At 34.1% G+C, this 141,013-nt stretch overlaps 19 protein-coding genes across 26 annotated transcripts; 7 read left to right on the forward strand and 12 right to left on the reverse strand.

The window, feature by feature from the left end:
• Positions 1–356: 356 nt before the first annotated feature.
• On the reverse strand, positions 357–1,861 carry LOC125588519. Its single transcript, XM_048759906.1, has 2 exons — positions 529–1,861; positions 357–448 (listed from the first exon to the last, which is right to left on the reverse strand). The coding sequence occupies exons 1-2, from the start codon at positions 1,859–1,861 to the stop codon at positions 357–359; spliced, it is 1,425 nt and encodes a 474-aa protein (XP_048615863.1).
• A 13,241-nt stretch (positions 1,862–15,102) lies between these two features.
• On the forward strand, positions 15,103–15,851 carry LOC111207210 (receptor-like serine/threonine-protein kinase SD1-6). The gene is made up of 3 exons (XM_048759907.1): positions 15,103–15,191; positions 15,289–15,439; positions 15,522–15,851. The coding sequence occupies exons 1-3, from the start codon at positions 15,103–15,105 to the stop codon at positions 15,849–15,851; spliced, it is 570 nt and encodes a 189-aa protein (XP_048615864.1).
• A 1,574-nt stretch (positions 15,852–17,425) lies between these two features.
• On the reverse strand, positions 17,426–19,902 carry LOC106426260 (benzoate--CoA ligase, peroxisomal-like). Its single transcript, XM_013866972.3, has 3 exons — positions 19,655–19,902; positions 18,447–19,300; positions 17,426–18,248 (listed from the first exon to the last, which is right to left on the reverse strand). The coding sequence occupies exons 1-3, from the start codon at positions 19,850–19,852 to the stop codon at positions 17,597–17,599; spliced, it is 1,704 nt and encodes a 567-aa protein (XP_013722426.1). The 5' UTR covers positions 19,853–19,902; the 3' UTR covers positions 17,426–17,596.
• A 1,549-nt stretch (positions 19,903–21,451) lies between these two features.
• On the reverse strand, positions 21,452–25,245 carry LOC111206777. Of its 2 annotated transcripts, none has more exons than XM_022704121.2 (11): positions 24,908–25,245; positions 24,718–24,820; positions 24,605–24,630; positions 24,252–24,467; positions 24,074–24,145; positions 23,896–23,988; positions 23,298–23,339; positions 23,102–23,206; positions 22,864–23,023; positions 22,678–22,787; positions 21,452–21,774 (listed from the first exon to the last, which is right to left on the reverse strand). In XM_022704121.2, the coding sequence occupies exons 1-11, from the start codon at positions 25,115–25,117 to the stop codon at positions 21,688–21,690; spliced, it is 1,224 nt and encodes a 407-aa protein (XP_022559842.1). In that variant the 5' UTR covers positions 25,118–25,245; the 3' UTR covers positions 21,452–21,687. The 2 variants fall into 2 exon arrangements, with proteins under 2 accessions (XP_022559842.1, XP_048616160.1); XM_048760203.1 differs by having other exon boundaries at positions 24,718–24,809; positions 24,908–24,993.
• A 16,828-nt stretch (positions 25,246–42,073) lies between these two features.
• On the forward strand, positions 42,074–45,383 carry LOC106426273 (cytosolic isocitrate dehydrogenase [NADP]). The gene is made up of 15 exons (XM_013866991.3): positions 42,074–42,371; positions 42,821–42,864; positions 42,959–43,068; positions 43,179–43,216; positions 43,309–43,386; positions 43,473–43,526; positions 43,605–43,706; positions 43,797–43,882; positions 43,976–44,079; positions 44,164–44,232; positions 44,322–44,437; positions 44,544–44,578; positions 44,665–44,807; positions 44,900–45,022; positions 45,112–45,383. The coding sequence occupies exons 1-15, from the start codon at positions 42,323–42,325 to the stop codon at positions 45,197–45,199; spliced, it is 1,239 nt and encodes a 412-aa protein (XP_013722445.2). The 5' UTR covers positions 42,074–42,322; the 3' UTR covers positions 45,200–45,383.
• A 657-nt stretch (positions 45,384–46,040) lies between these two features.
• BNAC06G27310D (aarF domain-containing protein kinase 1) lies at positions 46,041–50,609 on the reverse strand. 2 transcript variants are annotated; one of them, XM_013866989.3, is made up of 16 exons: positions 50,267–50,607; positions 50,103–50,186; positions 49,673–49,813; positions 49,459–49,529; positions 49,285–49,378; positions 48,963–49,040; positions 48,530–48,596; positions 48,203–48,288; positions 48,049–48,099; positions 47,621–47,668; positions 47,362–47,482; positions 47,091–47,271; positions 46,867–47,004; positions 46,665–46,777; positions 46,490–46,561; positions 46,041–46,406 (listed from the first exon to the last, which is right to left on the reverse strand). In XM_013866989.3, exons 1-16 carry the CDS (start codon positions 50,465–50,467, stop codon positions 46,285–46,287), a joined length of 1,668 nt encoding a protein of 555 aa, XP_013722443.1. In that variant the 5' UTR covers positions 50,468–50,607; the 3' UTR covers positions 46,041–46,284. The 2 variants fall into 2 exon arrangements, with proteins under 2 accessions (XP_013722443.1, XP_013722444.1); XM_013866990.3 differs by lacking the exon at positions 48,530–48,596 and having other exon boundaries at positions 49,285–49,346; positions 50,267–50,609.
• Positions 50,610–51,326: 717 nt separating this feature from the next.
• On the reverse strand, positions 51,327–52,695 carry LOC106426226 (protein ANTAGONIST OF LIKE HETEROCHROMATIN PROTEIN 1-like). Its single transcript, XM_048760204.1, has one exon. It carries the CDS (start codon positions 52,640–52,642, stop codon positions 51,590–51,592), a length of 1,053 nt encoding a protein of 350 aa, XP_048616161.1. The 5' UTR covers positions 52,643–52,695; the 3' UTR covers positions 51,327–51,589.
• A 3,473-nt stretch (positions 52,696–56,168) lies between these two features.
• Positions 56,169–60,478, forward strand: LOC106426238 (glutamate decarboxylase 2). 2 transcript variants are annotated; one of them, XM_048760206.1, is made up of 6 exons: positions 56,169–56,355; positions 56,438–56,642; positions 58,567–58,767; positions 59,035–59,503; positions 59,605–59,657; positions 59,854–60,478. In XM_048760206.1, exons 1-6 carry the CDS (start codon positions 56,270–56,272, stop codon positions 60,322–60,324), a joined length of 1,485 nt encoding a protein of 494 aa, XP_048616163.1. In that variant the 5' UTR covers positions 56,169–56,269; the 3' UTR covers positions 60,325–60,478. The 2 variants fall into 2 exon arrangements, with proteins under 2 accessions (XP_048616163.1, XP_048616164.1); XM_048760207.1 differs by lacking the exon at positions 56,169–56,355 and adding an exon at positions 57,117–57,178.
• A 1,824-nt stretch (positions 60,479–62,302) lies between these two features.
• LOC106426240 (peroxiredoxin-2B) lies at positions 62,303–63,536 on the reverse strand. Its single transcript, XM_013866957.3, has 3 exons — positions 63,276–63,536; positions 63,090–63,169; positions 62,303–62,711 (listed from the first exon to the last, which is right to left on the reverse strand). Exons 1-3 carry the CDS (start codon positions 63,428–63,430, stop codon positions 62,458–62,460), a joined length of 489 nt encoding a protein of 162 aa, XP_013722411.1. The 5' UTR covers positions 63,431–63,536; the 3' UTR covers positions 62,303–62,457.
• A 977-nt stretch (positions 63,537–64,513) lies between these two features.
• LOC106426214 (exosome complex component CSL4) lies at positions 64,514–66,129 on the forward strand. Its single transcript, XM_013866928.3, has 6 exons — positions 64,514–64,666; positions 64,815–64,993; positions 65,067–65,230; positions 65,309–65,393; positions 65,565–65,646; positions 65,811–66,129. The coding sequence occupies exons 2-6, from the start codon at positions 64,844–64,846 to the stop codon at positions 65,897–65,899; spliced, it is 570 nt and encodes a 189-aa protein (XP_013722382.1). The 5' UTR covers positions 64,514–64,666; positions 64,815–64,843; the 3' UTR covers positions 65,900–66,129.
• A 336-nt stretch (positions 66,130–66,465) lies between these two features.
• On the reverse strand, positions 66,466–68,624 carry LOC106426274 (60S ribosomal export protein NMD3-like). 2 transcript variants are annotated; one of them, XM_048760208.1, is made up of 2 exons: positions 68,468–68,624; positions 66,466–68,209 (listed from the first exon to the last, which is right to left on the reverse strand). In XM_048760208.1, the coding sequence occupies exon 2, from the start codon at positions 68,207–68,209 to the stop codon at positions 66,656–66,658; it is 1,554 nt and encodes a 517-aa protein (XP_048616165.1). In that variant the 5' UTR covers positions 68,468–68,624; the 3' UTR covers positions 66,466–66,655. The 2 variants fall into 2 exon arrangements, with proteins under 2 accessions (XP_048616165.1, XP_048616166.1); XM_048760209.1 differs by having other exon boundaries at positions 68,285–68,513.
• Positions 68,625–74,246: 5,622 nt separating this feature from the next.
• LOC106426229 lies at positions 74,247–77,110 on the forward strand. The gene has a single exon (XM_022703973.2). It carries the CDS (start codon positions 75,215–75,217, stop codon positions 77,078–77,080), a length of 1,866 nt encoding a protein of 621 aa, XP_022559694.2. The 5' UTR covers positions 74,247–75,214; the 3' UTR covers positions 77,081–77,110.
• Positions 77,111–77,752: 642 nt separating this feature from the next.
• Positions 77,753–79,574, reverse strand: LOC106426284 (eukaryotic translation initiation factor 3 subunit J). The gene is made up of 6 exons (XM_013867007.2): positions 79,391–79,574; positions 79,024–79,096; positions 78,657–78,927; positions 78,418–78,565; positions 78,164–78,323; positions 77,753–78,073 (listed from the first exon to the last, which is right to left on the reverse strand). Exons 2-6 carry the CDS (start codon positions 79,034–79,036, stop codon positions 77,982–77,984), a joined length of 684 nt encoding a protein of 227 aa, XP_013722461.1. The 5' UTR covers positions 79,037–79,096; positions 79,391–79,574; the 3' UTR covers positions 77,753–77,981.
• A 1,932-nt stretch (positions 79,575–81,506) lies between these two features.
• Positions 81,507–82,424, reverse strand: LOC106426285 (protein OPI10 homolog). Its single transcript, XM_013867008.3, has 2 exons — positions 82,170–82,424; positions 81,507–82,110 (listed from the first exon to the last, which is right to left on the reverse strand). Exons 1-2 carry the CDS (start codon positions 82,270–82,272, stop codon positions 81,641–81,643), a joined length of 573 nt encoding a protein of 190 aa, XP_013722462.2. The 5' UTR covers positions 82,273–82,424; the 3' UTR covers positions 81,507–81,640.
• Positions 81,540–86,894, reverse strand: LOC111207295. The gene has a single exon (XM_048760210.1). The coding sequence runs from the start codon at positions 86,686–86,688 to the stop codon at positions 85,633–85,635; it is 1,056 nt and encodes a 351-aa protein (XP_048616167.1). The 5' UTR covers positions 86,689–86,894; the 3' UTR covers positions 81,540–85,632.
• LOC125588520 lies at positions 83,005–83,985 on the reverse strand. The gene has a single exon (XM_048759908.1). It carries the CDS (start codon positions 83,983–83,985, stop codon positions 83,005–83,007), a length of 981 nt encoding a protein of 326 aa, XP_048615865.1.
• A 357-nt stretch (positions 86,895–87,251) lies between the features above and the next one.
• Positions 87,252–89,393, forward strand: LOC106426287 (uncharacterized oxidoreductase At4g09670). Of its 2 annotated transcripts, none has more exons than XM_013867011.3 (3): positions 87,252–87,848; positions 88,525–88,828; positions 88,912–89,393. In XM_013867011.3, the coding sequence occupies exons 1-3, from the start codon at positions 87,381–87,383 to the stop codon at positions 89,235–89,237; spliced, it is 1,098 nt and encodes a 365-aa protein (XP_013722465.1). In that variant the 5' UTR covers positions 87,252–87,380; the 3' UTR covers positions 89,238–89,393. The 2 variants fall into 2 exon arrangements, with proteins under 2 accessions (XP_013722465.1, XP_013722466.1); XM_013867012.3 differs by having other exon boundaries at positions 87,253–87,848; positions 88,528–88,828.
• Positions 89,394–91,199: 1,806 nt separating this feature from the next.
• LOC106426233 (zinc finger protein 4) lies at positions 91,200–93,998 on the reverse strand. 3 transcript variants are annotated; one of them, XM_048760212.1, is made up of 3 exons: positions 93,349–93,998; positions 93,207–93,268; positions 91,200–92,116 (listed from the first exon to the last, which is right to left on the reverse strand). In XM_048760212.1, the coding sequence occupies exons 2-3, from the start codon at positions 93,237–93,239 to the stop codon at positions 91,313–91,315; spliced, it is 837 nt and encodes a 278-aa protein (XP_048616169.1). In that variant the 5' UTR covers positions 93,240–93,268; positions 93,349–93,998; the 3' UTR covers positions 91,200–91,312. The 3 variants fall into 3 exon arrangements, with proteins under 3 accessions (XP_048616169.1, XP_022560423.1, XP_013722403.1); XM_022704702.2 differs by lacking the exon at positions 93,207–93,268 and having other exon boundaries at positions 91,200–92,346; positions 93,349–93,994; XM_013866949.3 differs by lacking the exon at positions 93,207–93,268 and having other exon boundaries at positions 93,349–93,990.
• A 10,163-nt stretch (positions 93,999–104,161) lies between these two features.
• LOC111206721 (receptor protein kinase TMK1) lies at positions 104,162–107,424 on the forward strand. The gene is made up of 2 exons (XM_022703984.2): positions 104,162–106,648; positions 106,723–107,424. The coding sequence occupies exons 1-2, from the start codon at positions 104,353–104,355 to the stop codon at positions 107,253–107,255; spliced, it is 2,829 nt and encodes a 942-aa protein (XP_022559705.1). The 5' UTR covers positions 104,162–104,352; the 3' UTR covers positions 107,256–107,424.
• The last annotated feature ends 33,589 nt before the right edge of the window (positions 107,425–141,013 follow it).

A 141,013-nucleotide genomic window follows, 5' to 3' on the forward strand; every position in this document is an offset into this window, starting at 1 on the left:
TATGGCGAGCGACTTCACGGGGTCGCTCCAGCTAAGTCGCTCTGAGAGGTGCTTTGGAGCGACCTCATGACGTCGCTGCGGAACCTCGCTCCCCTGCTCTGCTCGTCCAATGATCACATATTTCACCTCCTTTGAGCTCCAAATGCATCCAAATATCCCCAAGAACTCCATGTGGCACTCCAACACCTGATAGAGACTCATGTATGCAAAATGTAACCTAAACATGACTAAATCCTAGTCTATATGATCAAAATTCACATGGATGAATGGATAAGATAATGGAAATATGCAAGATATCAAGCTGGAAAAGATCAGAGGCGGATAGCGTCTGACTCCTGTAGACCCTGTTGTTTCTTTCAGTCCAAGTGTGGTATATGGTGGCTTGGACAGCGATGCTTCTTAGAGTTCGCGGTGAGGTTGTGGAGTCCGAGGATGACCAACCAAGTAACTGCGTCCAAGAAGTGAAAGAGATCAATGATCCAGAGAGTTTTTTAAGCATCAAGCCCCATAGAATCTTGATATAAGGACAGTCTACAAAGAGATGATCTCTTGTTTCATCTGAGACCGAGCATAAGCAGCAGGAGGTTGGAATTAGCATTCCCCAAGACGCTAGTCTGGTACGAGTTGGTAATCTGTCCTGAACTGCGACCCATATGTTGAAGGCATGCTTAGGAGTGTGCCCTTTAAACCAAACCGCCTGAAACCATGGACGGGCAGGTTGCCTTTCTCTTATTACACTCCAAGTTTTGGAGGAGGAGAAATGTTGAAGTTTCAGTCCTTCTATTGTCCAAGAATAGAGATCCGATCCTTGGTCATGAGAAGGAACATTCATTGTGGTCAGGTAAGCGTGTAGTAAAACCACCACGTCCGATCTAGGAGCTGGCAGAAGCCATAGTCCATCTCGGGTTGCTTCTGAGACAGTAGCATGTAGAGGAACTCTCAAAGCGCGAGGTCCATTTACTCCAATGGTGTCTATTAACGGTCCTAACGGAGTCCACTGATCGAACAAGAAACTGGCGGTGGCTCCATTTCGTATGGTGCAGATGATAAAAGGACGAGCAAGGGGTCTTAGTTTCAACAGAGACTTCCAGTGCCAGGAGTCTTGAGCATGTTCATCCAAAGACCAAAAGTTTGAGCGACTAAGATGATGGTGCTTGTGCCAAGCCACCCACAAAGAACCCCCCTCCGCAAACAGAAGCCAGATAAGTCGGAGGCATAGAGTTTTGTTCCAGGTCTCGAAACGACGCAGACCCAGTCCACCCTCTCTTTTGGGAAGACAACAAGTTGCCCATGATACTTTGGCGAAAGCCTGGCCCTCAATCTGACCAGACCAGAGATATTTGGAGCAGAGAGACTCTACCTTTTTAATACAACCTTTAGGAAGGATGAATGTTGTTATCCAAAAGACAACAATGCCAGAGATAACCGACTTGATAAGAACCAGTCTTCCTGCAAAAGAGAGGTTTCTTGCTGACCAAGCATTGAAGGATCCCGAGATTTTATCAAGAAGCAACGAATATTCCGACACTTTCAGCTTTCTGTGCTTTAATGGAAGTCCTAAATAGCGGATTGGGAGGGAGCCCATAGGAAAACCATATCTCATAGTAGTATTTGCTTCCTGCTGATCTAACCCCGCAGTGAAGAGCTCCGACTTGCTCTGGTTTATTTCAAGACCAGACCAACTAGCAAAGTCATCAAGAGTTTCTGAGATACCATGAAGTGAGGAGCTACTGCCATCGTAAAAGACCATCACATCGTCCGCAAATATCAGGTGAGAGATGTCTATCAGTTCGGCATTGGGGTGGTACCTGATGTAGCCAGAATCATATCTAGATTTGAGTAGTCTAGAGAACACTTCCATGGCCAAGACAAAGAGATAAGGAGAGAGTGGGTCTCCTTGTCTCAATCCTCTCCTGCTTTTGAAATAACCACCGGACACTCCATTTATGCAAATTGTGAAAGATGCTGTTGTGATTCACTCTGAGATCCAGTTTACAAATTTTGCCGGCATGCCCAGAGCTTGGAGTGTGGCAATGACAAAGTCCCATCTTACAGTGTCGAAAGCTTTGCGAAGATCGACTTTGAGCATAGCACGAGGAGAGATATTGGATTTTTTGTACCCTTGAACAAGTTCTGTTGCTAGCAGGACATTTTCTGCTAGGAGCCTACCCGGCATAAATGCTGATTGCGCGTGAGAGATAACCTGCTGTAATGCCTCCTTCAGACGACTAGTAAGAAGCCAAGAAATAACCTTGTAAAGTGTATTGAGGCAGGATATCGGCCTAAAGTCTCCTATCTTTGAGGCGTTCCTGATCTTTGGGATAAGCACCAGCGTTGTAGAGTTCCACTGCTTCAATAACTTCCCTTCCCTGAAGAACTCTTTTACCGCTGAGACAACCTCCGGTCCAATTATTGCCCAACGTCCTATGAAAAATTCAGAAGAGTAGCCATCTGGTCCGCAAGATTTATTTCTAGGTAGGCTGAAGAAAGCCTCTTTGATGTCCTCAGTCGTAAACTCTTCCTGAAGGCTGAGTTTCTGAGATCCAGAGCATTGGAAGTCGAGCAGAACAAATAAATCTTGGGGATCAAACAATGGCGGAGAGCCAGGGATACCGAGAAACTCTGAGAAGTGAGAGAGACAGTGATCATGGATCGCTTGTCGAGTCTCAAACCGTTCACCAGAGGAGCCAAATAAGATATGAATATGGTTTTGCGAGCGACGTGTAGCCATAACCTTGTGAAAGTAATGAGAGCCACAGTCACCATCCCGCAACCAAGAAATATTTGTTCTTTGGAAGAGAAACACTTGCTCTGGTTTAAAAAGAATCCCTAGTTTTCGTTGAGCTTCAGCTTCCAGGGAAGCTAAGGTAACTGTTGGAGAGTTTAGAAGATCAAGTTGGATTTTGCCAAGATCAGACCTTGCTTCCTCTGTACGCTTCTCAAGGTTTGAGTAGTTACCTTTGTTGAAAGATCTGATAGGGTTCTTTAGCGTCTTAAGCTTCTTTGAGACTCTCAGCATGTCTGACCCAACAACGTTGGTAGAAAACCAGAACCATGCGACCGTAGGCAGAAATTCTTCGTCCAGGAGCAAGAAGTTATAGAATCTGAAAGGCATACGGTGCTTCAGCTGAGGGGTCTTGAGGATCACAGACATGGAGGCGTGATCAGAGAATTCCACAGGACCAAAGATGCCCAGGGATGAAGGAAACTGAACAAGCCACTGATCATTTACCAAAATACGGTCCAGCTTTTTCCCGATGGGGTTTGATTTTTGATTGTTCCACCAGGAAAAAGTTGGTCCAGTGAAGCTGAGATCAGAGAGAGATGCATCGGCTAGGCACTCCTGGAACTCCCTAGTCTTCCTATCCACATTCAAAGTAGGAGGGCGAGAGTGTTCTTCAGGTTTTAAAACTTGGTTGAAATCACCAATTAGCATCCAAGCTTTTCCATCAGTGGCTGAGGAGTTTGAGATATCAACGATATCCGACCAAAGAGTTGTCCTGATAGCTTCATCTGTAGAGGCGTAGACACATGTAACAATAATTGGAGTTATAAAATCCGGAAGGTTGAGGAGGCATGTCACCATCTGAAGAGATTTGTGAATAATTGTGACTTGAATAGAGGGATGCCAGAGGATCCAAATCTTTCCAAGGTAAGAGAATTCATAATTGGCTTCATAACCCCAACCGGGAAAAAGAGAGTTAACAAACTTATTTTGCTTATTTCGCTGTACATGAGTCTCCAAGAGACATCCAAAAGATGGTATATGCTGCTTGAACCATTTTTTAAAACCAGTACGGTGGCTGACCATATTAAAGCCACGTACATTCCAGCCAAAAAAGTCTGTATACATAAAAATTACTTGTTTTTGGGGCCCCTGCCCCTATCCTTCTTCTTCTGGCGCCGAGAAATAAATTCCTGAAAGCCCGAATCTGCACTAAGCGGCGATTGGGGAGAGTCTATGTCCGAAGAATCTGACTCTGCTGGTGAGGTATCTGGACTCCCTAGATCAGGAGGATGAGCGCCTTTTGAAGCACTGGCGCGAATTCCTGCAGGGAGGCTAGTTCCGCCCAGTTCCATCTTTGAAAAGGTGGTTTTAGACTTCTTTAAAGATAAGTGGGGAGGATTTCTTTGAGTTGCCGCATAAGGAGGTTTCCGAGCATGAATGGGAGACTTTGGAGGCGCATTGTCATCAGTGTGCTTTGCCTCTGTTTTGCCTTTTGCGCGTGTACAGTCAGCTTGTAAGTGACCCGTCGACTTGCAGATCTTACAAGTGATGGGAGCTTTCTTGCAGCGCTTTTGGGGATGACCAACTTCTTTGCAGAAAGAGCACACAGGTGGCATCCATGGGCTTGACACCCGTATACGCCTAATCTCGCCTGATTCAAATCTCGCATTGACAGCTTCTGGCAGTGGCACTCTAGGATCAATGATAGTAAAAACCTTCGCCACTTCCAGGTTTGATTTGTTTGCAGTTTGGGGGTGAAGGAACTTTGGATCACCCACTTGACTTGCGATGTGTTCAAGGGCCTCCTCATTAAAGAATTGTAGAGGAACATCTCTTAACTCTAACCAAATGGGGGCGGAAGTCAATTCTGGCTTTGTAGGAACGACACCAGGCTTCCACTTTGCTACAAACATTGTCTGACCTTCTATCTGCCAGAGACACTTCTTTAGAACATTAGCGCGTGTAGATGCATTCGGGATCCTGAGAACGAATGTGAACCCTTCCATTTTAGAGACTGTGATGTCCATAAATTGTTTGCTCCAGATGCCATTTACTATCTTCTGAATGGTACCCTGTGAAGGTGGATCAGAGTAAAACTGGCCAATGATGAAACTATCCCAAGATTTTCTGTTTTTTTCAATAACAGAGTTTGGTATAGTAACACAATACTCTCCAGATGGAAGCATGAAACTTTCTCCCCGCTTCTGAAGTTTCTTCGTGGTCCCTTTGAATAAACCAGTCCACTGATCTTGCTTACCCGAGGTTTGGTTGTTTGTATTGTTCGCCGGTTGAGGCACAACATCACCTGTTTTATCAGGCGTAGCGACTTGAGATTCTGGAACGCTTTTGGATCTATCGGGAGAGATCTCACCTTCCTTCTTTCCATCACAAGTTTGAAACTCTTCTGGGTTAGTCATCAGAATGACCTTCTCAGAGTTCACTGCATCCACAGTGTTGTTTTTTCCAGATTCTGTCGTGGGTTCTGAAGGCGGGTCCTGGAGCTTGCTCGCAGAAGCCGTGATGAGTGGTGGTGCGTCTTCCTTTGGGGTCTGAGAATCGCTAGAGGATTCTGTGGACATTGGAGATGCGGCCACAATATTTGTGTTTTCAGATCCAGCCGCTGGTTCTGAAATCGGGTCCTGGAGTGAACTCACAGAAGCCGTAGTGAAAGAGGCAGAAGCCTCCTTTGAGTTTTGAGAATCTTTAGAAGAACTTGAGTCTGGGACTTTAGATTCTGTGACTTGCACACCTAATGGGTTTTTTGGAGGAGAAGCCTTTTTGGGACCTTTTCTCTTCCCCATCGGGTTGGATCTTGTTAGAGCGCCGGTGGATGATAGCCGGCGCCGCGAATGACGCCGGAAAATTACAGAGAACGCGGTCACTTTGAGAGCTAGGGATTTGGAACGTTATTGTAACGTTATTGTACAAAAACATGGTTGATGAAATATTTTTCTGAGTAAAGGTATCATAAGGAATAATATTAGGATCTGTTCAAAATATTTAAAATATTGTATGGTTAGAATGATTAATGGTATTACCAAAAAAAAATAGTTATACATGACCCCAACAACTTTTTTATATTACATTTTTAAGACTATTTCTCTTTTAATAGTATTGATTTGTTTTTAAGTGAAAAGTATATAAAAGTATAATATCTAAACCAATAATTTTCAAAATCGTGAATAATCAATATTGATATCGTGAAATCGGATTAACTTTAACAGAACCAATGAATTTCTATATTTTTGTGAAGGTAACATGAATATTCAGAAAATTTATTTTTAAATATGAAAATATCTATCAAACTATAGACGGTTGAAAGTTTAGTATATGATATGATTACTTTATTATAAAGGAAAGAGGAAGTTAGAATGTACACATATATGTCGTGTAACTTCTATTGCTTTAGATTATATATTGTATGATAAAAGTGATAATATAAAACATTAGTTTCAATGCTTTTACGATTAAAAATCAAAATGGTAAATATAATAATCGTAGTGATTAAGATTTAGGAGTGAGATTTGAATAAATAAAGGAATTGAATAAATTATTGTTAGAGAAATATATGGTAACATATTGTTAGTCTAAATTTAAGGTAAGACCAAAAAATAATGAGATAAATGAAATTGTCCAAACAACTTTCATAGGTAGATTTTTTAAGACTCATTCTCTTTTAATAGTATTGATGCGCATAAATAGTAATCAATTTTTTTTAAAAAAAGAAAATAATCAAAAATATTAGAGAAATAATTTTAAATAGTTTCAAGTTTTTTTCCCAAACTAGCTTTTAAAGATCAAAATGGCCAAATTAGGTTTAAAATAAATAAATATTAAAAAACATCAATAAATTTTTTGATTTTTTTTTAAATTTTTGATTTATTATCAAAATATTTTTTTGATAAATTTGAAAAAAGATTTTAAGAAAATCTTAGGAAGACTTTCCGAATATGTATGATATCTTCTTAAATTTTAGTCTACAAAAATCTTCGTAAATGAGTATAATATCTTCTTAAAATTAGGAAAACCTTCGTAACTGTGTATTTAAAAATATATTATTAATGTGTATTTAGGATTTTCATGAATATATATATTTATGAATATTTTATTGAATTAAAATTTTATATATTAAGATATTCTTAAGTATGTATAACATTTTCATAAAATTTTGGAAGACTTTCTTGACTTTGATACATAAATTTTTAAAAAATTTGATATCTAAACTATATAACAATATTAGACATATTTAAAAATATCTTGGTAAGTTTTAGAAAAATGTTAGATAATTGAATAATATTTTTCTAAATATTTATGTAAGTCAAACTCAAGAAAGATGTCATACATACTTACAAAGAACTTTCTAAATATACATATAAGTTACATTCAAGAATCGTACTTACAAGTTTATGAAATCATTCCTGAATTTGAGAATTTATTTTTTACAAATTTCGAAGGATACAATACATGTTCTTCTTAAATTTTTTTCCAATAAAAATCGTTTCCCAAAAATAAATCAGAAAAAGATTAGAAACTTTTTGGAAAAAAGAACAAATTAAACACTTGCTCAACCTGAGAAGTCATGGGTTCGAATTCCGCTAGGAAGTGATTATCTTGAGGGACCTTCGGGTCCAATACAGAGAAACCTGCTAACATGTGGCTTCTGGTGGGATTTACATGGGGTGATCACCAGCCTTCCTGAATGCCTCGGCGGGCTCCCCGGCTAAGCTCCGGTGGACGGTCATTGGCGCTAGTCGGATCCTCTCGAGATTCCGGATACCAGGTCATAAAAAAATAAATAAATTGGAGCCTATTTAGAGGATAAAAAGAGCTATTTAGATGATTTGACCAAATTTTTATTTTACTATTAGATTTTAATTTCTTTGGTCTAAGAAAAAAGTAAATCCATAAAATTAATTTGTATTTTTTTTAATTTGTATTTGTATTTTTTTTTTTCAAAAAAACAAAATTTGTATTTTTTTTGTTTGGTTAAACTATTTTCAGATCGACTTTATTCAGATTACTTAAATACAAAAAATATTTTATATTTTCTAAAAATAAAATATGTCTTTTTGTATTTTGATCCAATTTTTTTTGTATTACATATATTGACTATATTATTCTAAATATATGTATAGTTAAACGTAAAATTTCAAATATTTTTGTTGTTGTTGTTGTTTTAGTTAAGATACATCAAACTGAATAAAACTTATTATTATTATTTAACTAGTACACTTATCTTCAACTGCTCAACCAAAGTATTTTACCACAAATGAACTCTATCTTTTAAAAAATTGATTAGTCATTTCTTCACAACGATTGAATTAATAGCTCTAGTTACAATTTCAAATATTTAATTATCTATAAATTTTTATTTGATAAATATTGTCTTGGATTTGTATTTGTTAAGATACACTTACAACAAATTTTTGATAATATATATTCACAAAATTGTTATATATTTTTTGAAAGGTGATGCTTGTGTGTGTTATTAGAATATTTTAATAATTTTGTCAAAATTATAAGTCTACATAAATGCATTTGTCCATGTAACAATTGACTTAATGCCATGATACATTTTTCAAAAGTTATGTTTTCTTTTTATTTGCTAGAACAAATGGAGAGATAATACATTAGCAAATTCGAAAAAAAACTTTATTAAATAATGTGTAAGAAATGTCTTATAAAAAGTTTTGGGGGAGGGATTTTCCTTTTCTGACAAGTAATAGAAGAAAAATACATGTTTCGTTTCTATTGCAGATGACAAGATAACCAACAATGGAAAAATCATAGGTTCGAGTGTTGGAATGAGCATTTTGTTTCTGTTAAGTATCATTATTTTCCGGTTTTGGAAAACAAAACAGAAGAGAGCCACAGCAGTTCAAACACCTATTGGTAAATATATAGCTTTCATTTTCTTTATTTCGTCTGTAAGTTTTGACAGTCAAAATGTTCTTTTGTTTCTGAATGAAACAGTCGATCAAGTGAGAAGCAAGGATTCGCTAACGGACGAAGTGATAGTAACAAGAAAGAGTTACATATCCAGAGAAAGCAAAACAGAGGATCTAGAACTTCCATTGATGGAGTTTGAAGCAGTTGCCATTGCAACAAACAACTTTTCTGACGGCAACAAGCTTGGAAAAGGTGGTTTCGGTATTGTTTACAAGGTAATGGTCATGCAGAACGTATTCAAGATCTATCATTAGTTCACTGTACAAGGTTTCATTTTACCATAAATGTGTCGTAATAGGGAATTTTACCTGACGGGAAAGAAATCGCAGTAAAGAGACTATCGAAAAAGTCATTACAAGGGACCGGTGAGTTCAAGAACGAGGTTAGACTAATTGCCAGGCTTCAGCACCTAAACCTGGTTCGGCTTCTCGGTTGTTGTGTCGATAAGGGAGAGAAGATGTTGATATATGAGTACTAGGAGAATCTAAGCCTTGATTCTCATCTCTTTGGTTAGTATCAAAACAGCTCATTTTTTCTAATAATTGAACATATTTGGGGATAAGTTAACATGTTTTGGCTTGTGATCGATTTGCAGACAAAATTCGGCGCTCTAACTTAAGTTGGCAAAAGAGATTTGACATCGCCAATGGTATTGCTGTTGGGGAAAGTCACACGGCGCAGCGGAAATACTAATGGTCGTGTTCCCCTGACCTTGTGCGAACCTGTGAGGAAAATACTTCGACGATGGCAAGATATCAAAGTTGCGATAACTAAATGAGACACACAATTTTTACGTGGAAAACCTCCTCGATGTGAGAAGGAAAAACCACGGGACCGTAGTCCACTCAAAAATCCACTATATAAATGGTATGAGTACAACCACGTCCTCCCTGTTCAACAGCCTGAACAGAACAGAGAATCTAGCTACAAAGAGCTATCTCCAACACAAACAACAACAACAAGAGAGCAACACAAAGCTTCAAAACCGGCAGCAACCAAACGACCTCAGCTCACAAAGATTCCGGCTTCCAGAAACTAATCCAACCGTACAAATCCAAGATAAACAAGTCGACAATACCTCTGCCAAATTTCAGCTCAATAAGAGAAGATCTCACCGTTGGATTTACCAAACACCCAATACTGCTCTGCTGAAGAACTATGGCGACCAGCTTCAAGAAAACCCAGACAACAGAAGATCCAACCGTTGAAATCCAAATCCCTTCGGTGAACCTCTAACCCACTGACTGAAGAAGCTTCCCACAAAATATCAGCCCGATCAGGATCCGTTTGACCCTCCAAATCCAGTCTTGAAATCACCTTACGAGTTTTCTCCTTCTCTCTCTTTTTCTCCTTTCTCTCTTTTGTCTCTCTCTCTAAACTCTATTATTGTGAGTCTACAGTGCAAAGGATCATGAGAATTATTATTATGTCTCATGCCCACTTGGTTCTTTCCATCTAGGAGGGACCCAACAAACTCCCCCTCCGACTAGATGGAAGAAACAGCCATTCCGGCTATCTCTCGGCATACCTCAAGCTTCCCCCTCGGTAATGACTTCGTCATCATATCAGCTCCATTATCATCCGTATGAACTTTCTCAAGTTCCACTTCCTTAGAAGCAACCACATCACGTATCCAATGATACCTCCTCTGAATGTGTTTTGACTTCGAATGAAATGTAGAATTCTTTCCGAGACAAATAGCGCTTTAACTATCACAAAGCAACACATACTTTTCTTGCTTGAAACCGATCTCTTCACAGAAGTTCTTCATCCACAACAGCTCTTTACAAGCTTCAACTGCAGCAATGAACTCTGCCTCAGTGGTAGATAGTGCAACACACTTTTGCAACCTTGACTGCCATGCCACAGCTCCACCCGCAAATGTTACCAAGTAACCCGAAGTAGATTTGCTAGAATCAGCATCTCCCGACATGTCAGAATCAGTGTAACTGACAAGCAATGACTTCTTACCTCCAAATGTAATCTTCAAATTAGAAGTCCCTCTGAGATATCTCAAAATCCACTTCACAGCATTCCAATGTTCTCTTCCCGGATTGGAGAGAAACCTGCTGACAACTCCAACGGCGTAGGCTAAATCCGGTCTTGTACAGACCATGGCATACATCAAACTACCCACTGCAGAAGCATACGGAACCTTCGCCATATCTTCCTTCTCCGCATATGTCTTCGGACTTTGTTGACTGCTCAGTCTTAAGTGTGGAGCAAGAGGAGTACTCAACACTTTAGACTTGTCCATGTGAAACCGCTTAAGTACTTTTTCAATGTACTTCTCCTGAGATAAGTGAATCAGCTTCTCACCTCTATCCCGAACAATTCTCATACCAAGAATCTGTTTCGCTGGACCCATATCTTTCATGGCAAAGGACTCACTGAGCTGCTCTTTCAACTCCTTAATTTTGTCCATGTTCCTGCCCACAATCAACATATCATCGACATACAGCAACAAGATGATAAAATCATCCTCACCGAACACCTTCACAAATACACAATGGTCTGAATCAGTCTCTGCATAACCATGCTCCCCCATAACAGACTTGAACTTCATGTACCACTGCCTTGGTGCTTGCTTCAATCCATAAAGGCTTTTCTTCAAGCGGCAAACCAAATTTTCTTTGCCCTTTTGCACATAGCCTTCCGGTTGTTCCATGTAGATCTCTTCCTCCAAATTACCATGAAGGAAAGCAGTCTTCACGTCCATTTGCTCAACCTCTAGATCAAGGCTCGCTGCCAATCCAAGTACAACCCGAATGGATGACATCTTCACAACAGGAGAAAAGATTTCATCATAATCAATTCCCTTCTTTTGGCTGTAGCCTTTCACAACCAATCTAGCCTTGTGTCGAGGTGGCAAATTGTCATCCTCATGCTTAATTCTGTACACCCACTTATTAAGCAGAGCCTTCTTGCCCTTAGGCAATTCCACCAACTCAAAAGTATGGTTCTCCTCAAAAGAATCCATCTCCTCATCCATGGCTCCAAACCACTTATCCTTGTGTTCATCCTCCAAAGCTTCATCATAGCTTTCAGGCTCTCCCCCATCAGTAAGTAATACATACTCACTAGGATCATACCTTGTCGACGGTTTAAGACCTCTCTCGGATCTTCTAACAATAGTAGGTTGGTTCTCAGCAGCTGGTGTCTCACCATGATCGTCACCATGATCACCACTACCATCTTCATGTGCGGGAGCATCTGCACTGGGTGTATTATCCTGAACCTCAACCTCAACCTCACCGTGAACCGATGTAGAAGGAGTAGCCTCTGTATCGATCAAACCCTCAAAAATCTGAGTTGGGTTTTTGGACTTGTCAATGTCCTTAATCGTTTGATCTTCCATAAACACAACATCTCTGCTCCTTACGAGCTTCCTCTCAACGGGATCATAAAATCTGTACCCGAACTCATCATGACCATAACCGATGAACACACACTGCCGCGACTTCATCTCAAGCTTCGATCTATCAACCTTGGGAATATGAACAAATGCCTTACACCCAAAGACCCTCAAGTGACTGTAAGAAACATCCTTACCAGTCCAAACCCTCTCTGGAACATCACCATCCAATGGAGCACTTGGTGACAAATTCAGCACATGAACCACCGTGTTCAAAGCTTCTGCCCAGAAAGTCATCGATAAGCCTGACTGTGAGATCAAACATCTCATCCTCTCGACAATCGTCCGATTCATCCTTTCAGCCAACCCATTCAACTGTGGAGTATGAGGTGGCGTGAACTGATGCCTTATTCCATGCTCTTTGCAATAAGCATCAAATGGTCCAAGATACTCTCCACCATTATCACTGCGGATACACTTCAGCTTCTTCCCCGTTTGTCTCTCAACCAATGCCACAAAGTGCTTGAAATATCCCAGCACCTGATCCTTCGTCCTCATAGGAAATACCCACGACTTCCTTGAATGATCATCAATAAAAGTCACATAATATGATGCGCCACCAAGAGATCTTGTCTTCATTGGACCACACACATCTGAGTGTACCAAATCCAGTACCTCGGGTTTCCTAGAAGGTGCGGAAGACTTGAAAGATACCCTGTGTTGTTTTCCCGCAAAGCAATGCGAACACTTCTGTAGGTGCAAACCAGAGATTCCTGGAATCACCTCATTCTTAGACAACACAACCATTCCTTTCTCACTCATGTGACCGAGTCTCTTATGCCATAGCTCCATGGCATTATCATTCTCCACCGCATTAACAACATCTTTGGAGACCTTAGCCTGCATCCAATAGAAAGATGAAGACTTCTCACCTCGAGCCACAATCAAAGAACCGCGAGAGAGCTTCCATTTACCACCACCGTGCAAACTGAAATAGCCCTCATCATCAAGTCTTCCCGTCGATATCAGATTCATCCTAATATCAGGAACATGCTTAACATCCTTAAGCACCAGCCTAGTACCAAGACTAGTCTCCAAGCAAACATCACCAATGCCAGCAACCTGAGCCATCGCATCATTCCCCATCTTCACAGAACCATAATTACCCGTAGTATAGGTAGAAAACAAATCCCGTTGTGATGTAGCATGAGTAGTAGCTCCACTGTCAATCACCCAACTGGTGTCCTGGCATGCGACATTAATGGCATCACCCTCAAGAAGAATGAGAAACTGATCTTCGGTGAGAGTCACCCGATCCACCTTTTCTTCTTGATTTCCTTGCTGCTTGTTTTTCAACTTCCAGCAATCCTTCTTCATGTGCCCTTTCTTATGACAGAAGTAGCACTCCATATTAGCAAATCTATTAGACTTGCTCCTGCTCCTGTTCTTGTCTCTCTTGGGATCTCTACTTGTACTTCTCCCCCTTGACTCAGTCACAAAAACATCTGAACGCGAACTGCTAGCATTCGACTGCCTTCTTGCTTCCTCATTAAGAACACTGTTCTTCACTGAATCCATCGAAATAACACCTTCCGACGCGGAGTTACAAAGAGACATCCTGAAAACCTCCCAAGAGTCCGGTAAAGTACCGAGAAGCCACAGACCGTGAATCTCATCATCAAACTTGATGCCCATATCAGACAACTTGTTGAGCAATCCCTGAAACGCATTCAAGTGATCTGTCATCGGAGTCCCCTCCTGATACCTCAGCTCAATCAACTTCTTGATCATGTACATCTTGTTGTTTCCGGTCTTCCTAGCATATAACTGCTCCAGCTTCTTCCACAAAGAACGAGCATCCGTCTCAGTCTCAATATGATGCAACACATTATCATCTACCCACTGCCTTATCAACCCACACACTTGGCGATGCTGCAGCTTCCACTCTTCATCCGTCTTCTTCTCAGGTTTCTGCTCCTCGAAGACTGGAACATGGAATTCTTTAACAAAGAGCAAATCCTCCATCTTGCCCTTCCATAGATGATAGTTAGCACCATTCAAGCTTATCATCCTGCTCATATTTTCCATCTTTCACACAAGCAAATAACAACCCAAAGTTATCAAAACCAAAGCTCTAAAACCAGAAGCTCTGATACCACTCTGTTGGGGAAAGTCACACGGCGCAGCGGAAATACTAATGGTCGTGTTCCCCTGACCTTGTGCGAACCTGTGAGGAAAATACTTCGACGATGGCAAGATATCAAAGTTGCGATAACTAAATGAGACACACAATTTTTACGTGGAAAACCTCCTCGATGTGAGAAGGAAAAACCACGGGACCGTAGTCCACTCAAAAATCCACTATATAAATGGTATGAGTACAACCACGTCCTCCCTGTTCAACAGCCTGAACAGAACAGAGAATCTAGCTACAAAGAGCTATCTCCAACACAAACAACAACAACAAGAGAGCAACACAAAGCTTCAAAACCGGCAGCAACCAAACGACCTCAGCTCACAAAGATTCCGGCTTCCAGAAACTAATCCAACCGTACAAATCCAAGATAAACAAGTCGACAATACCTCTGCCAAATTTCAGCTCAATAAGAAAAGATCTCACCGTTGGATTTACCAAACACCCAAGACTGCTCTGCTGAAGAACTATGGCGACCAGCTTCAAGAAAACCCAGACAACAGAAGATCCAACCGTTGAAATCCAAATCCCTTTGGTGAACCTCTAACCCATTGACTGAAGAAGCTTCCCACAAAATATCAGCCCGATCAGGATCCGTTTGACCCTCCAAATCCAGTCTTGAAATCACCTTAGGAGTTTTCTCCTTCTCTCTCTTTTTCTCCTTTCTCTCTTTTGTCTCTCTCTCTAAACTCTATTATTGTGAGTCTACAGTGCAAAGGGTCATGAGAATTATTATTATGTCTCATGCCCACTTGGTTCTCTCCATCTAGGAGGGACCCAACAATTGCTAGAGGACTTCTTTATCTTCACCAAGATTCACGGTTTAGGGTTATCCACAGAGACTTGAAAGCAAGTAACGTCTTGCTTGATAAAAATATGACTCCTAAGATCTCCGACTTTGGGATGGCGAGGATCTTTGGACGGGAAGAGACGGAAGCCAACACAAGGAAGGTGGTCGGCACTTAGTAAGCAATTATTCTCCAAAACAACAAAAGAGTTTTTGTCTTAAATTCAAATTTAAAAGAAAACCTAACGTATGGGTGTTTATTCTTCGTTATGCAGCGGTTACATGTCTCCAGAATATGCAGTGGATGGGATATTCTCGATGAAGTCGGATGTTTTCAGCTTCGGGGTCTTGCTTCTTGAGATTATAAGTGGCAAGAAGAATAACGGATTCTACAACTCAAACCGTGACCTTAATCTCCTCGGTTTTGTATGCTAAGAACCTCTTGATTTCGATATTTTTTCGTTATAATCTGATGATAACACTAAAAAATTCCATCTCTTATGCGAAGGTGTGGAGATATTGGAAGGAAGGAAAAGGGATAGAGAGCGTAGACCCAATCATCATAGATGATTCATCATCAGCACTACTCCGGACACATGAAATTTTAAGATGTATACAAATTGGTCTCTTGTGTGTTCAAGAACGTGCTGAAGACAGACCAGTGATGTCGACTGTTATGGTGATGCTTGGGAGCGAAACTACGGCTATTCCTCAGCCTAAACGGCCCGGTTTCTGCGTTGGGAGAAGTCTTCTTGAGACTGAATCGTCCTCAAGTACACAGCGCGGTGATGAATTGTCAGTGAACCAAATCACCCTCTCAGTCATTGATGCCCGGTAATTTGAACGTTACCGAGACAATCTATTTATTCATTCTCAAAAGAAGGATTTTTTAGGCTATTCACACATATTGAAAATACAATAAATGTTTATAATCAAATTTATCATTTATTTTATTATACAATTTTTATAACTATCAACCAATGGTATTTAGTCAAATCAAATATTCTCATTAATATTTCTTAAAAGTATACAAAAATACTTTATAAGTATAAGAAATTTATTTTATGGAACAAAAAAAAATATTAAAAATTTGTATATTTTGGAACTGAGAAAGTACTGAATAGCTCAATTTTTACTATTCGTTCTTTGATGACTTGCTCTATCTAATTTAGTTTTGGAACAAAGTTACTACTGAGTACTAGACTCGAATATAGAACTATAACATAAGATTGATCTTATAGCTATCCATCAAACCCAAAACCGAAGAAATTATCTGAAGTACACCTCTATATGAATAAATAAAGCGAAGTTAGTGTCTTTGTAAGGGAAAATGTTTTAAATAGTCACATTATTTTAAAATACTATCACTATCCTTATATGAGAGGCAAATGATAAAGGCATCAGACCTCTAGCTGAACTACATGGGAACACGCATCGACATATTTCATTCAAAGGGGGGCAAATCACACCAACAAGAAAGAAATAAGCAACCAAACTAGTTGGCCTAAGATTCCTAACTAAACAGAGCTCCAAGGTCAAGTGGAAAATCTCAAAAGCTGCACAAACCAAAAAATTATGAAATTTACAAACCAGAAGTGTTCATTGCGAGTAGTTCATTGAAATGGATGCCAGCCAAACTATGAAGCGTCCTGTACCAAAACCAATTGTGGACTTCAAGATTGATCTTATAGCTATCCATCAAACCAAAAACCGAGAGAAATATCCGCGTGAATGAATTTCTGATCTATTTCCCAAAACCCGTTAAACTAGTTCTCAGCTTACTTTATTTGCAAGCTCTTGAGCTCAAACATTTTTAAACAAGATTACAACGACCAAGAGAGACATCTGAAACGCAGAAGACATATCTAGCCATCCAAGAATGCCAGAGACATCATATTACCGTGCACCAAGAAGCATGAGGATCTTCATTTTTGTCAACTTAACTCCCAACCGCCCACGGTTAATGGGTCACCCACGCCCGTTCACTCGGCTCATGAGCCCCAACCCATCTGACGGGCAGTGCATTGATTTTCCAGGGTCTAAAAAACTTGTTTACTGATCCTGCAATCATCACATGACTGTTCTCCGTGCTTTGCCCTCACTCACACGGTATCGCGAATCACTTCCCGATAGGTCGCCAATCATTCCAGTACTCCAGCTCAAGCACGTTTAACTCTGGAGTTCTAAACGGATGTGTGACGGAAAAAATAAGTCAACTTTGGTGACATATGTAGTAAAATCAATTAATCTTAAGTATTTACATATATCACAACTCGAGATGTTACATTAACATTTCTGGATGCATTCAAACTTAGAGACAATTTTTTATAACAGCCTGATAACTAAACCAGAAATGTTTTGGATCATAGATTAATATGGTTCGTCCAGGTTCAATGAGATTTAACGGATCTATTAAGTTCAATTAAAGAATAAAAGTACAATAAAATCTAAATGTTTCGGTAAATTACAATTATTTGTACTAAACATTACATATGTTTATTCAAAAATAATTTTATAATCGAAACAATAAATACCAGATTTCTAATCATCTCACTCGTAAGGATTTTCCATGAGAGATGATATTTAGTGCTTAATGCCAATAGTATTGTCATCATTAATAACCAAACTTTTAGCGATGTTTCTTAGCTTATGTTTAAGAATCTTTCCGTTGCCGTTCTTAGGTAGTTCTCCCATGAACACAACCCTCTTCGGACACATAAAATGAGGCAGATTCTCACGGCAATACTTAATCAAATCACCTTCTCTTGTCATGAATTGATCATCACAGTCTCCTTGACCAGTCTTACGCTTTTCTAGAACAACGAACGCACAAGGGGTTTCACCCCACATAGGGTGAGGCATGGCCACAACAGCGGCCTCGAGCACCTTCTTATATTTGTAAAGAACATTCTCAACTTCAATACTGTTGATGTTTTCACCTCCCGATATGATAATATCTTTGGACCGATCTTTGATCTGTATGTGACCATCCGGGTGGATCACACCTATGTCTCCTGTGTTGAGCCATCCGTGTTTAAACGCTTCAGATGTAGCTTTCGGATTCTTTAGATACCCTTTCATTATGCTGCTTCCTTTCATGACAATTTCTCCCATTGTCTTCCCATCGCGTGGGACACTCTCCTGGGTTTTCTTGTTCTTTACGTCAACGTCAGCTAGGGCTAAGATGCCTACCCCTTGTCTTGCTTTCATCTCCATCTGTTGCTTCTCTGGAAGTCTGTTTTAATTGAGTTATATAAATGTTAAATCAACCTTAATAACATTTAACATGGTTGTATGTTCAAAATAACTTCATCATTTCACTTTTCTTTTTTAATTTCAATCCTTTTGAAAAGTGAAATTTTTCCTTTTTTAGTAGATGTGAACAAAAGGAAAATCTGATGCTGTAAATAGAGTTATAAATTTGTATTATTACCTGCTCCACTCGTCATGCCACTCACAAAAGAGAACAGCACCAGTGGCCTCCGTGAGCCCATAGACATGCAGCACTTGAAACCCGAGCCGCTGAACTTTCTCCACAAGGGCAGCAGGTGGCGATGAACCTCCGGTCAAAACCTGAACCGGCGTGGACCGTTGTGACATGTCAAGTGGATTTCCTTGAAGCAGAATGTTTAAGACTGTAGGAACACAACACATATGCGTCACGCCGTGCAATTCTATGTTCTTATAAATCTCCGGGGCAGACACATGCCTGATACACACGTTGGTGCCCCCACGTGCTGCCACTGACCACGTGAGATTCCATCCATTGCAATGAAACATAGGCAGAGTCCAAAGGTAGACCGGGAAGGTCCCTATTTCCCAGCCCATAATCACGCTCAGAGCGTTCAAATACACTCCACGGTGGCTAACCACAACACCTTTTGGTTCGCTCGTGGTACCCGATGTATAGTTTAACGAGATCGGATCATGCTCGTTTTGAATACGGAACATACGTGCAACCGAGGAGGACGAAGGTTCTCCCCTACGGATGAGCTCTTCGTAGTCTAACTGATCATGGGACGAAATCCTTTTAGGGCGATCGGGCTCGTCAATGAATATGACCAGCAGGTTTCGCTGCTCTTCATCTGGTAGTAGATGGAGCGTGGCTCTAGCTAAGGTCTCAAGGTTGCGGTCTACGAATAATATCTTGGGCTGTGCGTGGCGGAAGATTGCGGCGATGGATTTTGCGTCGAGGCGGGTGTTGATAGGGTTTAGGACAGCTCCAGCCATGGGAACAGCGAAGTGCATCTCATATATGGCCGGTATGTTTGGGGCCAGAACGGATACCTAAACACATATTTTAATGTCATGTCTCATATAAGTTAAAATGAATATAATTATTTCTTATATTCAGATTTGGTTTCTAACGCATACTCTCTGTTCTTAAGATGTTTAGCTAGAAACACACATATTAAGAATTATTTTTTTTCTAGAAAATATCAATAAAATTATAAATTAATAATATCCAACCAATTACAAAATAAACTATTAAAATATGATTGGGTACACAGTTTTTAAATATTTTATATATTGGAACATCAAAATTCTATAGAACATCCTACATTTAGGAACAAAGGGATTACTATATACACTTTAAACAAAGCAAAAAGATTTGTTGGAGAGAGAGAGGAAGTGACATACGATATCATTCTTGGCGATGTTAAGAGATAGGAGAGAAGCAGCGAGACGACAGCAACGGCCATAGGTCTGTGGCCAAGTGAAACGAGTTTCTCCATAGATTATGGAAGTTCTATTTGGATAACATTCCGAAGCTCTCTTCAAGAACGTTATGGGCGTTAGAGGAGCGTTGTTTGCTTCACATAACGCCAGATTGTCCATCTTGTTCTTAGTTTGTATTTATATTTGTGTGTTTGTGTGAGGGAAGAGGGATTATACATGTAGATCTTATATAAGCGCGCGATCCCCCCCCCCCCCCCCCCCCCCAACCTCTCCCCTGAACATTTATGATGGAACATTAATTATGAAGGCAGAGTTAACCTGCATTAGGAAATAATTAATGCTCGATGATAAATGTTTTAACTAGAAATTTAAATATATAAAATTATTTAATCTTGAATTGGTACCTTTTATTAACATTAACTCAGAACATAAAATAAAAGCTAGAAAATCGATAAGATTAAGCTAATAGGAACACAGTGAGTTTCAAATAGAAGTTTATGAGGGTATTTCCAACTTTATTCCATTTTTTATTCTAAAATGAAATAAAATAGAGTATGAAGTAAAAAATGCTTCAATTAAACTTCATAATAATTAAAACTTACTCTGTAAATGAAGTAATCTATTTTTTGTTTGTTTATTATTTCATTATGGAGCGAAAAATAGAGTTGTGTTGGAGCATTTTTACTTCATATTCTCTTTTACTCCGTTTTAGAGGAAAAATAGAGTTTTACTTTAGAGATTTTTTATTCCGTTTTAGAAGAAAAATGGAGTTTTATATTGGAGATGCTCTAAGTACATGCCAGACGTGAACATTTTCTAATTTTGTAAGACCGATGAAAACTGAAGATGAGAAGGAAAGAGGTTCGAAGAGATTGAGAGAAAAAAAAACGACCATGAGGACTTCCTGATGAAATGCTAAATTTTTTGGTTCTCTTCCCCATTTTTTCGTTATTTCAAGAAAAAAAAACAGGAATTATGAACCATATACTGGACCAGAAATATGATCTGGTCCGCAAACCTAGGACACCAAAATTTCAAATTGGACAGTTTCCCTAACAATTTGTCCACTCCTACATACAACCTTGATAAAGATAAATTCATTTAAAAAAAAAAAACTCAAGATGTTTTCCCATACAACCGTGGAGTGTCCATACAATTCATTTATTGTTTGAATCGTTCACATGCCTTCCCGGTATGAACATTAAAACCATATACCGATATGGAACCCCGAAGTTCAACGTGAATAAAACAGTAGTATATGTTTTTCTAAACTAGTACGCACTACAATGAAACATAAATTCATTACATTAACTACGGCATATCCACCATTCACTTCAAGAAAATAGACGATTCCTGATGGACATATCCGTCGGAAACAAGCTATCGACAAAGTCGTTTCTTCATATATATCTCGTCGGGAACAAAAAATCCGTCATTTTAGAGCGATGGACACATCATATAAATAACTTATGTTGGCTTTTGAAAAATATCATGGTGTTAGCACTAAATTAACAATGATTAGCTTAAAATCATCGTTATCTGTTGATAAACTTATACAATGTTTACAACTCGTTTTAAATCCGCAGCGTGAAAATCAGATAATCCACAGTACCAAAATAGTCTTTACAACATAAAACAAGGACTATATTGTCGTTAAAAGTTGTTTGAAATAGGCGAACCAATTATGTCTCCAACATAAAACAATTTATTCGAAATATGCAAACCATGTTTGTACTTATAAGTAACATAAACCAAAACTTAAATGAAGACCATTATAGTTGTATGTTGTTTCCGTAAAATACAACATATTTCACGTGTGATTACACAAGGAATTAAAACTGGCTATGAATAAACGTAGTTTATCAAATATTGTCATATCAGAAATCTTAAAAAGTTTGAAATCGCTAACAATGCAATCCAATAAGATGTTCTATGTTTCTTGAGCGGAGTGGAGAGGGAGGGGGAAGACCAGAGAACCGTGAAGGTATAAAACATCATCCGCAAGCTGGAATGGTAGGAGCTAACGGCAATGATGCGTCTCTATCACACATATCCGAACTAATGTCTATGACTCCTTCGCCCTGCCATGTTTATTTTATGAGGGTAAGAGATTATGCAACTTTAAGCCAAAAACAATTAAAATAACCTAAAATAATATGTACTTGAATTCAATTTCAGGTCATTCGGTTACATATGGATTTTGTGATCGGCCACTGGCCCTCTGTTTGTAATGCACCAGGCCCTAATTTAAGCTGATTCTCATAAATGCTAATAAAATATGACAGGTTTGGGGGGCAGTTCCTGATAGAGTCAGGGGTGGACGTATTAAGGGACGTACCGAGTTACGTGCCCCCGTCTCATTCTTCTTTTTCAAGTAATTAAGGTTAATCAAATGACAGTGCCTCCTACCTAATTATAAAACATAGTGAAAAAAAAAGATATGCCCCCGGTTAAATACAGATCTAGATCTGCCCCTGGATAGAGTCAACTATATACAGGATAGGTGGACACGCCATGTCTTTCCTCTAAGACTAGACCAGCTATAGTTTTGGTCCACCATAATTTTTCTCGCTTGTATGGCCGTATAGTTTTAAATTCATTTTTGTTTTTATTTTTCAAAAAAAAAATCAGTATATCCATGGAAAACTGCTGTTCCAAAGAAAAAAAGTTAGTAGAAAATTTTGTAACTAATTCTTTACCTAAAAGAAGAGAGTTACTAGGCCGTAATTCAGACTGATCTTTAGGACATGATAGGCTATATTTTCTTACTATTTTTTTAACTACTCAAGACGTTGATAATAGTCTAACTATAATTGAAATCGTAGTAGAACGACTCAAATACCTTCCCTCAACTAAACTGGTGTAATCCTTCAAAAACTCACCATAAGTTGGTATTTTATAACCAATTTTTAAAATACCAGTTTTAGATTATTTATATTAAAAACTGAAGTTTTTGTTTCCAACCATTCAAAGACCTTCGTTACCTTGGCAATATTTCTAAAATAGGAGGTTGTGTAGTTTCCAGTTGGAAACAAGGCTTCAATCATGTCAGCCAGTACAAGGTTTGGTTGCGATATTGCTCCGTCATGCCAGTCTTCTCATTATCAAAACACAAGACAGGGTTTCAGCTAAAATCAATAGAAACTAAACAATGTCTAACACTTTCTTACCAAGAGTTGTTCCCTTTCTAACTCTTTTGTCATATCTCCAGATGCTCTGATTAAACGCAAAACATGAGTTATCCTCCAGGTTTATGTTATCCAAGAATGTTTTCTTTGTGTAGTTCTGAGGTTCGGACGATAGCGTCTCATCGATCACCGCATCCACAGTCTGTTAAATATATTTTATTTTTAGTCTAAGAAAAAGAGTTTCTCTGGTCATCAGGAAAATAAAAGCAGACACGCTTACGCATAAAATAGCATGGAGTGCTTCCAAATCATCAGGATCAGAGACATTGTAAGTGATCTTGTTTATAGATTTGTCGATATTCTCACCACCCGCATCTTCTACAAACTGTTTTAATTGTGTGCATAATGTTCAGTTTGATAGGTGTTTCCAAATTTTCACATGAAGAATTGAAAGTGCGGAAAGCTTAACTGCATACCTTTAGCTTATGTGGTTCCTTTGTAAAACACCAAACACCTCCCTTCAAGATGAAATGTAATTGCTGTTAGTATAAAACCATAAATACACAATTCTCTTTGAATTATACAAAACAGGACCCTAATTCTTCAAACATGACTCCTGATTACATTTTCCTTAGAAATGGTTTTTAATATGTACATAAACCACGAACCAAGGCCGGTCAGCCAAGTGAAACATTTGACTATACTTCGAAAAATTTTGAAGAAAATTAAGTAGAGAAAAAGTCTCCAAATTTTTGAAAAAAAGATTATTAAAACTTTTACTAAATCGTCTATAACCTCGAAAACTTCAAGACCGGTCTTGCATAAACCCCAAATCATTCTTCTTCTTTTTTAACACTAAAAGATTAGATTATTATTAAAATGAGGATTACACAAGATTTAAACTAAAGCCAGCTAGTTATCAAAACTCCCGGAGTCATAAGCCAGCGGAAGAAGAACCCCAAATTCTTGTAAACAAAGTTTATAGCATAAATATACGTAGGCGATAAAAATTGCTTAAACCTCAAGATAGTTTGGAACTGTCCCCATAAGAAAGTATAAAAAAAGATTTCATACATTTTTATCGTACTCCATCCAGGCTACAATAGGTTTGAAGGATGTGGTCCTTTTAGCTGCCATTTGAGACAAGCAAGTATAGCTTGCTTTGACCTGCAAGGCTCCATAACAAACTTTATAGACAACAAGTGTTGGTGGTAGGCATATTTTGTAAAGAGAAGTGCGGATTATCACTAACCGCATCATAGACTTGGTTGGCTTTAGTTTCAAGATTGGCAAAAGCACCAAGGAATTTAATCCACTCGGCTCGCTAATTCAAGAATACAAGACCAGCATAATTTCAGATCAAAATGTGAAAAGTTTCACGTTTGGTTAAATCTAGATATATTCAAAGGTAATAATAATTAATTAGGCACCTGAAGAGGTGTGCCTTCGCTGAGTGGAAAAAAGTTTGCAAAATTGCATGTCTGAAGTTGATCAGTATCACTGATGAAATGCGCTGCAAATTGAGACACTTCTTCTGCACCTTTTTCAAACTTAACTACTTCCCCTGCCTCAAGCAGTTTCAGAACACACGGTGAAGCCACGGCGTCTGATGTTATTCCCTTCAAGCTCCCTAGTAATCCAAGTAGCTGCGGATATAACCATAACATTTGTTTTTATAAACATCCTTACAAAATTACATTTTTGGCCCATCCTAAAGCGTGATCCTAAAGTCGTTGATTTAACAAAACCCAAAACTTTAAATTAGGTAGAAAAAAGTGCTTGCCTCAAAGAAAGAAACCGGAATGCCTCCTGAATAAGAAAAAAAAAAGAGAGATCTTAAAAGGCAGGCCCGTTTTAAACAGAGGAAAGAAAGCAGGGGAAAATAACAGAGCATACCTTGAGAAGATTGAGTGTCTACTGAGTAGTTAAGAAGTGGAATCACATACGACTTTATCCTGGAAGTACAATACTTTGTCCGAACCGCCATTCTAGAAGTGTTCTACAGATATTACTTTTTTCTTTTCAGTCACAAATGATACATTTAGCAACAAAAAAGAAAGACAATATGATGAGAAAATGCAAGAACCTGAATAAGGAGATAACTCTTGCCATCAATAGCATTTTTGATGACTTTGAAGGTTTGTCCATAATATATATGGAAATTATCAGCATCTTCTACCTTTGAAATGCTTCCCACTTTTACATTGTTGGAAGCTCCGTTTGATTCTCTGGCCACCATGCACAACAATACTAACAATAGTACCACAGGCCAAGAACAAAAAGGTGATGAAGACATCACTGTTAATTAGGCCAGGTGATGAAAAAAGAAGATAAAATCAACTAAACTCTTTTGGAATTTAGATTGGTTCTCCTTGATGTTTGTAGTCGGAGAGAAAAGGAGAAATATTGTTTTATTTTTACCTTTTTTTCTTGGTAATAATTACTTTGTATATGCTGCAAATTCTGTTGGAATGTACGTTTTGTTTTTTAGTATGATTTTAAAACAATTCTAGAATTCAGATGGAATATTTGCGTTACTCCACTTCCCTGAGAGTAAATTTATATGCAACCACTATTATTTTATAAACACAAGTACCATGCTACATTCTTCATTTCATACCTTTTTCTTTATCTTAATTTAATGACTATTTATGTGGCCAATTTTATTATCTCTCCTATATATAGAAGTTCCAATGAGACTAAACGGGGGTGTCAAGGTTTCCAAGTAGGGTTCATCTAGAATGTTAGAGTTTCATTATCCACGGTTTTTTAGGGCGGGGTTCTTAGGTAAATATAAGAATCTGTTTCTTAATTTTCAACTAAAAAGTTAAGAAACTGTTTCTTAAAATAGTATTTTAAGAAACAGTTTCTTAACTTTTTAGTTGAAAATTAAAAAACAATTTCTTATATTTTCCTAAGAATTCCTCTCTAAGAAACCGTGGATAATGATGGTCTTACAGATCTCAGGGTGAGATTTGGTTTGAAATGAGACTTAAGTCATTTTCAAGACAATGTGTCATATAATCTCATATCGCAGATGAGGTGACGGCGGACTATGTGGCCGGCGGCATCGTCTGGAGAGATCGCGATCTCGTCGTCGGCTTCGGTGAGCGCGGTTTTGGCGAGGGACTGTGATTGAGATTTTTTAGTGGTGGCTCGGGCTCGAGCGAGGAGGTGAGAGGCTTGGATGAGCTGACGCTGGGTTTGGAGTGTGGCTCGGTGTTTGGATCGGAACTTGGTTAGGCCTTGTTGAGAGAGGTGAGTGCCTTGTCGGAGCTCTGGATTGGAGCCATCATCCAAGGTGGTTTCCTCGTTTGGAGGGACGACGCGCTCGCGTGGAGGCCGTGGCGTGAGAAGATCGGATTGCATGTTCGAATTGTGGTTCCGGGAGATGGAGGCTACCACAGATCCGTCGCCGCCGGCTTTTCTCCGGGGGGTGGAGGCTCCTTCAGCTCCGCCGACGCCGGTTCAAGTTCCCGGGAAGGGAGTCTTCCATAGATTTACCTTCGCCGGTTTGGTGACGGAGTGCGGATGCTTTCATAGATCCGCGCTGCCGATGAGAAACCCAAAGCTTTTGGGTCAAGGTTACTATGGTTCGTTTAGTGCGAAGCTAGAAGTGGTTACTGTCTAGGTGGTTCTGGGTCAGGGCGAAGGAGTTCTCGTTTTGATGATGAAGCTTTCCGCCGAGGTGAAGTCGGTCAAGTCAACAATTACGTGGTTCTCGATGCGCGCGTCTAGGGTTTTAAGCGGTTCAAAGGCGGAGGTGATCTCGTGTTTCGATTAATCTCTTCCGCGTGTTGACAGTGCGGGTAGAACGATGATTTCTCTAGTGGTTGGAAGTTTGGTTGTGTCGGGGGAGATCTCGATGGTTTGAGAAAGACCTCCGACATGATGTAAAAGCAAGGAAAATAGGTGGTTTCGGCGGAGGCTCTGCGGGTATCTGAGCTCCGGCGAAACGAGCGGTCCGGCGATCTCTTCCGGTTTCTTCCGGAGTCGATGAAGGGCAAGTTGAGGCGGAGAAACGCATGCCGGTCTGAATGGTGTAGATCATCCCACGTGTCTCTTCCTCTGCTTCCTTGTTTCTCTCGTGGGCCTTGATCGTCCGGTTTTGTAAGGTTGAGCTGAGGGGCCGTCTAAGTTGTTTGGGGCTTCGGCTGTATGTTGTAGCCCGTTTATGTATGGGCTTTTGGTGTTTCTGTTGTATCTGGGCGTGGTCCATTTGTTTTTAATAATATAAACATGATGGAAAAAAAAAAAATCTCATATCGCAGATGTAATAGAAGCTTTAGTGATGTCTACTATATACGGGATGTGAACTAATCCGTTTATATCTAATTTGAATGTAATATATTGAATTTGATATCATGAAGCAGTTATAAGACAAACAAATAATTTATTTTTACAAAATAATAAAGAAAATATAAAGTTAGGTTTTGATTGACAGTGAGCATGCTAGAGGTGACCCGTGAAGACAGCACGTTACTATTATGGGCTTGTCATTTTGTGTTTCAATAGTTAGCGCTTTTGCTTTCTTGTGATTTTCTGTCTAACCCATCATCCCTCACCACGTGCTCTCCATCTCCAGTAACATAAGCTCGATTCCAAGGTTTTTGACTCAAACGTCCTAAGTGATAATGCAGATTTATGGTCATTTTAAGAGTAATATAAGGTTTGTAATATTAGGGTGAAGGTATCATTTATTATATAAGATTGAATGCAGTTGAATTGTGACATGTATCACTGTAGTCTGTATCAGTCTCTTTTTTTTTTCTGAACAACTATAGGTATCAGTCTAATAATCAAAATTAATACTCCCACCGTTTCATAATATAAGTAGTTTTGGCTAAAAGCACGAAGATTAAGAAAATTATTATGTTTTTAAAAAATATTTTATAATAAATAGGTTAGATATAATTTAACCAATAAAAAATAAGTATATTTAATTTTATTGGTCACACTGTATTCAATAAATATAAAAGTTACCTAGAAATACGAAAACTACTTACATTTTGAAACAAAAACATTTTTCTAAAACTACTTACAATATGAAACGGAGGGAGTATAAACTTTCTAACCGTTAATTTTTAATTTTATTAAAAATTCAAAATATCCAAAAGACTGGTTTTATAGAATAGAAAAAGCAAAGTTATTGGATGCTCCACGGATTATTGTTTTTTTGTTATGTGGTATATATTTTTACTTATGTACACTACACACAACGATCCTGTGTGATGACAGCGACGGTTGGTGATGCAAGCATACATTGATTGAGGTTGATGCGGAGATAAGATCTCAAAAATTGTTTGTGGAGATATTTGAAGAGGGAAAGAAATTTTCTTGTTGGCAAGAAATAAGGTTTCTGTGTTTGGAAAATGTTTTAGCGAATTATCCCCATCGCTAGTTTCTTATACTTGTGAGTGTGAGTGTTGCATCTTTTAGGTTGCCTCTAGCATTATCCAAAATGCAGCCGTTAATTGTCTTCTTAGGTGTTTTGTAATGTAAAATTAGTGGCCTTTAATATACAAATGCCTTCTTTGCCAAGTCAGTTTGATGTCCAATGTTATTTATGGGTTGGCCCAGTTATTTTGATAGAAGGGCGGAGTTCGATAATTTGGTTGGTTTACATTTGCGATTGGGTCGGGTTTGGGGCTTGAGCTGTAGATTTGGTGATGATATGATTACTTTGTAGGCCTTTGTAGTTGGGTAATAGGTTGCAGGTTACTAAGGGTATGAATGTTTTCCCACTACCACCCACAAACGCAGCTTTTGCGGTTAGTAGCGGTTATTGGCTTTTGACAACAATCGCTCAAACCGCTCCAAACCGTTTCAAACCGCTCTAAACCTCATAAATTCAAAATTTGGTTTCAGCTAGCGTTTGCGGTTGTGGACGGCTGCGAGAGGATAATTTTTTTTCTTTTTTTAAAACAATATAAATACAAAAATAAAAATATTCAACAAAAATTTTAAATTGAAATTATAAAAATACTAAAATATATCTATTATACTTTAATTAATATTATAAAATTTTAAAAATAAAAATATTTTTATAATTTTAAAAAATTTAAAACTATAACTTTCTAAATATAATTTTTATATTTATTATAATATTATGATTTTTAATACTTTTATAATTATATAAAATGTAAATATTGTTAATTTATTATTTAATCGCTGCTGCATTTGGTAGTTAACCAGTTATAAGTATCCCGCAAACGCACCGATTTCTAACCGTAGAACCAGTCGTACAAATCTCTTAAAACCGCTAGAAACTGCAACCACCCGCATCCGCAAACTCCCGCAACTGCAATCGCAACCGCTACGTTTGAACCAGTAAGGTCCTAAATTAATCTGAAGCGTCTAAAAGTGAAGTACTTTATGTCATATTTTATGTCACACATGACATGGAAGCTCATTGCCAATCTCCTATATACCTCTACTCTTCGAGACGCAAATATTATCAACTATAAGAACATTCCACATATCTTTGGGCGAAGCACATATACTAGACATGAAAAAAAGTCGATTAATTTGCATTCATAGCAAATAGCAGTGGTCAAATATTTTATCTAAGTTGAGCACATATTCTCGTTCGCCATATAGGAAAGGGAAACTAAAGTAAAGCAAGATGCCAAGCTTCGATCTCCTATACACAGTTACGCACAAAACTTTTTACGGAGAAACAACCAAACCATACTTATAATCTGATACTGAACACACTAAGAGGATCCTGAAGTTATTGATGCTGATTTTTTTTTTTTTTTGTGTTCTGTTATCGACAATACGTCTTGTTTTGTGTTTCACCTATAGATTCCACAGCTACTATGAGAAAGTTCTGCAACATCTCATAGTAGCTGTGGAATCTATAGGTGAAACACAAAACAAGACGTATTGTCGATAACAGAACACAAGGATGCTTTTGCCTCAACTAGTGAAGCCAACGATGTTATTCGTACCATGTAATATGATGCAATAGTGCAGCAGAACAGAACCGCGAGGAAAAATAATCTGATTAACCTATACAAAATGTTAAAGGAGGAAAAAGTAATGGCAATCATGGCCTCATGGGCTGCAACATGAAGAGCAACCAATCTCCCTGAACACAGAAATTAAGCTGTAAATTAAAAATGAGAGAAACAGACAGACAGAAGGAAATTACAGCAAGGAGAAAGAAGAAAAGTGTTGTAAGTTAAAGGTCCAGTCTTTTAGCTTAAACCTTTTCCCACAATCCGACAACAAGGATGAAAAGTTCCCCCATTCGCCAAGCGTCCTAAATTTGATAAATTGATGACTAACGTTAATATTTTTGTTAACGTCTAACTTTATGAGAACAGAAAGACATTTATATCTTCAACCTAGGGATAGGTCATGCCATTGTTTCCGCCGTTAATGAGCATTAAATATGAAAGAGTAACACTCCCTTCAAATAATCTCCCAACTGACTAACTATAACCACAAACGCCATTAATAAGGTTACATAGAATTTCACATTACACCAAACATAAAGATAACAACTTCCTCCCTTTTATATTAAGTGTCGTTGTAGAGAAATTTTTTCGTTACAAAATAAGTGTCGTTTTCGACTTTCAATGCAAAATATAGTAATTTTATTCAACAATTTATTTTTCTATTTGTTGAAATATGGTTAGGTGTATAGGTAATTGTGTTTTTATATTGTAAATATGCAAAATTAATTATTTCTCTTAATATGTGTGTACAAATTCAAAATGATACTTAAAATGAAACAGATAGAGTATTGCATAACTAGTCCAAATCTCGATCCAACTCTCCCTTATAGTATGATTTTTTTTCAGTTACAGTATGTTACTATGTTATACCCCGATACAGCTATATATATATACTAGTTTAAGACCCGCGCAATTGCGCGGGATGAATGTTATATATAAAACTAATTTTAATCTATTATTATATATTTGTATTTATTTACGTATTATGTATATAATTAAATTAGAGTAAAGACATAAATCAAAACAATACATCTTTTTATTTACGATTATTTTTTGGTAAATAAATCAAAACAATCATTTTATTTATTTTATATGGTATATAACTAAATTTCAATGACATGGACATAGATACATAGTATATTTTAATATAAATATTTATTATTGAGAATTCATACTCATACGATAAACACACAATTTCTAATGTGCGATTTTTTATTGCAAATTTCAAAATTAAAATATTAAGGTTTCAATATTTTTTCAATACAAATTTAGAATTTATCATATTCAAGTATTTTTCTATGTTATATAGTTTAATTTTAAACTCTACTAATATATAATATGAATGTCTAGTAAATGAGACTTCATATCATATGATTTATGATCATTTGTATCTTGTTATTACCAAAAAAATTAAACCATTAACAACAAAATTTTAGTGTGAGACATTTAACGTTTTTAATAATTTATAATCGTTTTAAAAAATTCAAAATATAACATATAAGAAAAAAATGTATTTTTAATTATATGATTAAAGTGGTTGTTTAATATCTTGTAATAATATAAAATTAAACAAAAAATATCTAAGATACAAAAATTATTATCAAATATTTATCATTCATAATCATTAATTGTCATATATACTTTAATCATATTAGGCAATTTCGTAGCTTTTATTTAAGGAAAGTGCGAGAATATTCTTTTGTACACTATTTATCAATTTAATAGTTAGTTTAATAAAAAGTATAATATAAGTTAAGATGGACCAACCGATTTCTCTAAGAAATCTGAATTTCATTCTCATGGTGACACGTGGCTACAAAACAATGTTGTAATGTTTCTCAATTAATATATAAGGGATACATCTAAAACCCCCTAGTACCCATTACTTAATGCATATACACGGCTTATATCCACCATATCAAAATATTTTGGTACCTTCACCGTTGATCGTTACGCCAAGCAAACGAAAATGAGTGGAGTGGAAAACTCTCTATACAGACCTACGTGCGGACCCGGTCTAGAGATTCTATGGGCTGAAAGCACAAAGAGCATAATGGGCCTGTTAATTTTAGTGGTAGATAGAACCTCTCTGCCACTAAAAACTGCTGATGTCCCCCCCCCCCCAAATGGGGGAAAACGCTAATTTCAACCCTAACAATTTAGTTGGTGCCAAATACGACCCGAACAATTGATCACCCGAACAATTGATCAGTGTCAAATACGACATCAACTCAATTATAATTCGAAAAACTACCCAAACTTCTTAAAACGTGCTTAAATCTACATTGACTCTAACAGAAGTTAGTCAATCGTTAACAAGATAAAACGACGTCGTTTTGATATACGAGGAAAAATGTCAATTTCGACCCAACACTCTCAGTTGTGCAAAATAGGACCTGAACAAATGGCCAATGCCAAAACCGACCTCAACTTAAGTATAATTTTTTAAAAAAACTGCATGAACTTCTTAAAACGTGCATAAATCTACATTGACTCTAACAAAAGTTAGTCAACCGTTAATAAGATAAGACGACATTGTTTTGATATATATATATATATATATTATTTTTTTAATTTTTATTTTAAAATATGTTCATTCCGGGACTCAAACCGTGTTGTGATACCATTTTAAGGGGGCGCACTAACAACTAGATAAAAATAACTTTTTGAAATATTATTACAAATTTGAAATTATATAAACTACTATTTTTCTTCATTTTATCCGATTTAAATTTTTGGTGATAATTGTTTCTGATTTATATAAATACATTAACATTTTTTTATTTATCATATCTTTAATAAACTTATATCTTACTAAAATATAAATAATAAAATATTTATTATTATGCGATGTTAAATATACTTAAAATTTGAATTTATTTATAAACTTTTCTTCTATAAATTATTTTTAATTTTTAAACTTAAGTGGACATTTTTTTTTCAAGGTTAATATTATGTATTTTTGATATTTTATTCAAAAATGTTAAGAGGTCTTTTACCTTTCTTTCACTAAGATATCTTGTACAAATATTAGACATATTAAACAATAACTAAAATATATAAAAGCAATCACTAAAGTTTTAAATTGGATAAGATGAAAAAGAATAGTGGTTTATATAATGGAAAATTTCAATTTGTAATAATATTTCAAAAAGTTACTTTAGTCTAGTTGTTAGTGTGCTCCTTTAAAAGGGTATCCCAACATGGGTTTGAGTCCCGGAATGAACATATATATATCAAAACGATGTCATCTTATCTTGTTAACGGTTGACTAATTTATGTTAGAGTCAATATAGATTTAGGCACGTTTTAAGAAGTTTGGATAGTTTTTCTTAAATTATAATTGAGTTGAGGTCTTTTTTGGCACTGATCATTTGTTGGGGTCGAAATTGGCACTTTTCCTCGTATATCAAAACGATGTCGTTTTATCTTGTTAACGGTTGACTAACTTCTGTTAAAGTCAACGTAGATTTAAACACGTTTTTAAGAAGTTCGAGTAGTTTTTTTGAATTATAATTGAGTTGAAGTCGTATTTGACACGACCGAAATTGTTGGGGTCGAAATCGGCACTGATCATTTGTTGGGGTCGAAATTGGCACTTTTCCTCGTATATCAAAACGATGTCGTTTTATCTTGTTAACGGTTGACTAACTTCTGTTAAAGTCAACGTAGATTTAAACACGTTTTTAAGAAGTTCGAGTAGTTTTTTTGAATTCTAATTGAGTTGAAGTCGTATTTGGCACGACCGAAATTGTTGGGGTCGAAATCGGCACTTCGCCCCCCCCCCCCCCCCCCCCCCCCCCACCACAAATGTACATGAGATCTTACAAGTCGAGAACAGTTTACCAGTTATAGGAACCAGATATATATATATTATTGGAATATCTACATTTGTTTTTGAATGACAAAAGAAAAAGGAAATGATAATGAGTTTGATGAAACCTGAAACGTCCACATCTATCGCAATGGTTTGGATAAAGTTTTGAGACGTTAAGTTTGGAACGTCTGTTCTTCTCTTGAAGAGTCTTTCTTTGATAGCCATCAGAAAATAATCCATCTGATCTGTAAGGCGACAAGGACATTCCAAGACTCGTACATCCATTTTTTCTTTAACGAGAACGTCCAGTTACGTTGTTCTATATATTACCAAAAATGTAAAGCTAGAGAAAATTTGTCCTGATTATGGATTTTATGGTGATTCAGAGTTCAAATAAAATTATAAAGTATAAATGAAACTTTAGTTTTTACCATAATTTTTAAGCTTCATCAACATTTCGAAAATTCTCTCTTTTTTTTCTTTCAAATCTGCTTACTGTAAAATACTGGTTATTGATCAATTGTGTTGCCCTTAGGCGTGTCTGAAATTTCCAGAAAAGACAAACTATTTTATCCTCTCATATGCCAACATCGTGGCTATATTTTTAATTTTTATCATTAAAAACATCGGACTATATTTTAGGAAAATACATCTTGGGATGGTAGCTAAATAGAAAATACATCTTGTAACGTTGTACGCCTGCCTTGTGCTTGTTGTCAATCGCATCCAAGATCCACGTTCGCCATACGAACAAATTCAACCATACTGTAGAAGTGTAGATCCAAAAACTTTTCATAATTTTTTTTTTCATAATACAGTTCAAAAAAAAAAAATTTCAAAATAAACATTTCATAAAATTGTTTTTCAAAAAAAAAAAAACATTTCATAAAATTGCTATAAATATTGCTTTAACAAATCCACTTTAAGGATTTAAACAGTTTTGGTACTATTTTATATATTTTAGTTTTCCTAATACATAATTTATTTATTAGAAGATACAGATAGTTGATCAAAAAAAAAGATACAGATAATTTGCAAATCAAGATATATATATATATAACAATGGTTACAAAAAGGAAAAAAAAAACAATGGTTACAAAAAAAAAAAGATATATATTCTTAAATCACCTTAGTATTTTTATAAACTACTATTGATGAAGGCATATATTATAATTTCACATTTCTTAACTTTATAAAAATATTTATTGATAAATTTCTGTACCAAATTAAAATTACATATATTTTGATTTGATTTTCTTTAAAAAACTATTCATGAAATTCTCAAATCTGCTTATAATTGTATACATTAGATCATAAATTGTAAAATAATAAATAAAATAAATGTCTAAATTTTATGTATAATATAAATGACTAAATTAATAAAAGAATAAAGAACTAAAAAGAATATGGTTGTTAAACAAAACAAAATGGATTTGGTTAGGTGGTCAGCATCTTAAGGGGATGTTATAAGATAAACTTTGAAATGATCCTCCACTCCTTTACCAACTCAAGCACTATGATCATCTACTCACCAAACACTATGATCACCCACTCATTTACCAAATCAAGCACCATCTTTGTTATTTTATGTATTGTTGCTCACTATAAATACCTTCACTCATCTCACTCTTTTGTACACCAAAAACAAGAAGAAGGGTTTATAAACAAAGAATCATTACATCTCATCTCTATTCTCCCTCTTCATAGTAAATATTCTCTCTTGCATATTTATCGTATATATTCTTTCTGCGGGGAAAATATTTCGCCCTTATTTAAATTTTTTCGATACTATAAATTATAAGTTATTTCATAACACGTTATCAGCACGATCGTTCTGCAATTCGGTAAAATTTATTGTATCATATATACTCTGCTATAATGGTCGGTATACCGCCTGTATTATTATTTATATTATGTTATAATGGCCGGAATACCGCCTATATTATTTATTAATATTTTAATTAATTTATTAGTCGGCCGAGCCGCCTTATATTCTATTTATTGTTAACTGCACGGCCAAGCCGCCTTTATTTTCTGTTTGTTGTTAACTGGACGGCCGAGCCGCCTTTATTTTCTGTTTGTTGTTAACTGGTCGGCTGAGCCGCCTTATATTTTGTTTATTGCTAATTGGTCGGCCGAGCCGCCGTATAATTTATTATTATGCATTGACCGGCTGAGCCGTCGCATAATTTATTATCATAACAAAAAATGTTTATTCACCATATTTTTTTATTTTTATCAGAATTTTATGAAATTTAATAGATTTGATTGATCGTTTAATACGATATTTTCAGACTGATTTTTGGTGCACTCGATTTAACACCAACGGTCACAAAGAAATTTTTTCAAAAATTTCCCCTTTCTCCAACGGTCATGAACAGTGATTTTCATCTGTAAATACAACTCATTTTCACTTCATTTCATCATCCAAAACATTTCATCTTCTCTCAAAAAATTTCAAATCGCTCTCCTCCGATTTTTCATTTCAAGAAAGATGATTCGCGCACTTTTGTTTTTATGTGCCATTTTTATTTGTGTTTCTATTTATGGTTTATTCGTTGGAGAATTTACTCCGAGTAAATTTAAGATGAATATCGGTTTAATTTTATTTACATCGCTTCTCCTTGTAATTGCTTTTATGATTAATGTAAACGGTTTTTAAATTATGAAGTTCTAATAAAATTATTATTTTGTGTTTTAGAAATACAAATGGCAAACGTCGAGAAACTCCAGTTCCCGGCTCTGAAAATAACCGGCGAAAATTATGTCAGATGGGTCACAAATGTGAAATCTTATCTTGAAATAAAAAAAAATAACCGAAGCGATAAAAGTCGGTAACAAATCGCCACCCGAGCATATAGCCGAAGCGATAATCTTCCTGAAGAAGCATTTAGATGAGAATCTAACTCACGACTATGGGGACGTTGAGGACCCAGCCGTACTATGGCAAGCCTTGAAAGACAGATTCGATAATCAGAAGGAAATCAATCTCCCTCACGCTCTTGAAGATTGGAAAACCCTGAGGTTTCAGGATTTCCAAAGGGTTAGAGATTACAATTCCACTATCTTGAGGATAGTTGCACAATTAAAATATTGTGGTAACCCTGTCACCGAAGCAGAAATGCTTGACAAGACATACAATACTTTCCACAAAGAACACAACGTCTTATCCCGAATTTACAGAAAATGTGGGTACACCAAATTTTCTGAATTGATGGTAACACTCATGTTGGCTGAAACGAACGATGAGTTACTAATCAAAAACCATAATTCCCGACCTACGGGAGCCAAGGCATTTCCCGAAGTGAATGCTACGGCGGTAGAATATTCGGGAAGGAGAAACCATACCAACCGAGGTCGTGGTCGGCGTTTCAACAACAAACGTGGAAAGCCTTACTATCCTAAAAGTATTAGATCTAACAAATGGGTTAGATCTGAACAACCTCATAAAGGCAAAGAAACCGAAGAGGATACCACAAAGAAAAGTGAGACTGTATGTTACAGATGTGGATGTAAAGGACATTGGTCCCGTACCTGTCGTACTCCCCCACATTTGTGCAAGTTATATCAAGAATCCATAAAAGGAAAGGCTAAAGAGGTGAACCTCACGGAAAACGTTGAAGGGACCTCATACCTTGAATCCTCTGATTTCGCAAATGAGCTGGACTAGAATACTCTTGAAGAGTACGGAAATGTTTCTAATAAGACTGCTGAATAGTCCTCATTTGTAATGTATAATAATTATGTTTTCAAAGAATAATGTTGTTTTAAAAACAATATATGTATAATTATTGTGTGTTTTCTTTATATAATAAATGAATAAATTTCACGTTTCACTTTTATTTTATGTTTATGATAATTTCAGAAATGGATCAAAATACTAATGGAGCAAAATCCAAGAAACGGATTCGTGAAATATGCATACCAGATAGTGGAACAACGCACACTATTCTGAGACAAAAGAGATATTTCTCTGATATAAAACCGACAAGAATTGTCGTCAATACAATATCAGGTCCTGCAGACGTGATTGAAGGAACTGGTAAAACAAACTTTACTTTGCCGAATGGAACAAAATTTTCCATAAATAATGCTTTATACTCTCCGAGTTCTAAAAGGAATTTGTTGAGTTTTAAAGACATATATCTTCACGGATATGATACTCAGTCTGCAACTAAGGATGGAAAGAAATACATGTATGTAATTTCTGAAAAATGTGGCAGAAAACACATATTGGAAAAGTTTCCAGAACTTCCTTCGGGATTACATCATACTTATATCGATGAGATCGAATCAAATCTTGTAGTAAAACGGAACCCAGAAGAGTTCACGTTATGGCATGATCGCCTTGGCCACCCAGGCACTACAATGATGCGTAAAATCATAGAAAGTTCACATGGTCATCCATTGAAAATCCAGGAGATTTCTCAAGGGAATAAAATGACATGTGTTGCATGTTCTCTAGGAAAATTGATCGTAAGGCCATCGCCAACCAAAATCGATAAAGAATCACCAAAGTTCCTTGAAAGAATTCAAGGTGATATATGTGGACCGATACATCCACCATGTGGACCATTCCACTATTTTATGGTATTAATTGACGCATCCAGTAGATGGTCACACGTTTGTCTATTATCATCTCGAAATGTGGCATTTGCGAGATTTCTAACTCAGATAATCAAACTGCGAGCACAGTTTCCTGATTATACTATTAAAAGAGTTAGACTAGACAACGCTGGTGAATTCACATCCCAAGCATTCAATGACTATTGTATGGTAATGGGAATTGAAGTTGAACATTCGGTTGCTCATGTTCATACGCAAAATGGTTTGGCTGAATCTTTAATTAAGCGTCTGCAATTGATTGCAAGACCATTGATCATGAGATCAAAACTTCCAACCTCTGTATGGGGACATGCCATTTTGCATGCAGAAGCACTCATTCGGATCAGACCGAGTGCATACCATAAGTATTCCCCACTACAGTTAGCGTTTGGTCGAGAACCAAACATTTCCCACTTTAGAATCTTTGGTTGTGCGGTATATGTGCCTGTAGCACCACCACAACGAACAAAGATGGGACCACAAAGAAGGTTGGGAATATATGTTGGTTGTGATTCTCCATCAATTATAAGATACCTAGAACCACAGACTGGTGACGTCTTTACAGCACGTTTTGCTGATTGTCATTTTGACGAAAATGTATTCCCAGTTCTAGGGGGAGAAAACAAAAATGTTGGAAGTGATATAAAATGGAGTGTACCATCATTGTTATATCTTGATCCTCCTACTAAAGAGTCAGAACTAGAAGTTCGACGAATTATGCATTTACAGAGTATAGCTAACCAGCTACCTGATGCATTTGCAGATACCAAGACGGTAACTAAATCTCATATACCAGCTGCAAATGCTCCTGCTCGTATCAAAATGCCAAATGAACAAGAAAAGGAGGATGACACACGAGAGCCAAAAACACGCCTGAAGCGTGGTAGACCTGCTGGTTCTAAGGATAAGAATCCTAGGAAACAGAAGAAAGCTGAAATATATGATGCACCCAAAATAGCAGAAAATATTTTGGAAGAAATAAATGATAAGGACTCTGATGAATCAGAGCATCATGAATCGAAAGATAATCATGAGATTTCTATTAATTACATCCATAATAAAAGGATATGGAATAGAAATGAACAAAATGACCTTGATGATGCTTTCTCATATATCGTGTCAAGTGAGGTAAATGAAGATACCGATGATCCAGAACCGAAATCCATATATGAATGTCAAAAGAGACATGATTGGAATAAATGGAAAGAAGCAATACAAATCGAACTTGATTCGCTTAACAAACGAAAAGTGTTTGGATCTATTGTACTCACACCTGAAGATGTGAGACCAGTTGGGTACAGATGGATTTTCGTTCGAAAACGAAATGAGAAAAATGAGATTACAAGGTATAAAGCTCGCCTTGTAGCCCAAGGATTTTCTCAAAGACCTGGTATTGATTATGAGGAAACATATTCTCCTGTAATGGATGCGATCACATTTAGATTCCTGATGAGTCTAGCCGCTGATAAAAATCTTGAGATGCGTCTCATGGATGTTGTTACAGCTTATCTATACGGATCATTAGATACTGATATCTACATGAAAATCCCTGATGGATTTAAAATGCCAGAAGCATTAAGTTCCAAACCTAAAGAGTTATGTGCAATAAAATTGCAAAGATCATTATATGGGTTAAAACAATCTGGACGTATGTGGTACAATCGTCTCAGTGAACATTTAACAAAAGAAGGATATGTGAATGATCCTATATGCCCATGTGTTTTCATCAAGAAAACAACATCCGGATTTGTGATAATCGCGGTATATGTTGATGATCTAAATATTATTGGAACTCAAAAAGAAATACAAAAGGCATCAGACTATCTCAAAGGAGAATTTGAGATGAAAGATCTTGGACAAACACAGTATTGTCTTGGCCTACAAATAGAACATTCAGAAAATGATATATTTGTGCATCAATCCACATACACTAAAAGAGTGTTGAAACGATTTAACATGGATAAATCAACTCCTCTTAGCACCCCGATGGTCGTTAGGTCACTTAATATTGAAAGTGATCCATTTCGACCACCTGAGGAAAAAGAAGAGATGCTTGGTCCGGAAGTACCATATCTAAGTGCAATTGGAGCGTTGATGTACCTTGCAAATTGTACACGGCCTGATATATCATTCGCTGTTAATCTTCTAGCAAGATTTAGCTCATCTCCAACACGAAGACATTGGAATGGAATTAAACATGTCTTTCGTTACCTACAAGGGACTATTGATTTAGGCTTATTTTACCCTAAAGATTCAAATGGTCAAATGGTTGGTTTTGCAGATGCAGGATATCTTTCAGATCCACACAAAGCCCGATCGCAAACAGGATATGTTTTTACGATCGGAGGCACTGCTATATCTTAGCGTTCTCAGAAACAAACGCTTGTGGCTACCTCTTCAAATCATGCTGAGATCATCGCACTCCATGAAGCAAGTAAAGAATGTGTATGGCTAAGATCTATAAGCCAACACATTTGTTCAAGTAGTGGGATTGACAAAAGTACGGGGCCAACTATTCTATATGAAGATAACGGGGCATGTGTTGCTCAAACGAAAGAAGGATATATCAAAAGCGATAGAACCAAACATATACCTCTGAAGTTCTTCTCATATACTCAAGAGCTCGAGAAGAATAAAGAGATTGAAGTAAGATATGTTCGATCATGCGACAATGCAGCCAACCTCTTCACAAAATCACTCCCTACTTCGGTATTGAGAAAACATGTCCATAACATTGGAATGCGTCATCAGAAGGATCTATGACTGCTCAATCGAGGGGGAGCTTACGTAGTTGTACTCTTTTTACCTAACTATGGTTTTTCCCATTGGGTTTTCCTAGAAAGGTTTTTAACGAGGCAACAAAGACGTTAAGCGAGAGCGGAGAGTGACACCGGTCCCCAAAGGGGAGTGTTACGAAACTTAATTTAATACAAGATGGATGATCAAGGGGGAGTGTTATAAGATAAACTTTGAAATGATCCTCCACTCCTTTACCAACTCAAGCACTATGATCATCTACTCACCAAGCACTATGATCACCCACTCATTTACCAAATCAAGCACCATCTTTGTTATTTTATGTATTGTTGCTCACTATAAATACCACCACTCATCTCACTCTTTTGTACACCAAAAACAAGAAGAAGAGTTTATAAACAAAGAATCATTACATCTCATCTCTATTCTCCCTCTTCGTAGTAAATATTCTCTCTTGCATATTTATCGTATATATTTTTTCTGTGAGGAAAACATTTCGCCCTTATTTAAATTTTTCCGATACTATAAATTATAAGTTATTTCATAACAGGGGATATATTTTTTGATTACCATATATATATTCATTGGTGGAGAATATCCACCCAAAGTGCATGCGAAGTGACCACTTTTCTGTATTTTGATCCAGCTAATAAATAATGAAAATAAATACTAAAATACAAGATGATTTGTATTATACACTAATATAGTTGGTAGAGGTTTGTTAATATATAACTAACTAAAGTGATACCAAATTTTAACAGGCAATTAATATTTGAAAATTGCTTGAAATATTATAAGTTCGCTATTAATTTTCACAAATATTTTCAATCCTAAATATTTTAAAATTTGGATTTAAGTTTTAGTGATTTTTTTAAAAAAATTTAATATTAAAAGGGTGAGATTAAAATTTTAAAACTTTTATGAAATATTATTAATATTTATAAATGATTTAAGAAAATTATTTTAATTTTTTCAACATAAATTTAGAGTATTTATAAAAATGTTTATACTTTACAATTAAATTTTTAAAAATGATATTTGAAATGAGTTTAGAAAGCAATGATATGGATATATTGGAGGTGATCGGAATGAACTATAACTTAGGGAGAAAGTAGTTTTCGGCGGCTACAACAAGAAAATGAAAGTAAGGACAAAAACGGAATAAGCAAAACTAATGGGGTCCCAAAATAATATCCAGAAACCATAAATACAACCTCCTGCCCTGCACAGCCTTCCTTTCTTCACCAACTCACCAGCCTTGGACGCTCTGCATCTCTCCGCCTGAAAACTTCTCTCGTTTGTTAGATCGCCGACGAGGTTAACATCCCTTTCTGATCTATCGAATCATTAAAAAACAATGGCGTTCGAGAAGATCAAGGTTGCAAATCCCATCGTCGAGATGGATGGTGAGATTTCTCTGCCTCAGTCTCTCTCTCTCTATATAAAGCTTTTTGTTTTACTCTCAGATCTTTTGTCGTGTGTTTGGATGCGAGAATGAAAAACGTATTATAACTGAAACACAAGGAAGCATGTTTAAAACTAGTTTTACTTTGTCAACGTTTGTTACGTTATAGATCGGCAAAAAAAAAAAAAAAAACGTATCTCTGTTCCTCAGATCGATTAGTTAAGTTTTGTGATCTGATGGAAAAAATATATTCACAAACTATTTGATTTACAGCTTATATCTGAAAATGGGACCAGCATAGTAAATTGTGTTCTATATTAAAGCTTTCATTTTCAGCTTCTAATGTGGTTATTGATGTTCCATTCTCACCTCATTCCTTAGTTTTTTTTCTTTTTATTTTGGTGTCCTTTTTTTACTCACACTTTATGGTCTTTTTCTGTGTACTAATAGGTGATGAAATGACTCGAGTTATCTGGAAGTCCATCAAGGACAAGGTTACAAGAGCGCTACATATATTCTGATCTCATATTTTTAATATTTGTTTTTGGGTATTTTTCAAATTCGTGTTTTGCTCAAATGTTTTTGTAGCTTATTACCCCTTTTGTGGAGTTGGATATCAAGTACTTCGACCTTGGTCTTCCTCACCGTGATGCTACCGATGACAAAGTTACTGTTGAAAGTGCTGAAGCCACTAAGAAGTATATATGTCTTCTTTTTTTTTTTCTAACTTGAAACTTACTTGACCCCGCCCCCCACTTTTTCTTTCTGCTTACTAATGTATGTTGCGATTGTAATTTTGTTTTTTTAGGTATAATGTGGCGATCAAGTGTGCCACCATCACTCCAGGTATGTTTTGATAGATATTTTTCAATTTAACATTTTTTACAGTGTTCTCATTTTACCAAGTCTTGATCTTTTTTTTTTTTTTTTGCGTGCAGATGAAGGCCGTGTAACGGAATTTGGCTTGAAGCAGATGTGGAGAAGTCCCAATGGTACCATCAGGAATATTCTGAATGGTGAGAAATACACAAATTGTATTTGTTTTAAAGCCTATCAAATATAAATGCTCTGCTTTCTTACACTGTGCTTGTCATTCTCACAGGAACTGTATTTAGAGAACCAATTCTCTGCAAAAATGTTCCCAAGCTTGTCCCGGGTATTTTTACTAACTATGTTTCTATTAACATTTTATATTGCCAAAAAGGGTTCTGAGAATATGTCTTGTTTTCTCCAGGCTGGACAAAGCCCATCTGCATTGGAAGGCATGCTTTTGGTGATCAGTACCGTGCCACTGATGCTGTTATCAAGGGACCAGGAAAACTGACTATGACTTTCGGTAAACTTACTACCTTTCGCATTGTATAATTTTGAAGTCTCTTTCGGTTTCTTCTTGTCCAATAAAAACCGTAATTTCTTTGATTTTCAGAGGGAAAGGATGGGAAAACTGAAACTGAAGTGTTCACATTTACTGGTGAAGGCGGTGTTGCTATGGCCATGTACAACACTGATGAGGTATAGTGTTAACACTTGCACTCTCTTCCAACTACATTCACAACTACTTGTTCTTTTGGTGATCAAGTTACATATTTCTCCTTTTAAATACAGTCCATCCGTGCTTTTGCTGAGGCATCGATGAACACTGCTTATGAGAAGAAGTGGCCACTTTATCTTAGCACAAAGAACACCATTCTTAAGAAATACGATGGCAGGCATGTGGACAGTTAGTTTTTGATTATTTTACAATAGTATCCTTTTGCCCAGTCTATATTTGATGTTTTCGTTTTACTATGAAGATTCAAAGACATCTTCCAGGAAGTGTATGAAGCCAGCTGGAAATCAAAGTATGAAGCTGCTGGAATATGGTGAGTGGCCTCGATAATTTTTTATCATCCTTGTATCTTGTGTATGTTACCTTTAATCGAGAAGGATCTTAAATGATTGAATTGGTTAGGTATGAGCATCGTCTCATTGATGATATGGTGGCTTACGCTCTGAAGAGCGAGGGAGGCTATGTGTGGGCTTGCAAAAACTATGATGGTGATGTCCAAAGCGATTTCCTCGCACAAGGTATGCTCATGTCTATCTCACATATTCTGCTGTTATTATTTTCATATTCACGTAGAAGGTTTGATTGTGTTTATTATTAGCTAATAGTTTGTTATAATATGTGTAGGGTTCGGGTCACTTGGACTGATGACATCTGTTCTGGTATATATATCGCGACACAATCTCCTGTTAGATGTTTCCTTTGAGTTGTTGAATCTAAGTTACAACGGTTGTGTTGTTTTGATTAGGTCTGCCCGGATGGGAAGACGATTGAAGCTGAAGCAGCACATGGAACCGTTACCCGTCACTACAGGGTTCACCAGAAAGGTGGCGAGACCAGCACAAACAGCATAGCCTCCATCTTTGCTTGGACTCGTGGACTTGCACACAGGTAGCGCGACAAAGCTATATCCTTCACGCTTAATAATTGTTTGTTTAAGGAGGCAGATTATATAAGTTGAATGCAAATGTCTTCTTGAACAGGGCTAAGTTAGATGACAACTCAAAACTCTTGGAGTTTACTGAGAAGCTCGAAGCTGCTTGTGTCGGTACAGTGGAGTCTGGAAAAATGACCAAAGATCTTGCTCTCATCATTCATGGCTCAAAGTAAGCCAAAGAGACTTATTTGTCCTTAAGTTCCATGTTCTCATCAAGATTGCTTTGACTGATTTATGATTTGTTTTCGTGTTCTCAAGGCTCTCGAGGGACACTTACCTGAACACGGAGGAGTTCATCGATGCAGTTGCGGATGAGCTCAAAACAAGACTCGGCGTCAAAGCTTAAGACATTTGGGTAAAACATTCGGCTACTCAGTCATATGTGGTTTATCTGGTGGGTTTGTGAGAGTGGGAGGAATAAAAGAATTCAAGATATTTTGCTTATTAAGAACGATTTGTTTCATCTGCAATAAATATTTTCTAAAAATTGTCACATGTTTCCCCTTTTATGAAAATTTCGAATTTTAATTTTTCATTAATTATCGTAGCTTAGTTTATTGATCCGAGTTGAGGTGATTCGTAGACTCCTAGTGTATTTACCCAAATGCATACACTCCACTAGCTGGACCTATACGGAAAGATGGAGGTTAAGTCATGGTACAATCTCGTGTGAGACGATGCTAGATCTGACTTTTCATCTCAAACAACCTGGAAGCTATCAGTTTAACCAACATTAAAGTGTGGACTTTGGTCTAAACTCCTAAAGCAGGCCTAAGGCTCAAGACTAGGAGTTCGACTAGTTGATTTTTTTTCTTTGTTAATGTTCTTCCAACAAATTGGACAACTAACATCAAAGTTCTTTTTATTGTTTTTATTTGTTTCATCAATTATTCTGAAGTTTCAAATATTTAAACGATTTTCGCACTTCAAAAAGAATTTACAGCTAGAGCAGAAAAACCTCGAAACTATAGCAACGGTATAACTAATCATGCACAGTAGTTTTTTTGATCTGATCTAACCACTGTTTTTTTCAATGTGAATTTACATCTTTTCTAAATTTTACAGTAACTAAGCTAAAGCTCCATCCAATTATTAGAAGGCATTAGCGGACAAAGATAAGCAAAACAGTCATCAGTAGACTATGGTAATAGATTACTAAACAAAAAATTATGAAATGAATTTAAAAACACACACACAACTAGATTTTAGTTAAAGATAAGATTCCAAAGATCTTTATATGTTGTTATCTGTAAAAATTACAGGCTAACCATTAATTCATGCGAGACAAATCAGGCATACATTTATCACTGGTTCTTTGTTCTGACTGACTAGCTGTGGCATTACCAAATGCCAAAGAATGGATGATCTTATTTCTAATTCCAAATCAATAATACTCTTTTTGAACCAATTTCTCTAGCATAAAAAACACCTTCATACAATGGATGCAACACTCGATACCTTTACACTTCTTGTGATGCCGTCGACGACTCGTCCATAAAAGGTACAGATGGTATGTTTCAGCTTCTTCACTCCTTGAAAAAGTTCCATCAACTCTGAAACAGTATGAATTAGTTAGAAATTTACACACAGTATTAGTATAACTGATTATTTAGATAGTAACTAGTGGTTTCTTTACCCAAAATAAGACGTAAGCGGATGTAGCTCACTAACATCACCGATTTGGAGATCATCGACTTCTCAACAAAATCTAGAAAAAGCAAAAAACAAAAAAAAAACTAAATTTTAGCTTCATCCTGGTAAAACTGAATGGACAGGTTCCAGACAGCTCAAGGTTTCTCGGATCCAGCTACCTGGTTCAGAAGTCGTGTTATAGCCAAGCCCATATACCGCATATTTGGCATACGCGAGTAATCTCACACGTTGTGGAGCACTCAACTTCAATGTGATTGACCTTATGAGTCCACTGTGATAGACCAAAGCAAGTATTAGTCGCATGGATAAACTTAAACCTTTCCAGATTCAATTACTTAGTAAAACCGAGGAGGAGTTTACTCTGTTCGCAGTACGGTGAGAAAGTCAGGTGGAAGAGACCCCATGAAAGTGGTTACGTCTTCCAATCTCAGAAGCTTCAGCTCCTGCTTCAGTTTTTGCCTCTCTTGGATAGACATTCCTTTCCCCAGTCCTGATTTGCTATCACCAAGAAGATGCAGAAAAACAAGGATAAGCCACAAAAACGTGTGACAGTTTCGATTTTATTGAAGAGGGAAAGAAAGTACCTTTCACTTGTTCTTCCAGTGAAGAGGACAGGGAAGAATTTGGCATATTGTCCAACCCCAAACCGTGTTCCCAATTCCTGTATTTTGGTCGAGTCTAGAAGAATCAAAGCCTCCCACAACCGACAAAAGTCTTGCCTAAATCCCTCATCCAATGTCTTACAGTTTCCGTGATCTAGCAGGACTTTTCATCCAACCATGATTTTGAAGGTTTTATGATTAGTGTCTGGAACTAGTGAAGACTCCAACATAGAATTACGAACACAAAACGTACCTAGAGAGAAGCCATTCTTGCCTCCAGGAGAAACTAGTATATTTCCAGGATGCGGGTCGCCATGTATGAATCCGTGAACAAATATCATTTCAGCAAACACTTCAACCAACACTTTAGCAACCTATAATATAATATTGGAAAAAGCTTCAGTGTTTCAAAAACGAAATAACAAGTATATATTTGGCGGGTCTAATGCTTGCCACATGCCAAAGTTGTATCCCAATTGAATTTGTTAATTGCATAAGCAGCTATTACGAACCTTTCCTGGACTCAAATTAGTTCTTTTGAGGGCTTCCACATCGTCAACCTGAAACCTAAGGAAATTCGAGTTAGTACACCATCCAAGAAGTAGAGTCTACACGAGAAGCTGCATGACGATCTATAAGAGTAAATATAACTAAACTGATCCATTGCCTTCTAAGCGGTTTAATCAACCTTTAACTTTGTTTTTCCAATAATTCTTTTAGGAAACTCAATAATTTTTCATTTTCTTCCCTTTTGCTAAGCTTTCAGTACATCTCATATCTAGCCTTTTCTAACAATTTAAATAGTTTGGGATAGCTTTTCTAACTATTTAGCATGTTTGAGATGGATATGGTTAACCAAGATTGCCAAAATGAAAAAGAAAAAAAAAGGCTAACTCTGTATATAAACCGTATGAATGATTAACTGTGTTGACGCCATTACCTTGAAACCCTTGCAGAATTGCATTGTCAGGACTTGAGCGGTTGTGAATTCCTGAATATTAATATGGATAATAAGATTAAGAAAACAAATTCAGCATGACTAAGACATATCAGGAAAAATAATAAACAATGACATCTAAATTCTTTGTTCATACCCAAAACACTGTCGGAACAGTAATCATTTTGTTATGTTTGAAGTTTGTGGCAATTCTCTCTGAATTTTTTGCCTCCTGTATAAAATCTGTGGAAATGAAGATGAAAGCAGATATGAATCATCAGATACACTATGGAAAACACCAAATAAATTAAAAAGAAAAAAAAATCCCGAGAAACAATGTAATGAATGGACTATACGCTTCTACACACTATACACTGTGTACATATACGGTTCAATTATTTTGACACATTCAGCTTCAGGTTAACTGAGAAATAAACATATGGACACGATGGAGTGCTTGACTAAATAGTTTTAGGTTGCTGACCAAGTTCCTGGGAAATTGACTTTACGAATTCATGAACCAGCCAGTCAAATCTGTATTCTGGAAAAATCTGCGAAGTGAAAGAAAAGGACTCTAAGGAACTATAAACGGCTGCATATGATACACAGCCTATATATAACCAAAGATGCAAACACAGTTCATGTAATTGCACCGTTGATTTCAGTTCACACTTTCCACAACAACACAAGCAAAGCTCACAATCACCGCAAAACTAATGAAGTTAGGAAGCAGTAACAGAATCAAGTCCTCATAATCTGACTATGCACAATATTCTCTACTAAGCACTTCCAAAAAAATTCACAAGGCTGCATACACTACTGCAGTAATGCAGTCATACATGAATGTCCTCAAACTCGAACTATAAAGCATGTTCTGTTAGTTATATGAATATAAGATAAGACAGAAACATATGCACCTTTACAACTGATTTTGAAAGGAACGACATGATCATTGTATCCAACTTCATGTTCTGCTTCAATCCAGGGTATTGCACCTATTTCAAGGGACACAAACGATAATCAAAACTAAGAATCTGGTGAATTAATGCTGTCAAGGGGATAGTGGTATGCCCGATTTAATCATAAATGATGAAAGGTGTATAAGCTAAAGAGGAAAAAAAGAAAGAAATGATTAAGAGACCAATCTTTCAGGTATCTCAAGTGAACGATGAATCATTGTCTAGTCTCCTCAAAAATAGCACAAGTAAATTAAAGCGGTCATCATTGTGAGGAATTAACCTTTACTGCTACTTCCTGATAATCCTTTAATATAGCATGATGCACTTGAGCAATAGATGCTGCTGCAATTGGTTCCTCATCAAAAGATAAAAATCTGTCATTTTAACTGAGGGATGTTAGAATGCGCCTTGACACTTGTGAATTTGCCTTGACCCCGTTTTAAATAACACTTACATCTCTGAGAGATTTAGACCCAAATTGCTTGTCAGAACGTGTTTGATATCTTGGAAATTACAAGGAACTGCCTTCAATAACAGAATTAGAACAAACAATTAGAATAATTTCTCACACTCACAAGAAAATCATAAATCTCTGGTGAAGTAAAACAATTTCCATATTTTTCAAAAGAGAAAACACATAGATTTCTAATCATTATTAGTATTCGCACCTGGTCCTGCAACGAGGAAAGGGCCGAAGAATACTCTTTGGGAACCAGCTTCAACGTGGCAACGAACTGACCAGCTTTCACATAGAAACCTTTATTACTTTCACACAGTTTAAGAATTCGTTTGGCAGACCGTGAATGAACCTACCAAAGAGACAAGTATACAAATAATTAAGTACAAGAATAAGCAATCATCTCATCACAGCAATATAACTTCACTTAGCCTATCATCAATAAGTAGAAAGAAACTACAAAGCAACATGTTATCTTTTAATTGCTGCTATGTGCTTGTTCAAATCACCACAATCAATCATCTCATAGCATCAATATAGCATCAAACAAATGTGACATTGACATGAACAATGCGAATCAGTACTATAATGTTAAAGATAGATTACTTCTTGCAAATCAGGAAACGTAACAAACTACAAACCTCTGTTAATCTCTGAAGATACTCATCGGAATCAGCCGTCACTCTACGCAAACTATACTTGTAATCAGCGACGGTTACAGTGATCTGCAAAGTAGAGAGAATCAAAAGTAATCGGAAAATGAGAAACAATTTAAAACAGTAGAGATAAGAAAAGAAATACGAACGGCGTAGATAGCGCGAGATGAACGGACGACGCCTTCTACCGCCGTCGCGATTTTGTTTGGGTTGTGAATGGAAGTAGAGTCCCGGAAAACAGAAACGGCGGAGCTGCTGGTGACGGCGGTAATAGCTACGCCGGCGATTGTAAAGACGAAGAGCGGCGATTTGGATCTCGCGGGAAATTTGAACTTGCGGAGAATCTCCATTTTTGTTGGGATATTTTTGAGGGGGACTCCGGAGAGAGGGAGAGGAAGACGAAGCTAAACTTCCGGAATCATCGGACTTCTCTCACGCAGACAAATATAGTGGGCCAGGATAAGGCGAAGAACACTGTGGAGGTTAAAATGGGCCCAGGCCTACTATTTTTGTGGGTGCTGCTTGCTATTTGGGATGGTGATCATTCTATAAAGTGTTCTAATTTCAACAAAAATTGGAAGTTCTTTTTTACCAAAATTTGAACCAATAAACGGAAAAAAAAATTATATTTCTAACCATTTCACTCTCTCTCTTTCTTTTTTCTTCCTATCTCTCTCTACTCTCTTACTACTAAACTAATACTTCACCCAATATAGTCATTCAACAAATTAACCTTTTTTTTTGTTTTTCCGTGTATCCCATCAGCTAATTCGATCAGATCATCCAGTAATATGCATCTTATATATTAAAACAGAAGTCACAACCTTGATTCATGTGTGATTTTTTTAAAAAATGGATCTAATAGACTTATTCCTACATAGTCATGTTACATTTAATCTCTAATATTATCATTTAAATTTTGGACCTACCAGAAATTTTTATTGGACTATCAATAATTAGATTTAAACAATAGATGATTCATTGAATTTATAGATAACATAAATTAAATAGATATAGGGTCTGACTGGTGACCTTTTCAGAAACAAGTGGAACAATAGAGAAATGAATCAAAATGAATAAATATAAATAAATTAAAAGGAATAAATGCATAGAAGGAATAGAACAAAATATTGTAATGAATGGTCACCACGATAAGGAATGAGTATTTTTAATTAAAGTAATTTAGAAACTATTGTTTAAAAATATTTTAAATATAGTTAAACTTTTCTTGTCCATAGGTCTTGGTGTCTCTTCTTCCTTCACACGTAAATTTCACCTGCACAGCATACATTTGATTTATTTTTCACAAGAAAAAAACTATAATGTAATACCTGTTAAATTTCACGTATCTATAATTATTTGCAAACTTGTATTTATAAAGATACGAACCTATAGTCGACGAGAAGCATGTCTTTTATCAGTCCAGATTTGTTTAGCGATATGATCTCGCACAATCTTCATATAAGCTCATGTCATGCCGATGTGTTTTGGTTCACTTGTTCCTCACTCTCATCATCTGAATGATTGTTCACATTCGAATGTGAATGTGTAGTGTCCCTCCCCACATCAAATTCTTTGAAGTCAATATCTTTAATTTTGTTCCAACGAATAAATTTGTGGAGTCCCATTGTTGCAAATATAACTTTTCTTTGTGTTGAGATATCATACCTAGGAAATTCATTTAAAACCCTCCATTTTTGTTTCCAAACACCGAATGTACGTTCAATAACTGAACGTAGTGACACATGCCATCTATTAAACATTTCCTTGCTGTTTTTTGGAGGTTCATTATTAAAAAATTCTTGGAGATGATATCGCGTACCTTCTATTCTTTCTTTTCGATATGGAGCTAGATAACCACGCCTATTTGCATAACCAGAATCTACAAGATAATATTTTCCTTCTAGAGGATGAGGAAACATTGGATCATCTCGCATCGCGGTGTCCAGCACTCTAGAGTCATGTGTTGATCCCGCCATTCCAACGAAGCAATATGTAAATAACATATCATGATCACAAATTCCCAAAACATTAAGGCTTGCTGTTCCCTTTCGGTTCACAAAACGTAATGCATCTCGACCTGGAGTCACCATTACTGGTACATGTGTTCCATCAAGAGCCCCGACAAAACCATTAAAATAAGGTGAATACCGCTTGTCTCCATGTAAGCTATTCGATATTGCTTCAAACTCACGAGTTGTTCTTGGTCGTAGATAGTCAACAGCCAATTGTACCACTCCTCCAAGAACATAGTGAAATTTTCTGCATATAGTCTCTTGCGAATGGCCAAATCTTAAACCAATGTCACGTTGAGTATCGTTTTGGCCACACAAAATCAAGAAAATTGTGACGCTCTCATCCACTTTTATATTATTTGACTCTTGTAATCCATACTTCGTTTGAAGAACTTCGCATAAACGAATAAACGCTTCTGAACTCATGCGGATAAGAGTACGACATGAAACTTCGTTATGGTAGATTTGGCCCCGTATCATCTTCCCGCCATTTCCCCAGTCTTTGTTCATTGGTTCTTAAAAAAAGTTTGTCTTGTAGTACTCTAATATAGGATGCATGTACCTTTGGAGAAACTCTTCTTCTTCCAATAACATTAGCTCCAACTCATCTTCATTTAAGTTTTGAATTCCACGTGAACGTAATTCTAGGATACGAAGTTCCTGCAAATATTTACATAGATATTACTATTCAGAGATAAAGAAAATAACCTCAAGTGCTTATAAATAAATAATTATCTTTATAAAAAGAAAACATGCAATAAAGCTTCAAAACACTAACAAGAATATCCGTAAACACCAAAACCAAATTCTTAAAGTCAAAACTTATATAATAAAATATTTCTAAAAAGCTTAGACGAGGCCATCATCATTGCTTTCATTAAGTAAATTGACAAAAACTTGTTGGTTCTCTACGTGGCTCTTCCAATGCAGTGGAGTGCACACCAAGAAAACTCATGAAACCATCTCTAGTATTAGCTCTTGTTGCAGTAATTCCACCCATTCCAACACTCTGAATATGGTTTTGACTTGTCGTCAACAAATCAACCTGATTGCATGGACTCCCATGTCTGTCTGTGCCAAGTAAACTCTCCATATATTTGATCTTAATTTCTTCATTCTCCAATTTCAAAAAGGCTTCACGTACATCAGCATCATTCTTTAACAATTTATTTGCTGCCCACCAAAATACCCCAAGCTGTTCTATTGGTAACTTTTCTAGAACTGATGTTGCATCACCATATGTTATCTTTTGAATTTTTCTTGATCGTAGTTCTTCTAAAAATTCTTGCCGAGTATCTACGACACGCTGAAATCCACTCTCCACCTGTGTTATCAAAACTAGTTTTTCTTCTTGGAAGACGACGTGACGACATGCTTCGGATTGATCGGTTGCATCCTTGATCACTAGTAAGATCCACTATTTGTTCAGCAGTTTGAGTTTCTTGCATTTGGTCCACCATTGTTATGCCATCAACATCTAAAGTAGGTTGAACTTGCTGGAGTTGTAGGCCAAGCATATGTGGTGAATAACGTTCATCTTGATCAACATCATGTTCACCAAAAATTTGATCCGACAAATCTTTAAATGGCAAAGGCTTCTTTTGCAAAACATGAACTAGTCTTCCTTTAGTTCCTCCATATTCCTGTGAATAATAAAAATTAGTATATAAGAAATATATATAAAAATAACGTAATTATATATGATATACAGTAGAGAATTACCGCAATCCGATCACTCCACCAAGTTTCTATCATATCTATTTGTCCAGAAGATGGATCAACAGCAACACCAGTGCGTTTTACCAATTGACCGTGAATATTCCAAAGTTTAGGCAAGTAACCAATTTTGCTATTTATCTCTGGATCCCAAGAGCTCTTTTCAACTATCAGCTCGAAGTATTTTTTCAATTCTTTTTCTAGCTGCCACATCTGGCATTCTACTACGTTAGTCACCGGCTTTTAGCTCCGTAATGACGAGTTCAAGCATAACTTCACAATTCTTATCCTTCCATAGATACTAAAGTACATATGTATTCTTATAATTAATTCACATGTTTCATAGTAATACAACTATGATTTTAAGAAGAAAAAAGTGCAAATATAAATACCTGTCCTTCACGAGTTGTTCCACCATCAGTCGTGGTTCTTGCCTCACCACAGGATTGACGTCCGCGACGTGATCCGCGACGTGATCCGCTGGTGTTTCTTGAACTTGACATGAGATCTAACAAGCACACATAAAATATTCATGTTATTTTCTATCTTAATACTCGTGTATTGTACATATAACTTTCTCATAGAAATTGTAGGAAAAAAGTGTGTACCTCTTGCTGTAGAACTTTTGATTGTATTAGGTTAGGTGAGTAGAATTCTCACATATATAGTGGAATCACGTGAAAAGAGAAGAAAAATGTTAATTTTTTTGTATAAATTCACGTTAATAGAGATTTGCCATTTTTTATTTTCCATTTTGTTTCTTGCCAATATTGATAGAGAATATTTTTCATCTACTATTCCCAAAATAAAGAGGAATGAAGTGGAATGGTATGTGTTCATTATATATCAAAAGTTAATTGTGAATTGTGAAAAAAAAAGGAATGGATAGGAATGCAGTGTTCCCTCTCGTTCCATTCCTTCTTAGCGATCACCATTCATATCCATAATTTAATGTTGTAATATTATACCTCCATATGTTAATTATTTAAATATTTGTCGATGTTAAATTTTAAAATTATGAAGTTTTTTTTTTAAATAACAAAAATCATATTATCTAACAATGATTAATCTTTACTACTTTAAACCAATCAAAACAAAATTTAAACTATATAGTTTATTTTAAAAATTAAACAAAAACTAAATGTTTAATTATTTACTCGATAATATAAATCCGTGAAGCGAAAAGTTTAATTTTTTTTAAACTTTCTAAATTTGTAAAATGTTACAATATTTTCGAATATGACAATAAAACAATATTTTACTAATCTTAATATATATAGTTACGATTTTAATAATGAAATAATAATCCGAATATATATATATATATATATATAAAAAGATACAAATACATGTGAAAGTTTGAAACAATATATTCAATAAAAAAAATATACCGTAAACTTATAATGTTTTAAAAATTAATAGGCACATATATATTATAATATATACCAATTTAGAATTAAAAATAAAATATTTATATAAAAATAAATGAAAACAAAAATCCGTGCAGTTGTGCGGATCGAGATCTAGTTTAGTGTTAAAGTTTACTACACTGTCAGACCCAAAATTTGTAATATTTTATGATTAATGTGAAAAAGTAGTTGAAAGCATGTTACTGGACTAATAAGTAAAATTGTTTAAGGTAAAGTCAAACCTAAACTTTAAGAATGCTTTGGACTAATTGATTCGTGTCTACCAAATGTTTCTATTAATACATCTTTTGCAAACTGTAATTGTTTACATGATCTCCGACAAAATTTAGTCAAAGTACAAATTTATGAATTATATGATAAACAATCTTTGTTTTTTTTCTCAATTTATGGATAACTGATTAAATCTAGTCAAGCAACAAATTTATGAAATATAAATAATTAACAACATTTTTATTTTCTCAATTTAAGGATAATTTACTTCAGTTTGAGTCAAACAGCAAAATTACAAATTATGATTAACAACATTTGTATTCTCTTGAATTTAAGGTTAGTTGACTGAAACTTTAGTCAAGCTACAAATTACGAGTTATGGTACAAATTGCTTGCTATGACTGTAGTAAATTGACCAAAAGTAATTGATTTATTGGTCATGTATTCAAATTTGGTACTACAATTACATTACCAAAAGCTTCAAAACCATCCAATGGTAATGGTAATGTAATAATACTAGCTGGCCCAATTGGTACGCAGATAATATGATTATATGTGATATAATTATTGAATGGCATCATCTTGTAGATATTTTACAAAAAAAAAAGATATCAACGTCGACGTCTTACAACTAAGTACAAGCATATAAATTAAATAAAAATAAAATAACAAAAAAGGAAGAAGACATCAACTATTAAGGTCAATATAAACGTATCATCGCCCCTTCGTCTCTTTGCATATTCTTCTTCCTCCTCTCACTACCAAAAAAAAAAAAAAAAAGATGGTTCTAAGTCGAGCGGCCACCGGGAGTGAAGAAAATGTTTGCTCGACGTTCGGATCTCGCTATGTCCGCACTGCACTGCCCAAGTAACTAAAAAAAACATGTTTCTTTTGATTTTTCTTATTGTTAATGGGTTTACTCATTAAGTAATGATGAAATAAATTGAAGGTATGAGATTGGTGAGAGCTCGATACCGAAAGAGGCTGCATATCAGATCATAAAAGATGAGCTGATGCTTGATGGTAACCCGAGGCTGAACCTGGCTTCGTTTGTGACGACATGGATGGAGCCAGAGTGTGACAAACTCATTATGGAATCTATCAACAAGAACTACGTCGACATGGACGAGTACCCTGTCACTACCGAGCTCCAGGTCTCTCTCCATCTCCCCATCTCTTTATATTCCAAATTAAAAAAATAGATATATTCCAAATTACTTCATAACAAGTGATAGTGCTAGATCTTGTTTTAGTTTCTAGTAATATATCAATTCTAAATCTAAATCAACTCAAAATGTTTAGAATTGGTTACAGTTGCGCAATGGTTTTAATAAAATATACGATATGTTCTCATATAATTTAATACAAATTTACACTGTGTTTGATTTATTTTATTTATTTAAAAATGAAGATAAAAACTAATTTTGTATTAAAGGGTATCCACAGAGATAATAAAGAAGAATTAGTTTTGAGGACGATGAAAAATGTTGTTTGCAATTGATGAACCCATATTCCCCTTGCCCAAGAAAAAAAGAACCCATATTCCCTGTTTAATTTGTATCAGTGCTACATTTATTTATTTATTTTTTTTTTTTTTTTTTTTTCACGGGCGGTCTCCGGAATCCCAGAGGACTCGAACCCAGGTGCCTTGGGATCCAGTTCACTCTAGACTATTCTGTCCCGGCCAGTGGTACATTTATTATTCCTTAACACTTTATAATGAGACAAAATATTAACCTATTCATGACTTTTCGTTCCTTTCTTATAAATATGACCCATACGATTTTAGCCTCTACTGGCCGACATAACAAGTTCTAAGACTAGTGGTTTTAGTGACTTTGTAAGTTGTTCTCTTAATCATAAATAACCGTGTTGAATTATTCTAAATTGTCATTAACACTAGTGCCACTTGATTTGAAGCTTGGGAAAATATCACCGTCGGTTTATTGTAAAACCGGTACAATAAACCGGTCGGCATATTAGTTTCTTTGAAATGAACCAAGTATAGATCGTATGATTAAAGTTTAAAACATACAAGTACAAATCTTCGAGAATCTAAGGTATGGGAGAAAAGGATGGTAAAGCATAATAATTCAAGGGACGAAAGAGAAAGTTCTGTCGGCAACCTCTCATTGTTTCACAGATCACCACATAACTTGCTTTTGGTTTTGATTAGTCCACTCAATTCCTTTTATCCATTTAACAACAATAAAAAAAAAACTCAACATTCTTCTCACTTTGGGTTAGGGGTATGATATGATTTACTTTAGTATACTATACAAAGTTTTTTTTTACTATATCCATAGTTAAAGTGAAATAGAGTGAGCTGACGCTCTATGAAGGACGTTGCGAATATATAAATAGAAGATTAGAAAAAGAGATACAAATGAAATAATTTTACAAAATGTGTATGATGAAAACCTAGAAGGAGACAAAAACCACAAGGTATAAGTTTGGTGATGGCTAGATCAATAGTCACATTGATTCTTCCTTGTTAAAAGTAAGATATTTCACCATAAAGTTGTACCTACTGTGTCCTCAAAATAGATTGGTGATGCCATTTCCGCGTGCCTTAGTGTGAACACGATACGTTCATAGTAAAATATCACAGGGTACTTTATCGCGAATAATTATTTATTTTTTTGAACTTTCGCGAATAATATAGCCTACTTTACCAAATTTGTTTATCGTTTTGTTTGAAAAAGTAGAAAAGATATTTTGGTTAGTTTATTAGTATATAATTGGCTAGCGTTTCTAATTGTAATTAATTTCTCATCGGTTTTGTATTTGTGTGTTTCTATTCTGATATTGATACAATATCCAGTGAGTTCTTGTTGTTGTTAAGGATCTAAATAAGTTCATCAACAAAAGAAAAATAATAATAAAAGATTACCAATATGCTGATATCTCATGTGCATGGAGTTTCATTTGAACTCGGTCCATTGGACCTATATGAAAAATGTAGTTAATTTCATTAGTTAACGAACAAGGAATATTTATATAAAACCTGTGCTCTTTTTATTTTTGCGCAAAAGCATATGTGCTCATAAATCATAATTTTAATTTATTGGAAAACAGAACCGATGTGTAAACATGATAGCTCGGCTGTTCAATGCACCACTTGGGGAAACTGAGACCGCCATGGGAGTAGGCACTGTTGGGTCTTCGGAAGCCATCATGTTAGCCGGATTGGCCTTCAAAAGGAACTGGCAGAACAAACGCAAAGCTGAGGGTAAACCCTACGACAAACCCAACATTGTCACCGGAGCCAATGTTCAAGTGAGTACTATATCTTTATCTCACTCTTTTTACATAATAGTTAATTTGTGAATAGTTAACAAAGTACTTCAAATATCTAGAAAACATTGCAAAATAATTTTTATATTAGGTATTACCGCAAATTTCATTTTCAAACCAGTTTCAAATTACATAAATTGACACTTCCGTTTAATCTGTTTACTATTTCCTTTTTTAAAAAAGAAAATAGTGTGTAAAGCATCAACTCTCATAGAATATAAGGTTTAAACACGAAAAAATTACTTTCAGGTGTGCTGGGAGAAATTCGCTAGGTACTTCGAGGTGGAGCTAAAAGAAGTGAAGCTTAGTGAAGGTTACTACGTGATGGATCCAGATAAAGCAGCTGAAATGGTAGACGAGAACACAATCTGTGTTGCTGCCATACTTGGTTCCACACTCAACGGTGAGTTCGAAGACGTCAAGCGCCTTAATGACTTGTTGGTCAAGAAAAACGAAGAGACTGGCTGGAACACTCCAATCCACGTTGACGCAGCAAGCGGAGGCTTCATAGCTCCGTTTATTTACCCTGAATTGGAATGGGACTTTAGGCTTCCTTTGGTGAAGAGTATCAATGTGAGTGGTCACAAGTATGGGCTGGTCTATGCTGGTATTGGCTGGGTCGTGTGGAGGACACAACAGGATTTACCTGATGAGCTCATCTTTCATATCAACTATCTTGGTGCCGACCAACCCACTTTTACTCTCAATTTCTCCAAGGGTGTGTATCTTTCGTATTCTTTATCCCAAATCTTTTAAAATATAATGTTATTAATTTATGGATGTTTATGAAATGTATTGAACGTTTTTGGTTGTTTGTAGGATCGAGCCAAATCATTGCTCAATACTATCAGCTCATTCGCCTTGGCTTCGAGGTTAGTATATTGAAAATAATAAAATAATATATATATATATATTATGTTTAGTGTTATAGACTTATAGCTAGCAATAGAATGGTTTTTGGTGTAAAAAAAAAGACTTATACCATGTAATACTATCTTAGAGTACGTTACCGTTTTGTGCTTTTTATTTGTTTTTAAAATATACCGATTTGTATTTTCCATGGAATAGGGCTACAAGAACGTGATGGAGAACTGTAGAGAGAACATGGTGGTTCTGAGAGAAGGGATAGAGAAAACAGAGCGTTTCAACATAGTCTCAAAGGAGGTAGGAGTGCCACTCGTAGCCTTCTCTCTCAAGGACCACAGCTTCCACAACGAGTTCGAGATCTCAGAGATGCTACGCCGTTTCGGCTGGATTGTCCCGGCTTACACCATGCCTGCGGATGCGCAACACATCACGGTTCTGCGTGTTGTTATCAGGGAAGATTTCTCAAGAACACTTGCGGAGAGACTTGTGGCTGATATTGTGAAGGTGCTTCACGAGCTTGACACCTTGCCTTCCAAGATATCTAGGAAGATGGGAGCAGAGGATTTCGGAAATATGAAAGGGAAGAAGGTGGAAAGGGATATTCTGATGGAAGTCATTGTTGGATGGAGGAAGTTTGTGAAGGAGAGGAAGAAGATGAATGGTGTGTGTTAATCTGAAGTGTCTTGTGTTTGTGTTTGAATTTATTGTCGTCTAATAAAATAATAAGTATGTGTGTTCGAGGACTTGAGAGGTTTGGTGAAAGAGTTGTGTGTTTGGTATCTATTTGAGACAATAATTAATTATGGATTCTATTGTATGCTTGAAACCAGTGTTTTTAAAACCGGAAACTGAACCGAAAATATTTTGGGTCACGGTTCAATATGGTTCGATCGGATCAAACCTTGTTCAATAATATGGTTTAATATTTTTTTAGTATGTAAATATAAAAGTAATACTAGATTTTGACCCGCGCTTTCAAAGCGCGGGTTTATTTTTGTTTTTTTTTTCAATTGACAAATATTTAGTAAATGTCACATTTTCATATATTTGTGTTTTATTTTATAAAAGACTTAAAAATTTTATCTTTATTTATCGTATTTCATTTTAAATGACTATTTATGTTAAAAAATTAAACTTTATTTTTTTAATGAATTAAGTTGGTATAATTCTGATAAATTAATTTTATTATGGGGTTAATATTTTAATTAAAAAATTATATACTTTTAATAAAGATTTATACTTTTCAATAAAAAAATTCAATTATTTTTATGAATGCTTAAATTATATTAAGAAAAGAAAAAAATAATAATTAAGAATAGTATTAAAAAAATTATTTGAACTTGGACTCAATGATCCAAAGAAAAAAAAAAGGTGAAAATTGAATCTGATTTTTTAATAGGCCCAAATGGCCCAAGAGAGATTTGATTTGGGCTGGATCCAAAAATAATGACCCAATATAGATTTGTTATTAATATTACTTAATTGCCCTTAATGAAACATGCAATGTTAGTGAAGGAAACATGCCCCTAAGGTAATTATGACAATAGGATCCTGCTTTAATAGTATAGATTAGTAAACATGATGCATAGTTAAAATATAAATCAATTTTGAACATAAAATATTATAAATATAAATTAGTTTCTTGTTTATATGGATGGTTTATAGATTTTTGATAGTTTTAATGATTTTTATTGGTTTAATAGCTTTGAAATATAATCTGGCTATGTGGCCGGTTCATGGTCGAACCAATTACTAGACCAACCCGGCTATATAACCGGTTTATGGTCGAATCCGGTTCAACCATCGGGTCGGTCCGGTTTTAAAAACACTGCTTGAAACTTATCGTGAGCGTTTGGTTTTTTTTTTTCTTGAAACACGAGCGTTTGGTTATTTGTAAAATATTCTTCAAATGCTATTTCCTTGAATTTTAGTGCTCCTTTTTTATTTGGGGTAAAATGTTCAAAATTTTACACGCAATTCAGTTCAAGACAAACAGAAGGCCCAGTAATAAAAAAAAGAACCGCTTTATTGTCTGAAATCAGGCTAGAGATGATCTACTTTCTGGCATGGCCAGATGCTGAACCAACTAAACCATATAATAAATGGATCAAAGAGTTAAAATTTGTAATATGTTAGTCTTTTTCTCAAAAAACTAATAAATCTTCTATTTGATCCAGACCAGAATTAAGCACGAAAAAAGTTGCACGGACAGAAACAAGTAAACCAATAAAACTAGGAGATTTGGATTTAGGACATCTGAAGAAAGATAAAATGGCATGTTGTCTAAAATTTTGTATGGAAGGTGATCGTCACAATCATCACTATGGTTTTCAACGTATCAAGCAAATCTAATTCAACAAGGGTGTATTTGGTCGATTCCAGAAACAAAATGTTGTGCTCATGGATGTGGCAACTATGATGCACGGGTACGTCTCTTCGAATTCAAAAATGAGAATTCGAGAAGCATACTAATTTGTCGAATAGAGAAGGGTATTTGATTTTCATAGTCAACACCTAAACATTAATGTTCTTTGTGTGGCTCGTGGTAGCCTAAAGTTTTGGTTCGTTTAATTAATTAAGAAGGTATATATGTTCATATCATAGTCCAGAACAAAATGCAAATTTGTCATGAATTATTACACGTGAAAACAATGAAAACCAATGTTTTATTATAAAATCCATAAAGGGAGATAATCAACTCAAACCGCTTTATTATGCATGTTTCTTGTATGAAAACAGGCTAGAGATCTAGCGGATTCACGTACAGAAATGTAGAAATAGAACAAGCAAAATGATAAAAGATTCTTAGAGAGCCTTGAGGATATCATCAGCGCTGGAAACCGTGAACTCGCCACCGGATTCAACATTGGCCACAGTCACCTTGAGGTTATCGAGCAGCAGAGCGAATCTCCTTGACCTAACACCAAGACCCTTGTCCTTGAGGTCAAGCTCGAGTCCAAGAAGCTGTGTGTATTCTCCTGAACCATCTGCCACAAACTTCACGTGCTTGTTCTCAGGGTATGTCTTTCCCCACGCCTTCATCACAAATGGATCGTTCACTGCAAGAAACCAATGACGTTAATAATATTAAACCAAACAGCTAATATATACTCCATCCCCATTTCACAGAGATAGACTTTTTAATATTTTTACACAGATTAAGAAAACACATTAAACTACCATAATAAATTTAATTTTCTATTTTCAATAACTTTTAAACAATAGTAATTCAATAAAGTCAATTAATTTTCTAAAAATTTACAATTTTTTTCATAAAAAACACAATTTGTGGAACAATTTTTTTTCTAAAAGATCTTATCTTAATGGAACAAAGGTAGTATATATATATATATTTGTTTATATATACAACAATCTAATATTTGTTCATACGAAAGAATCAAACTGCATGGAAACAAATCACAACGAAGAATATTTACCGCTGAAGCAAATGATCTCATCAACACCCTTTGATTTCAGCTCCTCGGCTTTCTCAATGAATCCAGGCACATGCTGCATGCTAAACAAGGAAAAAAACAAATAAAAAATATCAAATCAAATGTATTAATACGGCAGAAAAGTGAAAAAAAAACTAAATGAGCAACAAAGGAAAAGGAAAAGTTTACCTGCATGTGGGAGTGAAAGCACCGGGGACACCGAAGAGAATGACCTTCTTACCAGCGGCGAGAGTGTGAACGGAGGCGCTCTGAAGCTGATCATTCTCATCAAAGAAGGAGATAGTTCCTTCTGGTACAACATCGCCGACAGCAATAGGAGCCATGGAGGTGAGCAAAGGATTTAAACAAAAAGAAAGTGATGAGAAAATATGAAACGACTCTGAGTTGTTAGACTTGAGGCGAAATGTATTTATAGGGGTTTCGAACAAGGGTACCCTTCGAACAATGTAATCTTTTTTTTTTTTGAAACACTGTAATCTTGCTTTATGGTATTAAATATAAATCATTGACTAATTTTTAGGTAACTAATCGTGTTACTGATTGCCATTGAGTGATTTCAGTAATTTTATTGGTTGCCATATGTTGACTCTAAAAATCTTGGCTAATTTCTGTAATTATTATGATTGCCATTCTGTTGACTCTACGAATCTTGGCTAATTATTAACAATAGTCAAACTACGTATATATTATTTCCAAAACTACATTGTAGTTTCCAAAATATAACGATTTTGTTTAAAAACACCGTGTTCAAAACGTGTTTTTGTCACCAACCTAGCTACCATCGAAACCATCCCGCTAAAAGTATCTGAAAATATATCTATTTCATGTGCGTGTTTTAAAAAAATAAAAGATAAAGATGATTTTTTTTGATTAACCCGGGGTATCCCAGGTCCATGGAGAGGTTCAGACTAATCCTCAAGGGGAGGTGCAGCCCACGGATAGATCTTCTTTCTGGGTATTCAAATGGGCCCTAAAGCATAGACCCATATCCGTGTTAGGTGACCAGGATAATTGTGACTTAATTTCACGCAACAGGTGAATCGAACCTGAAACGTGTTGGCGTTTCAGTCCCGTCTCCTTACCACTCGACCACAGTCACCCGGTCAAATAAAGATGATTTTGGATAATTTCTTTAGTACTATGTACATTTTAAATCGTTTCTGTTTTGTATTTTAATTATATTTTTTTCATATTACATATAATTATTTATAGCAATGAAAGTTTCCAAAGTAATTAAAATGTAAGTAAAAGAAATGTGACCACGACAAAAAAAAAAGTAAAAGAAATGTGAATACATTGAAAGAAAATCTATTTAAGCATTATTACGTAAATTAGTATTGGGCCAGACCCAAACAAATTGTATATTGGGCCAAGGGTTTTAAAAATCGGTCAATCGCCTAGCTTGTGTACCAAAAACAGGCATGATCAGATCTAGACCGTCCAAAATAGGGGTTTCAAAAAAAAAAAAACTATCAAACCTCTCTGCTGTCACTTAATCTGTGTGTTTGCCTCTTGAAAAAACCCATCATAAACCCTTCTTCCTTCCTCGTTATCAACAGGTACGATTCCAAAAGTTGCTACGTATTTGAGCCTGCTTCATAGAATGCTAATCTATCATTGTTTTTAATATATATTCATGGGTTTATTTTTCGGATAATATTGTAATTAATAGCTTAGATATTTTGATTCGGCATTGTTTGTTCACAGTCTCAATCGGATAAAACGATTCATCGAGAATGACGGAGATTGTAACGCCTGGAGACGTGCTCGGTAATGCGGCTGATTTCAAAGCCGGGAAAGGAGCTTACGTCAACGACAACACCATCTACGCTTCCCTCACAGGATCTCGCCGGATTGTTTCTCCTCTTCCCGATTCTCTTGACCAGGTCTCTGCTTCTTTCACTGATTAGTGAAGTGAACTATAATAAATGCTCATTTTAATAGCTTCTTATTCTGCAGAGAGCTACTGTGGAAGTTACGGGTCACAAGGCGCACGGACTTATCCCCGAGCCTGGTTCTCTTGTCTTAGCTAGGGTCACTAAAGTCATGGCTCGTATGGCTTCTGTTGATATCTTGTGTGTTGGTTCAAAGGCAGTTCGTGAAAAATTTGCTGGCGTAATCAGGTCATTTATGGAGCTTCTTTTACTTTTTTTACTTGTATGCATCATCAGTCTAACTTGTGGTTGTGCGTCTTTACGCAGGCAACAAGATGTTAGAGAAACAGAGATTGACAAAGTTGAGATTCATCAGTCTTTCCGTCCTGGTGACATTGTTAGAGCTATGGTTGTATCCTTTTTGGCGCTGCTATGATTTTCTTATGCTGTTTCATGGGTTAAAGAGGAAATATATATTTAAGATTATGACATCCATTTTTTTCTGTTTTCATTCGCACATTCTCTTTATGTTAGTGTATAGCATATGAAGTTGCCTTAACATGGACTTTTTTTTTAAAAAAAGCTGTCTCTAGGTGACTCACGGGCTTACTATCTGTCAACTGCTAAGAATGAGCTTGGTGTGGTCTCCGCTGAGAGTGCTGCAGGTAAACTGTATAACTGACCCTGTCACATTTTCTTGTCTTTTTTGTTATCCATCAAAGCGTAAAGTCATAGTTGTTATGGAAATAGAGTATGTTAAGATTCATGTACTTCTTTTGGTAGTCATGTGATATCATATGATGTTTGAGTAATGTGTTGATTGGTGCAGGTGAAACAATGGTTCCGATTAGTTGGACTGAGATGCAATGTCCTTTGTCTGGCCAAACCGAGCAGAGGAAAGTTGCCAAGGTTGGCTAATTGAATGACAAGACAGATAATCTGGCTTCTATCATAGTTTGATGTGTGAAAGTCTCTACAACAAGAAAGAACATGTTAGATTATTACAGTGTTGAGCTCTCTTTTTTTGACATGCTTTAAATTAAAGACTGTTGTCTAGTTATCAAGTGAAGGGAAAAGTTTAAAGAGCAACGTGCCCTTGTTCCTAAACTCAAAAGACATTTTTAATGAAAGGATTAAGAGAGAATGAATTTGAATGTGAGCCCTTTTGTTTCTTTTACACTGCATTGATACTTGGGGACGACGATTGGCTAACTTAGCACCATATATGCTTCTAAGCTCGAAAATGTAACTGATATAGAAAGATCTCAATGGTGCCAACTGCCAAGCGACCCTTCTACGTTACCTTCTGCTTTGGCTGAACTAATACACTCTGTTCTTGATTAAACTTTTCAATTTCACTTTGCAAGTTAGTGTTTAGATCTCTGGCGACAAGTTGCTTTCTCCATAGTTAGCGTCTCTCAGCACGTTTCAATTTCACTTGTCGCAAACACACACTGAAGTTAGCGTCTCTCAGCACGTTCAAAAATCAAACTTTCAAACAAAGTATTATGGCCATAAAAAGTTTCAGACAGATAAGTAGCTAAAACAAAAACTGTTGAGCTTACATCAATCAGCTCACATTCAGAACAAAATTTTGACAAAACTAAAGAGCAAGTAAAATAAAACACCAAGAACCATATCAAACCCAATCCTTGAGCGTCTGGTAAAGGAAAACTACTCATCCATGTCCTCTTCATCATCGCCTTCTTCTTCCTCTTCACTAAGCTCAAGCTCAGCAAGCAACTCTTCAATCGGCACAGTAGGCGCACCTTCTCCATCCGTCATCGAAGCAGTCTCAGACTCTTGATAATCCTTGTTCTTGTACAAGGATATGTTAAACCTCAGCTCAGGGTTCTCTTCAAGATCCCTCAAAAACTCTTCATACTCATTCTCCATCTTCTCCGGATCAACTCTCGCTCCTCTCGACTCATCCATCTCCATCGGAAGCTTCTTGGTCGTAAACGCACGTGGCTTCCCCTTCTTCCTCTCCCTCTGCTCGTCATAGCATTTCTTGATCAGAATCGCTTCAGGAAGCCCGTTCTTCACACTCAAACGATACTTCTCCATCTCATCATCGTTCACATTCGCGCTGTAGATGTCATACCCTAAAGCTTGGTCTCCTGACTTTAGGATATGTCCTAGATGAGTCTGGACATAAAACATCTTCCCAATGTCTGACTCACGCGCGATTTGGACATAGGAGAGAGCGTACTTTTGGCCTCCAACAGTCGCTTCGCCAACAGGCGCCTCCACGTCAAACACAAAGTACTTCACAAGCTGCCTGCTGGTCAACGCAGATCGAAACCCGGATCGAAAGTACTGCCTCGCGTCCAAAAACGCACACCTCAAGGTCCTAGGATCAAGGATAGTGATGTTATCAGAAACCTTCGTGCACACAACGAGCGGACCAAGGTTTCCCAACCCGCTAGCGACTTTAGAAGGCAAGCAGATGAGATCCTCACGGCAGATGGGACAGATCTTAACAGAGTAAGTGTACTTGTAGTTATACAAACTGCTCTTAACATCATGAGAGACTAACTGCTGGTCTTGACGATACTCAATAGGAACAACTTTCCTCAAAAACTCAATAAAGCTATTAGCATGACTCTTATTCCCAAAGAAGAAATCAATCCCCTGATCAACCTGCTGGATCCTAATAGCTCGAGAGGCGGCGTCGTGCCTGAGAATCAACTGCTCGAGGTAAAAGAACGTCCTCCTGTGAGAGACATGCTGCCTAAGCTGCACAGAAGCAACCCACTGATCAGGGTTAGCCTGAAACCTCGAGCAAGACTCGCAGAGATTATCCCTAACGGTGTACTCGACGGGGTAAGACTGCTCGAGCACTGCGCCGTTGAGGACCTCGGCTTGAACCGTGAGCTTGACTTTGATACGTTTGGAGTGGGGCTCGGTCCAGACGAACTCGGCGTTCTTGAGCTTGACTTTGTTGAGGTTCTTGAGGCGTTTGATGCAGAAGGTGAGGAGCTCTTTGGACTCCCACTGGGCTTTGATCCAGGTCTTGGGGGGCTGGAGGTAGCAGCCGCACTCGGGGCAGTAGAAGATTTGGATGCTCTTCTGGAGGCCTTCGGTGATGTCCACTTCCGAGCGGAGGCAGTTGACGCACATGTTGGCTGCGTTCGGGGGCATCGGGACGCCGCACTTGCAGCAGAGGACGCTTCCTATGGTTTGCTGGACCTTGAACATCCCTGTGTCTTGCTCCATTGCTGACATCTGGAATCAACATGAAGCACAGATAATGGAATTAAACACCAGTGGATGATGAAATCAATATAAGAAGGAAGCTACCTCGAAATCAATAATACGAGACCATTTTCAGATATATATTGCCTTCGAAATTAGGGTTTTTACATCGGAGCGATTGATTCGACGCGAGGAAAAAAAAGATTACGGCTAGTAGCAATCAAATCATGATGGTTATAGGTTAAACGATGACAAAGAAAGGCGGAGAAGGATAAAAATCATGCTTACCTGAGCTGGTTTGAGAAAGAGAGAAGGCGGCGGGATGCAGAATGAGAGGAGGAAGAAAATGAAGCAAAATAAAATAAAAAAGGAGGTGAAGGCTTTTTATTGCGCTGGTAAAAGGCGTCCTTAGGGTTGGGAAAAACAGAACCAAAATTGGAAAAATGAGACATTTTTTATCTGGATTTGTCTCAATAGGACTTGTAAAAGAATATTTAGTTAACTAAGATTTATATTTCTTTTAATACCATTATATCTTTCAATTAATTTAATTAATTTTAATATTTCATAATTGATTTAAGTTTTTATTGAAAAAGAAAAAAAAGGTAAAAATAGAAAAAAAAAGAAATAAAACAAGTCATTTTACCCTAATTTTTTTTCACTTTACTGCTCTTCTCCACCGTACCTTCAACATGTATCAATGGCAATTTAGAGTGAGTGAAGAATACTAGTTTCTTCCTCGGAAATCATTAATTTTTTCGTCTCTAATCTCGTTTTCATCTTTCTCTGTTCTCAGACACGAATAAACGAATTGGATATTTGTTCCTTCTCTATGGTTTCGTCGGACTGGCTTCTTATTTCTCTACGAGTTTCGTCGGAGTACCTTCGCACTATATCATCAATTTCATCAAAATCTCACGTTTCTAAATACTAGGTTTGCGATTACTTCTTTTGATTCTCTTAACCCTAGATCATCGTCGTTGATCTTTTTTTCCTCCCCTTGTGTTCTATCTCGGTTTGTTATCTTTCGAAATCTTTTCTGTGGATCCATGTGTTTTTTGTTCCATTTGGTGCTTCTATATTACTCATGTATCGTAATGTTTCGCAGATGCACAGTTTATGTGAAAGATGTTGAATCGTTAGATGAATTGGCTATGTTTGATCGATAGCATCTCTGATCTGCTTGGTTGTTGGGCTTTGGTTCTTCTAATAACATCTTAACTTAGATTCTGACTGCATTATCGATATTTTTATGATTAGGTTTCTTCAGGTGGCGTATCATCGGCAGAATAACGTGCATGAGTCTTTTTTTTTAAATAGTCAGTTTATATCTTTTGTTTATTACTCCCATAAATAATATTTTTCTATGAATCTTTGTCGTGTAGTGCCTGTGATGTTAAACATGTAATATATTACTGAAATTTTAAATCTTGATGACACTTTGACTGTTTTGTAGCTAGAAGCAGTGAGTACAGTTCAAGATGGCTTCGAAAAGAATCAACAAGGAGCTTAGGGACCTCCAAAGGGATCCTCCAGTGTCATGCAGTGCCGGTGAGTATGATGGTGTTTTTCAGCGTTTATTATAATCTATGAGCTTTCTTTTTTGGATTCTAAAAGGGCATCACTTTGACACTTGGGTTTGGGTAAGTTGGGATCTTGTATACTTACTAAAGCACACCTACAGTAGCTAAATCTAGCAAACTCAGTAAATTGTGAATGTGTTATGTTACAGTATGTGTTATTTTGGTTCTAATGAAATTGATGATGATGCTGTGTAGGTCCTGTGTGTGATGATATGTTCCACTGGCAAGCGACTATTATGAGTCCATCTGATAGCCCTTTCTCTGGAGATGTGTTTCTTGTTTCCATTCACTTCCCACCAGATTACCCCTTCAAGCCACCAAAGGTAACAAAAATTCTGTAATGGCAGTATCTGTCTTGACATTCGTGGATAAACTAATTGATTCTTTAATGTGCATATGCTAAAGTGCTAAAAGAGATTGATGTTGGTTTTTCCACAGGTTCTTCTGTCGATATAATCATTGCTGACAGATCCAAACCGGTTCCAGAAATAGCTCACACCTACAAGACATACCATGTCAATTACGAGAGCATTGCCCGGTCCTGGACCCAGAAGTATGCAATAGGGTGATGATGATTGTCAATAATAATCGCACCAGTACATTGCGCATTTTCTAAGAATATGAGAAATAAGATTGAAAAAAAATTGAGTGTGGCGTTTGCTTGGTTGCTTTATTAGTTCTATCATCTTAATCCGTGTGTTGGGTGGTGTACATGAGCTTTATATTGAGACATTTTGAGAGTGCTTTAAAGCCAATAATTGGCTATTATGATTATGATGAGTCGCTCTCTCTCTTGATAGTGTCGAATGAAGAATATAAGTCTTGACAGGTAATGTATTCAAGAAGTTAGCAGCTTATTTGTCCCTTTTCAAACTGAAAAAGATGGAAAAATGGAAACAGAAAATATTGAGTTCGGTGTTAAGCCACCAGTGAATTCTGCAACTTTTAGCCACAAAAAATCTTAAGAATTTACTCTTACTTGTCGATCATTGCTGATAATAACGGGAAGATTCCCTCTTTGATTTACCATCTTATAACTGAACTCGACATTAACGACATTATGGTTCACCCACATAATCTTCACACACCATGATCGTGAGCTGCTCCAGCAGAGTAGTAGTTTCTAATGTTACCACTCGATCACACCTTTCTTTGTCTACCACAAAACTCCACTCTTCACTGCAACTAGACATCCATTCACCAGATTTGACATAGATTAGAACCATGTTGTATTGATAGAGAGAAGAGATGATTATGTGGATGAAGAAGAAATAAACACAAAGAACGAAGAGGAAAATAACGTGGGAGTGGGAGGAGGAGAAAAACGTGGGAGAAATATTATTCGAGAGATTAATGGTAGATTTAGTTTAGATTTAGGAAACATCTTTAAACTACCACTTTTAAAAAGTACACTCAATTAAAAATAAACTAACATTTGGATTAGATTTTAGTGATTATTGTTGAAAATTGCTCAAAATACCACAAATTTACTATCAATTTTTAAAAATACACTGAATCAAAAATGGAAAATTGCCACAAATACCACATTCATAGTACCAATTTTCATGTTTACACTAACCACTTTTATCCGCACTTTTAACGAAGGGTAAAAGACACTTATACCCCTAGGATTAACTAATCTAGACTTAAGGTTTAGAGTTGACGGGTGAGGTAGGGTTTTTGGAATTTGAAATTTAGGATTCTAATAAATATATAAATAAATACTTAAAAAATATATATATTTCTTAAAAATAGTTTCAAACATTATTTTCGATTTTCAAAAATAATTTTTGAAAATAAATAAATAAAATTTCTAAAACAATTTTTTTTTAAAATTGTAAAAAAGTTCAAACTTGAAAAAGTATAATTCGAAAACATAAAAAAATTAATTTTTTAATTTTTAAATTTATTTAAATAATGATTTAATATATATATATATAACAAGGGTATAAGAGTCTTTTGCCACTTAATGAAGAATATATTTTTGAAAATGCCTCTTTAGTGGTGGTAAAGATGAAAAGTGATACCATGAAAATGGTAAACATAAAATTTCTCCCTCAAAAATACCCTAACATTTAAGTTTAGGGTTTAGTGATTATTATTTAGGGTTTAGTATTTAGGAGGTGATGTTGAGTTTGTAAACTTTAATAAATTATTCTTAAACATTTATAAGTGATTTATGAGGGTTAATTAATTTTTCATATTTAAGGTATTTATAAGAATGGTTATTCGTTTAGGGTAAATTTAAAAAGTAGTATCAAATTTGTGATAAGATTAAAATTGAAAAAAATACTTGAAATAACATAAGTTGGCTACCATTTTCCAATATTACAATCTATAAAAAAAACTCTAACATTTGAGTTTAGGGTTTTGTGATTATTGTTTAGAGTTGAGTATTTTAGAGATGATGTTAGGCTTATACACTCTTACAAATGTCTAATAAATTATTTTTAAAAAATTATAAATGATTTAGGATGGTTAGTTTAGTCTCTGAGAAATTGCTTAAAATACCATAAGATAGGAGAAATTTTCATGTTTACCACATTATGGGTACTATTATTCATGTTTACTTTCACTAAATGAACATTTTTACAAATATCTTCTTTATTAAGTGGCGAAAGACTTTTATACACTTGGTTTATATATATAATAAATAATTATTTAAATAAATAAAAAATAGAAAAAATAACAATTTTCGAATTATACATATTCAAATTCGAAATTTTTATAAAATAAATTCCTGAATTTTTTAGAATTTGTTTTTTTCATATTTTCTTTTTGAAACTATTTTTAAAAAATCTTAAGTATTTATTTTTATACTCCCTCCATTCCTAAAAGATATATGTTTTAAAATTTTCACACTTTTTAATAAAACATATTAAAATTTAGCTATAAATGCATAGTTTTTTGTAATTTTATATTTCCTATATTTTTAAACCATTAAGATTTTAAGAAATGCAATTAATGTTCTTGAACTTCACAATTTCTCATTATTAGTTGTTAAAAATTGCATTAGAAATATAAAATATGTATCTTTTTGAAACAAAAAATTTCTCTAGAATATGGATTTTTTAGGAACGGAGGGAGTATTTATTAAAATCTTAAATTCTACATTCCAAAACCCTACGACACCTTTCAAATCTAAACCCTAAGTCTATATTAGTTAACCCTAGGGTTAAAAGTGTTTTTTTATCTATTTAAAAGTGAGAGTAAAAGTGGTTAATGTAAACATGAAAAATGATATTAGGAATGTGATATTTTTGGCAATTTCTCATAAGTTAGCTACCATTTTTCAAAAATACATTCAATCAAACATATTTTAACATTTAAGTTTTAGGTTTGGTAGTTTCTTTTTTTCATTACTAATTTAAGGTATTTATGAAAACAAATATCTTTTAAAGTTAAATTTAAAAAGTATTATAAAATTTGTGGTAAAAAGCTAAAATTCTATATTATTGTTTAGGATTTAGTATTTAAGTTATGAAGTTGGGTTTATAAACTTTTATAAATATTTTATAAATTATTCGTAATCGTTTTGTAAATGATTAAGAAATGTTAATTTAGTTTTTTTATCACAAATTTAAGGTAATTGTGAAAATGATTATCTTTTAAAAGTAAGTTTGAATATGGTATAAATTTCTGGTAAAACTGAAATTCTCCCAAATAACAAAGGTAAAATCTTCTAAATAGTTTTTATTTTAGTTTTTGTTTCTTTAGCAGTTTTCAAATGTTAAACTGACCAAATTAATTTTTATTAAAGGGTGAAAGACAATTATATTTCTATTTATTATTTTATTTTATTATTTATTAAATATATGAAAATAAATTAATATTAAAATTTAGAAAAAATATAAAATAGTTTGTGTTTTAAATTTGTTTTTTTTTTGGGAAACCTTCTCAAATATGTATGATAATTCCTGAATTTGTAAATTCACGAATACCTTTATCAACTTGTAATTAGATTTCTTTAACGTAACTTGTATTTATATTTAGAAAAATCTTTTTAAATATGTATGACGTCTTCGTGAATTTGATTTGTATGCATGTTTAAATATTTATAATTTCATTATAAAATAAAAAATCGATTGAAATACCATAAGTTCGCTATCACTTTTCCAAAATATACTCAATCAAAAATATATTAACAATTGGGTTTAGAGTTTAGTTATTATTGTTTAGAGTTTAGTATTTAGGGAGTAGAATTGGGTTTTGAAGTAAATTATTCTTACTTGTTTATAAATGACTTAGGAGTTTACTTGTTTACTCCTAGGAGAGTTAATTTAGTTTTTTTTTTATCAGAAACTTAAGATATTTATGAAATGGTTATCCTTTAAGAGTGAATTTGAAAAGTGGTATTAAATTTGTGGTAAAATCTAAATTTCCCTTATAAAATTTAGATGTCAAATTCATCGTCAAGGCTTTCTTAACACTTTAATAAAATATTAAACATACTAAAAATATTTTACTAATATACATATAATTCAAGTTTAGTAAGGTGTGAAGGTCTTTAAATACACATTTGAAAATATATTTTAAATACACAAATCTTAAAGTTTTTATAGATTTTATGAAAATATTATGCATATTTACCAATATTTTTATAAATTTTTAAACATATTATATTTATTCAGTAATATTTTCCTAAATATGCTTATAACCTAAATATGCTTATAACTTAAATTTAGGAAAACATCATACACAGATAGGTCTTATATTTGAGATTTTTAAAGCCAATTTGTTTTCTCAAATATTTTTGAAAAAGTCAAAAAAAAAATTAAATATTTATTTATTATTATATTTGTAAGAAATGATATAATTATCATATAACCTTTAATGAAGCCTAATTGGTTGTTTTATTTTTATGGACTAGTTTGGAAAGAAAAACATATTTTAAGCTATTTGAGACCATTTCCTGGCAACAGACGTACAAAAAAATAAATTAAAACTTATATATATTTTGCTCAAAAAAAAATTATATATATTATATATTATTTTGTAAAGTGGAATTCGATAGAATCCGATCGATCTCAAAGTTCATTCAAAAATATGGTACAAAATTTCATTAATGTTAAATAAACATAAGACTATTATATTATATAAACTTTTTTATTTGGGTTGATAAGTTAATTATATTTATTTCTTTGTTATATAATGCAATTTCCCTTTTCTCTTTTTTAGTAACCGTAAGAATGCACAGTCGGTTGCTTTCGCAATGTATGTGGAAGAAAAGAATAAAGAATATGTGTTTGTCTGTCTAACCTTTCTTTCGGGCTATTCTTTCAGAAGAAAAGTTATTAAAAATGTTAAATGGAGGAACGAATAGAATCATGGCATTAGTACTTAACGTATGAAATCTAACATGTATCACAGCAATTTAAGAATTAAAAAAACAATTTAAGAATCATTGCAATAAACATTACCGACACCTATAAATAGCATATTAGTTTATCAAATGTACATTATATTCTACTTTCTCAAACAATTGATCCATTATAACTTCATAACCACCCTTCCCCGTATCAAACTGGTTCTAACCATGGACTTAATTCAGCATTCTCCAACTGTTATCGTTTGTACTCGTCCACGATACAGAAACAAAGAAGAGTTTCGTTCAGCACGATTCAAAGATTCACCAATTGTATTGTTTGGTTTTCCCGGCCTAGAAAACGACAAGGACTCTCCGCCTACAGATAATACCCATCCGCTTGTATGGTGCCACAACGAAGAAAACAAGGATAAAGAATTTCCATGCAACTTTTGCGAGTGTAAGTTAGATAGCACCACAGGCTATTATTTATGCGAAGAGTTCGATAAGAGGATTTCTAAAAACAACACTATTGGTTTTCATAAAGAGTGTATCAAACCGATGACCAACAATCCTTATCATCCTAAACATCCGCTCCAAGTTCTCGCATTTGCGACAGTGATATCAAACAAAGTATGCTATTGTTGTTACACTTATAAAACTCACTTTCACTATTGTTTTGTATGTAATTTTAGCATTTGTCGTGATTGTGCGAGAAAACCGCTACTCCTTACAATAGACCACAAGAAAAGGCATGAACATACACTCTACTACATTCCTCGAGAAGCCTCCATGACTTGCGATGTTTGTGCTTTGGATGATCGAAGGTACTTTATTTATGTATGTCATCAATGTGATTATGTAGTCCATAAAAAGTGTATCTATTCACCATACGTCATAAAAATTTCTCGTCATGAACATCGCCTCTCTTTCACTTCTTCGTTTCTTTCCGGAGAATGGTTTTGCGGAATTTGTAGGAAAAAAATAAACCAAAATTATGGAGGATATTCTTGCGTGAAAGGTTGTTATTATGTTGCTCATTCCCAGTGTGCTATACATAAAGATGTATGGGATGGAAAAGAACTTGAAGGAGAACCAGAAGAAATATTTGAAAGTATTATGCCGTTTGAAGAGATAAGTGATGGAATTATAAAACATTTCAGTCATAAACATCATATGAGACTCCTCAAAGAAGTTGAGAAAACAAATAAGATTAAAAAACACTGTCAAGCATGCGCATTTCGGATTTATGAAGGTGACATTTATAATTGCTTGGAATGTGATTTTGTTCTCCACAAAGTATGTGCATATCTTCCAGTTAAAAAACAACATGTGTTGCATCCTCACCCTCTCTTCTTACAAGAGGAAAATCTACAAACTACGTTTGGGTGTTCAGCTTGCTTTCGTGTATGCAACAATTTCAGGTATGTGTGTCAGATGGCCAATTGTCTTTTCACACTAGACGTGAATTGTGCAACTGTATCTGTACCACTTAATCATCAATGTCATCCACATATTTTGTTCCTACCATCTCAACCTGGATCTGAAAGAATTTGTTCGATTTGTAAGAAAACTGAAAAGATCCGTTTAGAATGTGGAGAATGTGATTTTGTGTTTTGTTTTCGCTGTGCAATTCTACCAATGAAGTTCAAGTACAAGCATGATGAACATCCTCTCATATTTTCATATGAAGAAGACTCGAATGGTCAACATTGGTGTGATGTCTGTGAAAAAGAAATACTTACCAAGAATGGAATATATACGTGCAATGATTGTGACATCCAACTCCATTTTGAATGCTTACACGGGACCAACATGTATTTGTTACCTTGTAAATCGGTTATACTTAATGAAGGGAAATACGATATTCTTTGCAATGATCTGCCCACACGGTACACATGCAAACGATGTCATAAACGTTGCGAAGACAAGACCGTCTACAAGAGATCCGACGATGTAATATATTGTTCTATGTATTGTATAGTCTGTGAGAAATATGGAATTAAAAATTAAATAAAATAAACAATGTATAAATATTTTTTATAATATTTAAATATTAATATTGATCACAAAATTAAATTCTGATATACCAAACTAATTTCAAACGTCTCAGTCAGAGCCGTATATGGTTGCAGAATCGCTCAGGACAGTGCCTAGAGAGGCCGTGACTGTTTTGGGATGCTCAAAGTTGTTGGCTACAAGGGCTGCTCGGATTGCGTACCATCCAAGGTCTCCGAGCGCACCAAGACCATCAAGATCCGGTTTCACATACTCCAATCGGGATTGGCGCATCGGTGGCCATAGTCTCCGGCGAGAGATAAGAGACAGAGAGAGTGGTGATAGAGAGAAAACCAGGAGCAAAGACAGAGACACGTGTAGAGCTTTGAAGAGTCTCGAAAGAATAACACTACCTCTAATGCAGGGACCCAATAAAATATTGGGAGTTTCTTTGTTTTGTGGGAATTAAGATTAGCTTAAACAAAAAATAAACGTTCATAAAATAGTATACCCTAATGCCCACCAACCAATTGCAATGTTAAAAAACTCTTTAATCAGATGATATACAATAATGTAAAGATCAAACCGATCTTTTGCATGGTGCAAAACAATTTGAAACCTGAAAAATGTAAAAAGAACACTGCTCTTTTCAGAGAATCATAACACTGCTCTTTTCAGAGAATCGTATCATCTTCAGAACAATGTCAAATTTATACGACCTTTAAATTGGTTCAAATATTAGTTCAAAAACAAAATTAAAAAACATGACATTTGAGAGAATAACTCCAGACCAAACTGACCAATACGCATAAATCAATATTTTTTTCCAAGTATATTTCCAGAAATAATAAACTTTTAATGATAATATAGACTCCGGACAATCCAAATAGCATTCCCACAAAAAAGCTCTTATAATCTACATGAAGTCGAAATCGTCCATGGCATCATAAGGACCAGCCACTAGATCGTCATTGGCCTTATCTACAATCAGTTGTTTCTTTTTCCCACCTGATCATCACAAAGGATTCACACTTAACTTCAGAATAACGAATCTACAAATCTATAACCCAAAAATTAAGAAGGTGTCAATGCACATACCAGTCTTCTTTCTGCCAGCAGCAGCTTCTTTCTCCACCTTAAGTTTTTCATTTGCTATAGCTGTAACGGAGGAAGCAACATCTTTAACATCTGCTGCCTTCATGTTGGTCAACGAAAGTCTCATGACTGCTTTGAGTAGCGCAATATAATGATAACTTTTCTGCAAAACAGAAACCAAAAATATAAGTTTCAACATGCCATGCCATGAGCGTTTACTTATATAACAAAGGAGATTAAAGGCTATGCAAACATACCTCATATGGTTTAAGCTTATGAGAAATCATTTCAGCATATTCCAAAAAATCGCTTTCAGACTTGGGGATGAACACATCAAGGTTCTTCTCTTCACCCTTAGTTCCAAAGAGCTCAGCAGTTGCCTTGTAGTCAGCTTCTTCAACAAGCCTGTGAGAGAAAGGACATAATGCATAAGAATACACACAGATTTGGTCTGTTTATTAAATCTTTGTCTCAACAAAGCAGAAGATTAATATACCTCTGCATGCGAAGTTTCTCAGAGATGGGATCTAAAGGCTCTTCCTTTGGTGCTTCTTTTGGAACATCGGCTGATTTACCCTTCTTTTCAACAGCTTTGGCTGCTGCTTTCTTAGGAGGAGCCTTCACCGTAGCAGGCTTTACAGGAGCAGGTTCGTCATCATTATCATCGTCCTCCCAAGAGTCCTTAATATCATTCTCATCTACATCCTCGTCATCCCAGTTGCTTTTAAGCTCAGCTTTAGCTGGAAGTGGTGCAAGTTGCTCATCCTCTGTAATCATCAAATAAAAAAAAACTATAAGCAATCAAACTCCAAAAAGTTTCCCAAGTGAAAGAGATAGTAATAATAATAAAAGCATAAACTTACCCCAATCATCCATATTTTTGCTGCTAGTTATCGAGTAAAAATTCAAGATAATATCTGAATCCAACTGTAAAACCTGTCAGACATGTACACAAGCATCAGAATCAGACAAAACATACTTGGTTCTGCATATAAGGAGAAACACAACACAAATCAGGCATACTAATCTACAATCTGATAGGTTTCTGTAGCACAAAATTGATGATGAACTATAAATCTAAACCTAATCACGATACGGAATACGAATCGAGTATTAACTAATCGTACACAGCTAAGTCTCAATTCGAGAAGCAAAAAAACCATGAGCATGGGCAGAGATCTACTGCTTTGAAAGAATGAGAATTTTTAAGATCTAGAATAGATAACATACCGAGAGACCAGAAGAGTTTCAGCAGGGGAAGATGAAGAAGCGTAGTTCGTTGGATGAGATCGGACTCCGATGTAATGAGGCGATAGGCTTTTAAACGGCTTGGGGGTTCCTGGTTTCGGTGGATTTAGGGTTTTTTTTTTTTTTAAATTCCTCTCCTCTTTTTATTTATGTCTTTTTCTTAAGTCTTTCCTTTTTGAAGCTAAGGAAAAAAGAAAAGTATGGCCTAGCCGAACCTCATTATTTTTTTCTGTCTTTTCGGGTAGATTCATACATGGTCGAACCGGTCACAAGTGTCCAGAATTTAATCTTCTTTTTTTTTTCAAATTAGGTTTCCTTTCAATTTTTTTTTTCAAAAATGTGTTAATTAGTAGTACTGGGGGTGGGCGTTCGGGTACTTGTTCGGATTCGGATCGGATATTTCGAATTTTCGGATATTTTGTTATAGAGGCGTAGAATCTATTCGAGTATTTCCGTACTTCGGGTCGGGTTCAGACATCTTTAGTTCAGATTCGGGTATTTCGGATCTGGTTCGGATATTTAGATTTTAAAAGAAAAAAAAGGCAAAATTTCATTTTTCAAGTTCCTTGTATTTAAAAATATAACTTTCACTTAACTCATTTTTTTATTTTTTAATAAATTGAATGATTAATAGATTTGGACATAACATTTTAAAACTAAAATAACACTAATCTAGTTATTCTTTTTTAAATTTCAGACGTAACTTCTGTTAATTCTTGAAACAAAAAACTTGACATGCATGTTAAGTGAGTAGCAAATCATTTACTCCGTAATTATATGTATATTGTATGAACTTAAAATATGTGTAGTATCAATATAAATATTTTAAATAAAATAAGAGATATAAACTAGAAATATAAGGTTAGTAATAAATATAAAGTTTTGTTATCTTTGAATATCTATTTGGGTTCGGATATTACCCGTTCGGATACCTAATTTCTCCTAATTGAATATCCTACTTCAGTTTGGGTTCGGATACGGGTAAACTACCCACCCCTAATTAGTACATAGGAAACGAGTAAAAATCAAAAAGTTTGAAAACGATGAACTTGCAGTACATCTCATGTTATGTCAGCGACAGAATATGAGGCAACTGAGATGGCATATGTCCTAAAACACATACAGGGGAAGCATCGAAACACCCAATCAATGTGAGCAAGTCATCGAGACACAATATTTAGACGACTCACAAGTCACAACATAAAAGCTTTGTAAACCATCTGAAAAAATAAAATGAAACCAATAAATTTCTTTTCTTTTTTAGCAAAAAAAAACAGATAAATTTCTTTCTAAACCTGAATACAAAGCATCTTTTTTACAGGTGAACTCTTTGGCAAGTGTTCTTCAGTTTACAAATTATTTACGGGTGAACCTTTACACCAAAAAAGGGCGCATCTTTTTTTTAATACGAACAGAAATTCAAAGTAGCGCAAACATTTCGAAGCTAGAACATGTAGAGTGTGAATGAGAGCTTCTAAAAGATAGTAATGCTGATGGCCCGATAGCTCAGAAAAACACACACAGGCAAGTCCAACCAAATAAACCGTATGCTAATCTATCCCAACTAATGTTTTACATCAAGTGCACTCAGAAGATCAAGAGAATGCCACTAAAAATCATAGATTCAGTCCTTTGGTTTGTTCTTCACCTTTCATCTACATTAGCAAACTAAGACAACGTTGAACATTCAAATTTGCATAGATTAGCTTATGAAACATGATGGTATCTGAATCAGCATCCACTTGCTGAAACTGTGATTCTATGCAAACCAAGAACACTAAAAGCAAAACATTTCATATCTTCCACACTCTCTCATTGGCTACAATCTCCCCTTCAATTTACCGTATACAACTCAAGATTAAATGAGTAAAACCGTCAAGATGGCAAAGTAGGGAATCCCGGTAATGATTAAAGTAACACTTTCCTTGCTAAGAGCAGAAATTTCGAGCTCTTGGACATACCAGATAAGAAACAGCATCAAGTTAATGGATTCGTAATCACAGGTTCTAAAAATCGGCTTACGCGCCCACCTAAACAATAAACCTCTATAAAGATCCTAACACTGCATAGCGATTTCTTGGATATTGATCAAGAAGAAAATATAAAGCAAATATTATACTCAATTGCAAACTAAAGTGAACTAGAATCTCTTCTTCAATTCATCATACAGAACCCTTAAGTTGCCAAAATGAGGTTTAGACAAGACCAAAGACGCAAAAGCCAAAAACCATTCTACAAAGCGAAGCTTTTGAGAAAACCAGGATCTCTTTTAGCTCTCTCCTGAAACTTCTTAAACCACCGATCCAATATATCCATCGGAACAACCAACTTGCTCCCATCGACGCCGCAGAACGACTGCATGAAATTAAACAGATTCTCCCCAACCCTCATCGCCAACCGCTCGATTTTCCTCTCCGCCGCCACATCCAACGACTGAAGCGACGCCGCGTCCTCCACCGAGATCCCGATTTTCGCCGACAGAGGAGTCGAGTCTCCCGCCGTGAGCTGCATCTGCGCCGCGCTTCCGGGCTCCGGCCACTGTAAGGACAAAACCGCCGAGGGTCGAGATACGGTTACGGCGCCGCAGAAGGCGAAAGCGGATCCTGGAGATTGGACGTAGACTGCTAGCGCTTTGTCGGGTGGGAGAGTGAAGTTGTTGAGTAGGAAGATGCACATCTCTCCGATTTGATCGTATGCTTCGCCTGAGGAGAAATTTGTTTTATTGGGAAGATGAGGAGAGGAGAAGGTGAAGAAGACTTACCGACGAAGTGGTTCATGTCGAGAACCCAGTGGAAAGTGTCGATTTGGACGAAGGTTGAGATGTCCATTGGGAAACTTCGATTCGGGAAGACCACGCCGAACATTTTTTTATGTTTTGTCTGTTGATTTTTGAGTTTTGGGAGGTTTTGAGCGAAGGGAGAAAAAAGAAAGACAGAGCGGTTGTTGAGATGATTCTAGAAGCCTTTGGAAATAGTTACAACAGTTCCGCACTGAGACTGTGTGTCGTGTCCGTGTCAATTGAAGGAAATGTTCTTTACGGCCTTTTTGTATTCGTTAAATGAAAATAAAGCCCACAAGGATGTTACAAAAATCATCTCCAGAGCTGGAAATAGGTTAAATAAACATGAAAAATAAACATTTGCCGCAAGCAATGTTGAAAAAATTGCTAGGTGGTGGTTTAGCCGAAATTATTGTTTAGGCGAATCGATTTTTGAAAAACAAATCGGTATGCAAAATAGTTTTGTTTTCGATTTATGTATCCGATGCCTATACCGATGATTTTTAGAACACTGGCCACCTTTATTAAAATTCCCTGTGACTATTCATTGTTTCTTTTTTTTTTTTTGAAACTAAGGCTTTCATTAATAAAAAAGGAAACAAAATGTTTACAGGTCAGAGACCATGGTTACGAGGGCCTTGCCCAGTACAAAAGAAGAACCATAATTGAAACCCATAAAGTGAAGATAGAAGCCCATTTGAGAGTAGCAGGCCCAACTGGAGAAGAAGAGACGGGAAGGTTCAGAAACGATCAGATACGGGAAGGTTCTGAAGCGATCAGATGGAGGAGAGTTGCAGTTGATTTCACCGGAGAAGATTTACGAGAACCAGAGTTGAATCATCTTCGAGGAGAGAGCATGATTTGATTCACGGAAGCTTTGAATATGATTCCTGATTTGGCGATCAATGGTTTTGAGAAGAGAGTCGATGGTTCTGAAAGTATTTGCATGGAGCCTCTCGTTTCGTTCCCTCCATAACCAATACATCACAGCTTTCCACGCAAGGAGACAGAGGAGCTTCTTTGACCTTGGAGGTGGCAAAGAAGTCATTTGATTTATGAGAGCGGACCAGTTTCGAAGGGGCAGGAGTTGACACTTAGTGGCGATCAAAGTCCAGAGATCGAAACTAAACGGGCAGTCCATGTATAAGTGATCCCTTGATTCAGAGTTAGCATTACAGAGGAGACATAGGTGGCTTACTTGGAGACCCCAACTGATGAGACGATCACGGGTTGGAGTGCGATCAAGTACTACTAACCAAGCATGAAATGATTGCCTCGGGATGCTTCTAGGAGACCAAACCGCTGATGCCCACTGAACGGTTTCGATATTGCCCCTCAGGTAGTGGTAAATCCTTCCAGTTTCATATCTCAACATCGGTGTACCTTCAATTTCCCAATAGTATGCATCATCTACATCAGTTAATTGGATAGTGGTTAAGAAAGAGTGTAAGTTCAACTGATGTTCTGATCTTGCAGGTGGTAGCCTCCAAGCGCCATCCCTTAATAGCGAGGCCACTGTCGCATTTATAGGTATTCCAAGCCTTGTTGCAGAAGCGCCTAGATAGTCATAGAGGCAGCCAAACGGACTCCAGTTATCATGCCAGAATCGTGCCATTTTCCCATTCTGCAGTTGGAGACGAATCATAGGATATACAACACTTTTCAACTTCAACAGTTTGTTCACTGGCCAAGAGTAGGTGCTACTTGGTTTAGTAGACCAGTAGTTGTGGACTGATCCGTTGAGAATGACTTCTTTAAACCAAGACACCCAGACAGAGTCTGGTCTGAAAAATATCATCCAAATAAGCCGCAGACAACATGATTTGTTCCAGGTTAGTAAGTCTTTCACTCCTAAGCCTCCTTGCTCCTTCGTCAGTGTAACTGTTTCCCAGGCTACCCTCGCAGAGTTTCTAGAGTCAGTGTCTCCTTTCCATAAGAAAGTACTACATAAAGAGTTTATTTTCTTTATGCAGGCTTTGGGAAGTATGAAGGAAGAGCACCAGAATGTGGTAATCCCCGATATCACCGTTTTTATTAGCAACAAACGTCCTGAAAAAGATAAAGTCTTTACTGACCAGGAATTGAATTTTGCTTTCACTTGTTGCAGTAGGGTATATCACAGCCAGCTATGGAAAGCTTTCTGGAGTTTAAAGGGACACCGAGGTACCGGAATGGAAGTGACCCACACGACATGCCAGTAGAAGCTTGGATCATTTCAATTTCTGCTTGTTCCATTCCAGAGGCAAAGAATGATGTCTTCTGAAGACTCACTGCAAGACCTGATCTGTTTTCAAATTCCCGAAGGAGTTGAAGTACTTGCTGGACAGAGTTGATAGAACCATCGATAAAGATCAGGAGATCATCTGCAAAGGAAAGATGTGTCAGTTTAACCTTCTCACATTTAGCATGGAATTTAACTCGATTCTCTGCGGCCGCCTTGTTGAGCATATGAGAAAGGCAGTTCATCGCAATTACGAACAGGTAAGGAGATAAGGGATCCCCTTGCCTTAACCCTCTACTCCCTTTGAAATAACCGTTCACCGTGCCATTGTACCCAACCATGAAACTTGTAGTACATATACAGGCTCGCAACCAGGAGAGGAAGAGAGGAGGGAGACCCAAACCATAGAGGCAGGAGAAGAGGAAATCCCAGGATAGCGTATCAAACGCCTTTGCTATGTCCACCTTTATGGTAGTCTTCTTTGAGCCTTTGTTTCGATGGTAGCCATTTATTAATTCACCGGCAAGGGTAGTGTTCTCCAGTAGCAACCGATCCTTGACAAACGCCGTTTGGCTTGGTAGAATTAGTTTAGGCAGGAACCGCTTTAATCTCTTGACTAGCAATCTAGATATAACCTTATAAACCGTATTGAGGCAACTTATAGGTCTGAAATCAGATATCTTGCTTGCTCCTGGAAACTTAGGTACAAGTGAGAGGATCGTGGCGTTTGCTGCGGCCGGAAGGAAACAGGAAGAGAAGAACTGCTGGATCGAGTTTGTAGTCTCATCACCAATCACTGACCAAGCACCTTTAAAGAAGCCAGAGGTTAACCCATCCGGCCCAGGGGCTTTATTTGGGTTGAGCTTGAAGAACAGAGCCTTTATTTCTTCCCGAGAAGGCGTAAGAACCATCTGTTGAGATTCAAACTCAGATAGCTGAAACCCCGTGAGTTCAGCGAACCAGGAAGGAGCCTGGTTATTGTTTTGTTTCCTCAAGGTTTAATGAAAAGCATTGACATATATCAAATTTCATAAAAATTCCCATTTTGTTGGAAACAAGATCTTTGACAAAACGCTTGAATACATCCACAGCTCAAATTTCATTAATGGTCTGACTCAAAACGTATCCACAAACTCAAAGAAACCAACCTAATTTTTATTGACTTCTCAATAGCTAAAACCAATTACAAAAAAAAATGCATAAACCCTAAATCCCAGAATCGGTTTAAGCAGAGTAACTACCAATTAGGCCCGGGACGAAACCCGAATCCAATCCTGTACCTCCCATGTAATACCTATCAAGAACATCATGGATCATTTTCGCAGCAACCTTCGTATCATCTCCAAGTCCATCGATTCTCTTAATCATCAAAGCCAAACGCGACACAAACTCATACTCACGCCCACGAAACCTCAAAGCTTCACCACGCACTTTCCTCACCAACCTCAACAGCCCTTTACGCACAACCATATCTCGTTTCCGCACGTTAACCATCTCCCAAACCGAACTCACAATCGCGTAAACCGAATCCCAAACCAAATCTTTCCTCTCCAGGTTTATCAGCTGCAGCATCAGATTAAACCCCGCTTCCAACGCTAAACACCATTCATCATCACGATCTTGATTAAACAAGCCTTTAAGGATCTTGAACGCGAGACCGTTCTCCAGCAACGGCTTCAAGAAACCTTCGTCGAGAACCGTCGGTAACTCCCCGAACATCAGCAGCATTTTCTTGTCGTTTAAAGAGACGATGAAGGAAGAGAGCTCCTCCCACGGGATGGATTCGATGAAGAAATCAACGGAGACGCGAGATACGATTCTCGAGAGGAGCTTAAACTCGCGATCAGAGGTTTCTTGATGTACAAGGCAAGCGTTTAGATGCTCTTTCACGTCGTTCAACGCCTCTGTTTTCAATGCGACGTTAGACTCTTCGAGATCGATGAGAAGCGTGACGAGGAGTTCGAGGGGGTAAGATCGAAGGCCTGAGCGAGAGGAGGAGGGAAACGTTGTCGTGATGAATCTGTACGCGTGGATGAGTTTGACGGCTAAGAGATTCGGGAAATGCTTCTTGAAGGTTTTGTAGAGAAGGCTCGAGGATTCGTCTGATTCTTTCGCGTAGCAGAGGTTCGTGACGAGTCTGGTGATTCCTGTGGCGTCGCGTGTCGCGAGGATCTCTTTGGCTTTGTTCGCGACGTGGAGACGAGATGAAGTGATGGGAGGAGGAGGGTGAGAGGAAGAAGCTCCGTTGTTGTTGCTTCGATTGCCTGAAGAAGACGACATACTTGATTTTCCCGAGAAAGAATGTGTTTGTTCTCAGAGAAAAGGATAAATCACGAAGAGAGAGAGATTTGATGAAATCTTTTCAATATATATTCGCTCTGGTAACTTTGACGATTGTAGTTTTCTGTTAGAGTGACCAAATTACCCTTCAACAGGTGGTGTCACTCTGTTAAAACGCTCACGTGTTGGCCCAGTGGGTATAAATCCGAAACAAAACAAGCTTAACCAAATTGAAATTCATCGCTGCGAACCGGTCGGTACCTGTTCTTATTATTATAACCTGAATTGCATAGAGAATTATAATGAATCAACCAAATTCGACAAAACTAACAAATTCAGAAAGTATGCAGAGATTTTTTTCTATAAACTTATAAGGTTAACTAAACTTGATAATTTTTTTTGAACCTTTATCATAAATGTTTATTTGAAACTAAAATTTTAAACGATTTGAACCTAATAATTTAAGACCAATAGTCTACTTATTAAATTAAAAACCCGGATAACCTGAACCGAACCAAACTGAAGAAACCGAGTATAAAAATCGTATGATAACACGCATAAAATGAAGAAGATAATTTAAAATTCTTACCATGGGCTCATAATTTGCCACGTAGAATGCCTTCAAATCTCATCACTTTCATTAGAACATCAGCTCAGTTCTGAAGCATTTCTGCAACATTAAACGAAAAACAATGGGTGACGACAATACGGTGCGTATTGGCCTTCTCGGATGCATCAGATTCGCGTCAAAATTCGTCAGAACGGTAACCCAATCCTCTAACGCCGTTATCATCGCCATCAGCGATCCGTCGATCGAAACGGTGAACACCTTCGCCGCCGCAAATAATTTATCCCCAGAGACTGTTTTGGTGTACGGAAGCTACGAAGAGCTACTCAACGACCCACGCGTCGACGCCGTTTACTTGACTATGCCGGTGACTCAGCGAGCGAAATGGGCGGTGACGGCGGCGGAGAAGAAAAAGCATCTGCTGGTTGAGAAACCTCCGGCGCAGAACGCGGCGGAGATTGATAAGATCGTGGAGGCGTGTGAATCTAACGGCGTACAGTTCATGGACGGTACGATCTGGTTGCATCATAAACGGACGGTCAAGATTAGAGAAACGATGTTTGATTCTGGATTGCTTGGAGACGTTCGCCACGTAAGCTTTGTCTTTTAGTTAAATATTGCAAACTGGTCCGTAGATTATGTTATTTGCTTAATTGACCCATATAATTAGAAGAACTCAAATAGGTTTAAGATATGTTACTTATTTGATACTGAAATAGGCTTAGTATAAGATAGATTAGTGAATTTTATTTCATGATTTTATAAGCTTGAGCAAAGCAGTACTAGTTAGGCTTGAGTATATGTAGTTTAGCAGTATGTGTTTGCTGCCTGACATTAAATATCAATGTTCAAGAAATCATTAGGCAATAATTATGCCCTTTGTAGAAGAATATCGATTAGATAGATTATTTGGAACATAAGAGTTGACAAATTATTGATTTATTATATATATATATATATATATTATGTTTATATACGACATTTTAGTTATTGGATTTAATGATAAAATCGTTTTGATCAAATTATAACTAGATATACAAAACATTTTTTTTTTTTGAAATTGTAAATTTGTACTAAATTATTATTTAATTTAATAGATTTATACTAATTTAGATCGAGTTAAACCAATCTTATCCGAATTAAAACATGTTAAGCCGTATAAATCGGATTTTAAGAATCATTTCGGCTAAGAGTAAATACTGTCCCCAAAGTTTTGAACTTTCTTTGAGCTATAACATGTGTTATATATAATCATCATATATGTTTAGCAGATGTACAGCACGATGACGACTCTGGTACCGGAGCAAGTACTGGAGAGACTGACCAAAGAAGCGATGGGATTAGCTGGAGCCATCGGAGAGCTTGGTTGGTACCCTATAGGAGCAGCTCTATGGGCTATGTCTTACCAGATGCCAGTATCTGTCAAGGCTCTTCCTTCCTCCGTCGCCACAAACTCTGTTGGGACCATCTTGTCCTGCTCTGCCTCCCTTCAGTTCGGTTCAACTGCAACCGCAACTGCAATCGTCCACTGCTCCTTTCTCTCTCAACTCTCGACTGATTTAGCTATCTCAGGTATGTAGCTAGGTATGTTTAAGTCCAGAGAAACAAAAATGTAGTATTTGTATTAACATCAGTTGTTTGAAATGGATGGTCAGGATCAAAAGGGTCAACTCATATGAATGACTATGTGATCCCTTACAAGGAGGACACAGCATGGTTCGAGTACACAAGTGGCGCTAAGTTCGCGGAAATGCACATTGGTTGGAACATGATGCCGGAGAGAGTCACGGTGGACTGCAGCGGAACTGAGGAGTCGCAGGAGGCAACGATGCTGAGAGAGTTTGTGAGGCTTGTCCAAGGAATCAAGCGGGGTGATTCAGAGGCCGATCCAAGGTGGCAAGAGATCAGTAAGAAGACGCAGTTGGTGGTTGATGCTGTGAAGAAATCTGTTGATATTGGTTGTGAAGTGGTTTATCTGTAGTTCTTTCGTAATTAGATTATGATATTTATATTAGTATAATTGACAAATTTACTGTTATGGTACATAACTTTAATAAGTCGAGCACATTACTTTCGGTGCATGTTTCAACGGATTTGGTTGTAGATTTTACCATCATCAAATGACTCCATTTATATATTTTCCAAGTCCCTAGTACTACAGTCGGCGTCATGCCGGCACATGATTGTTGGTGTCGGATCTTCCGCAATAGATCCAGATCGAGTTATATATAATTATTCTCTCTATTATTATAAATACAAAGTAATACTATATAAGCTATATAGTACTAGCACTTTTCACCAATATAAATCAACAAACATATCTTAATTTTGACGTCAACAAAAATATTAACACATCTCAAACTTTACATTTACAGTATTCACAACAACAACAAAAAAAAACTGAACATTCGAAAAAGTCTAAGATTCTTAGACCATGATTATTGGGGGTTTCTTAGAATAGAGTTAGCGGAATATAAGAATCCGTCTCTTAATTTTTAATTTTTAATTTTTAACTAAAAAAGCTAAGAACCGGCTCTTAAATATCTTCGAGAGAGTTAAGCTCGAAATATGGTTTCATGGAAGTTAAATATCTCCTCTATTCTATTTTATGATGTTTGCTATCTAACCCTTCTATGAATAGTTTATTGTCTACTTAATGAGTTTTACGTTTTTTCTTGTAGGATGGCTAGTACTTTTTGGTGGATTAATCTTCTGATTAGTACACACCAAGTTAAAGGAGAAAAAGCTCAAAATGACAAAATCCACCAGACTTATTCTTGGGTTCACCTCCTAGGGTGAACCTATAGTTTCAACAACTAATATGATTGTGTTATTTTATATTCGATATCTTTTAAAAAATGAAACAAAATATTGTCAAATTATATTATCTTTTTAAAATTAAAAGGTAAAAAGAAATAAATAAAAAATAGTAGTAATTACAAAAAAAAATATTTTTAACGTCGTCGGCAAAACATTAAACCCTAAATCCTAAACCCTAAACCCTTGGGTAAACCCTAAACTCTAGGATAAATCTTAAATTCTAGGATAAATCTTAAACTCTAAATCAAAATCATTAAACACTAAAACACTCAAGGGTTTAGGGTTTAGGATTTAGAATTTAGAGTTTTAGGGTTTAGTATTTTTATTTAGAGTTTAGGATTTATCCAAGGGTTTAGGGTTTACCCAAGGGTTTAGAGTTTACCCAAAGGTTTAGGGTTTACCCAAGGATTTAGGTTTATCCAAGGGTTTAGGATTTAGGATTTAGGGTTTAGGGATCAGGATTTAGGATTCCGTAGCTGCTATTTTTTTTTTACTTTTTTATTTTAAAAACATAATATAACTTGATAATATTTTGTTTCTTTTTTTAAAAGATATCGAATTTGAAATAATAAAATCCTATTGGCTCACGCTAGGGTGAACTCCAAATAGAATAGGTGGCATAATATCGCTTAGCTATGCATGGAGTGGTATACATAATACATGGCAGGTTTATTCACTTTGCGTGGCTGCTTTCTTTCACTTAGCTCAGCCCTCAATTCTCTCTCCTTTGTAAGAAAATTCATCTTCCATTGATCCCCTTGGCACGTCCTCACATTTGCTCCCCTCCGTGCAAAGCCTCATTGCCTAACGAATCTCTTCTTTTAGTTTCTTCAAGGCATCCACAGTTCTTGACTTCTTGTCCAACGATTTAGCGAGCCATCATAAAATCCAGTTACACTCATCAGCTTATGGCTAAAGTTGTTCTCCTCGTTCTTCATGGGTCAACCCACAGCCAACGACTTTAACTTTTCTATAATCCAGTTGAATTCCAAATCTATCTCTGTATGTCGAATTTCTATTTGTATATATCGTCTGACGTTTTTCAACCTCTTGTATATACAGCCGCCAAAAGGTATCTTAAAGACATTGACGCAATTAGAAATTTCTAAAGTATACACCTAAACAAGTTAACGAGAGAATATTATTTGATCATAATGGTTTGTGAAATTCTCACTGTACATAATAGAGTTATATGTAGCTCGTGCAAGCAAATTAAGAATTAAAAAAAAAGATAGCTCAAAGCTTCAAGGTTAGATCTGGAAGACAACTCTCCATATCCACTGCTTTTTTTACCTCCAAGAAATCCATTTTACTTTCACCTAAATTATCATTACAAGCTTCAGCCGCAACCGCAGCACCCGCCGCTTGTCTGAAACTCCCCAGCCAGAGGAGCTCGGTACCGTCGTCCTCCACGTAGAAAGGTACACAATTACTAAAATACCCCTGGTTAAACCTGGCAATGTTTCTAATAATCGTTTCTGGTGCTGGCCTTAGGTCGTGGGACGAGCCATGCGCCTGTATTCCCAAAGTCCTGACTGATGTCATGTTACCATGCAGCGGGAGGCAAGAGAGAGCAGCTGTGGCGTAGGGGCTACTGGATCCTCTAGGGAAAACCCCAGCCAGACCCATACGCATAGCACGTTTTGCGAGCGTTCTTTCACGTTTGTGAGCGTTCTGGTGACCGCCAAGAGCCTGAGAGCTGTAAAACTTCCTTTGACAGTAGTTGCAAGAAAAGACTCTCTTCGATGCAGACGGTTGTTGTTGTTGTTGCTGTTGTTGCTCTGGGTTGTTACTTTCGCTCGTGCTCGAAATTGGCAGCGTCAAAGAAGATGATTCAAGATCCAAATTGTTGTTGTCGTCGAAACGAAGGCTAAGATTCAGAGAGATGGGTCTGCAGTTTTCTGCTACCGGATATAAGTTCGAGGCAGCTTGGCTACTGGTGGTATCTTCTGGATGATTATGTTCCGATGAAGCTTCAGCCTCAAGGTCTAAGATGGATCTCATAGTTTGGGCAGCAACTAAAGGTTGTTTTATCTTTTTCTGTAACAATTTTTAAATATTTAGAGAAAGTGAAAATGTCTAGATCAGTAATAATTGAGAAATACGTAGAAAGTAATAATAACTTTAAGAACTTTGATGATCACGATTGGGTATGTCCAAACAAAGTCGAGAATGTCTTTAAATATACTGTAATAAAAATTATAATTTAAGAAATAACAAGTGGACTTTCCTGAAATTCATATTCCAAGCAACCCTGTGACATTATAGTTCTGTGGCCATATAAAATATAAAACATGTTTTAGGTTTCATTTGAAAATTCAGAAAAATAGTTTATTCGTGGACTGAACTTAATTGAGTTATTTATAGATCCTGAATTACAAGAAAAAACAAGTGGGAGGAACATTTGTGTGACTACAAATGGTCCTAATGAGTCAATGACTAGACAACATCAGAAGTGACAAATTTAGTACTGACACATCCATCAACCAGTCAACTCTAAACAAATTCTTTTAGTTTTATTTAGCAATAACACTAACAAGCCATTAGATTACGAGTATTTCCATACATTTTCTAGTTTCTACTTCATGTGCTTTCCCCGACAGTAAAATCGAAAAATAAAACAGACACGCAAAGCGACAAAAAACCGACAAAAAACCGACAAACAAAAAGAAACACAAAGCAACAAAAAAAAAACAGACAAACGGATACTACGAGATATCACCGACAGCGAAATCAAATTACTTATCAAGCAGATTCATACTTTATATAATTATCTCCATAAGTTTTTTTTTTGGAAATCAAATTATCTCCGTAATTAAGTTCCTTTTTAACATCGTTCATTATGATCTTCTTTTTTCTTTTTCTTGAAAAAGGGTTATATCAGTATCAAGTGAGATTTGTGGGGCGAAACAACTATACAATAAACAATTTAATTTCTTATAACTTTAAGGTATCTTATTAGCTGTAGCATCCAAATTGGAAGTGAAAAAAAAATAGGTTTAACCGTATAAGGTGTAGTTAAAATTTAGGGTATCCAATGTTGTTGAGCAGAACGAAAAGAAAGAGCAGGTTGAAACTAAATGAGAATATTAAAGCCATTTTCAAAAAAAAGAGAGAAAATTGGACTGACCAAAACTTTTTTGCAGTTATATATCGAAACCATGCTTGTATATTAATCGTCAAAATTACAACCTTCGACGCACAATTTTGAGACATAAGTTAATCCAAGTACATAGAGGCTAAATATTTGAAGAAAAGAAGAATACGTATACCTCTTAAGATGATGAGGAGACAGAGGCTTGGAATTTGAAGAAAGAATTGAGAGCTATGATCAGCTTTGTCTCCACCGATTTCCAGGGTAATTTGGGGATTTAAAAAGAAAGAGGAGAATAGAGTGAGATGAGAGAGATGTGAGAGGGATGTGAGAGTTTGTGAGTGTTATTATGTTTGGTTTTGGAGCACAAAAGAAGAGAAGAGCGAGTGGATTGTATAGTGGAAGAACATGATTAACCCTACTCTCTTAACTGGGGTTTTTAACTTCGGTTAAGAGACGGTTCTTATTTTTTCTTAAATTTTAACTAAGAAAAGCTAAAAACCGTCTTTTAAATAAGAGATATAAGAACCGTCTCTTAGCCGAAAAGCGTGAAAAAAAATACAAATTATCAGTTAAGAACCCCGGCTAAAAAACGGATTGCGTATAGGAAAAGCTAAGGTTGCTGTGAGCGGCAGTGGAGGGGACAATGGTGGGACGTCTCACACTTAAGTCAGAGTAGAGTTCTTAAATTCGGATAATATTCTTCTTTTATTTAGTTTCTTGTGATTTTATAATGATTCATCATGTATGTGTGTGATGGTTCAATTGGTTTCAGACTCGGAGTCCATAACTCCAGTTATTAATTAACTCTGTCTTTGACCCAAAAAAAAAATCAACTCTGTCAAAGGTGAAAGTTGGCAGTCAAGTGGGGGTGCGGCCAACTGAATCAATTAGATGAGACTGCTGCTTTAGCATTATGAGATTTGAGCCAGTGACAAGCTTATATTTAAAGAAAATTATTTTTACTATTTATTGATTCATTAAAAGTATTAGGATCAAAAGTTGATCTCGAACTTAAAAGATTACAAATAAAAGAATCTAAAGTTTTCAACTTCTAAATTTTAAAGATATTTACTATAATAACTCAAAATATTATAAATAACTACAATAATCTACCTATACTTTTTTTAAGAATTTCAATATTTTTTTGAGAGATTAGAATTTCAAAATTTTCTTATCTAATATTACTTTAGCAGACTTTAAATTCTATTTGATAGTCTTTATAAACAATTTGGTAAACTTATGTTTAATCTGTTAACATCCAAAAAATTTGAAGTAAGTCTGCATTTTTTCAGCTTCAAAATTCTATCAGCAAGCTTATGTTTAGTTTGCAGTGAATCAACATATTAGTACAAGTTTATGCGTTTTTGGTAAATTTCAAAAGTCGATTTGACAGATATATCTTTAATTCTTTATTCTATACATACTTTGCAGACACATCGACTCCCTCATATATATATATGAAGGGAAGTAGTTTGGAAGATGACGTTCAAATTTAACACTAAAGCAACAAAGAGATAATGGTTTCTAATTTATAACGTTAAACATGTCTGTAAGAGATTTCAACAGATCCAAACAGACTGCTGCATCGCTCGACATAACAGGAAACTAGGGACCACTTGATGCTCTCTTGCCCTTATGCTGGGGTCTTATTGACTGAAATTAATCATAGGATCAGAGACCTGGTGCCACCATTCTCAAACTGGTCGCACCTGATGCAGTGGGCTTCATCGTCCACATCCTTGACCCCATATATCCTGCGTATGATGGTGGTTCAAGCCCTTACTTACACCATCTGGCAGCAGAGGAATAATATGCTTCACAACCAGACTCCGCTCCCTCCATTGGTGGCTTTCAATGAAATTAATAGACACATCATTGACTCTATCTATGCGGCAAGGAAGCGAAGAAAATTCAGCTCCCTTATGACACTTTGGCTCATATGAAGTTATGACCCACTTTCTATTTTCCTAGTCTCTCCATGAGTCTGTTCTTGGAGTTATTTTACGCTTAGCTGATTGATACCCTGTTTTTTTCCATTCTTTTTTGCCAAGGTATCTCTTGTTTAGGTTCTATCTCTCAGTAGAAAAACCTTATATCTTAAATGAAATTAACATTCTTAGCAACAAAAAAAAAGAAAAGAAGATTTCGTCACTTTTGCCGATTTCAATGCTTTTTTGGTAATCAGTCGATAATTTCTAATACACGTTTTTAAATAACCCATCATCATTTTGTGCTATTTACCTAAGACCGAATTCTTATTCAATAAATATGACGTATAAGTTTTGTAAACTATTCGGGACCGTTGATGGGAGATGGCGAGAATACTGATTAGGAGCAGTTCGCACGTCTGAGATAAGAGTCCAAATTTGCAGTGAAGACCATCCCTACACAGAAAGCATATCCATGTGTAGGACCACGACAACTAGTTCCACTGTTTTCTTCGCAGTCACCTATGCTCTTATCTAGTAGACATATTATTATATCCTCGGTATACAAATAATTTATCAGCTTTATTAGTTGATCATGTGGTGTATATATGTAGTTTTTTTTTTTTTTTTTGAACTGGCTTTCGTATATATGTAGTTTCATGTGAAATTTCTAAAAATAGAGAGTCGAAGGTTTTGGATTATAGGAGATGTGGGGTAGATGCCTTCTTTAACATGTCAACTACGTTTGCTAAGAAGTTTGAAAGGATTAAGTTCTATGCTTTGAATCTCTTTTCTGGAGGTGGAAGTGGGCAGGTTATTCGTTGCCGCTGCATCTCCATGCATCATGATTTGATATGTTCAGATGATATCTTTTTCCAGTCAATTATTTACATTCGCTATGGATAGCAAAAATGATGGAGATACAGTTCTTCGTAGCGTAGACAAGCACTACATTTATTTTAAATGATAAATTCCTGTATTTTAAGCACATTTTTAAAACACTGTAATACTTTTGCTTTCAAGAAGTAATGATAATTTTAGTTTTAATACAAGTTGCTAATTGGATCAATCAAACTCATGTTGGCATAATGTTTTTTTACTCTAGATATACACAGTGCCGGTCTAATATTTTAAGCAAAATTTAATAACATATTTTTATGTTTTTATCTAATATCATATGTATACGTATATATTTATCAGATAAATAACACTAAAACTAATTTAATTCTGTTAATGATTGGTAAATATAATTTTATGAATTTAATTGTATAGAAATATTTGTCAATGTTATCATCAATACTTTACTTAATCACAATTCTACTAAAATAATTTGTTAATAAAAATTACATTTAAAATATTATTATTATTTAACAATAATGCACACTTAATCAATATATTTATTGATAAAAGTTTCATAACTAATGCTAAAATGTTTTATAAATATTACTATTATCAAAGAATTATAAATTATACTAACATATAAATACTAAGTAAAAATTTTAATATAAAAATAAATAAATAACCCTCTAAAATTTTAAATCTTTATTGATCGTTTGGGTGGCTGCTTTCTAGCGGGTACTTTTGATTTAAATCATTGAAACTAATTTTTTATTTTTGAACAAATTTAAACTAATTTACAATTTGAAAATATGGTCCAATAGCTAAAAGATAAACTTTACAATTTAAGTCTTCACAATGAACGTTCTAAACGAAAAGAAATGGATCCTTTTTGTGTATTTAGTAATAGTATTGTCGGTGATTCAAGAATAAAATAGTAACATAATAAATTACTGTTAAAATAATAAATACTCCTTTCATTCCAGAAAGTAAGATTTTTTAGATTTTTTTTTTGTTTCACAAAGATACATTTTCTATATTGTTAAGGTATTTTTTTATACTTTTGAGAAACATTAATTGAGAATATTTGAATTGATTAAATTTCATTGGTGGAAAGTTATTGGAAAGTGTATAATAAAATAAAAAATAAATTAAATCATAAACATTTATTAAATTTTTAATAAACGTGTATATTCTAGAAAATCTTATTTTCAGGGAACAGAGGGAGTAGATTATACGGATGGTGGCAGCTTCCCAACAAAAGGTTCTTTATGTCAGTGTTTTTTTTTTTGTTGAAGCTTCTGTTTTTCTTCTTTTCAAAAAAAAAAACTTATGTTTTTCTCTTTGTTTTTTCTCCTACAGAAAGAATGGAAAAGGAAAGAAAAGTGAAGTAGCTCCTCAGTGCACGGGGAGGACATCTGAAAAATTCTGCCTTTAAATTTTATTTTAGAATTTTGAAGTTTCAGAACACTTTTTGATTCTTTAAAACTACTTATCTTGACCTTTGCTGTGCCTTTGTAGCCTCTCCTCAGACCCTTTGCTTCTTTTTATTTGTTTCGTCTGTTCTTCTCCTCCTTATCTTTTCTTATCACCCAAACTACTTTTATTTATTTATCTCATGTCTAATCACATATTTCGAATCTCCTTCAACATTGTGCGTATAATTGACATCCGCCGTTTGTTCGCTTCTACGTCCATACATTTTTTTTGGGTCGAAATCTACGTCCATACATTCCTCAGTCCTGACTAATTAATAGTTTTCTTCTACAGAAGTTACTATACCAAAATAGTTAATGCTGTAAATGGTAAGCACATGTCCCTTTTTGTCGACTGTTTTATACCATGAAAAGATAACAAAGTACTCAAAGCATGATCCCAGAAATCGGATTAAACTCAAGAGTATAAAAGTTACGCCAAGATAACCATCTTCTCCTTGGAGAAAAATCTCTCATCCCCCTAGGCTCCCCTTGACCATCTATCATTTCCTTTTCGTGTTCACACAATCTTAAATAGTCATCTACATATAATTTATAGGAAGAAAAAACTACCGGTACTGGTAATACAATGAATTTGGTTTTGGAGGTTTTGAGTTTAAGTACGCGATGGAGAGGAGATTAATCAACCAAGCTCCTGCTCTCGGCAAATGAGTTTTGGATCCTTAGCTTAGAACCCCCTCACTAAAAAAACTCACATATTCAAGTTTACAGTTCTTTTTTTTGTAACTGAAGTTTACAGTTCTTTTACCAAGCTATACTGTCTAATTGATTGATTTTGCTATTAACAACTCTATTACCAAATACCAATAGTTCTAGTTTCCCCTCTTCCACTAATCTGACTGTTGCATTTGGTTTTAATATTATGTATAGTTTAGTTTATTTATGTTATAATGGGAAAAAATGGTTTGTAACATCCCCATTCCGGAAATGAAGTTTTAAATGCCATAAAAATCAAGATTTTTAAAGGAATATATTATTTTGAAAATCAAGTAGATCATAAAATCTTTATCCACTTTGAAATATTTGAGAGTTTGTATGTAACTTTTTTCTCAGTCTACCAGAATTTATGTCTGCTAACTCATGTATTTTTGAATATTCTATTAGTTTAGGACTCATATCAATATGATTTTTTGTAAGCAAACAATTTTTTTTGATGTGCATGTTCATCTTTGACAGATTAACAAAATCTATAGCCACATGCTTGTTCCCCTTCAATAAAACGTTCATTATTATTTTTGAGCATTATTTTTCCTTTAGTTGTTTATTGTTCTCGTTCCTCTCAGTTTCTTTGTCAACAAGTGTTTTCTTCTTCCACTTAACTTATTTACAAAGAGTTTCAATATTGCATGTCTGACTTTTTCTCGGGGTAGGGTGAATTTCGTTATTTCATATTTAATATTTTTTTAAAAAGAAATAAAATAATAAAAATTTACCAAGTTATATTATGTTTCTAAAATAAAAAAATAAAAAAAATAAAAAATAGTAGTTGCCGAAAAATGATTTTTTTAATATTTTTAACGTACTCAGCAAAACACTAAACCCTAAATTCTAAACATGAAACTCTTAATGCTAAACTCTAAACTCTTGGATAAATATTTAAGATTTAGTGTTTAGTGTTTATGATTTAGGGTTTAAGATTTATCCAAGGGTTTAGGATTTACCCAAAAATTTAGAGTTTAAGATTTAAAATTTAAAGTTTAGTGTTTTGCTGATGGCGTTAAAAATATTAAAAAAATTCTTTTTTGGGCAACTATTATATTTTTTATTTATTTTTATTTTTATTTTAAAAATATAATATAATTTGACAAATTCTTATTATTTTGTTTCTTTTTTAAGATATGAAATATGAAATAACAAAATAATTTTATACTTGGAAGGTTTGTTTTATGAACAAAACACTTTGCAAAAGATGATAAGACGTGAAATGGAACTTTAGAGATTTGGATTTAGATATGAAGCTTTTTTTCTTACAGAATTAGGTTTCAGATGGTTGTGTACAGCATGAAATGATTTTAGAATGAGAACGTAACCAAAACTAATCATTTTATTAATAAGCAACCCAAAAGCTGTTCACAATACCAAATAGAAATCACACGCCATTAGGACTAAGTCAAAACTCTTTTCTTTTTTGTTGATCTCTAGCTCCCCTTTTGTCTCCCGATAATGACCAATGACAGTATTAAGGTTCTATTTAGAGTTAATCCCAGATTTTTCCTGCCTTCTAAAGGACAATATATGACAAAGCTTTCCTTTTTGCATTAGGCTTAGTATAAACTTTAACCGACTCTTTCTTTGTGTGCAGGATTTGGTGTTGGCCAAGACATGAGAAACTGTGGCCCACGAGCGCAACAACAATCTCTTCACTTTGCGACGCGTAACATAAAAATTGAGTTATTGGACTGTTCAGAAACTCTCTAAGGAGCTGACCGGTTTTCCCGAAACGATCTGCAAACGCAGTTTTTACGACTGGTAACGGTTGAGCGCGTTTCGAAACAATCATACAAACCGCTACAAATCGCTCCAAACCGCTCCGAACCTCTTAAAATCAAAAGCTGGTTCCAGCTAGCGTTTGCAGTTGCGGGTGGAAAAATAAATATAAAATTATTTTCAAAAATATTTTAAAATTTTAAAATAGAAATATTATAAATAAAAATATATACATATTTTATATATTAATTAAAATTCACAAACAATATCATAATTTGTTTTATAAAAACTTTAAACTAACTATTTATTAGAATTTTTAAACATATATATACACAAATATATAAAACGAAATAAAATGTTTTTTAAACTTTTTTAATATAAATTTTCAATTTTTTTTATATTAAAATTATAACTTTCAACTAATTTAAAAAAATTTAATATAAATTTTCAAAACAAATTTTATTAAAATTATAACTTTCAACTAATATTATATATTTATAATTATTATATTTTATTACAATAGTATTTTTTTATATTTTTATAATGTTATAATATGTTAATATAGGTAATTTATTATTAAACCGGTGCAATATCTTATAATTAACCAGTCACAAATATCTCGCAAACGCAACAATTTTCAAACGTTGTACTAGTCATACAGAACGCTTAATAACGCTTGAAACCGTAACCATCCGCAGCCGCTGCGTTTAAACGAGTCGGCCCTAACTCCCCCCTATTCAAGAACTGATGCGAAACTCTTTAACTCATCGTAAAAAGAAATTAGCGAAAAGTTGCGTGAAAAATATCGACGCAGCATAAAAATTGAGTTCCAACAGATTATTCATGAGCACTTGGTCATTCCACAAAGGAAGTTTCTGGGTGTTTTTATAAATGCCAATGATAACTGTCTCCAAATCTGTTCAATACTTCCACATCGTAGTTCTGTTTTTTTCTTGATGAAGTATCAGTATGTTACGTATGTTACTACGATTTTGTCAAGTCATCTCATATGGATAGTTTCTATGTTAATCGGGAAAGATATAGTTTTCGGATGAAAATATTAGTTAGCAGAAGGTAGATATTTGCCGGCTAGAAGTCGAAGATGAGGAAATGCCTCATTCGAGAGTACTGTAAGATAATCTCCACATTATATTTACCTTGTTGTACGTCCGCTCTGCATGTAAAGACCTTTTCATGAAGATTTTTTAATGTTAAAGTTAGACATCTATTTTTAGGAGCGACGGTTCAAAGAGAAATATGGATTGTGTTTGGGAATTTATCGGTAGATCCAAATTTCCTCATGCACGAGAAGTGGAAGGGGAAAGTTGGAATTCTCTTCCCTTCCTCCGACTGTTTTTCTATTCTATATTTTGTGAACATGAACACTGTGTGATCAAATCATCAAATGATTAGATTTTTATGAGTATGATCCCTTCTTATTGCTATAGCCTTATAGGAGAGGAAACTTGGTATTTATCGTATACATCATTTCCAGAATTCCTTGTTGTGTCCGGATTTGCCGACATAATTAATATTTGAATATTTTGTCATTTTGTTTTTGAAAATGATTTGGAATAGTAATGGTGTGTCTATAAGTCTATTCTTATAGATTAGTAAACTCGTAAAAAAAAATCAATTATATGTCATGTCTGGATTGGAATAACAAAATTAATTCATGATAAATTCAATTCTAACAATTCCAGTTAATGACCAATAAGTATTCATGTCATTAAGTCCGATTAATTTTTTTGACAGGTTTCACTAACTACCATATCATCATCATTCCCTAATTTATTACAAACACAATAATGAGAGTAATAACTTACAAAAGATAAAGTTTATTTCTTTTCTTATAGATCTGCAGAGAGCCATGTGCATGGGGAATCAGCTTCGCCTGTATTTTTCCTTAAGACGAGAGTTTTTTTTTTCCTCCCATAGAAAGTGATAATATAACAGTAAAAATAAAGAATAAAGGACTTGAGATCATGATTCATGAGACAACGAAAGATACATGTAGCATTTTGTGAAATACAGATATCCAATTTTGAGATTTCAATATTAATCGTAACCACATATATTCATGTTATAATATAATAATAGGCTCATTATCTATCTGTTTGTATGAATCTTTGTTGCCGCTCGTTAGTCGCTCCACTACGCTTCTCTTTTTTTTTTGACATCAACTAGCATCGCTTCTTAAAGAAAACTTGTTTTACACCTGTATACTTCTAATAATCTTTTAATGCTTTCTATGTGTTATATACGAATAATTTTTGCCAATTTGTTTCACAACTTTTGGACCCTTATGCCATTGACAGCCTAGACCCTAGATGTAGGATCTTAAAGAGTACCAAACAAATTGTTTTATTATTTTCGCGAACTACCGCACACAGAATAAAATTGTGTAAATATATACAGTGCTAGTATACACAGTTTTATATAGGGCAAATCTCCAAAATAGCACATTTCTAAGTTTATATCACAAAAATAGCACTCAAAAACCAAAATGACCAAAATAGCACATTTCTAAATTTATCCTTTGAAAATTTTAATTTTTTTATTTTTCAAAATTTGAAATCTTATCCCCAAAACCTCATTTCTCAACTCTAAACCCTAAACCTTAAACTCTAAATCCTAAACCCTAAACCATAAACCCTAAACCCTAAACTCTAAACCATAAACCCTAAACTCTAAACCCTAAACCCTAAACCTTAAAATCTAAACCCTAAACCCTAAACTCTAAACCCTAAACCCTAAACCCTAAATCCTAAACCCCACCCTTTAACTCTAAACCTTAAATTTGTGACTTTTGATAAAACATTAAGTGCTATTTTTGTGACTTTTGACCTTAAGTGCTAATTTAAGAACATAAACTTGATTTAATGCTATTTTTGTCTTATTTAATGCTATTTTTGTCTTTCTCTCTTTTATATATCCTTATACAATTCTTTTTAAAAAATATATATATATATTTATCTAGTATTATATATAATAAAAATTTACATCAAGACTCTGTAGACCAATTTAACTCCACTAACAAATTCTGAATATCAGTATATTAAACTAAATGTATTAAAATATTAATTTATTATATCATGAACATTCGACGATAGTTAATATAATATAATCGTTTACTAGAAATAAACAACTCTTTTTTAGTTTTAAATAATACTTCAACAATGGAGTACGTAAACCTAGTCTATAAAAAAAAGAGATTTTTTTCTTTTCGGAGTTTTTTCAAAATTAAAGATTTAGTTGTAATAATAATTACTGAACGAAAATTTTAATTAATATACTCATTAATAATAAGTTCTAAAGAAATGATTAATATACAAATTATAATATTTGTTTACATATAGATATTAATGAAATTATGATATAATAATTTAACTAATAATTTTTTTTTGTCATATTGCTTTAATCGGTGGATCAAATAGCTTATACTCTATAAGACACGGATAAAAGAAAAGATATACGAGTAACTACGAGCCTGTAAAGCTTAAAGAAATTTGTTTATTGCTATCCTTTAGAGACATTGATTATCCTCATTTATGTACACAAAAAGAGATAAAGGGTTCGGAGTGGTTAACTGGCAAAAGTATTATACTTCTTGGGGGAAATGAATATCTTGATTAAAGTCCAAATTAGGACCTTTTTTTTTTTGTAACTTTAGTCCAAATTAGGACTTACAAGTTACAACAATTTTTTACTTATTTTATACTTTATAACAAGTTAACTAAAACTGTACATTTTTACCAATGGTTGATTAGGCAGTGTTATTTTTAATGACAAAATAACAAAACTATACATTTTTGCTCCTTATTAAATCAAATAAATATAAAATTGTGTGAAATAGTATATCACCAATTTAGGTTACCTGTTATTTGTTTAAAACACATGAATAAAACAATTTGCCATTTACAAAAAAAAACTGGTGCGTAAAATAAGCTTCTACCTATTTATAATTTTGTAATTCTGTAATTCTGAACTTTTGCTAATAAGTAGTGCATATTATCTACTTTATAATAACTTATTTAAAGCTAAAAGAATAAACATTTTGCCATTATGAAGAAGAAAACTTGATGTAACGTTTATTTTTTTTTTTGCTTTTCTAGTTCTCCATATCGTTTGTGTGAAGCATTTGACATCAACCCACTACGTAGTCAAGATTTCAAACTATGACCTCTTTATTTCAAATAACGTTATCTCAGTCCTATGATAATTCAAAAATTCTAATAAAATAAAAAAATAGAAATAGAAATAAAATAAAATAATAATTCTGATGTATCTAATCTGTTACCAAACTGTCATCGGCTTTGTGGGGCAGACATCCCATGTGCAACCTCCTTGGCTTCTGCTTCAGAGTTCCATCTTCTTCTTCTTCCTCCTCTCCCAATGGCCCATCTTCCCATTTCCACTTTCTTTTCTCCACAATCATAACCAAAGCTTCACCTCAATCTCTCTCTCTCTTTTCCAATCTCTAAGTAAGCTATGAAGAAACACAGAGCCTTTCTTAAGTTTCCCTTTCTTCTCCTCCTCCTCTGTCTTCTTAAGTTCTCCAAAGCTGATTCAGATGGAGACGCATCAGCTATGCTTTCACTCAAGAAAAGCCTAAACCCACCTTCATCTTTCGGATGGTCCGACCCGGACCCGTGCAAATGGACCCACGTCGTTTGCACAGGCACCAAACGGGTGACCCGGATCCAAATCGGGCATTCGGGTCTCCAAGGTACACTCTCTCCCGATATTCGTTCGTTAACAGAGCTCGAGAGGCTCGAGCTGCAGTGGAACAACATCTCTGGTCCCATCCCTACTCTAAGCGGCTTGTCTTCCTTACAAGTCTTGATGCTAAGCAACAACCACTTCGACTCGATCCCCAGCGACATCTTCCAAGGCTTAACTTCGTTGCAATCTGTCGACGTGGACAACAACCCTTTCGCGTCTTGGGAGATCCCCGAGAGCTTGAGAAACGCCTCTGCTCTTCAGAACTTCTCCGCCAACTCGGCTAATGTCTCCGGTACGTTACCTGGTTTTCTCGGACCGGATGAGTTTCCCGGTTTGTCTATTTTGCATTTGGCTTTTAATAAGTTAGAAGGTGAGTTGCCGTTGGGGTTGTCCGGCTCTCAGATTCAGTCGTTATGGCTCAACGGTCAGAAACTAACCGGTTCGATCGATGTTCTTCGGAACATGACCGGTTTAAGAGAGGTCTGGCTTCATTCCAATTCGCTCTCCGGTCCTCTTCCCGATTTCTCCGGTCTGCAAGAGCTTGAGAGCTTGAGCTTGAGGGATAACTCGTTCACCGGTCCGGTTCCCGCTTCTTTGATGAGTCTTGACTCATTGAAGGCTGTGAACTTGACTAACAATCATCTTCAAGGACCGGTCCCTGAGTTTAAAGCCTCCGTCTCCGTCGATTTGGAGAAAGATACCAATAGCTTTTGCTTGCCTACTCCAGGCGAGTGTGATCCTAGAGTGAAGTCTTTGCTTACGATCGCTAGCTCAGTGGATAATCCACTGAGGCTAGCTGAGAGTTGGATAGGAAACGATCCTTGTACTAACTGGATTGGGATCACTTGTAGCAATGGGAACATTACCGTTATTAATCTTGAGAAAATGGGGCTAACCGGGACGATTTCTCCTGAGTTTGGCTCCATCAAATCGCTTCAAAGAATCATTCTCGGAATCAACAACCTTACCGGTACCATTCCTCATGAGCTCACAACGTTACCTAACCTCAAAACGCTGGACGTTTCGAGTAACCATCTTTTTGGGAAGGTTCCTGCTTTCAAAAGCAATGTGGTTGTGAATACTAATGGCAATCCGGACATCGGAAAAGATAAAAGCTCTTTATCTCCTCCTGGCTCTTCTTCACCTTCTGGTGGTGGTTCTGGTTCAGGCTTAAGTGATGGGAGAGTGAAAACGTCTTCGGGTTTTATAGGAATCGTTATTGTTTCTGTGCTCGGTGGACTATTAATGATCTTCTTGATCGGTTTATTGGTTTTCTGCTTGTACAAGAAGAGGCAAAAGCGGTTCACAAGGGGCGAGAGCTCGAATGCAGTTGTTGTTCATCCGAGACACTCTGGCTCTGACAATGAGAACGTTAAAATCACAGTGGCGGGTTCAAGCGTAAGCGTCGGAGGCATAAGCGACACCTACACGCTTCCCGGTACGAGCGAGGTGGGAGATAATATCCAAATGGTGGAAGCGGGAAACATGCTGATCTCAATCCAAGTGCTTCGTTCGGTGACTAACAACTTCAGCCAAGATAACATTCTGGGACAAGGAGGTTTCGGTGTTGTTTACAAAGGCGAATTGCACGATGGAACAAAGATTGCAGTTAAGAGGATGGACAACGGAGTGATTGCTGGCAAAGGTTTTGCGGAATTCAAGTCTGAGATTGCGGTTTTGACCAAAGTTAGGCATCGCCATTTGGTTACGCTTCTCGGTTATTGTCTGGATGGGAACGAGAAGTTGCTTGTGTACGAGTATATGCCTCAAGGGACTTTGAGTAGGCATCTGTTTGAGTGGTCGGAGGAAGGGCTTAAGCCTCTCTTGTGGAAACAAAGATTGACTTTAGCGTTGGATGTGGCGAGAGGTGTGGAGTATCTTCACGGATTAGCTCATCAGAGCTTCATTCATAGAGATCTTAAACCGTCAAACATTCTTCTCGGCGATGATATGAGGGCTAAGGTTGCGGACTTTGGACTCGTTCGTCTTGCACCTGAAGGGAAAGGGTCTATTGAGACTAGAATTGCTGGAACATTTGGTTACTTGGCACCCGAATATGCAGGTTAGTTAGTTAGATACTTTGCACATTCGATTTAATTCTATTCATTTTGATGATTGTGATATTGTTTGTTGCAGTTACGGGTCGAGTGACCACAAAGGTCGATGTGTACAGCTTCGGGGTGATTCTGATGGAACTAATAACAGGAAGGAAATCTCTAGATGAATCGCAACCAGAAGAGAGCATTCACTTGGTCTCCTGGTTCAAACGAATGTTCATCAACAAGGAATCATCATTCAAGAAAGCAATCGACCCGACAATAGACCTCGACGAAGAAACCCTAGCCAGCGTTCACACCGTTACTGAGCTGGCAGGCCATTGCTGTGCCCGTGAGCCTTACCAGAGACCAGACATGGGACACGCTGTCAACATTCTGTCCTCACTCGTCGAGCTATGGAAACCTGCTGATCAGAATCCAGAGGACATATACGGAATCGATCTGGACATGTCTTTGCCTCAAGCTCTTAAGAAATGGCAAGCTTATGAAGGAAGAAGTGATCTTGAATCATCTACTTCGTCGCTTTTACCTAGCTTGGGTAACACGCAGATGAGTATTCCCTCTAGACCTTACGGATTCGCAGAGTCTTTCACTTCCGTAGATGGACGTTGATGAAATGAGAATTCTTCACAAATCCCAAATTTGTTTGTTTTCTTCTGTATATTTGTGTGTGTTCTTCCTCTTTCTTCACTTCTCACTTAACAATTCTTTCATGTTTCTTGTTATGCAAGTAACCTTAGGGTTTTGGGTTTCGTAATATTATTGCTGTTTGTTTTGTTGAGTTAAACAAACATGACGTGTGTTCAAGTAACAGAAGGAAATACTCGTTGAACCAAAGGGCGAACTCTCTCAGGCACTAACTTCGAGGTCTCTCCAAGATCCAGTTTATCCGGCGCCGGCGAAGCGGTTTCTCGTCGGCGCGGGGTACTATATCCGGCGTGCTGCTAGCTCTCATCTTCAAGGCTCTGTCTCGCATCCTGTTTTGTTTGTCACTACATCGCTTCTGTTGGTTAATCGAAGGAGAAAGACTCCTACGGATTCAACGACGAAGCCGAGGACTCTTCGTCTCAGATCTTCCGGCGGTCTCTCTTCCTCAGATGGCCTCTCCTCCAGCGACGAGTCGGGAGGGTTCTCTCACCACCGCTGTGTTCCGGTTCTCAGGGACAGTTCCCGATGAACCTCCCTCTGGCTGCCGTCGGACAGGTTACGTTATCAACTTTGTCCCGTGCTTTCATATATCTTTGGAGCAGAGATTTCATTTGAAGAGCTTTTCCTTTCTTTCTTCGGGAAGGCTTGAGCCTATTATCACACCACGGTTTGCTCCTCTCCAGTGTTCAGGCACCAGATCCAAAAGCTCCACGAGATTAGATCCGAATTTTGTCGGTGGTTCTTCACTCTACTCATCTCCTAAAGTGGTGCTCTCCTCCTCTGCGTGGATCCTCCTAAACGGCTATACTGTTCATCTTCGACAAAGCTTTTCTGGTGACCTCTTCCACGGCACCGTCGAATAGCCAAGATCCGACGCGTCTCGCTCCGAGCAGTTTGTGGGTAGTGGGATGGATTTCAATTACGTTTGGGCTTGGCCCATCGAAGCTACCAAACCTGCCAGCCCAAAGTTCAGTTTGATAAAGCCAAATTCAAGAAAGAAGATGCGATTCATATTACAATGGGCTTGGCTGTTTGGGTTAAACTTATAGAGATTTCCGGTGGGTTCACTGGAATCTCCTTTCAATGCATATTACCATATCTCTCTTTTGGGATGAATTCACCGGTGGGTGCACCGGTTTGGGACTCGATTTCACCATCCTTCTCTCGTGAGAAGTGTCTTTTACCATCATTCATTCTTTCCATGAAAGGAGATGTTTTCTCGGTTTCATTATCGAGGTATAGTTCCAGCTTCTTCACCGTTTTGTCATCTTGTGTAGCGGTCTGTACGGGGCCAAAAGATGCAATCGAGTCTACTATGGTTTTTCTCGTAGGTGAGAACTGGCTCTCAACGTTACTTGTGACTATCTTTCAGCTATCCGACTTCATCGTGAAAGCCTTATCGACGCAGTCAAGCTTGGTTTTGATTTCGTTGTTATCATCTTCTTTTGAAGAATTATCCTACTTAGCTTTTTTTATTTGTGTTGTTTATGCTTTTAATGAAAGAGGATGTCACATTCCCTCATGTTATTGTAACCAAACAAGTTAAGTCCGAATGAAATTAAGTTGTGTTCAAAAAAAAAACAAACATGACGTGTGTACTCTTTTAGTTTGTGGAAATGGTAATGACAGTGAGGCAGAGAGGTTGGCATTGGATTCATCTTCACATGCCTGTCTCTTTTGTTTGGATCTGCTAATATCTTTTATAAATTGACCACGGCACTACTAACTTTTTTGTTTGTTAATAAAATACTAATTTAGCTTCTGCAATAAACAACAGATTTCAATATTGGGTTAAATTAGTATCTGGTGACATAGTTTGCTTCTTGAAATAATTACACATGCACATTGACACTTTATAATTACACGCTGTTAAAACATATTCATCGGAAGGAACACTTTTTCAAACATATTTAACTTAACTAACTAAAATGTTTAAAATATTACTTTATCTCTCTTTTCTCTTTAATTTTACTCTCTTTTCTTCAACGCCTAAACAATCAAATAGATTCACAACATCAGTTGATAGAGTTTTGCTTCCTCTTTCGAGTCATCGAAATCTCTGTTACAGACGTCTGATTTACCTTCACAATCTTTGTCTCTGTCTTCCCCATCGCACAAATAAAATAGGTATTAAGTTTTAGTATTTTACCAGGACCAAAAATCGGAACCTGAATCAAACTAAAATAACAAAAGCTACAAATGGACCGAATTTCTCAAATACCAAACGATTTCTATGTTTCTATAGCTGAAATAACAAACTGAATCGGAACAAACTGAAAAGCGAATATATATAAATATTAGTTATATATGTAGCACCCTTTATAATGATTCCACTACCGTAAATAAAACAAATTTTCTTCTTATGCCAATTATCGATTCTCCAAAAACCTAATTGCCGAATTCTGACCTCATCAACGTGATACAGTAGAACCTCTATAAATTAATACCGTTGAGACTTTGAAATTTTATTAATTTATAGATATATTAATTTACAAAAGTTTCCATATTTAGATATTCTATTTTAAAATATATTTATTATAAGATAAGAAAAATATTTAATTTTAGTGTATAGACATTAATTGTTATTTTTTAAAAATTTGACATTTATATTAATTTTATTACATTATTTCGTGGGTATAATATATATTGCATAGAACTTAAATGTGGTTTTATATATAATATTACTAAATCTCATCAAAAATATATTAAGTGTTAAGAAAATATAAAGATAATTTCATTGTGAATATAAACACAAACAATATAATAATAAGTTCTTACTTATATAAAATATGTATATATAAAAATTATTAATTTATAATTTTAATGGGACCATATATTTACATTTTTAAAAAAATATTATCTTATTATTTGATCGATTTGTGTCAAATTTTGAACCGGTCCAAGTTGGGACCAGTAAAAATTATTAATTTATAGAGATTATTAATTTATCGGATATTAATTTATAGAAATTATACTGGTATTCTATTAAACCCACTGCTGGCTTTTTGTTATTTTTGAATACGCCAAATCCAGATTCAACAAATATATAAATATTCATGTCTTATAATATGTTTCGTAATTGTATTAAACAAAAGGACTCATCTATCACTCATAAAAGGAGTGACATGGAGTTTCACTAGTTAGACGTGGTTCAAGTCCCTTTTCATTTTTGAAAGCCTTTTTACGAAAAAAAGTCCCTTTTCATTTTATCATGAATTTTTTTTACTTACATAAATTAACGAATGGTTATTTTTACTCTTGAATAAATTTTTTTAATCGATTTGAGTCCTTTAAAAAATGTTTCATGGCACAGTCTTGAGGTGCAACTCCGCTTGTATTTAGTTAATTTTTATTAATCAATTTTTAAATTGTATTTTCGATCAATTTCTTCAAAATATATGTAATAACTCAAAAAATTAAATATGAAAACATATGTGATGGGATAAAGAAAATGATATATAGATTGTGCAACCACGTGCTAGTGATACTATAAATGGAGTAAGTTTGTTGCGGTCTTGTGGATTCGCGAAATGCTTTATTTTAAGATTACAAATTAGTGTTAATTTTGATATTCCGCCATTTTAGTTCATAAAAAACTGTGAGTATTTAAATATTTTTAAATATTAATTTTTTTTATTTGGGACTAGACCTTTTTATTTGGCACCTAAAACTGAGAAAAGGGAATAAAGTAATGAAAAAAGAAAACAAACAACACAAAACGAAAAATATAAATCTCACATGAATATATTAAAGATTAATTTTGAATTTGTATGCAAATACAAATAATTTTTATAAAATCCCATATTATTAGGTTAAATAATAATTAAGCAGGTGATACCGCTTTTGAAACAGACACACAATGAGCCCATAATTCATCTCTTTTCTGTAAATATTTGGATTCGTTTCCGATTAAACTAGGTCTATCCGCGATATATTTGACAAGTGTGTCATGACACTCTTTGCCTTCTTGAACAAGCTCCTTGCAACAAGGAATTGATACAATTCCATCTCCAAAAACTTGAGAAATGATCTTGAGTGCACAGTTTGGACTAATTTTAACAACACATTGATCCCATAATTTTTTTGGCTCATTTTCTTCTACAGCTAATGAAGGTACACATGTATTCGCCACAACTAGGACAACAAAAGACAACATAATAAAGTTAAGCTTCGCCATGGTTGTTATGTGTTTGAGGATTTACTGTTTAACTTTTCTCAAGTTAGAGAAAGAAATAAGTTTATAAATTTCTGATGTTATTTGAATAAACGAGGCTTGCCCTATTTATAGATACGAATAATCAATATTTAACATTTATGTTCGACTAATGAATTTTGCTTTTGACGTTTTTATCATTAACAGGTGTTAAGTTACATTTTTTGCTGAAGTTATTAACTGCTTAGGCTTATACTTTATAAAGAATTAAATTAGGATTCCTGTAGTATACAAATGAACACACTAAAAAGTTATATAATTATTTAAATTAAAAACTACCAAACAGTTTTAATGAATTTTTATTTGTCAGCAACATATAATTTGGTGGTTGTATATCAACTTACTACAAAAACCAAAAGTACACTCTAACATTTGATCAATCTAGAAATGATTTAAAGTATATATCGATATATATCTCTCTCTCTAATATTAAAGGAAAGAGTTTCAGATTTTATATATTTTTTATTTCGTAATGTAGGATGCTTAAGAATGTAATTTTATCCTTTTAATTTTATAAACTTTTATATAGGGATGTTTATGAGGTAAAACATGACTCCACTTGGGAAAATAATCTACAAATTTCAATTCCTATACAAGAAATAAAACATGAAATCTATATAGAATGAAATTTAATAAAAACTTAAAAACATATTTTCGAATTTAAACTTGCCATATCATATTTAATCAGTTTATAACTTACATAATAGTTTAATTACTATATATTTTTTCAAGGAAATTTATGTGTCTCATATTAAACATATAACTAGCATATATATACTTATATAAATTAACGAATGGTAATTTTTCTTCTTGAATGAATTTTTTTAATAGAGTTGAGTGCTTTTAAAAATGATTCATGCACAGTTTTGAGCCGCGACTCCGTTTGTATTTGGTTAATGTTTCTTAAATCATTCTTCAAATTGTGTATTCGATCAATTTATTCAAAATATATTTAATAACTCCAAAATTTAAATATGAAAACGTATGTGATGGGAAAAAGAAAATGGTATATAGATTGTGCGACCACTTGAAGGTGATACTATAAATGTAATAAGTTTGTTGCGGTCTTGTGGATTGGAGAAATAGTAGATTTTTAAGATTACAAATTAGTGTTTATTTTGATATTTCAACTTATTAATTCATAAAAAGTTTAAATATTAATTTTTTTAGTTGGCAACTAAAACTGAGAAAAGGGAACAAATAATGCAAAATAAATTAAGTAACACAAAACGATAAATATAAATATAAATCTCACATGAATATATTAAAAATTAATTTTGAATTTGTATGCAAATACAAATAATTTTAATAAAATCCCATATCATTATGTTAAATAATAATTAAGCCGGTGATACCGCTTTTGAAACAGACACACAATAAGCCCATACTACATCTCTTTTCTGTAAATATTTGGATTCGTTTCCGATTAAACTAGGTCTATCCGCGATATATTTGACAAGTGTGTCATGACACTCTTTACCTTCTTGAACAAGCTCCTTGCAACAAGGAATTGATACAACTCCATCTCCAAAAATTTGAGAAATGATCTTGAGCGCACAGTTTGGACTGATTTTAACAACACATTGATCCCATAATTTTTTTGGCTCATTTTCTTCTACAGCTAATGAAGGTACACATGTATTCGCCACAACTAGGACAACAAAAGACAACATAATAAAGTTAAGCTTCGCCATGGTTGTTATGTGTTAGAAGATTTACTGTTTAACTTTTCTCAAGTTAGAGAAAATAATAAGTTTTTAAATTTCTGATGTTATTTGAATAAACGAGGCTTGCCCTATTTATAGATACGAATAATCAATATTTAAAATTTATTTTCGACTAATGAATTTTGCTTTTGACGTTTTTTTATCATTAACACGTGTTAAGTTACATTTTTTTTGCTGAAGTTATTAACTGCTTAGGTTTATACTTTATAAAGAATTAAATTAGGATTCTTGTAGTATACAAATGAACATACTAAAAAGTTATATAATTATTTAAATTAAAAACTACAGAACATTTTTAATGAATATTTTTTTATGTCAGCAACATATAATTTGGTGGTTGTATATCAACTTACTACAAAAACCAAAAGTACACTCTAACATTTAATGCATCTAGAAATGATTTAAAGTCTATATCAATATCTCTCTCTCTCTAATATTAAAGGAGAGAGTTTCAGATTTTATATTTTCTTTATTTCGTAATGTAGGATGCTTAAGAATATAATTTTATCCTTTTAATTCTATAAACAATTATATAGAGATGGTTATGAGGTAAAACATGACTCCACTTGGGAAAATAATCTACAAATTTCAATTCCCTATACAAGAAATGAAACATGAAATCTATAAAGAATGAAATTTAACAAAAACAGAAAAACAAATTTTCGAATTTAGACTTGCCATATAGATTAACTATTATATATTTCTCAAGGAAATTTATGTGTCTCATATTAAACATATAAATAGCATATATATGCTTATATAAATTGACGAATGGTTATTTTTATTCTTGAATGAATTTTTTAATTGAGTTGAGTCCTTTTAAAAATGTTTCATGCACAGTTTTGAGCCGCGACTCCGTTTGTACTTGGTTATTTTTTTCTTAAATCATTCTCCAAACTGTATTTTCGATCAATTTCTTCAAAATATATGTAATAACAGCAAAATTTAAATATGAAAACAAATGTTATGGGAAACAGAAAATGGTATATAGATTGTGCGACCACTTGTTGAAGGTGATACTATAAATGTAATAAGTCTGTTGCGGTCTTGTGGATTGCCGAAATGCTAGATTTTTAAGATTACAAATTAGTGTTTATTTTGATAATTCGCCTTATTAATTCATAAAAACTGTGAGTATTTAAAGATTTTTAAGTATTAATTTTTTTATTTGGCATCTAAAACTGAGAAAGGGGAATAAAGTAATGCAAAATAAAATAAGTAACACAAAACGATAAATATAAATCTCACATGAATGTATTAAAAATTAATTTTGAATTTGTATGCAAATACAAATAATTTTATTAAAATCCCATATCATTATGTTAAATAATAATTAAGCCGGCGATACCGCTTTTGAAACAGACACACAATAAGCCCATACTTCATCTCTTTTCTGTAAATATTTGGATTCGTTTCCGATTAAACAAGGTCTACCCGCGATATATTTGACAAGTGTGTCATGACACTCTTTGCCTTCTTGAACAAGCTCCTTGCAACAAGGAATGGATACAACTCCATCTCCAAAAACTTGAGAAATGATCTTGAGAGCACAGTTTGGACTGATTTTAACAACACATTGATCCCATAACTTTTTGGCTCATTTTCTTCTACAGCTAATGAAGGTACACATGTATTCGCCACAACTAGGACAACATAATAAAGTTAAGCTTTGCCATGGTTGTTATGTGTTTGAGGATTTACTGTTTTAACTTTCCTCAAGTTAGAGAAAGAAATAAGTTTTTAAATTTCTGATGTTATATGAATAAACGAGGCTTGCCCAATATTTAACATTTATGTTCGACAAATGAATTTTGCTTTTGACGTTTTTATCATTAACATGTGTTAAGTTACATTTTTTTGCTGAAGTTATTAACTGCTTAGGCTTATACTTTATAAAGAATTAAATTAGGATTCCTATAGTATACAAATGAACACACTAAAAAGTTATATAATTATTTAAATTAAAAACTACCGAACATTTTTAATGATTTTTTTTTGTCAGCAACATATAATTTGGTGGTTGTATATCAACTTACTACAAAAACCAAAAGTACACTCTAACATTTGATCAATCTAGAAATGATTTAAAGTATATATCGATATATCTCTATCTCTCTAAGATTAAAGGAAAGAGTTTCAGATTTTATATATTTTTTATTTCGTAATATAGGATGCTTAAGAATGTAATTTTATCCTTTCAATTTTATAAACTTTTATATAGGGATGGTTATGAGGTAAAACATGACTCCACTTGGGAAAATAATCTACAAATTTCAATTCCTATACAAGAAATAAAACATGAAATCTATATAGAATGAAATTTAATAAAAACTTAAAAACATATTTTCGAATTTAAACTTGCCATATCATATTTTATCAGTTTATAACTTACATAATAGTTTAATTACTATATATTTTCTCAAATAAATTTATGTGTCTCATATTAAACATATAACTAGCATATATATACTTATATAAATTAACGAATGGTTATTTTTATTCTGGAATGAATTTTTTTAATAGAGTTGAGTGCTTTTAAAAATGTTTCATGCACAGTTTTGAGCCGCGACTCCGTTTGTATTTGGTTAATGTTTCTTAAATCATTCTTCAAATTGTGTATTCGATCAATTTATTCAAAATATATTTAATAACTCCAAAATTTAAATATGAAAAGGTATGTGATGGGAAGAAGAAAATGATATATAGATTGTGCGACCACCTGAAGGTGATACTATAAATGTAATAAGTCTGTTGCGGTCTTGTGGATTGGAGAAATAGTAGATTTTTAAGATTACAAATTAGTGTTTATTTTGATATTTCAACTTATTAATTCATAAAAAGTTTAAATATTATTATTTTTTTAATTGGCATCTAAAACTGAGAAAAAGGAACAAATAATGGAAAATAAATTAAGTAACACAAAACGATAAATATAAATATAAATCTCACATGAATATATTAAAAATTAATTTTGAATTTGTATGCAAATACAAATAATTTTATTAAAATCCCATATCATTATTTTAAATAATAATTAAGCCGGTGATACCGCTTTTGAAACAGACACACAATAAGCCCATACTTCATCTCTTTTCTGTAAATATTTGGATTCGTTTCCGATTAAACTAGGTCTATCCGCGATATATTTGACAAGTGTGTCATGACACTCTTTGCCTTCTTGAACAAGCTCCTTGCAACAAGGAATGGATACAACTCCATCTCCAAAAACTTGAGAAATGATCTTGAGCGCACAGTTTGGACTGATTTTAACAACACATTGATCCCATAACTTTTTTGGCTCATTTTCTTCTACAGCTAATGAAGGTACACATGTATTCGCCGCAACTAGGACAACAAAAGACAACATAATAAAGTTAAGCTTCGCCATGGTGGTTATGTGTTTGAGGATTTACTGTTTAACTTTCCTCAAGTTAGAGAAAGAAATAATTTTTTAAATTTCTGATGTTATTTGAATAAACGAGGCTTGCCCTATTTATAGATACGAATAATCAATATTTAACATTTATGTTCGACTAATGAATTTTGCTTTTGACGTTTTTATCATTAACATGTGTTAAGTTACATTTTTTTTTGCTGAAGTTATTAACTGCTTAGGCTTATACTTTATAAAGAATTAAATTAGGATTCCTGTAGTATACAAATGAACACACTAAAAAGTTATATAATTATTTAAATTAAAAACTACCGAACATTTTTAATGAATTTTGTTTTGTCAGCAACATATAATTTGGTGGTTGTATATCAACTTACTACAAAAACCAAAATTACACTCTAACATTTGATCAATCTAGAAATGATTTAAAGTATATATCGATATATCTCTCTCTCTATAAGATTAAAGGAAAGAGTTTCAGATTTTATATATTTTTTATTTCGTAATGTAGGATGCTTAAGAATGTAATTTTATCCTTTTAATTTTATAAACTTTTATATAGGGATGGTTATGAGGTAAAACATGACTCCACTTGGGAAAATAATCTACAAATTTCAATTCCTATACAAGAAATAAAACATGAAATCTATATAGAATGAAATTTAATAAAAACTTAAAAATAAATTTTCGAATTTAAACTTGCCATATCATATTTTATCAGTTTATAACTTACATAATAGTTTAATTACTATATATTTTCTCAAGGAAATTTATGTGTCTCATATTAAACATATAACTAGCATATATATACTTATATAAATTAACGAATGGTTATTTTTATTCTTGAATGAATTTTTTTAATAGAGTTGAGTGCTTTTAAAAATGGTTCATGCACAGTTTTGAGCCGCGACTCTGTTTGTATTTGGTTAATGTTTCTTAAATCATTCTTCAAATTGTGTATTCGATCAATTTATTCAAAATATATTTAATAACTCCAAAATTTAAATATGAAAACGTATGTGATGGGAAAAAGAAAATGGTATATAGATTGTGCGACCACTTGAAGATGATACTATAAATGTAATAAGCCTGTTGCGGTCTTGTGGATTGGAGAAATAGTAGATTTTTAAGATTACAAATTAGTGTTTATTTTGATATTTCAACTTATTAATTCATAAAAAGTTTAAATATTATTATTTTTTTAATTGGCATCTAAAACTGAGAAAAGGGAACAAATAATGCAAAATAAATTAAGTAACAGAAAATGATAAATATAAATATAAATCTCACATGAATATATTGAAAATTAATTTTGAATTTGTATGCAAATACAAATAATTTTATTAAAATCCCATATCATTATTTTAAATAATAATTAAGCCGGTGATACCGCTTTTGAAACAGACACACAATAAGCCCATACTTCATCTCTTTTCTGTAAATATTTGGATTCGTTTCCGATTAAACTAGGTCTATCCGCGATATATTTGACAAGTGTGTCATGACACTCTTTGCCTTCTTGAACAAGCTCCTTGCAACAAGGAATGGATACAACTCCATCTCCAAAAACTTGAGAAATGATCTTGAGCGCACAGTTTGGACTGATTTTAACAACACATTGATCCCATAACTTTTTTGGCTCATTTTCTTCTACAGCGAATGAAGGTACACATGTATTCGCCACAACTAGGACAACAAAAGACAACATAGTAAAATTAAGCTTCGCCATGGTTGTTATGTGTTTGAGGATTTACTGTTTAACTTTCCTCAAGTTAGAGAAAGAAATAAGTTTTTAAATTTCTGATGTTATTTGAATAAACGAGGCTTGCTCTATTTATAGATACGAATAATCAATATTTAACATTTATGTTCGACTAATGAATTTTGCTTTTGACGTTTTTATCATTAACATGTGTTAAGTTACATTTTTTTGCTGAAGTTATTAACTGCTTAGGCTTATACTTTATAAAGAATTAAATTAGGATTCCTGTAGTATACAAATGAACACACTAAAAAGTTATATAATTATTTAAATTAAAAACTACCGAACATTTTTAATGAATTTTTTTTTGTCAGCAACATATAATTTGGTGGTTGTATATCAACTTACTACAAAAACCAAAATTACACTCTAACATTTGATCAATCTAGAAATGATTTAAAGTATATATCGATATATCTCTCTCTCTATAAGATTAAAGGAAAGAGTTTCAGATTTTATATATTTTTTATTTCGTGATGTAGGATGCTTAAGAATGTAATTTTATCCTTTTAATTTTATAAACTTTTATATAGGGATGGTTATGAGGTAAAACATGACTCCACTTGGGAAAATAATCTACAAATTTCAATTCCTATACAAGAAATAAAACATGAAATCTATATAGAATGAAATTTAATAAAAACTTAAAAATAAATTTTCGAATTTAAACTTGCCATATCATATTTTATCAGTTTATAACTTACATAATATTTTAATTACTATATATTTTCTCAAGGAAATTTATGTGTCTCATATTAAACATATAACTAGCATATATATACTTATATAGATTAACGAATGGTTATTTTTATTCTTGAATGAATTTTTTTAATAGAGTTGAGTCCTTTTAAAAATGGTTCATACACAGTTTTGAGCCTCGACTCCGTTTGTATTTGGTTAATGTTTCTTAAATCATTCTTCAAATTGTGTATTTGGTCAATTTATTCAAAATATATTTAATAACTCCAAAATTTAAATATGAAAACGTATGTGATGGGTAAAAGAAAATGGTATATAGATTGTGCGACCACTTGAAGGTGATACTATAAATGTAATAAGTCTGTTGCGGTCTTGTGGATTGGGGAAATACTAGATTTTTAAGATTAAAAATTAGTGTTTATTTTGATATTTCAACTTATTAATTCATAAAAAGTTTAAATATTATTATTTTTTTAATTGGCATCTAAAACTGAGAAAAGGGAACAAATAATGCAAAATAAATTAAGTAACACAAAACGATAAATATCAATATAAATCTCACATGAATATATTAAAAATTAATTTTGAATTTGTATGCAAATACAAATAATTTTATTAAAATCCCAGATCATTATTTTAAATAATAATTAAGCCGGTGATACCGCTTTTGAAACAGACACACAATAAGCCCATACTTCATCTCTTTTCTGTAAATATTTGGATTCGTTTCCGATTAAACTAGGTCTATCCGCGATATATTTGACAAGTGTGTCATGACACTCTTTGCCTTCTTGAACAAGCTCCTTGCAACAAGGAATGGATACAACTCCATCTCCAAAAACTTGAGAAATGATCTTGAGCGCACAGTTTGGACTGATTTTAACAACACATTGATCCCATAACTTTTTTGGCTCATTTCTTCTACAGCTAATGAAGGTACACATGTATTCGCCGCAACTAGGACAACAAAAGACAACATAGTAAAGTTAAGCTTCGCCATGGTGGTTATGTGTTTGAGGATTTACTGTTTAACTTTCCTCAAGTTAGAGAAAGAAATAAGTTTTTAAATTTCTGATGTTATTTGAATAAACGAGGCTTGCCCTATTTATAGATACGAATAATCAATATTTAACATTTATGTTCGACTAATGAATTTTGCTTTTGACGTTTTTATCATTAACATGTGTTAAGTTACATTTTTTTTGCTGAAGTTATTAACTGCTTAGGCTTATACTTTATAAAGAATTAAATTAGGATTCCTGTAGTATACAAATGAACACACTAAAAAGTTATATAATTATTTAAATTAAAAACTACCGAACATTTTTAATGAATTTTTTTTTTGTCAGCAACATATAATTTGGTGGTTGTATATCAACTTACTACAAAAACCAAAAGTACACTCTAACATTTGATCAATCTAGAAATGATTTAAAGTATATATCGATATATCTCTCTCTCTATAAGATTAAAGGAAAGAGTTTCAGATTTTATATATTTTTTATTTCGTAATGTAGGATGCTTAAGAATGTAATTTTATCTTTTTAATTTTATAAACTTTTATATAGGGATGGTTATGAGGTAAAACATGACTCCACTTGGGAAAATAATCTACAAATTTCAATTCCTATACAAGAAATAAAACATGAAATCTATATAGAAGGAAATTTAATAAAAACTTAAAAATAAATTTTCGAATTTAAACTTTCCATAACATATTTTATCAGTTTATAACTTACATAATATTTTAATTACTATATATTTTCTCAAGGAAATTTATGTGTCTCATATTAAACATATAACTAGCATATATATACTTATATAAATTAACGAATGGTTATTTTTATTCTTGAATGAATTGTTTTAATAGAGTTGAGTGCTTTTAAAAATGGTTCATGCACAGTTTTGAGCCGCGACTCTGTTTGTATTTGGTTAATGTTTCTTAAATCATTCTTCAAATTGTGTATCCGATCAATTTATTCAAAATATATTTAATAACTCCAAAATTTAAATATGAAAACGTATGTGATGGGAAAAAGAAAATGGTATATAGATTGTGCGACCACTTGAAGATGATACTATAAATGTAATAAGTCTGTTGCGGTCTTGTGGATTGGAGAAATAGTAGATTTTTAGGATTACAAATTAGTGTTTATTTTGATATTTCAACTTATTAATTCATAAAAAGTTTAAATATTATTATTTTTTTAATTGGCATCTAAAACTGAGAAAAGGGAACAAATAATGCAAAATAAATTAAGTAACACAAAATGATAAATATAAATATAAATCTCACATGAATATATTGAAAATTAATTTTGAATTTGTATGCAAATACAAATAATTTTATTAAAATCCCATATCATTATTTTAAATAATAATTAAGCCGGTGATACCGCTTTTGAAACAGACACACAATAAGCCCATACTTCATCTCTTTTCTGTAAATATTTGGATTCGTTTCCGATTAAACTAGGTCTATCCGCGATATATTTGACAAGTGTGTCATGACACTCTTTGCCTTCTTGAACAAGCTCCTTGCAACAAGGAATGGATACAACTCCATCTCCAAAAACTTGAGAAATGATCTTGAGCGCACAGTTTGGACTGATTTTAACAACACATTGATCCCATAACTTTTTTGGCTCATTTTCTTCTACAGCGAATGAAGGTACACATGTATTCGCCACAACTAGGACAACAAAAGACAACATAGTAAAGTTAAGCTTCGCCATGGTTGTTATGTGTTTGAGGATTTACTGTTTAACTTTCCTCAAGTTAGAGAAAGAAATAAGTTTTTAAATTTCTGATGTTATTTGAATAAACGAGGCTTGCTCTATTTATAGATACGAATAATCAATATTTAACATTTATGTTCGACTAATGAATTTTGCTTTTGACGTTTTTATCATTAACATGTGTTAAGTTACATTTTTTTTGCTGAAGTTATTAACTGCTTAGGCTTATACTTTATAAAGAATTAAATTAGGATTCCTGTAGTATACAAATGAACACACTAAAAAGTTATATAATTATTTAAATTAAAAACTACCGAACATTTTTAATGAATTTTTTTTTGTCAGCAACATATAATTTGGTGGTTGTATATCAACTTACTACAAAAACCAAAAGTACACTCTAACATTTGATCAATCTAGAAATGATTTAAAGTATATATCGATATATCTCTCTCTCTATAAGATTAAAGGAAAGAGTTTCAGATTTTATATATTTTTTATTTCGTAATGTAGGATGCTTAAGAATGTAATTTTATCCTTTTAATTTTATAAACTTTTATATAGGGATGGTTATGAGGTAAAACATGACTCCACTTGGGAAAATAATCTACAAATTTCAATTCCTATACAAGAAATAAAACATGAAATCTATATAGAATGAAATTTAATAAAAAATTAAAAATAAATTTTCGAATTTAAACTTGCCATATCATATTTTATCAGTTTATAACTTACATAATAGTTTAATTACTATATATTTTCTCAAGGAAATTTATGTGTCTCATATTAAACATATAACTAGCATATATATACTTATATAAATTAACGAATGGTTATTTTTATTCTTGAATGAATTTTTTTAATAGAGTTGAGTGCTTTTAAAAATGGTTCATGCACAGTTTTGAGCCGCGACTCTGTTTGTATTTGGTTAATGTTTCTTAAATCATTCTTCAAATTGTGTATTCGATCAATTTATTCAAAATATATTTAATAACTCCAAAATTTAAATATGAAAACGTATGTGATGGGAAAAAGAAAATGGTATATAGATTGTGCGACCACTTGAAGATGATACTATAAATGTAATAAGCCTGTTGCGGTCTTGTGGATTGGAGAAATAGTAGATTTTTAAGATTACAAATTAGTGTTTATTTTGATATTTCAACTTATTAATTCATAAAAAGTTTAAATATTATTATTTTTTTAATTGGCATCTAAAACTGAGAAAAGGGAACAAATAATGCAAAATAAATTAAGTAACAGAAAATGATAAATATAAATATAAATCTCACATGAATATATTGAAAATTAATTTTGAATTTGTATGCAAATACAAATAATTTTATTAAAATCCCATATCATTATTTTAAATAATAATTAAGCCGGTGATACCGCTTTTGAAACAGACACACAATAAGCCCATACTTCATCTCTTTTCTGTAAATATTTGGATTCGTTTCCGATTAAACTAGGTCTATCCGCGATATATTTGACAAGTGTGTCATGACACTCTTTGCCTTCTTGAACAAGCTCCTTGCAACAAGGAATGGATACAACTCCATCTCCAAAAACTTGAGAAATGATCTTGAGCGCACAGTTTGGACTGATTTTAACAACACATTGATCCCATAACTTTTTTGGCTCATTTTCTTCTACAGCGAATGAAGGTACACATGTATTCGCCACAACTAGGACAACAAAAGACAACATAGTAAAATTAAGCTTCGCCATGGTTGTTATGTGTTTGAGGATTTACTGTTTAACTTTCCTCAAGTTAGAGAAAGAAATAAGTTTTTAAATTTCTGATGTTATTTGAATAAACGAGGCTTGCTCTATTTATAGATACGAATAATCAATATTTAACATTTATGTTCGACTAATGAATTTTGCTTTTGACGTTTTTATCATTAACATGTGTTAAGTTACATTTTTTTGCTGAAGTTATTAACTGCTTAGGCTTATACTTTATAAAGAATTAAATTAGGATTCCTGTAGTATACAAATGAACACACTAAAAAGTTATATAATTATTTAAATTAAAAACTACCGAACATTTTTAATGAATTTTTTTTTGTCAGCAACATATAATTTGGTGGTTGTATATCAACTTACTACAAAAACCAAAATTACACTCTAACATTTGATCAATCTAGAAATGATTTAAAGTATATATCGATATATCTCTCTCTCTATAAGATTAAAGGAAAGAGTTTCAGATTTTATATATTTTTTATTTCGTGATGTAGGATGCTTAAGAATGTAATTTTATCCTTTTAATTTTATAAACTTTTATATAGGGATGGTTATGAGGTAAAACATGACTCCACTTGGGAAAATAATCTACAAATTTCAATTCCTATACAAGAAATAAAACATGAAATCTATATAGAATGAAATTTAATAAAAACTTAAAAATAAATTTTCGAATTTAAACTTGCCATATCATATTTTATCAGTTTATAACTTACATAATATTTTAATTACTATATATTTTCTCAAGGAAATTTATGTGTCTCATATTAAACATATAACTAGCATATATATACTTATATAGATTAACGAATGGTTATTTTTATTCTTGAATGAATTTTTTTAATAGAGTTGAGTCCTTTTAAAAATGGTTCATACACAGTTTTGAGCCTCGACTCCGTTTGTATTTGGTTAATGTTTCTTAAATCATTCTTCAAATTGTGTATTTGGTCAATTTATTCAAAATATATTTAATAACTCCAAAATTTAAATATGAAAACGTATGTGATGGGTAAAAGAAAATGGTATATAGATTGTGCGACCACTTGAAGGTGATACTATAAATGTAATAAGTCTGTTGCGGTCTTGTGGATTGGGGAAATACTAGATTTTTAAGATTAAAAATTAGTGTTTATTTTGATATTTCAACTTATTAATTCATAAAAAGTTTAAATATTATTATTTTTTTAATTGGCATCTAAAACTGAGAAAAGGGAACAAATAATGCAAAATAAATTAAGTAACACAAAACGATAAATATCAATATAAATCTCACATGAATATATTAAAAATTAATTTTGAATTTGTATGCAAATACAAATAATTTTATTAAAATCCCAGATCATTATTTTAAATAATAATTAAGCCGGTGATACCGCTTTTGAAACAGACACACAATAAGCCCATACTTCATCTCTTTTCTGTAAATATTTGGATTCGTTTCCGATTAAACTAGGTCTATCCGCGATATATTTGACAAGTGTGTCATGACACTCTTTGCCTTCTTGAACAAGCTCCTTGCAACAAGGAATGGATACAACTCCATCTCCAAAAACTTGAGAAATGATCTTGAGCGCACAGTTTGGACTGATTTTAACAACACATTGATCCCATAACTTTTTTGGCTCATTTTCTTCTACAGCTAATGAAGGTACACATGTATTCGCCGCAACTAGGACAACAAAAGACAACATAGTAAAGTTAAGCTTCGCCATGGTGGTTATGTGTTTGAGGATTTACTGTTTAACTTTCCTCAAGTTAGAGAAAGAAATAAGTTTTTAAATTTCTGATGTTATTTGAATAAACGAGGCTTGCCCTATTTATAGATACGAATAATCAATATTTAACATTTATGTTCGACTAATGAATTTTGCTTTTGACGTTTTTATCATTAACATGTGTTAAGTTACATTTTTTTTGCTGAAGTTATTAACTGCTTAGGCTTATACTTTATAAAGAATTAAATTAGGATTCCTGTAGTATACAAATGAACACACTAAAAAGTTATATAATTATTTAAATTAAAAACTACCGAACATTTTTAATGAATTTTTTTTTGTCAGCAACATATAATTTGGTGGTTGTATATCAACTTACTACAAAAACCAAAAGTACACTCTAACATTTGATCAATCTAGAAATGATTTAAAGTATATATCGATATATCTCTCTCTCTATAAGATTAAAGGAAAGAGTTTCAGATTTTATATATTTTTTATTTCGTAATGTAGGATGCTTAAGAATGTAATTTTATCTTTTTAATTTTATAAACTTTTATATAGGGATGGTTATGAGGTAAAACATGACTCCACTTGGGAAAATAATCTACAAATTTCAATTCCTATACAAGAAATAAAACATGAAATCTATATAGAAGGAAATTTAATAAAAAATTAAAAATAAATTTTCGAATTTAAACTTTCCATAACATATTTTATCAGTTTATAACTTACATAATATTTTAATTACTATATATTTTCTCAAGGAAATTTATGTGTCTCATATTAAACATATAACTAGCATATATATACTTATATAAATTAACGAATGGTTATTTTTATTCTTGAATGAATTTTTTTAATAGAGTTGAGTGCTTTTAAAAATGGTTCATGCACAGTTTTGAGCCGCGACTCTGTTTGTATTTGGTTAATGTTTCTTAAATCATTCTTCAAATTGTGTATCCGATCAATTTATTCAAAATATATTTAATAACTCCAAAATTTAAATATGAAAACGTATGTGATGGGAAAAAGAAAATGGTATATAGATTGTGCGACCACTTGAAGATGATACTATAAATGTAATAAGTCTGTTGCGGTCTTGTGGATTGGAGAAATAGTAGATTTTTAGGATTACAAATTAGTGTTTATTTTGATATTTCAACTTATTAATTCATAAAAAGTTTAAATATTATTATTTTTTTAATTGGCATCTAAAACTGAGAAAAGGGAACAAATAATGCAAAATAAATTAAGTAACACAAAATGATAAATATAAATATAAATCTCACATGAATATATTGAAAATTAATTTTGAATTTGTATGCAAATACAAATAATTTTATTAAAATCCCATATCATTATTTTAAATAATAATTAAGCCGGTGATACCGCTTTTGAAACAGACACACAATAAGCCCATACTTCATCTCTTTTCTGTAAATATTTGGATTCGTTTCCGATTAAACTAGGTCTATCCGCGATATATTTGACAAGTGTGTCATGACACTCTTTGCCTTCTTGAACAAGCTCCTTGCAACAAGGAATGGATACAACTCCATCTCCAAAAACTTGAGAAATGATCTTGAGCGCACAGTTTGGACTGATTTTAACAACACATTGATCCCATAACTTTTTTGGCTCATTTTCTTCTACAGCGAATGAAGGTACACATGTATTCGCCACAACTAGGACAACAAAAGACAACATAGTAAAGTTAAGCTTCGCCATGGTTGTTATGTGTTTGAGGATTTACTGTTTAACTTTCCTCAAGTTAGAGAAAGAAATAAGTTTTTAAATTTCTGATGTTATTTGAATAAACGAGGCTTGCTCTATTTATAGATACGAATAATCAATATTTAACATTTATGTTCGACTAATGAATTTTGCTTTTGACGTTTTTATCATTAACATGTGTTAAGTTACATTTTTTTTGCTGAAGTTATTAACTGCTTAGGCTTATACTTTATAAAGAATTAAATTAGGATTCCTGTAGTATACAAATGAACACACTAAAAAGTTATATAATTATTTAAATTAAAAACTACCGAACATTTTTAATGAATTTTTTTTTGTCAGCAACATATAATTTGGTGGTTGTATATCAACTTACTACAAAAACCAAAAGTACACTCTAACATTTGATCAATCTAGAAATGATTTAAAGTATATATCGATATATCTCTCTCTCTATAAGATTAAAGGAAAGAGTTTCAGATTTTATATATTTTTTATTTCGTAATGTAGGATGCTTAAGAATGTAATTTTATCCTTTTAATTTTATAAACTTTTATATAGGGATGGTTATGAGGTAAAACATGACTCCACTTGGGAAAATAATCTACAAATTTCAATTCCTATACAAGAAATAAAACATGAAATCTATATAGAATGAAATTTAATAAAAAATTAAAAATAAATTTTCGAATTTAAACTTGCCATATCATATTTTATCAGTTTATAACTTACATAATAGTTTAATTACTATATATTTTCTCAAGGAAATTTATGTGTCTCATATTAAACATATAACTAGCATATATATACTTATATAAATTAACGAATGGTTATTTTTATTCTTGAATGAATTTTTTTAATAGAGTTGAGTGCTTTTAAAAATGGTTCATGCACAGTTTTGAGCCGCGACTCTGTTTGTATTTGGTTAATGTTTCTTAAATCATTCTTCAAATTGTGTATTCGATCAATTTATTCAAAATATATTTAATAACTCCAAAATTTAAATATGAAAACGTATGTGATGGGAAAAAGAAAATGGTATATAGATTGTGCGACCACTTGAAGATGATACTATAAATGTAATAAGCCTGTTGCGGTCTTGTGGATTGGAGAAATAGTAGATTTTTAAGATTACAAATTAGTGTTTATTTTGATATTTCAACTTATTAATTCATAAAAAGTTTAAATATTATTATTTTTTTAATTGGCATCTAAAACTGAGAAAAGGGAACAAATAATGCAAAATAAATTAAGTAACAGAAAATGATAAATATAAATATAAATCTCACATGAATATATTGAAAATTAATTTTGAATTTGTATGCAAATACAAATAATTTTATTAAAATCCCATATCATTATTTTAAATAATAATTAAGCCGGTGATACCGCTTTTGAAACAGACACACAATAAGCCCATACTTCATCTCTTTTCTGTAAATATTTGGATTCGTTTCCGATTAAACTAGGTCTATCCGCGATATATTTGACAAGTGTGTCATGACACTCTTTGCCTTCTTGAACAAGCTCCTTGCAACAAGGAATGGATACAACTCCATCTCCAAAAACTTGAGAAATGATCTTGAGCGCACAGTTTGGACTGATTTTAACAACACATTGATCCCATAACTTTTTTGGCTCATTTTCTTCTACAGCGAATGAAGGTACACATGTATTCGCCACAACTAGGACAACAAAAGACAACATAGTAAAATTAAGCTTCGCCATGGTTGTTATGTGTTTGAGGATTTACTGTTTAACTTTCCTCAAGTTAGAGAAAGAAATAAGTTTTTAAATTTCTGATGTTATTTGAATAAACGAGGCTTGCTCTATTTATAGATACGAATAATCAATATTTAACATTTATGTTCGACTAATGAATTTTGCTTTTGACGTTTTTATCATTAACATGTGTTAAGTTACATTTTTTTGCTGAAGTTATTAACTGCTTAGGCTTATACTTTATAAAGAATTAAATTAGGATTCCTGTAGTATACAAATGAACACACTAAAAAGTTATATAATTATTTAAATTAAAAACTACCGAACATTTTTAATGAATTTTTTTTTGTCAGCAACATATAATTTGGTGGTTGTATATCAACTTACTACAAAAACCAAAATTACACTCTAACATTTGATCAATCTAGAAATGATTTAAAGTATATATCGATATATCTCTCTCTCTATAAGATTAAAGGAAAGAGTTTCAGATTTTATATATTTTTTATTTCGTGATGTAGGATGCTTAAGAATGTAATTTTATCCTTTTAATTTTATAAACTTTTATATAGGGATGGTTATGAGGTAAAACATGACTCCACTTGGGAAAATAATCTACAAATTTCAATTCCTATACAAGAAATAAAACATGAAATCTATATAGAATGAAATTTAATAAAAACTTAAAAATAAATTTTCGAATTTAAACTTGCCATATCATATTTTATCAGTTTATAACTTACATAATATTTTAATTACTATATATTTTCTCAAGGAAATTTATGTGTCTCATATTAAACATATAACTAGCATATATATACCTATATAAATTAACGAATGGTTATTTTTATTCTTGAATGAATTTTTTTAATAGAGTTGAGTCCTTTTAAAAATGGTTCATACACAGTTTTGAGCCTCGACTCCGTTTGTATTTGGTTAATGTTTCTTAAATCATTCTTCAAATTGTGTATTTGGTCAATTTATTCAAAATATATTTAATAACTCCAAAATTTAAATATGAAAACGTATGTGATGGGTAAAAGAAAATGGTATATAGATTGTGCGACCACTTGAAGGTGATACTATAAATGTAATAAGTCTGTTGCGGTCTTGTGGATTGGGGAAATACTAGATTTTTAAGATTAAAAATTAGTGTTTATTTTGATATTTCAACTTATTAATTCATAAAAAGTTTAAATATTATTATTTTTTTAATTGGCATCTAAAACTGAGAAAAGGGAACAAATAATGCAAAATAAATTAAGTAACACAAAACGATAAATATCAATATAAATCTCACATGAATATATTAAAAATTAATTTTGAATTTGTATGCAAATACAAATAATTTTATTAAAATCCCAGATCATTATTTTAAATAATAATTAAGCCGGTGATACCGCTTTTGAAACAGACACACAATAAGCCCATACTTCATCTCTTTTCTGTAAATATTTGGATTCGTTTCCGATTAAACTAGGTCTATCCGCGATATATTTGACAAGTGTGTCATGACACTCTTTGCCTTCTTGAACAAGCTCCTTGCAACAAGGAATGGATACAACTCCATCTCCAAAAACTTGAGAAATGATCTTGAGCGCACAGTTTGGACTGATTTTAACAACACATTGATCCCATAACTTTTTTGGCTCATTTTCTTCTACAGCTAATGAAGGTACACATGTATTCGCCGCAACTAGGACAACAAAAGACAACATAGTAAAGTTAAGCTTCGCCATGGTGGTTATGTGTTTGAGGATTTACTGTTTAACTTTCCTCAAGTTAGAGAAAGAAATAAGTTTTTAAATTTCTGATGTTATTTGAATAAACGAGGCTTGCCCTATTTATAGATACGAATAATCAATATTTAACATTTATGTTCGACTAATGAATTTTGCTTTTGACGTTTTTATCATTAACATGTGTTAAGTTACATTTTTTTTGCTGAAGTTATTAACTGCTTAGGCTTATACTTTATAAAGAATTAAATTAGGATTCCTGTAGTATACAAATGAACACACTAAAAAGTTATATAATTATTTAAATTAAAAACTACCGAACATTTTTAATGAATTTTTTTTTGTCAGCAACATATAATTTGGTGGTTGTATATCAACTTACTACAAAAACCAAAAGTACACTCTAACATTTGATCAATCTAGAAATGATTTAAAGTATATATCGATATATCTCTCTCTCTATAAGATTAAAGGAAAGAGTTTCAGATTTTATATATTTTTTATTTCGTAATGTAGGATGCTTAAGAATGTAATTTTATCTTTTTAATTTTATAAACTTTTATATAGGGATGGTTATGAGGTAAAACATGACTCCACTTGGGAAAATAATCTACAAATTTCAATTCCTATACAAGAAATAAAACATGAAATCTATATAGAAGGAAATTTAATAAAAAATTAAAAATAAATTTTCGAATTTAAACTTTCCATAACATATTTTATCAGTTTATAACTTACATAATATTTTAATTACTATATATTTTCTCAAGGAAATTTATGTGTCTCATATTAAACATATAACTAGCATATATATACTTATATAAATTAACGAATGGTTATTTTTATTCTTGAATGAATTTTTTTAATAGAGTTGAGTGCTTTTAAAAATGGTTCATGCACAGTTTTGAGCCGCGACTCTGTTTGTATTTGGTTAATGTTTCTTAAATCATTCTTCAAATTGTGTATCCGATCAATTTATTCAAAATATATTTAATAACTCCAAAATTTAAATATGAAAACGTATGTGATGGGAAAAAGAAAATGGTATATAGATTGTGCGACCACTTGAAGATGATACTATAAATGTAATAAGTCTGTTGCGGTCTTGTGGATTGGAGAAATAGTAGATTTTTAGGATTACAAATTAGTGTTTATTTTGATATTTCAACTTATTAATTCATAAAAAGTTTAAATATTATTATTTTTTTAATTGGCATCTAAAACTGAGAAAAGGGAACAAATAATGCAAAATAAATTAAGTAACACAAAATGATAAATATAAATATAAATCTCACATGAATATATTGAAAATTAATTTTGAATTTGTATGCAAATACAAATAATTTTATTAAAATCCCATATCATTATTTTAAATAATAATTAAGCCGGTGATACCGCTTTTGAAACAGACACACAATAAGCCCATACTTCATCTCTTTTCTGTAAATATTTGGATTCGTTTCCGATTAAACTAGGTCTATCCGCGATATATTTGACAAGTGTGTCATGACACTCTTTGCCTTCTTGAACAAGCTCCTTGCAACAAGGAATGGATACAACTCCATCTCCAAAAACTTGAGAAATGATCTTGAGCGCACAGTTTGGACTGATTTTAACAACACATTGATCCCATAACTTTTTTGGCTCATTTTCTTCTACAGCGAATGAAGGTACACATGTATTCGCCACAACTAGGACAACAAAAGACAACATAGTAAAGTTAAGCTTCGCCATGGTTGTTATGTGTTTGAGGATTTACTGTTTAACTTTCCTCAAGTTAGAGAAAGAAATAAGTTTTTAAATTTCTGATGTTATTTGAATAAACGAGGCTTGCTCTATTTATAGATACGAATAATCAATATTTAACATTTATGTTCGACTAATGAATTTTGCTTTTGACGTTTTTATCATTAACATGTGTTAAGTTACATTTTTTTTGCTGAAGTTATTAACTGCTTAGGCTTATACTTTATAAAGAATTAAATTAGGATTCCTGTAGTATACAAATGAACACACTAAAAAGTTATATAATTATTTAAATTAAAAACTACCGAACATTTTTAATGAATTTTTTTTTGTCAGCAACATATAATTTGGTGGTTGTATATCAACTTACTACAAAAACCAAAAGTACACTCTAACATTTGATCAATCTAGAAATGATTTAAAGTATATATCGATATATCTCTCTCTCTATAAGATTAAAGGAAAGAGTTTCAGATTTTATATATTTTTTATTTCGTAATGTAGGATGCTTAAGAATGTAATTTTATCCTTTTAATTTTATAAACTTTTATATAGGGATGGTTATGAGGTAAAACATGACTCCACTTGGGAAAATAATCTACAAATTTCAATTCCTATACAAGAAATAAAACATGAAATCTATATAGAATGAAATTTAATAAAAACTTAAAAATAAATTTTCGAATTTAAACTTGCCATATCATATTTTATCAGTTTATAACTTACATAATATTTTAATTACTATATATTTTCTCAAGGAAATTTATGTGTCTCATATTAAACATATAACTAGCTTATATATACCTATATAAATTAACGAATGGTTATTTTTATTCTTGAATGAATTTTTTAATAGAGTTGAGTCCTTTTAAAAATGGTTCATGCACAGTTTTGAGCCTCGACTCCGTTTGTATTTGGTTAATGTTTCTTAAATCATTCTTCAAATTGTGTATTTGGTCAATTTATTCAAAATATATTTAATAACTCCAAAATTTAAATATGAAAACGTATGTGATGGAAAAAAGAAAATGGTATATAGATTGTGCGACCACCTGAAGGTGATACTATAAATGTAATAAATCTGTTGCGGTCTAGTGGATTGGAGAAATACTAGATTTTTAAGATTACAAATTAGTGTTTATTTTGATATTTCAACTTATTAATTCATAAAAAGTTTAAATATTATAATTTTTTTAATTGGCATCTAAAACTGAGAAAAGGGAACAAATAATGCAAAATAAATTAAGTAACACAAAACGATAAATATCAATATAAATCTCACATGAATATATTAAAAATTAATTTTGAATTTGTATGCAAATAAAAATAATTTTATTAAAATCCCAGATCATTATTTTAAATAATAATTAAGCCGGTGATACCGCTTTTGAAACAGACACACAATAAGCCCATACTTCATCTCTTTTCTGTAAATATTTGGATTCGTTTCCGATTAAACTAGGTCTATCCGCGATATATTTGACAAGTGTGTCATGACACTCTTTGCCTTCTTGAACAAGCTCTTTGCAACAAGGAATGGATACAACTCCATCTCCAAAAACTTGAGAAATGATCTTGAGCGCACAGTTTGGACTGATTTTAACAACACATTGATCCCATAACTTTTTTGGCTCATTTTCTTCTACAGCTAATGAAGGTACACATGTATTCGCCACAACTAGGACAACAAAAGACAACATAGTAAAGTTAAGCTTCGCCATGGTTGTTATGTGTTTGAGGATTTACTGTTTAACTTTCCTCAAGTTAGAGAAAGAAATAAGTTTTTAAATTTCTGATGTTATTTGAATAAACGAGGCTTGCCCTATTTATAGATACGAATAATCAATATTTAACATTTATGTTCTACTAATGAATTTTGCTTTTGACGTTTTTATCATTAACATGTGTTAAGTTATTTTTTTTGCTGAAGTTATTAACTGCTTAGGCTTATACTTTATAAAGAATTAAATTAGGATTCCTGTAGTATACAAATGAACACACTAAAAAGTTATATAATTATTTAAATTAAAAACTACCGAACATTTTTAATGAATTTTTTTTTGTCAGCAACATATAATTTGGTGGTTGTATATCAACTTACTACAAAAACCAAAAGTACACTCTAACATTTGATCAATCTAGAAATGATTTAAAGTATATATCGATATATCTCTCTCTCTATAAGATTAAAGGAAAGAGTTTCAGATTTTATATATTTTTTATTTCGTAATGTAGGATGCTTAAGAATGTAATTTTATCTTTTTAATTTTATAAACTTTTATATAGGGATGGCTATGAGGTAAAACATGACTCCACTTGGGAAAATAATCTACAAATTTCAATTCATATACAAGAAATAAAACATGAAATCTATATAGAAGGAAATTTAATAAAAACTTAAAAATAAATTTTCGAATTTAAACTTTCCATAACATATTTTATCAGTTTATAACTTACATAATATTTTAATTACTATATATTTTCTCAAGGAAATTTATGTGTCTCATATTAAACATATAACTAGCATATATATACTTATAAAAATTAACGAATGGTTATTTTTATTCTTGAATGAATTTTTTTAATAGAGTTGAGTGCTTTTAAAAATGGTTCATGCACAGTTTTGAGCCGCGACTCTGTTTGTATTTGGTTAATGTTTCTTAAATCATTCTTCAAATTGTGTATCCGATCAATTTATTCAAAATATATTTAATAACTCCAAAATTTAAATATGAAAACGTATGTGATGGGAAAAAGAAAATGGTATATAGATTGTGCGACCACTTGAAGATGATACTATAAATGTAATAAGTCTGTTGCGGTCTTGTGGATTGGAGAAATAGTAGATTTTTAAGATTACAAATTAGTGTTTATTTTGATATTTCAACTTATTAATTCATAAAAAGTTTAAATATTATTATTTTTTTAATTGGCATCTAAAACTGAGAAAAGGGAACAAATAATGCAAAATAAATTAAGTAACACAAAATGATAAATATAAATATAAATCTCACATGAATATATTGAAAATTAATTTTGAATTTGTATGCAAATACAAATAATTTTATTAAAATCCCATATCATTATTTTAAATAATAATTAAGCCGGTGATACCGCTTTTGAAACAGACACACAATAAGCCCATACTTCATCTCTTTTCTGTAAATATTTGGATTCGTTTCCGATTAAACTAGGTCTATCCGCGATATATTTGACAAGTGTGTCATGACACTCTTTGCCTTCTTGAACAAGCTCCTTGCAACAAGGAATGGATACAACTCCATCTCCAAAAACTTGAGAAATGATCTTGAGCGCACAGTTTGGACTGATTTTAACAACACATTGATCCCATAACTTTTTTAGCTCATTTTCTTCTACAGCTAATGAAGGTACACATGTATTCGCCACAACTAGGATAACAAAAGACAACATAGTAAAGTTAAGCTTCGCCATGGTTGTTATGTGTTTGAGGATTTACTGTTTAACTTTCCTCAAGTTAGAGAAAGAAATAAGTTTTTAAATTTCTGATGTTATTTGAATAAACGAGGCTTGCCCTATTTATAGATACGAATAATCAATATTTAACATTTATGTTCAACTAATGAATTTTGCTTTTGACGTTTTTATCATTAACATGTGTTAAGTTACATTTTTTTTTTTTGATGAAATTTTCAATTTATTGATCAACTTTGGAAAAGTATATACACAACTGCGTAGTCTTTCAAACTAATGCAAGAAATGGCTACTCTACGCTATTGCTGCTCTTGCTGCTCTATTGGCTTCCTATGCCATGTGAGCTTCAAACCAACGAACCATCAGTTCCTGCAACCTCGGCTTCAGATGATACTTTGTAGACATGATGCGATTCCTCACAGTTTTATCAATCAGTCGAGCTAGCTGTGCCACCGGCTTTGCTGCGCTATTGTGCTTCCTATCATTACGCTCCCTCCAGATGAAGTAAATAGTTACTTGCAGCACCAAACGAAGCAATATAAACGTTACCCGGTCATATGTGCCAGAGAGCATCTGCAGAATATTGGTCTCCCAGTCAGGGTCCGGTTCCACACCAAGCAACTTCCCAACCACCTGCAGCCATAGAGTGAAAGTATACGGACACGCGAAATAAAGATGATCGCGCGACTCCTCCGGCTCTCCACAGAATAGACACCCTTGGAACTGGCCCCATTTACGCGTACGCTGACCAGTAGCGAGCCTGTCCTTGAACGCTAGCCAGGTGATGAACGCAAATCGGGGAACGCCTTGTGCGAACCAAACCAGCTGAGTCCATTGGACCCTATCTTGTTGCTGTCTTATCTGCTGCCATGTCGCGCTAGAGCTGAATCTATCTCCATAGTCATCTGGCCTCAGTTGCCACAAAACCCCATCTTTTACACCCGCGGAGAGTGTCACCTTAGACCTGCGGACCTCTTGCATTAGCGTTTGGATTCGTTGGTCCCTACATCTTCTAAATCTCCATTCTCTGTCAACGAGTACCTCATTTATTGTTGCATTCCTAGGAATCCCAAGTTTTTGCGTGCCAATCTCTCCAGTAATCTCTATCAACCGACCCCTGTGATGCCATAGATCAGTCCAAAACCTCACCGTCATACCACTTTTAATGTCCATACGGATGAAACTGCGGGCCTGACTTCTAAACCGTAACAGTTTCCTCCACACCCATGATCCAAGACCAGTATCCTTGACGTCCCAGAGGGTCTCATCACGAAGCAGATATTTATTTACCCAAGCGCCCCATAGAGAAAGGGCCTGCAACATAAGCCGCCAGATTAGTTTCAAGATAAAGACCGTATTCACATCGTTTAAACGCCTAAGGCCAAGGCCTCCTTCGTCATACGGTTGACAAATCTCCACCCACGCAATCTTAGCCATTGACGTGTTGTTTGGAGAACCACTCCAAAGAAACGCAGAGCACATACTCTCTATGTCGTCAATGCAAGCCTGGGGCAAGCAGAATGCAGCACACCAGAAATTTGCGAGGCTGGCAATGACAGACTTGATGAGCTGAAGTCTACCAGCATACGAAAGAGCTTTGCTTGTCCATGAAAGGAGTCGCGCCCGTATTTTGGTTAGGAGTGGCTCATAGTCGTGCTTGGTCATTAGCTTTGTAGTGAGAGGGAGTCCAAGGTACCGGATTGGCAAAGCCGAAACTGAGAGCCCTGCGGCCACTGCCTCATGTTCTAGAGCCTGTTTCCCCCGTCCCGCAGCAAATGCCGTCGATTTAGCAGCATTTATTCTCAGGCCAGACATACTTGCGAATTTATCAAAGACTGCCAGTGTACCCCGAAGTGATGCTGGAGAGCCGTTGGTGAAAACCACTATGTCATCAGCGAAACTTAGGTGTTAAGTTACATTTTTTTGCTGAAAGTTATTAACTGCTTAGGCTTATCTTTATATATAAAGTAGACTTTTTCCCTTCTTCCGACAAGTGGCAGGGGGGGTTTGCTGCCACGTGTCATCTTTTTGTCTTTTTACATTTTAGATCCTTCTTCTTTTAGATTATTGCAATTTGGTTCACTATTTTCTAATTATACATTATCTAATCCTTCTCACACTAACCATCATCATTTGAATTTTGCTAATATATTTTAATCTATTTTATTGTTCAAAAAATTGCAAAACGAATAAAGAAATAAGTAAAAAATATAAATGTACTTTAAATATTTAATTTATTCGCAGCTAAAAATAACATAAACTTTCGTTATTTTATTATTTTTTACTATTTTCTATTATTTCATTTACAACTATATATTTATCTTAATATTAACCAAACTAAAGCAGAACACATAATTTAAACATAAAACCACCATAATCCCAGAGAAAAAAATGCTAAAGAAACACTAACTTAATAAAGGTCCAGAGCTCAAAGGCGATCAAGAACGAAAACTAACTTACCCCACTTTATCATAGAGTATCTTGGCCAGAACAATCAAAAGTCAGTAAAATGTAGAAATATAATCTTCAGATAAAGCAATCCCTCGAACACAAATGAGCGTGATCAAGGACTAATGCAAAGAACCAAGAAAGCGGGTTAGAGTAAGAATAATCAACAGAAGGCCAAAATCACCACGAAGCAGGAAGAGACATACATAACAAACGATAAGCACAACCACCAGCTAAGAGGTAAGAAGCATCTCACAAACTAAACAAGCACAAACAAGACGCCTATGCCGGGGAAGAACCACAAAATTCTGGATAGAAGGGACCAAAGCTCCAAGAGTCTAATATCACACATTTATACTAAGGGAAGAAGATAACAACATGAGTGAGGGAGAAATGAAGCCAACCCCCGAGAAACATGAGTCCAGACTTGAGACCAGAAACAATCTTCCAAATCTACAGAGCATACTCGGAGGAGAACACTATCCAAACCTAGACTGGCAAACATGGCGAAAGAGAGAGAGAGTCACAGAGACGCAAGCAGGGTTGAAAGCTGCAACGAGATGAAAGAACATAGCTGGAAGGGTAGACAAAACGAAATCATCAAATCGTGGAGCCGTCCTCGAGCTATAGAAGTCAGATCACCAAAAACCATATCTTGAAAACTAAGACGAGAGGGGAGTAACAATGGTAAGCCAACGACGAAGAAAACAACTTCAAAGACGACTAAACTCTGACTCAACCCAAAGAGATGCAGTTCCTAACATCAGCTAAAATCTAAGGAAGAAGAGGAGCATCCAATATTGCATGGAGTAGCCTAAAATGATGCGAGAAACAACCGCACAACTGGGAACTCCTAAACCCGATCTACAATAAATACCAGAAATCTCAAGGTGAAGAAGGCGATAAAGAACAAGAGCATGAGGTGAGTCTTTTTTGGTGATGATGAGAAACACCGCATACCAGAAACGTAAAGAAAATACATAGATGCTGAAGGCTCAATGTAAAAATATGGGAAAAAACGAAAACATCTTGAAAGTTATAATGTTCAAAAATATAAAAAAAATTAAAAGAAAATTTTGACGCTGAAACCGTAAATCTTAGAATCAACAAATACATAAATGCAAAGTTATTGAAATTCAATATATTTTTATATTAGAGGCTCACTTCACTGCTAACAAATACTATATAGACAAAACACATTATTAAAAAAACAAAGACAAAATATATTAACATATCACTATTACTACTACATAACACAATAAAAACACCAAATAACATTCTTAACAAATAAAAGTGATCACATAATTACATTATCCAAAAAATCATACTTTTAACAACAATAAAAAAATAGTCCGCGCGAAGCGCGGACACCCCCCTAGTACTTTATAAAGAATTAAATTAGGATTCCTGTAGTATACAAATGAACACACTAAAAAGTTATATAATTATTTAAATTAAAAACTACCGAACATTTTTAATGAATTTTTTTTTGTCAGCAACATATAATTTGGTGGTTGTATATCAACTTACTACAAAAGCCAAAAGTACACTCTAACATTTGATCAATCTGGAAATGTTTTAAAGTATGTATCGATATATCTCTCTCTCTATAAGATTAAAGGAAAGAGTTTCAGATTTTATATATATTTTATTTCGTAATGTAGGATGCTTAAGAATGTAATTTTATCCTTTTAATTTTATAAACTTTTATATAGGGATGGTTATGAGGTAAAACATGACTCCACTTGGGAAAATAATCTACAAATTTCAATTCCTATACAAGAAATAAAACATGAAATCTATATAGAATGAAATTTAATAAAAACTTAAAAATAAATTTTCGAATTTAAACTTGCCATATCATATTTTATCAGTTTATAACTTACATAATATTTTAATTACTATATATTTTCTCAAGGAAATTTATGTGTCTCATATTAAACATATAACTAGCATATATATACCTATATAAATTAAAGAATGGTTATTTTTATTCTTGAATGATTTTTTTTAATAGAGTTGAGTCCTTTTAAAAATGGTTCATGCACAGTTTTGAGCCGCGACTCCGTTTGTATTTGGTTAATGTTTCTTAAATCATTCTTCAAATTGTGTATTTGGTCAATTTATTCAAAATATATTTAATAACTCCAAAATTTAAATATGAAAATGTATGTGATGGGAAAAAGAAAATGGTATATAGATTGTGCGACCACTTGAAGGTGATACTATAAATGTAATAAGTCTGTTGCGGTCTTGTGGATTGGAGAAATACTAGATTTTTAAGATTACAAATTAGTGTTTATTTTCATATTTCAACTATTTAATTCATAAAAAGTTTAAATATTAATTTTTTTTTAATTGGCATCAAAAACTGAGAAAAGGGAACAAATAATGCAAAATAAATTAAGTAACATAAAACGATAAATATAAATCTCACATGAATGTATTGAAAATTAATTTTGAATTTGTATGCAAATACAAATAATTCTATTAAAATCCCATATCATTATTTTAAATAATAATTAAGCCGGTGATACCGCTTTTGAAACAGACACACAATAAGCCCATACTTCATCTCTTTTCTGTAAATATTTGGATTCGTTCCGATTAAACTAGGTCTATCCGCGATATATTTGACAAGTGTGTCATGACACTCTTTGCCTTCTTGAACAAGCTCCTTGCAACAAGGAATGGATACAACTCCATCTCCAAAAACTTGAGAAATGATCTTGAGCGCACAGTTTGGACTGATTTTAACAACACATTGATCGCATAACTTTTTTGGCTCATTTTCTTCTACAGCTAATGAAGGTACACATGTATTCGCCACAACTAGGACAACAAAAGAAAACATAATGAAGTTAAGCTTCGCCATGG

Source organism: Brassica napus, chromosome C6, assembly GCF_020379485.1.
Source record: "Brassica napus cultivar Da-Ae chromosome C6, Da-Ae, whole genome shotgun sequence".
Classification (NCBI taxonomy): Eukaryota; Viridiplantae; Streptophyta; class Magnoliopsida; order Brassicales; family Brassicaceae; genus Brassica; species Brassica napus.

Excerpts from the sequence above, each read along its gene's own strand:
- LOC111207210 (XM_048759907.1), top strand. The coding sequence starts at position 15,103 with ATGACTCCTAAGATCTCCGACTTTGGGATGGCGAGGATCTTTGGACGG. Across the intron at positions 15,192-15,288 it reads AGGAAGGTGGTCGGCACTTA|CGGTTACATGTCTCCAGAAT; the intron begins GTAAGCAATTAT and ends TTCGTTATGCAG. Across the intron at positions 15,440-15,521 it reads ACCTTAATCTCCTCGGTTTT|GTGTGGAGATATTGGAAGGA; the intron begins GTATGCTAAGAA and ends TCTTATGCGAAG.
- LOC106426229 (XM_022703973.2), top strand. The coding sequence starts at position 75,215 with ATGTACATTATATTCTACTTTCTCAAACAATTGATCCATTATAACTTC.
- LOC106426214 (XM_013866928.3), top strand. The coding sequence starts at position 64,844 with ATGACGGAGATTGTAACGCCTGGAGACGTGCTCGGTAATGCGGCTGAT. Across the intron at positions 65,394-65,564 it reads ACATTGTTAGAGCTATGGTT|CTGTCTCTAGGTGACTCACG; the intron begins GTATCCTTTTTG and ends TTTTAAAAAAAG. Across the intron at positions 65,647-65,810 it reads CTCCGCTGAGAGTGCTGCAG|GTGAAACAATGGTTCCGATT; the intron begins GTAAACTGTATA and ends TGATTGGTGCAG.
- LOC106426240 (XM_013866957.3), bottom strand. The coding sequence starts at position 63,430 with ATGGCTCCTATTGCTGTCGGCGATGTTGTACCAGAAGGAACTATCTCC. Across the intron at positions 63,170-63,275 it reads GCTTTCACTCCCACATGCAG|CATGCAGCATGTGCCTGGAT; the intron begins GTAAACTTTTCC and ends TTCCTTGTTTAG. Across the intron at positions 62,712-63,089 it reads TGAGATCATTTGCTTCAGCG|TGAACGATCCATTTGTGATG; the intron begins GTAAATATTCTT and ends GGTTTCTTGCAG.
- LOC106426285 (XM_013867008.3), bottom strand. The coding sequence starts at position 82,272 with ATGTTCGGCGTGGTCTTCCCGAATCGAAGTTTCCCAATGGACATCTCA. Across the intron at positions 82,111-82,169 it reads CGACATGAACCACTTCGTCG|GCGAAGCATACGATCAAATC; the intron begins GTAAGTCTTCTT and ends ATTTCTCCTCAG.
- LOC106426284 (XM_013867007.2), bottom strand. Across the intron at positions 78,324-78,417 it reads ATAAGCTTAAACCATATGAG|AAAAGTTATCATTATATTGC; the intron begins GTATGTTTGCAT and ends TCTGTTTTGCAG. Across the intron at positions 78,074-78,163 it reads TGCTGGCAGAAAGAAGACTG|GTGGGAAAAAGAAACAACTG; the intron begins GTATGTGCATTG and ends TGTGATGATCAG.
- LOC106426238 (XM_048760206.1), top strand. The coding sequence starts at position 56,270 with ATGGTTCTAAGTCGAGCGGCCACCGGGAGTGAAGAAAATGTTTGCTCG. Across the intron at positions 58,768-59,034 it reads TCACCGGAGCCAATGTTCAA|GTGTGCTGGGAGAAATTCGC; the intron begins GTGAGTACTATA and ends AATTACTTTCAG. Across the intron at positions 59,504-59,604 it reads TACTCTCAATTTCTCCAAGG|GATCGAGCCAAATCATTGCT; the intron begins GTGTGTATCTTT and ends GGTTGTTTGTAG.
- LOC106426260 (XM_013866972.3), bottom strand. The coding sequence starts at position 19,852 with ATGGACAATCTGGCGTTATGTGAAGCAAACAACGCTCCTCTAACGCCC. Across the intron at positions 19,301-19,654 it reads ACATCGCCAAGAATGATATC|GTATCCGTTCTGGCCCCAAA; the intron begins GTATGTCACTTC and ends ATATGTGTTTAG. Across the intron at positions 18,249-18,446 it reads TGGCATGACGAGTGGAGCAG|ACTTCCAGAGAAGCAACAGA; the intron begins GTAATAATACAA and ends CAATTAAAACAG.
- LOC125588519 (XM_048759906.1), bottom strand. The coding sequence starts at position 1,861 with ATGGAAGTGTTCTCTAGACTACTCAAATCTAGATATGATTCTGGCTAC. Across the intron at positions 449-528 it reads AGATCATCTCTTTGTAGACT|TTACTTGGTTGGTCATCCTC; the intron begins GTCCTTATATCA and ends TCTTGGACGCAG.
- LOC111206777 (XM_022704121.2), bottom strand. The coding sequence starts at position 25,117 with ATGTCTTCATCACCTTTTTGTTCTTGGCCTGTGGTACTATTGTTAGTA. Across the intron at positions 24,146-24,251 it reads GCGAAGGCACACCTCTTCAG|CGAGCCGAGTGGATTAAATT; the intron begins GTGCCTAATTAA and ends TTCTTGAATTAG. Across the intron at positions 23,024-23,101 it reads CACTCCATGCTATTTTATGC|ACTGTGGATGCGGTGATCGA; the intron begins GTAAGCGTGTCT and ends TATATTTAACAG.
- LOC106426287 (XM_013867011.3), top strand. The coding sequence starts at position 87,381 with ATGGGTGACGACAATACGGTGCGTATTGGCCTTCTCGGATGCATCAGA. Across the intron at positions 87,849-88,524 it reads TGCTTGGAGACGTTCGCCAC|CAGATGTACAGCACGATGAC; the intron begins GTAAGCTTTGTC and ends ATATATGTTTAG. Across the intron at positions 88,829-88,911 it reads GACTGATTTAGCTATCTCAG|GATCAAAAGGGTCAACTCAT; the intron begins GTATGTAGCTAG and ends ATGGATGGTCAG.
- LOC111206721 (XM_022703984.2), top strand. The coding sequence starts at position 104,353 with ATGAAGAAACACAGAGCCTTTCTTAAGTTTCCCTTTCTTCTCCTCCTC. Across the intron at positions 106,649-106,722 it reads CTTGGCACCCGAATATGCAG|TTACGGGTCGAGTGACCACA; the intron begins GTTAGTTAGTTA and ends TGTTTGTTGCAG.
- LOC106426233 (XM_048760212.1), bottom strand. The coding sequence starts at position 93,239 with ATGGTTTCGATATATAACTGCAAAAAAGTTTTG. Across the intron at positions 92,117-93,206 it reads ATAACTGCAAAAAAGTTTTG|AAAAAGATAAAACAACCTTT; the intron begins GTCAGTCCAATT and ends AAATTGTTACAG.
- LOC125588520 (XM_048759908.1), bottom strand. The coding sequence starts at position 83,985 with ATGATATTTTTCAGACCAGACTCTGTCTGGGTGTCTTGGTTTAAAGAA.
- LOC106426274 (XM_048760208.1), bottom strand. The coding sequence starts at position 68,209 with ATGTCAGCAATGGAGCAAGACACAGGGATGTTCAAGGTCCAGCAAACC.
- LOC111207295 (XM_048760210.1), bottom strand. The coding sequence starts at position 86,688 with ATGTCGTCTTCTTCAGGCAATCGAAGCAACAACAACGGAGCTTCTTCC.
- LOC106426273 (XM_013866991.3), top strand. The coding sequence starts at position 42,323 with ATGGCGTTCGAGAAGATCAAGGTTGCAAATCCCATCGTCGAGATGGAT. Across the intron at positions 43,069-43,178 it reads AGTGCTGAAGCCACTAAGAA|GTATAATGTGGCGATCAAGT; the intron begins GTATATATGTCT and ends TTGTTTTTTTAG. Across the intron at positions 43,387-43,472 it reads CATCAGGAATATTCTGAATG|GAACTGTATTTAGAGAACCA; the intron begins GTGAGAAATACA and ends TCATTCTCACAG.
- LOC106426226 (XM_048760204.1), bottom strand. The coding sequence starts at position 52,642 with ATGAACAAAGACTGGGGAAATGGCGGGAAGATGATACGGGGCCAAATC.
- BNAC06G27310D (XM_013866989.3), bottom strand. The coding sequence starts at position 50,467 with ATGGAGATTCTCCGCAAGTTCAAATTTCCCGCGAGATCCAAATCGCCG. Across the intron at positions 49,379-49,458 it reads GGTCTAAATCTCTCAGAGAT|ATTTTTATCTTTTGATGAGG; the intron begins GTAAGTGTTATT and ends TTAAAATGACAG. Across the intron at positions 49,041-49,284 it reads ATCAGGAAGTAGCAGTAAAG|GTGCAATACCCTGGATTGAA; the intron begins GTTAATTCCTCA and ends CCCTTGAAATAG.